Genomic DNA, 136,599 nt, shown 5'->3' with positions numbered 1-136,599 from the left:
CCGGGGAGGAGCGGTGCCCAGAACAGACCCCGAGGCCAGGACTTGAGAGTGTGCACGCGCTCCTGTGTCCGCGGAAGCAGGGCACGCAGGCGTTGTGTGGGGGGTGGTCCTGGCCTTGCAGGGAAGGGGGGCAGATATGGGACAAGGAGGAGAAGGAGGCATGTGGTCTTACACTGTAGGGAGACAGGTGTCAAGCGAGTGGGCAGAGGGGGCCAGGTGGCTGGGGCAAGGGACAGGGTGGGGAGGAGAGGCCTGGCTGTGAGCCAAGGCAGTGGCCATGTTGGCGGGGAGGGCCGCAGGGGTGGGAGCAGAAGAGAGAGGCAAGGGAGGCCTATAGTGGGGCCCCCTGAGGGTTTCAGGGGAGGGTGCCACAGACGGTCTGGCTTGACCAGCAGGTTATTTCCGTGTACTTCCTTGGCTCCTCCAGCCGTCACCAACAAGGAGGAGGGTGGGGGTCCTCGGAAGCCCCCTCTAGACGGGACCACATTCGAGGAGCAAAGGACAGCGGTGGGACGGAGGTCACCTGGCTCTGGCCATCATCCCTGCTTCTCACTCTCCTGGTTTGGAGCTGGATTTGGGCTGGAGCGCCACGCTGCCCACAAATAACTCAATTTCCTCCGACACATTTGCCACCAGAAGGATGTTCCAGAGCCTCATCCCACATCTGTGGGCTCTGGGGCTGGTGGAGCGCTTGCCACTGTTTGTGCGGGTGCGGTGCAAGAGGGGATGGTGGGCACACGGGGAGGAGCCGAGGAGCCGGCACTCGGCACCACTGCCTGCCGTGGGTTGCAGGCCCCAGGCCACGGCTTCAGTCTGGCCAGCCCGTCTCCAGCCAGGAGCATCTTGGCCCCGACTCACCGAGAATCCCCACGGCCCCACCGGGCCGGGCCGTGCCGTGCTGGGGACTGAAAGTCTCAGCTCTCTGGGCTGCAGACTGGTCGGCACGGTCTCCAGACGCCTGGCATCTCCGCCGGTGCGTGCCGGCGCCCTGCTCTCCTGGGGGTCTGGAGCGAGTCCCACCCTGACGCCGGATTTCCTTTCCTTATTTGTTCCCCAGCCTTCCGTGGCCCTCCTGGGCCATGCAGCCCTGGACGCAAGCCCCTGCTCCCTGCAGCCTTTGGGAGCAGCGTGACATCTGCAGCACTAAGCCTGGCTTGGGGAGATGCCCACGGCCCTAAGGACAGAGTCCCAACGCCTCGCCCTGTACGTACCTCCACTGCTCTGCGCTCTGGCCACACCAGCTTCCATCCGCCCCAGGACAGGACCCGCTCTTCCTACTGGTGCCAGGTGTTCCCTCGCCTCCTTCTCCTCCCCGTCTGGACAGCTCCTCCCATCCTTGCTGTCTCAGCTTGGATGGCACTTCTTCCAGGCAGCCCTCCTTGATTCCCCCCAGCCTGGATCAGGACCCCCAACCATGCACACTCTGAGCTCAGCATGGCCAAGGCCCCACAACATGGTATCAATGTTGTCCATCGAGGCCCAGAGACCTCAGGAACCGGAAGGCGCTCGTGTTTGCCATGGCCTCTCCGAGGCCCGCCCAGGACTGCGTCTAGTGCTCAAGGAGTAAACAAGGGAATGAGGGAGCCAACAAAACGTCCCAGCTCTCAGGCTTGGGGCTATCCAGGAGTCAGATTTTCTTGACTGAGCGAGCAGCGGCCATAGGGCTTCCTGCTGGGAGCTGCCGATGTGCCCCGGCTGGGGGGGCTCCCTGAATACCCGTGAGGCCCATGTGAGCCGGCCGAGGGGCTACTTGGCACAGACGCTGGTCAGCCTGGGGAAGGACTCAGCCCATCCCAGGCCCCATGAAGGAGCACTGGGTGCTCATGCCTGATCTGCTGGGGCCCTGGGTCTCAACATAGTCAGGCCTGAGGCTGGCGGATGGTGCCCCTGGTGCCCAGCAAGAGGGTCAGGCTGGTGTCCAGCTGGGCACTTCTGGGATGGGGGTGGAGGTGGCGGTTCCTGAGGCCAGCTTCCCTCAGCCGGCCTCACAGGGGACCTCCTGACATGTCCCTTGGTGAGGGGGGCAGGCTGTGGGCTTGACCCACGGACAGGGCTCACTCTGGACCGGAGTCCGGAAATGCAGGTGCTGGTCCCACTCTGTGGTCACTGTGTGATCTTGGGCCTCGGTCTCGCCTTCTGCAAAGGGGGAGCCTCTGTGGATTCCTCCTCTCCATGTCCTTAAAGGAATCTTCCCCTGTATGGAGTTACAAATCTGGGCTCGGGACCCAGGCAGAGCTGAGTTCAAATCCTGCCTCTGCCGTGTCCTTGCTGAGTAATCCTGGGCCAGTGGCCGAGCCTCTCTGAGTCTGATTGTGCCTGTGATGAGGGCTGGGCGGGGTGGGGGGACAGGCGTGATGAGCAGAAGCACCTGGAGATTTCCCGTTCAGAGAGGAGCTGAGCTCGCTTGGGGCCGTGTGCTCCTTTCCCTGCAGGCCTCCTACGACCACGTCCGAGGGACCCCAAATGTGGAGGAAGCAGAGGCCCCTCCCCTGGGCAACCCTTGACACTGGCCCCTTCCTGCAGAGCCCACAGATTGGAGGGGCCGCTCAGCCCCGTGGGCCTAGCTCTGCTCTAGGAGCAAGGTCACGCCTATTGAACATAAGACAAACCCACCAGAGTGAGCTCCAGGCAGAAATAAGACATGGGGCCCAGAGGCGTCCTGGGCCTTCGAGGGGACATGAATTTGCAGGTTCAGGAGCCCGGCGTGGGGGATCCTGGGCGCTGGCCTGCCCCCCAGACTGGAGCCCAGAGTTCGGAGCTGGAGCCTCACTTGCAGCTTGTAGGACAGGCTGAGAGGGGCTCCCCAAGGAGCTAACCTCAGTCTCTGTCTGCAGAATGGGGCTCGGCAGAAGCCGCCCCACCCCTAGTGTCAGGCAGAGCGGGTCGTGCCTGGAAGCAAGGACCCAGCAGGTGCCTAAGTGGGACTGGGGACAGACTGAGGGATCTCCTTTGGGTCCTGCCCCGACCCCACCGCTTCCTAGGAGGCCCTCAGGGGGCGAGACGGAGGTGGGGGCGTGCGGGCGAGACGGGGGCGGGGGTGTGCGGGGCAGAGAGAATCAGAGTCACCCTCCGGGCTTTCCCCAAACCCTTGCAATGTCGGAGGATAAAGCCTCCCCAGAATGAAACCACCCCTCCCCTCCCCACCCCCAGCCGAGGGTCCCCACTCCATGTCTCCGAGGGTCCTGGCTGCCAGGGCTTGCAGCATAAGGTGCTCTGGGTGTCCCCCGAGGGAGCCAGGACCCGGGTCGTGCTCCAGGAGGCAGACGTGAAGACACGCGAGAAACAGTTCCCTTCGGAAGGGTCCTCCCAGGACCTGTTGGGGAGTGAGCCCCTCGCCGCTAGCGGTGACCAAGCTGAGGTCAGCTGGCCGTCCCCCAGGGGTGTCCTGGAGATTCGAGGGGGCCAGGACACGGTCATGGATCCCGTGGCCTCGGCGTGGGCCCCCCACCGGGCGGACTGGCGGGCAGGCCCACCTAGACACCCGCTGCCTCCTGTCTCCACCCCCAGAGGGAAGGCTGACCCCGTGGTTGCCTGAAAGGACTTGGGTTTGATGTTTTGAAGATGTGGCTTTTTATCAGAAAGGCCCCTGGGAGTCTGGGCTGCAACCAACGAAATCGTATCTGTTGTTTCAGGACGGGAGAAGACCTGGGGGGTCAGTGAGATTTCTGGGTTCCCCTGGGTCTGATCGCCTCGGGGCTGAGTGGTGCCAGGACAGACACAGGCAGAAGCAGCCGCTTGCTCGCTCTCTCCCCGTCCCCTCCCTCTCCTCCCCTCCCTCTCCCCTTCCCTTCTCCATTTCCCTGTCCCTCCCCCTCCTTCCCCCTCCCCCTCCTTGCTCTCCCTCCTTCTCCCCTCTCTTTCTCACCCCTTCCCACTTCCCTTTCTTCTTTTCCCCTCTCCCTCTCCATCCTGTCTCCCCTCCCTCCCTTTCTCACCCCTCACCCTCCCTTTCCTCTCTGCCCCCGCCTCCTCCCCTCACCCTCTCTTTCCTCCCTTGCCTGTGGGCACAGGCCTCTGTGCCGTGGGGCCGGGCACTGCCTTCCGCAGAGGCCCAATACACACTGGGGGAGGAAGTGGGACCCCAGGGCACAGCTAGGTCAAAGGAAGAAGACGTTTCTAACCACTGCCTCAGGCAGGAGTGAGGCTCCCATCTGCAGGGGCATGCCAGGGAAACCGGGCGAAGTCGGGCAGGGAGGCAGGAAGTCCAGAGCCTCGGACGGGACTCCCAGCCGCCATGCACCCTTGGGGCGGCCTCACTCCCACCTTCGCCCCTGTCCATGCGGGGTTACGATGACCTGCGAGCCCGGAGCACCTGGTGCGGGGAGAGGCTGGTGACAGGCTGTGGGCAGCCCCCAGAGGTGGTGAGGCGAGAGCACCCTCCTCCCTGGGGCTGTCTGTGTTCAAGGCCACATGTCCCTGGGAAGGTGAAGGCCGGGGGAGCTGGAGTCCAGACAAACCCCCAGAGTGGAATCACCACAGTGTGGGGGCCCGCTGGGCGGCTGGCCTGAGCGGAGGGCGCTCCCGCGGGGACAGACAGCGGAGTCCCTGCTCCAGGGGCTCAGTGGAGGGAAGCTCAAGGCACCCTGACTCCTTCCCAGCTCCCATTTAGAAGGTCCCTAGAAGAGCTTGCCAAGGCCTCCCGGGTGGGCGGGCAGGGTCTGCTCCTTTGTGTGTCCTGCGTTCCTCCCAGCGCCCTGTGAGGAAGGTGGGACCCTGGGTGGGGTGCGCAGCTCCTCCCGCCCTCTGGCAAGCTCCCCACCACTCCCTGGCCCCCGGGTGTTGGTGGAGGGACTTCCCTGCCCCACCTCGTGGGCTGGGCGGCAGGGCAGGCCTGGGCTAGGGGACAGCCTTGGAGGTGAGCCCAGCAGGCCCTCCCCCTGGCTCCACGGCTGGCCGGCCGGCTCTGTCCTGCTCCGGTGATCTGCCCCCAGGCGGGCAGGAGCCACTGGTGCAGGGAAGAGGAGGAGATGCACGAGCAGACCCGAAGCCCCCCCAGCCCGCGGCCCCGCCCCCACAGCCCCCTGCGACCCACAGACCCGCCGGCGAGGAAACCGCTGTGGGTTCTCGTAAGCGACTGAATTGGGGGCTGCTCGTTATGGAGCAAGACTGACAAACACGTGTCAGTACAAAACGTGACTCTGCCCGACACCGCTCAGATGGGCCAGCGCCCGGCCCAGAACCGCGCCCTGTCCCCACAACCCGTCCTGGTTCAGCGGGCGCCCTGGCCGCTTGCGGCCTCCCCCCGGGCCTCAGGGTTCTGTCCTGACTCCTTATCACCTTGTCTGGCCCATGAGGCCCTGCTGACCTGCCACACATGTGACAGACACTCACTCACTCTCACACACACTCACTCAACTCATCTCTACACACCCAGACTCACACCTGTGTCCACACGCATGTTCACACCCATAGATGCTCACACTCACATTTGCACAGACTCATACTTGTGTTCACTTGCTCACAAACACACTCACGCACACACTCATTCACATACTCAGACTCTCACCCATATTCAGACACATTTCTGCACACTCAGACTCACTTGTGTTCACACACTCACAAACACACTCTCACACACTCACTCACACACTCAGACACATTTATGCATACTCAGACTCACTTGTGTTCGCATACACGCACACACACGCACACACACTTGCCCATACCCACTCAGACTTGTATTCCCACATGCACACAGACACACTCACACTTGTGTTCATATGCATGCTCACACCCACACACTCAAATGCACACACACTCTCATATGCACACATGCACGTGCCCTCAGATACACTCACACTCATATTCTCACTCACACCGATGGCACGCAACACTCCCTTCTACCCACACACACTCACACGCACACACGCTCTCTCACACACTCAGGCTCCAGCTGCAGCCTCCTGGCTCTTGTACAAGCACTTCTCTGTGAGATACTCTGCCTGGACCCCGTCCTTCACCTCGACGTGGCTATGCTGCCTCCTCCAGGAAGCCTTCCAGCCCCGGCTCCCCAGCTGCGTGTGCTTGCCGTGTTGTGCATGTCCAAGCCTGTCACTGGCGGCAGGTGTGGTGGCCCGTACACAGCAGGCACTCACACTGTGCTGTGATCACTGTTTGCTGCAGAGGGTGCTGGAAGGGTGGCACGGTCCCTCACCAATCCAGTAGGGAGGCGGGGCTCTTTCAGGGGGCTCCCCCCAGCCTGGCCCCCGGGGCCCTCTGAGCTTCCCGTGAGCTTCCCATCCCAAGGATGCAGCAGTTGTGGCTACGCCCTGGGGCTGTGACCGTGTGGGCTTGTCCTCAGGGGCTGGGACCCTGTACCCACCTCCTCCCTCCCCAGGGACGGCGCCATCTGGGAAGTTCCCTCCCTGAGATCCAGAACCCGGGAGCAGACGGAGCTGGGAGCTGAGCCCTGGCTGCCCCGTTGCCCACAGTAGCCCCTCAGCCCCAGGGTGTCAGCTTAGCCTCCCAGGTCCTAGGTCTGAGGTCACAGGGACATATGCGGGCTATCGTGCAAGTGCTCCCTGTCGCAGGGGCAGTCAGACTCTGGGCAGGTGGAGGAGGGCGCAGGCACACGCACCTGACCTCCTCCCCAGCGACGTTGTCAAGACCTGTCTCTCCCAGCACCCGCTCGAGGGGTCCAGCGAGCAAGGGGCTGCTAGGAACCCACAGACTCCTCCCCTCCTCACAGGAGGGGGGCGTGAGTCATCTCCTACGTCAAGGTGCCTGGCCCTTGGGTGGGTAGGGTGAGCAGGGCTCAGGTCTGCAGGGAGAGGGTGCAGGGGAGGGGCACGAAGAGCCTGAGGGCTGGGCGGGCTGAGTTTCCCCAAAGCCTGAATCACCAGCCTCCTAATGTCGGCTGACCCTCGACTCCCCTGTTGGGACTCCGTGCTTGGGGCCGGCACCTTCCCAGCTGGAGAATCCGTAGGGATCCGTCAGGTCTGCGGACACCAGCCGGAGGGGCTGGGCAGTAACTCTGGGCGGGACGACGGCTGGGCCCTGGTGCTGGGCAGCCAAGCCCTGCGGGGGCTCAGGGCGGTTCAGTAAGGCCCTGCGGGTCTGAGCCTTCCCCCAATTCCTGCTGAATGGGACGTTGCCCCCCCCCATTTAGAAAGCATCACCCTGCCGTTAACCAGGAGAATGGACGCAGGGGCGAGGCCACAGGCCAGGAGGGGCAAAATGTCCAGGAGGGAGGGGACAGGACTCTATGGGCAGGAGAGACCAACCCAAGAAGCTGAGCCTTTCATCAAGGAGATTGGGAGGTTGCTGTCCACAGCGGCGGTGGGATCACTTGCCAATGACCCAGCAAGTCCATATGCCCCACGGAGATGAGTGTCCAGGGCCCCAATGGGCACTCGGGGCGGCGGCGGGGGGTGGTGCGCGGTGGGTACAGAAGCTTCGACCGTGATGGTTGCAAGCTGTAGAGGACCCAGCAACCCTGAACTTCGGTGTGGATGAATAAATCCCACATGACTGCACCTGCTCCCTGCGGGACTGGGGACAGCCCGAGGTCTGGAGTTCCAACAGGCAAGGGTGGTTCCAGGCGTTAGGGGTTAGGGTGGGCCCGGGGTGGGGAGTGGGAGGGGTGCTGCGGGCTCTGGGGCCATTTCTGGGGCTGGTAGATTTCTGATTCGTGCCTGAGTAGTGGCTCTGCAGGGTGCTCCGTGTCCCAAGTCACCTTCCTGTATGTTGGCTACACTTAAAAAAAAAAAAAAATCAAAGAGTTATATTTAAAGGGGGTGCCCCCAGGTGAGCCCCTCAACCCCACAGTTACCTGGAGCCCCAGCTTCCCTTGGGTTTTGAAAGTTGACAGTTTTATTGGTGGGAGCCGTCAGCCTGTCGCCGCGGAGGCTGGGCTCAGGGTCTCGCTAGGCTAGGGGAGGCCTGCGTTTAGGTGAGCTGGGCGCCAGCGCCCGGCCTGTGTGCGCGCACGCACGCGCGTGTGTGTGCACGGGTCTGTGCGTGCACGTGTGTGTGTCCGTGTGCGGTTTCCACAATGCACGCAATCGCCTGTAAAGAAATGGACATGTTCTTTAGAAAGAGGATGCTTTTTGGAACTTCAATTGGCCGTCTTAACAATGTCTGTTTAATTAGCGTGTTTTGAAGGGGAAATGAAGGAAAATTATAATTCATCTCAGAAAATGGCTGTACGTGCTCAGCTCTTCTATTGCGTTTTGGAGGAGCCGCCCCGGGTCCAGCAGAGCCGGTGCCCAGAGCCATCTAGGCCAGAGGAGGGAGGGAAGAGCCGCTGTGGCTGGAGGGGGTCCGGGAACTTGAGGACAAGCGTGGCTAGGCTGGTGCGCTCATCGGGGGCCAGCGGAGCGCTGGCACGGGGGCACGACGGGGAGCAGGCCCAGCCCCCCACCCCAGCTCATGGGTTTCATAATCCGGGAGCCACTGGTGGTGGCAGCAAGGTTTGGGACAGAGGGAACGGGGGCCTACTGGAGACCTGGGTTTGAATTCTGATTCCTTCCCCATTCTCCACCAGAACTCGCCTAGACTCGGCTTCCTTATTTGGAAGATTTGCAAAAAAGCTGGTGCTGAGAGTGAACAAAGTCAATCAATGAGCAAGAAAGGGCTTCCCACGTGTCGGGTCCCAGAGGAACGTGGCCATGACACACCTGGAAGGTCCCAGGGGCAGCTCTCCGTCCCCCAAGGGCTGGGCATCTGCCGTTCTCCTCTGCATCCTCCAGGCTCGGTGAGGCGGGCGCGTGGGGCTCGGCGCTCGAGGCTGCGTTGTGCACAGCCGGGTTCCCCGTGGTCTCCCTGAGCCCCGCTCCCCACTGTGGCCCGCCCCCCGAGGTGGTCCAGGGAGAGCCCTGCAGGCGTGTCCTGTCCACCTGGCCGGCTCCCAGGTCTCCCCACTGGCCCACACTCTTCCCGAAGGGTCTCCACTCCTCCCGCCCCCCCCCCACCTGCCCTGGTGGCTTTGGCCTGGGCTGGGGGTGGGGAGTCCCGGGCTCCTCCTCCCCCCCCCGCCCCCCTGCTCCTTGGGCACCAGCCTGCCTGAGTGAGCCAAAGGGCTGCGGGTAACTCTTGCCCAATGCATTCAGGTGTCAGGTCCCGTAGGAGGAGGTGGTTCAGGGGAAAAGGTGTGGGAGAGTCTGCAGAAGTGGGGTCCATGAGAAGCACCTTCCACAACAACCTCACTGTCCAGTGAGGCAGCAGTTGCCCTTTCCTGGACGCCCACCAGCCGGACAAGGACTGGGCCCCATCCTCTGGCCCACCGGAACTGTCACCACCCCTTGGGGAGGACAGGGAGGCAGACACACTGGCCTCCTGGGCACCCCTATTCGTGACCAGCTGGCCCTAGTTCCCAAATGTTCCCACAGCCCCTTTCCTGCTCTGAGGGGGGCTTCCTGAGGGGCGGGGCCCCAGGGTGACAGCAAGCACGCCCCCCGCGGTGGGCCTCCTCTGCCCGCGCCCCCCGTCCTACCAGCGTCAGGCAGCTGTGACCGGGGGCCGGCGGCCCACCGGCCCGGTCTTGCCCACTCCCTGCCTGGGCAGCTAGCTCGGCCAAGCGCTGTGCCCACGGGGTCCGCACAGCTGCCTCCCGGGCGCTGGCTTCCCTGCTCCCCATTGTCGGGCACCTGGGAGGGCTCCAGCTCGTGGCAGGATGAATAGTGTTGCTATAACCATCTTGGCACAAGCTGCCTCTTTCCCCTCCCGATCACGTTATTTCCCTCTTGCAAGGGTTTGGGCGCTTTCCCGAACATGTTCTCTTATGCACCCAGGAGCTGGCGGCCACCCAGGCGGCTGAGCCCTGGCCTCTTGCTTCCGATGAGACCGCCCTGGGAGCCAGGGGCCTCTCCCTTCACTTTCAGCGTGTGTGTCCAGCTCCGTGCCCGGGACTGGCTCCGCACGAGACTTCCACTGGGCGGGGACCTGCATCCCCATTTCATAGATTCAGATGTCGAGACTGAGACAGTCAGCCAGCCCACCAATGCGGCGGGAGGGAGCTGAGTTTGATGCAGGTTGGTCTGACTGGAGACCAGGGCTACTTACCAAGGGGTCCTAAGGACCCCTTCTGGACCCACAGTGCCCCGTGTCCGTCCCCAGGCGTCCACTCCGGTTTCTTTGTTGCCCTGTCCTGGGAAGTGTGTCTGCAGCTCCCTGTTCCCACGTGCTGTCGCATCTCCCAGACGCCTCACAGGGCTCATGGGTCCTTGTGAAGCCAGGAGGAGCCTGCCTGGGCCGCCTTGGGCATCTTTGCCAGCTCCAGGATGATCCCTGAGGGCCAGGACCCAGCTCCCTGATGTGCGTGTGCTGTCTGGATGTAAGCCACGTGTGGCGGGCCATGGCTTCCTTTGTCCCCACAGGCCTTGGCAAGAGTTAGCCAGTTAGGCAGATAGATGCACAGTGGGTCAGACAGACAGGCGGGGAGTGGATGTGAAGGAGGACACGTTACAGAAGCCTCTGGGAAGGGAACACGTGAGCCGTGTCCGAGGGGAGAGGGCAGCTGATCTGCATCCCATGCTCTGGGGTGTCCGCGTGTCCACGTGTCTGCTAGGTAGGGGAGCCTCTCTGTGACAGATCTCTCCTGGGGAGGACACGGCAACCTCGGGTTCCTATCCTGCACCCATGGCAGGCATGACTAATCAAACACAGGTCTTCTCCTGCTGAGCCTGGCGCCCAGCCCTCCTCCCGCAGCCAAGACCAGCTGATTGCTGTTGGCACGGAGGCCAGCTTGGCCATCCTGGATGGGGTTCCTACTGGAGTTCTTACTGAAACCCAAATTCGTCGGCCCCGCCAGTACCAACAGAGTAGATGGAAAGGTACAGCTTGGGCTCCTTCTTTGCCTGCCCCTCCCACCGGCCAGCCTGCTTTACTCACAGGACCCTCAGACCTGGCTGGCCCCAAGGAGCTCGGTGTTGCCTCTCAAAGGCTCCTGGTACCTTAGTTTCCCCTTCTGAGAAACGAGCGTCAACAGGACCAAGGGAAACCTGCATTTTTTTAAAGATTTTTATTTATTTATTTGACAGACAGAGATCACAAGTAGGCAGAGAGAGAGGCAGGCAGAGAGAGAGGAGGAAGCAGTCTCCCCGCTGAGCAGAGAGCCCGGGGCTCGATCCCAGGACCCTGGGATCATGACCTGAGCCGAAAACAGAGGCTTTAACCCACTGAGTCACCCAGGCGCCCTGAAACCTGCATTTTTCACAAGCTGGTGCAGGGCTCTGGGGGGAGCACAGTCGGTCAGGCCCGTGGGTCAGCTGGGGGCTGACCCACACCCAACCACCCCCTCCACGGGAGGTATCTTCCCCAAGAACAGGTCCCGCCCGGGTTAGGGCACCCCTACCCATAACAGTCACAGCCCCTCAGTGTTTCTCCAGGGCTCTCCCTGGGGAGCGGGGGTCTCAGGTTTCGTTCCTGTGGATACCATGCCGCCCCTTGCTGGGTGGGGCCTGGCTGGTCCTTTCTAGACCTTCCCTCCCCTTGTTCCACCTGCTCCAGTCCTGTCTGACTGAGCTGCAGGGCCCCCTTGCTCTGGGTGGTCCCCCCGAGCCCCTGGTCACTGGGCCTCGTCAGCCCAACTTGGGGCCCAGTGTCCGTCACCTGTCTCCAAACAGCTCCGTAAGTGAAGGGTGTGCTGGGTGCCGGGTCGAGGCCCAAACAGAGCCCCTGCTTGGCTTGTCAAGCCCTTGGCTCACCCTTGGGAGGTTGAGTGACCGACTCTAATCTGTCCACTCGGGTCTGAAACCCGGTTCTGCCCCTTCGAGCTGTATGAATTTGGGCGATTGCTCAGCCTCTCCGGGCCTCTTTTCCTTCCCCTGTGAAATGCACAGTCATGCACCTGCCTAGGGCACTGGGAGAATCATGTGGAACCAAGAAAATCAGGCCCAGAACAGACCCTTTATGAGGATCGCGTGCCGGAGACATGGGGACAGCCCTCCCTGGAGCCCGGGTTCAAGGGGTCCTGAGCTGCTGTGCGCCACGCCGGGCCTGGGTCGGGGGTGGGAGCTGCCGTTAATGGTGGTGCCTCCCCCGACAGCCTGGGGCCTGCAGCCTGTGAGCTCTGGCGCCAGGACTCGCTCTGTGCAGGATCCGCCACCCCGGCCGCCTCCCAGGTGGGGCCCCCCCGCCCGCCGGCTGTGGCTGCCCACACGCCACCTCCACCCGCCGGCTGGGCCACACACAGCCCATGCTTCCCCCACTGAAAGTCAACAGACCCATTTTAGCAAACGTGGAAGCCACAGGAAAGCAGAAAGTTGTAAACAAAGTTTCCTGAGGTCCCCTCCCCACCCCTGGCCTCCAGGAGCCAGCACCCCGTCCATCGGTCCTTGCCAGCCTCTTCTACTCCTCATCGTTAGGAGAGCCCCGGCCCCACACCCAGGGTCTCTACCCTCCTGACGACCTCCAGCCCAGCTCTTGTGGACGCCTGTTTCTCAGAAGGGGAAACTGAGGCACCTACGGACCTGCAGGGGTGGGGTGCGGTGGTGTATCTGGTGGGCCGCGGCCCCTAGGCACGAACCAGGGTCCGCCTGACCCCTGCCCGGGGGTCCTAGCCATGCGGGGCCTGAGCCAATGTGAGTGATGTCCACAAACAGGAGAGCAAGGGGCCGTCCAGGTTCTCCCCGAGGTTCATGCTGGAGGCTGGCCGGAGACGTAGACTAGGTGCCCCCTTTTCCGGGGCGCTGGGCTGGAGCTTTCCCCTGGGAGGCCAGGTGGGCTCAGCTGCTGGGGGGGCCTGTCTGGCACCCGGGGTTCCTCCGTGGCCGGGGCAGAAGCAGAGGCAGCGGCTTGGCTGGTGGGCATAAATCAGCCCGGGCAGCAGCAGGCCCGCGGCGCCCCGACCTGGCGCCCTCCTCGCCCCCACCTTTCCCGCCGCCCTCCGCTCCCACCGCCCCCGGGGCCCACCTTCCCGGCTTGATTAGCCGCTGGCTTGTGGACGGGGCTGTCTTCCAGGCGAACATTCCTTAGAAAAATGACTTCATTATCACCTGGGGCAGCTTGGAGGTGGGGGAGGGACCAGTGTGACCCAGAGGGGGCAGGCGGTGCGGGCGCCACCTCCCCAGGCTCCTCCAGCAGCTGGGCCCTGGGTGGCAGGAAGGCCTGGAGCCCGGGCGGCACACAGAGACCCCCACCCCGGCGGGCCTGACGGAGACAGATCTGTGGGCCTGGGGGCTGCCGGGGAATATTACATTATGATAACAAATCACTCTGCTGATTGGAACTTAATTATGTCTCTTTTATCTTGGTGACAGTCACGCACCTGGGCTCGAGGCAGGCTGGGGCGGGGGACTCAGCCCCTGGGGATTAATGAACCCGAGCCCTCCCCCACGGGGAGGAAGCCAGTGCCGCCCCTCCCCCTCTGTGGGGCAGGGGAGACAAAGGGGACTCCTGCCAGAGAATCCCCAGTCACCAGGGTCTTGACGGGGGCGGGTGGACTAGGGCGGTTTGGGGTGATGGGGGGGCCCTGTCCATCCTACCCAAGCAAACCCAGAGGGCACACTGACCTCGGTCCGACTCCGGGGCCCGGCCACAGTGCGGGGGCCTGACCCCTGCAGGTGAGCAGCCGCAGGGTCGTAATCGGCCGCTGACGGAGGACCAGCCCTGGCACAGACGAGGTCCTATTCCCGGGGCATCGGGAGGCAAACAAGGCAGCCTCTCAGTGGTGGCCTTCCAGGCGGGGAGGGGGACTCCGCCGGCTCCTGCGAACCCCAGGGTGGGGCAGGACAGGACAATGGGGCCCGGCCTGGCCAGCCCGGGTGAGCTGGGGGTGCCGCTGGGCCTCCCCGGAGCCCAGGCCGACTATGGCCAAGTCCTGTTCCGAGAGCGGAATCCTGCAAATGATCACCTTTCTGAGGGCAAGAGTGCCCTGTGGATTTTTCTGGAATGGCTTTGATATGGGAACTATTGTCCCAGGAACCAGTGACAACCCAGTGTGCTGAAGTTTGGGTTGTGACCCTGCAGCGGCTTTTCCCAGCCCAGGGTGGGTTCAGATCCTGGACTGTATTAACCCCAGGAGCTCGAGGCGGGAGGGGGGTCCTGGGTGAATGGCAGGTCCCTGGGCAATTCCTGGGCCTTCTGGGGTCTCGGTCCCCACACCTGGAGCATGGGGCAAAGACCATGAGCCCCCAGAGCTGGCGTGAGGCTGCATGGGAACACGTATGTTTTCAGTCACTCGCCCACTCCGGGAGGCCCTCAGCCCGGCCGGCGCCCAGGGCTCCACGACGTTATTTTAAACTCCTCCTCTCGACCTGCCAGGGCCCAGTTACCGGTCCCTTTGGACAAGTGTGGAAACTGAGGCCCAGAGTGGCGACATCACCTACCTGAGGCCACACAGTTGCCAAGTGGCAAAGGTCAGCTTTGAGCGGGGGGAGATGGGCCCTGGAGTCTGCTCCGGAGGGAGGCTCTCTGCGTATCTGGCTGAGAGCATGTGCCCCACACAGGCAGAGGTTGTCGGTCCTGTCATCGTTTAGATGACCACGGGTCATTAATCAGACAACAGGTCTTGTCTGTGCGATAGTGCTGAGGGGTGCGTGTTTGGACTCAAGAATATGGTCCCCACGCTGGGCCCAGGACGTACCCTGCTCACTCCAGCATGACTCAGGGCAGGGGGCTCCTTTGTCCCCAATTGGAGAAGCTGGGACTTGGGGGCATGGCACCCCGGGGGCTGCCTAGGGTCCGGGGCTGGAAGCCCAAGGGCTGGTCCCAGCATGGTCCCAGCACGGTCCCTTGGCTTCCGCTCCGGGTGTGCGTGGGGCCCACCTTCACCTTCGCCGAAAGGCCGCTGAGGGGGACAGCAAGAGTTTGCCCTGTGACGGGAGGGCTGGCAGACCCCGGGGGAACGAACGGTGACTTCTAGATGGGTGGACGGCTGCTGAGTCGCCGCCCAGGGGGATCCGTCAGCCCAGGCACGGACGGCAGGAGCCAGCAAAGATTTCGTTGCTTTGGGGACAGGGAGAGGGTGCGGTGGGCCTCTGTCTTCCACCCAGTTCCCGGCAGGGAGGGGCCGGGGAGGCAGTTCTGCTCCCTTATGAGTGTGCGTGGGTTCAGCGTGTGCGTCTGTGGGTGTGCGCTGCGGGCGTGAGCTTGGTGGGCCCTTGGGACGCATGCATCCCGGCGTTCCCTGGTGGCCCTGTGCCAACACGACTTTCCGGCCGGGATCCGTGCTGTGGTCCGACCACTCGTGCATTTGAGAGTTTGCTGGCCAAGCACAGACCTTCAGGATGCGGAGGCAAGACGCTGAGCTGGGCCGGGAAGCCAGATCCCAGCCCCGTCCCTCTCCCACGAAGGCAGTGCTGATGGCAGAGCTGGCGTCCCGGGCTGGTTGTGACGCTTCATGGAAATTCCCAGAATCCCCAGCACCTGCCATCACCCAGGGCTGCACGCCGAGTGCGTGTGCTGGGGATGGGGTGTTAGGGCTCTCCCGAGAAGCAGAAGAACGTGCGTGCGCGCGCATGTGTGTAGAGAGAGGGGAGGGGTTTAGTATAAGGCTCCTGTGACTGGGGAGGCCGAGAAGTCTTTGTCCTCTTCTGTCCACGAGCTAGGGCCCCGCAGCCGGTGGTGTAAACTCCCAGGGCCCGAGAGCCCGCAGCGCCCCCTCGGCGGGTGGGAGAGCGTAGAGCACCTTTGCCCCACCAGCCGATTCCAGCGCTGATCTCACCCAGAAGCACCCTCCAGACGCACCCTGATATCTGGACGCGCCACGGCCTGGTCACATGGACACAGGAAATGAACAACTGTGAGGGCTGCTTGGACGCGGGTGTGCAGACGAGTGTGAGCGCACCCACTCCCCTGGGGGTGCCGTGTGTTTGCACTTGAATGTACTGGGGCAGGTCAGTGTGTGTGCACTTCTGTGCCTGTGGGCTCACCCCGCACAGGCAGCGGCGTACGCGTGCTCGCATGTGTGCCTGGGCACCCGGGCATAGCCAAGCTGTGTCTCTGGGGACTGCTGGTTGTTGGTGTAATTCCTGCTGCTTGGCTCTGGGAGGGCTCTGGGGGCTGGGCCATCTCTGGGTGGGCTCCAAGACACGCGGGCTCGGGGTCCCCGGCTTGACGGCCGTCCTGCTGGGCCTCCGCCTGTGCAGTGGGGACACAGACACGAAAAAATCACAGGTGCCCAGAGACCCGGAGCTGCATCCCCAACACCCGCTGCGGAGGCCTGGCAGCCCACGGCAATCCCCGATGTCCACCGTGGCCCTTTGCCGAGGAGCAAACCAAGGTCCCGCCCGGGAAGGCAGCGACCTGTCTACCCTGTTAAATTTGCTCCGGACGCCCCAGAGCGCTCACTTTGAGCCTGTGTGCAGCAGGGTGTCCCAGCCAGCAGCCCAGCCCCGCGGCGGGGGTGAGATCGCCCCGAGAACCGAGAACCGACCCTGCCCCATGGAGGCACTGCCTCCCCGTCCCGGCTGTAAGAGGCAGAAGCAGCGGCAGCGAGCGAGCAGCCTTCCGGAGCCCCAGCGTCAGGGTCAGACAGGCCCGGGTTTCAGTCCGGGCCAGGGGGCTTTGGGCAAGGGCGCCCCCAGGGGAGGGGTGCGGTGGTGCGGGCAGCCCGGGTCAGAGCTGGAGCCCTGTCCCGGGGCGGAGCAGAAGCCGCCAGAAGCCCAAATCTGGCAGAGCTGTGGGGCGCTGGCAGGACGAGCCCTGGTGTCCGCTGGCCTCAGAACCCTCACCGGGGGCGGGTCTCCTTGTGAGTTTCCGCCTCGGGTGGGGTTCTGTCTCCTGCTTCCATTCGGACCCTGCTGGCCCAGATGACAGCCGTCGCGCAGGGCCGCCCCCCAGATCCAAAGTGGAGACCGAGGTGCTGGTTAATGCACAGGGAAACTCACCCCGACGGGTGGCCACGGGCCACCTTCACGTCCAAAGCCCCATGTCTGGGGAGAAGGAGACCAAGGACGCCCTGGATGGAAAGGGCAGCTTCAGGCCATCTTTGCGCCAAAAGACAAACCCCCTGAAGCCTGGGGCTCTCTCCCCTCCGTCTCCCCTGCGCTGAGCAAACAGGACCCATGTCAGAAGGGCCAAGAGCAGGAAGGAAGCGGACGAACTCCCCTCCCAGAGGTGCCGAGAGGGGAAGGACTTGATGTGATACGTCGTGTTCGTATCAGGCTCGGGGCAACCTCTGGAACCCTAGCCATGGCTGGAAACGGAGCTTCGGGGTGATTCTCTGGGGATAGTTTTCACAGACATCTGATCCCTGAGGACATGACCCCGCGAGACGGAGGCGGCGCCCTGGGTGGAAGCCCGGCTTCCACTCCTCACGCGGTGGCCGTCGCCGGGAGGGAGCCATGTCTGAGCCCAGAGCCCCAGTCTCCCCGACTGGGGGGTGTAAGCTGCAGGTCTGAGCCTTCAAAGAACTCTTGCCTGGAAGCCCAGTGCATGGGACGATGGAGCGGCTGCCTTGCTGGACTGGGTGGGAGGCGGGGGCATCTCCGTGAACCCCCAGGCCACCGCGGATCGGGCTGGTGGAACCCGGCTCGGGCAGGCAGAGGGGCCGTGGGTCACCGAGCCCAGCTTGCCCTGCACCGGCCACGGGCCTGCTGTGTGCTGAGCTGGGAGCCGGGCAAGACCAGGCTGGGCGAATGCTCGCCCTCAGCTCTCTGAGCCAACCCACCTTGGAGATGCTTCTTTCTAGGAAAGGCGTCAGCGCTGTGAGGCTAAGTGGGAGGAGAGGAAGATGGGCTGGGGCCGCCTCTCCCACCTGGGCCCTCATGGCGAGGAGGAATGAAAGGGCAGCTTGGCACTCTCTTGACCCCAGCGTGGCCATCAGACACGGGACAAGCGAGTGCCTCTCCCTGAAGACCACTGGCAAGGGTCTCAGTAGGGTCCTTTCCAATATGGCGCCTGGGGCCACCTCTTCCTGGCTCCAGTACACTGTCTTGTTCCAAACCTGCGCGAAGCCCAGGTCCCCATCAACCACTCCTGTGTGGCTTCGCCCTGTGCCCACCTGGGGTGCCGTCCGCCTCGGTGGGGCTCTGTGATGACGGATGACACTCCAGACCCACTGGGATCAGAGAGCACGGCCTGTTCTCCCAGGAAGGAGCTGGAGTCTTGACAATGGCACCTGAGCCCTGTCCCCACCCGCAGAGCACCCCCCCACCTGCTTCCCTTGCTGCTGGAGGCCAATATCCGAAGGGTTGGTTTCAGCCAGGTCTGGGGTGGGGGGGCTTGTGCTGTGACTCAGGGTCCTCCAGACACAGAACCAGGACGGTGTGCACAGAGAGAGGAAAACATTTCTTACAGGGAGTTGGCACACCAGGTCATAGAAGCTGCAGTGTGGGCCAGCAGGTGGAGACCCAGAAGAGCCAATGGTGCAAATAAAGTGTGAAGACAGACACGGGGGAGTTCACTCTTACTCAGGGAGGGTTAGTCTCTTTTTCTCTCTTTCTCCCAACAAACACACAACAAGACGTGCCTTCAACTGATTAGATGGGGCCCATCCACATGCTCGAGGGCCATCCGCTTTACTCAGTCCACAGATTCAAGCATTAATCCAGCAATGTCCTCACGAAAACAGCTGGAGTAATGCTTGACCAGCTGTCTGGGCACCTGCGGCTCAGCCGACTGGACACATACGCTTAACCACCACGTTCGTCACAACGTCTCTGTCCACATTTCCCTCCTCAGTGAGACAAAGGCCTCTTCCCGTGCCCTTTCTCCCCGGGGCTGAGTCCACACCACGTACAGCGGGCTTCCCCACCTGCCTCCCCTGACTGCCTCGTACAACCACGGAGGGTACTTTCTGATGAGGATGACTCTGGACCTTTGGAGGCTCAGCCCACCCTGCCGTGAGTGCCTTTGTGGACACCCCGTGGGCCCGTAGCCCCAGTGCCCGTGAGGACAGGAGCTCATGGCTCACCCCAGCCAGACTACCTGGGTATGTGTAGACGGAAATGCCACCCCCTGACCAGGGGCCAGCTGGGAGCCAGCCTGCTGGCAGGGGTGGGTGGGGGTGGCTGGCCCCTGGTTTGGGGCAGAGTTCTTCCAAAGAGCAGGCCAGGCAGACAGAGCCCAAGCTGCAGTCCAGTCCACTTCTCCCCATAGCCACTCCACTGCCTGGACCTCAGGGTCTCCCCATGACTATGTCTTGGAGTCCTTGTGGGACTCCTGCCCACATGCCTGTCCCCACATCTCCACCTGACAGCCCGAGCAGAAGTTCATACCTCTTCCTTCAAAATGACCCTTTACCTCTCCTCCAAAGCCTTTCATGGCTCCCTAGTGCCCTCAGAGAAAACCCAGATTGTACCACGTGACTAGCCAGGCACCATGGGACCAGGCTCTGCATCCCCTGCCCCCCCCGCCACTTGACCACCTACCGAGACAGAACCCCTTGCTGCTGCTGCTGAGCCCTGTCCTCTCCGGGTCCCGCTCGGGCTGTTCCTGTACCGGTGCACCCTTCCCTGCTCACCGGACCCACCTCTCATCCTTTAGGCCTGGCGCTTCCTCTAGGAAGCCTTCCCGGGCTCCGTGAGCCAGTTAGGGGCCCCTGCTCCGAATGCAGGCTGTGACCCCCATGTCCCTCCTCCCAGAACGTGAACTCTGCAGGGCAGGGCCTGCACCCGGACCGTCCATCCCAGGGACGTGGGAGGGGTCAGCAGACGTGAGCCCCAGCCTCCGGGCAGAGCAGCTCACGCGGCGAGGGACAGCAATCTCTGAGGCTCCCCTTATTGCCGGCCGCAGTCCCAGATCTGCTCGTATAACACGTTCAAAACCCTCAGCTTTGGACCTGGAGATGGCAGGTTTCCAGGGCGCCCCAGAAAGGACAGGACACAGGAAACGTGGAGCCGGCCTCGGCGCTTTTCCAAGGACAATACCGGTGTGCCCTCTTTGTGCATGTTCTTTAGAATACAGACCTGGATATCGGTAGGGATGCCGCTGTCCCAAGAGTCACGCTCCCCGCTCTCCCTGCTGGGCAAACACCTTCCGAGGGCGTCCTATGTCCTCCTCTAGAAGAAGGGGCCGCCCCCAGCAGCCTGAGCCTCCCCAGGGGCTGCATTCCGCAGGGCACGGTGCTCTGTCCGGAGCCCGGGGGCAGGCAGGGCCGTGGGGGTGACGGGTCCCCGTGCAGACATTGGCTGGAAGCACCAGCCCCGTGAAGTGCCGGGATCCTGGCTGGGGAATCGCTGTGTGACTGTCCCCAAACCCAGCGGCTGGCCAGCACGGAAATGTGTCTCCCAGTTCTGGAGGCCCGAATCTAAAACTGAGGGGCTGCAGGGTGTGTGCTCCCGGGGAGACCCATGGGAAAGGATGCTTCCTGTCTCTTTTGGCTCCTGGGGTGCCGGCGACCATGGGTGCCCCTTGGCCATGGCCGCACCCTCTCTGCCTCCGTGGGCATGTGCCCTCCTCCCCACGTGTCCCCGCGTGCCGGTTGTCTTTTAAGGACTCCGGTCCAATCGCTTGCACCTTCGCTGAGTAGATCTGTGATGAAGGACCTTGTTCCCAAACCTGGCTGCGTGCTGAGGTGTGCGGAGCGGGGCGGTGAGGACCAACGTTATCTTTTTGGGGAAGGGATGGAATTCAAGCCCTAACAGGTGATTGTAAGGGTCAAAGCTCTCATGCTTGTAAAAGGCCTTGCCTCGGGCCTGGCTCACTGTTGGTAACCCCCAAGGGGAATTAGAGTCCTGAGTGTAGGGTCTGGGCCCTCCGAGGGCCATGGGGTTTTACCTCCTGGTGGAGGGAGAGCCTGGCCCCACAGGTGTGGGGCGTCTGCTTCTGAGAGGCCTCCTCCCTGCTCCCAGCACCAGGATGAAGGCTGGGCTGCCCAATCGGCCCTACTCGGTCAGCTACCAGAGTGCCATCTCGGGGGAGGCCCTGCCCATGGGCGGCTGTCCTCCCTGGGCTCTTCAGGGCCCCAGAGAGAGCTGGGCCCCAGCTCTGGGGGCAGGAAAGTTCCAGACCACCGTCTCTGCAGGAGCGGCGCAGTCTGCAGGTGGAGGGGTGACGGGGTGCCCAGGCCCTGGGGGTGTGAGGATGACTCCTTCCCACAGAGTCAGCCCATTAAGCTGGGCCTCCCCCAGCCCAGGAGAACAAAGCCCCAGGCCCCTTCTATCTTGGCTGTTGAGGTCCTGGATTGGGGAGCAAACAAAGGCTTTATCCGCCCCCTTCACCTCCTGGCTCACTCTTTTCTTCCCTTTATCATGCATTTTAATAGGGTCAGACCAAGATGGATGACCCCCACCCCAGGAGAGGGGCAGGCCTGTCCTCCTGTCCTCCTGCAGGCTGCCAGGAGGAGGCGTCACACGGGCCAGGAAGGGGGGTAACTCAAAGCAACTTGTCCTGCCCCCGAGTGGGCATGTGGGCGCAGGGCGGCAGCCTTCTCCCCCTCTCCCTCCGTCAACATGTGGGCCCCGTCCCAGTGTGGGAGGGGAGGAGGGGACAGGCACCCCCTCTGGCCCGAAGGACAGAAGGCCACCGCCGGTATTTGCAGGCGAGCCTCTGCTCTGTCTTTTGCTGATCCAAGTGCATGTTCACGCACGGCCCGTTCATCACCCCCCACCTTTTCCTCACTTCTCACTTCTGCCGGGCCGGAGCCGCCGACCACAGGGTGCGCCTCCCCCCACGTGGGCCTGCGGACTCTCCAACAGCCCGAGGATACGGACGTCAGCCTCCCATTTCACAGACGGAGAGACAGGGCGGCTGGGGCAGCGGCAAGGTCAGGAGGAGCTTCGTCCTGGCGAGGGGCCCTCCCTGACCCCCGGCCCACCAAGGACCGGCTCCCCCCTTCGAGCACCCGGGAAGCGGGGCTTGGAACTGGCCACTCACGTCTGCAGGCCAGGCCAGCCCTTGGTCAGGTAGAAAGTGCTTTGGAAACGTGAAGGTCTCCCTCCGGATTTGCCTTAAAACGTAAACGCAGGGCTTGACGCTTCCGCCCACGAGAGGACCGTCGGTCAGCCGCTCTGGCTTCTCCTCCCAGGGGCTGCTCTGCTCACCACAGCTGAATGGGGCCCCCCCAGAGCCCACACGCCAAGGGAGGCAGAAGCAGGTGGCGTGTCCGCACGACGGGACATTACGCAGCCGCAAGAAGGAGGGAGCTCGGACCCACGCTGCCGTGTGGCTGAGCGTCGGGAACGTCCTCTCCGTGGGAGATGCCAGACCCAGAAGGCCCCCTCCTGCGTGAATCCGCGTACCTGGGAAGTCCAGAACAGGCAAATGCCCTGAGGTGACAAGCAGACGGGGCTTGCCAGGGGGCTGGGTTTCGTCTTAGGGTGAGGGGAAATGTTCTGCAGGTAGTGGTGGTGGTCGCGTAGCTTGGTCAATGCAGGAAAAGCCACTGAACTGTACGCTTTAAGAGCGTGACACTTGTATGTTCACTACACCTCGATTTAAAAATATATATATAAAAAAAAAGCAGTAGGGGGGACTTGTGATCAGCTGGGTCCACATCCTCCTCTCCCACCAAAGAGAGAGCAGAGCGGGTCCTGTCCCTGGCGTCTCGGGCATCGGGTGCAGCCGCAGCCCTGGCTCACCTCGAGGCAGGGGGCAGGGTTGGGGAGGGGGAGGGGATGGCACTGCCCTCTTAGCCCAGCTCCTTCATTTTACAGACAAGGGAAACTGCGGCTAAGAGAGGGATGGTGTCCCCGTGACTAGCCCTCGGGCCCGAGCTCTTTTCCCAGGCAGCCCCTGGGTTGACGGGTGCCTCTGTCCACCGGGTGCACCTGGAGACCCAGAGTGTGGGTGCCGCTGAGGTTGTATTTCCAACTGTCCCCTGGGTTTGCAGTCAAGTGTTGTGACAGTCCTCTGTCGAGGCAGGGGGTCAGCCCCCAACACGTAGCAGTGTGAGGCAACAGTGACCATTTCTGCTCTCCCACGGTTTCTGGGGGGCAGGAACGTGGGGACACTTGGCCAGGCAAGCTGGTTCCCAAGTTGTCGGCCGAGCAGATGTGACTTCAGTGCTACTGCGAGGTCCGCTTCTGAGGGGCGTGTATCCTGGGAACATTGGCGCTGGCTGCTGGTGGGAGGCCTGACTTCCTCCCCGCTGGACCCCTCTCTCCGTGGCCCTGCCACGTGGCGGCCCCTTGTCCCGCAGCGGTCAAGGTGCTGATCGCTCTCTGCGAGGTCGGCCCCTGCCAGGTGCCCCTCCCCCAGCCCTCTCTGTCTCCAGGTTCGTCCTGTGCCTCCCCCCGCCCCTCCCCCCACCCCCCCCCCCCCCCCGCCAGCCCTTCAAGCCTAGGACGCTGAGCACCCCCCGGCCCCGGGTAGGGCCCTGCCAACACTCACTCTGGTGAGGACTCCTTAAGTCACCCGGCTTGGGACTACGGACGTGGGGAGCCCCCACGGATGCGCATCCCAGAGAAGGGGCAAAGGACAGTGGACAAGGTGTCTGGTGAATTCTGTCTCTCTGTGAAAGAAAGCCGGATTCCGATCGGGGTTGTGGACAACGTGAAATAGTCCCATAGCCTGGTTGTAAGGGAAATGCAAGCTGAAACCCCAAGATCACACACACACACACACACACACACGTCAAGACTACAGTGGAAGTGGGTGGCCGGTCCCTCCCTGGCCTCACTCTACAGGCTGGACCCCTGGTCATCCAGCAGCAGGTGTCAAGCCTGGCGAGGGGCGCGCCTCTGACCACTGGTCCAGCGCCAGGGAGTGATGAGCCGAGACTCTCAGAGACGCAGAGGACACTCAGAGGTGCTTAATTCTGGCAAGAGTTAATTACTCTAAATCTGCCTGCTGGACCCCGCGGCAACTGTGGTAAATAATAGTTCGCGTATTTAATGAGACAGAACGCGTGCGGGATGTAATTTTAATAGAAAACAAAATAGGGTACAAAACGTAGATAGAGCATGATCTCTGGATGAAAAAATATATAATATCATATATAAAGTGTATAATAAATATATTCACAGACGAAAGGGCTGGTGGAAAGACCAGAGTGCTCGTAAGGACCCGTTTTCCGTGACAGGATTATTAGCATTTTTATTTTGTCTCTTATCCTTTACCTTTGTACGTTTTACAGATTTTCTCAAATGAATTACTCTTTTTGTTGTTGTTGTTGTTTAAAAAGGAAACAACTTAAGAAAACCCGTGCCGGCGGATCGGATGCATGTAAAGGGCGGCGCTCGGGCAGACGGCTCGCTGAGCCGAGGACAGCATCTCATGACAGCGCACACCTGTGCAGGGCACTCTACAGTTTGCTGCTGCCTTTCCCTGGTGTCGTGGCTGGCTCTGGCCTGCCTCGCTGTGTCACCTTGGGAGAACCGTCAAGGCTCGACCATCCGTCCGCTCAGACTCAGCGGGAACGCCTCCCCCAGGCTTCTCGCCCCCACGCACCCATGCACGCCGCCAATCCTGTCTCCCTGCAAGGGAAGCCAAGGTCTGTGGGGGGGCCTGCATGCTCTGAGCTGAGCCGACCCCCGGCTGGGACCCCGGTGGAATATAAGTTCCGGGAAACCTACACGTGGGAGCACTGAAAGTCACGGAAGCAGACAGACGGGTCACCAAGAGCCGAGTCAAGGGGAAGGGATCAAGACTGGGAGTCCACCCCCGAGGCTCCATCATCTGAAAACAAGCTTTCTTCCTTGGAGACTCCCTTCCTTGGGAGGCCTCCTCCCGCCTTGGTGCCCCCGGCCTCCTGCTCACCGTCTATCACTGTCATTACCAAACCAGAGACCCCACGGAGAGGGCATCTCTGCCCCGGGCATGGCCGTGTCCCCACTGTGCCACCGCATAGAAGTTCAACGACTTTTCCCTAGGTAGACACCAGACTCAAGGAACCAATAAAACCAGACCCTTGCCAAACCGAGTCCCCCCCACAGGAGACTCAGGGGGCAGCGAGCCTGTTTGCTCTCCGCGGCGTGCATCGTGGCCCGAGCAGGCCGTGGGTCCTGCAGGGAGGCCCCATCCTAGCTCCCATTCCCTTCCCAGGCACAGAGGAGTCCCTGCCCCGCCCTCCTCCCTATCTCCCCCACCACTGCCCATTTAGGGCACACAGCTGGAGCTCATCCAGAAGCTGCGGGCCACCCCAGGCTTAACTGCCCCCCACTGTCCCTGGCAGCCCAGCCCAGCCCAGCCCAGCCCCACGGCCAGACGGGCCTGCTGCTCTGCTTTTGACTTGTCATTGTCGATAATGCCCTATTAAAAGTTGAAAATACATTTTCCTCCTGCCGATCTTTTTCCTTTTCATTTAGCAAACATTGATTTTTCCCCTCCTGCAGACGGAATAGAAATGAAATCACACACGTCTCTTTGGGGTGATTTAGTTGTCAGAGCCGGAGGCAGTGGGCAGACGCCGGGCTCCTCCTGTCACCTCGTCCATGGTCCGGCACCTCGTGACCTGGGACAGTCGTTTAGCCGTTCCCCTCCGCTGTGTGCCCCCTCTAGGAAAGGGGACCCGCTGCCTCTGTCCTGGGACAGCAGGAGGCCCGATCTGCCATCCAGGGGAGCCCCCCGGGAGGCTCAGAGGAAGGCTTCTGTAAAAATATCAAGTTCAAAGTTGCATCAACACCAAGCCATGAAGTGGCAATTATCCAATGAACTTGATTAGTGTAGACAGAACCGCCAGCGTCTGCTCTGCATAGCCCCTTCCGTCAGTCTCCCGATCTCGGACAGCTGCAGCAGAACAAGAGGGAATGTTGGAAGCAAGAGATTGGGCCTCCAGCTGCGCCCCAATTGTCCCTCTCTGTCCCTATGCCCCTACGTCCCCTGTCCGGGCCTGGCCCTGATATAGGGTCCACTTTAGATAAAGTATGCCCTGATCTCCCTGACTCTACTTGAGGGGGTGGCAGAGCCTCCCTGGCCGGTCCATGGTGAAGATTTATGGGTTACCCACAGTGAGAGTTCTGGGGAGACTAGGGGAGCAGGTGCTTAAAAGGGCGGCGCACGGGCAGGCTGTGGGGTACACCTACTCTCATCCGAGGCCTGATGCTTCCATCACGCTCAGCGTGGGCAAACTCATCTATGCCTCAGTTTCTTCATCTGTTCCATAGGGATTCTAACAGCCTTGGTCTCAGAGATGCACAGCCCAGGGTGAAGGTGCTCACAGTGACGGTGGTGATGGTGACGGTGATGGTGATGGTGATGGTAGTGATGACGGTGATGGTGGTGATGACGGTGATGGTGACGGTGATGGTGATGGTGGCGATGACGGTGACGGTGATGGTGGTGATGATGGTGATGGTGATGACAGTGATGGTGACAGTAATGGTGGTGATGATGATGGTGGCGATGACGGTGATGGTGATGGTGGTAATGATGGTGATGGTGATTGTGGTGATGGTGGTAATGATGCTGGGTATGGTGATGGTGATGGTGATGTTGGTAATCATGATGACGGTACTCATGATAGTAAAGATGATGATGATATTGATGGAGATAATTAAACGTCTTTCTCGTAGGCTCTCTGTATGGCCAACCAAAGAAACAGCCTTGCCAAACGGCCCCTCCAAAGTGATCCCTCCCCCGCTGAAAGGTGGAGTCTGATCCCTCATCCCTTGAATCTGGGCTAGCTCCATAGCTTGCTTGGCTGGTGAGACCTAGTGGAAATGTTGTTATGGGACTTAAAGTCTAGGTCAGATGAAGCCTTGCAAGCTCTCTGATGCACGGACCTCTTAGGACATTCTGAGCACCCTAAGTTGTGATATAAGATGTCCAGCTGCCCTGAGGCTCCATCCTGGAGAGGCCACCTGTAGGCAATCTGAGTGAGGGTCCCAGCTGAGCCCAGGCTTTTAGTTATGTTGGCAAAGAACCACACATGGAAATAAAGCCATCTTAGAGTCTCCAGACCAGGCTGGCTGCCAGCTGAGTGCCACCAAGTGAATCCAGCCAATGCCGCCTGGGGCAGAAGGGTTGCCCGGTGGGACCCCTGATGGGCTACCCGACCCAGGCATTGTGAAAGATGGTGAGGCACTACATTGGGGGGTAGCGCAGCAGTAGCCAACTGGAACAGAGTTTCTGGAAGGTTCTGGTGTCGGTCATATGCTAGAGGGGTGTGTGTTTATAGATGTCACAGACCTAGGTCCCCTGCCTGGGCCTTGCCCTGATATGGGGTCCACTTTAGACAAAGAGCAGTGTAGCCCTCTGACTTCTCAGCATGGGCCAAGGTGGGTGTGTTTTGGAGCTGGGGGTCACAGAGATGTAAAATGCCATGGAAGGAAGGCCACACGTGGGCCTGGAGAGATCTCAGCGCAGTGTGAACCAGGAACGGCCCCAGGCCCCAGGGGACACCACCAGTGACCCCAAGCACTCCCAGTCAAGAGCAGGGCAGCACTGGAGGACAGGACATGCCGATGGGTACCCCCGCCCCCAGCAGCCCCTGGTGGTCCCCACCACAGCCTGGTACTTTTTCCTGCTGGGCCCTACCAAAGAGGGACCCCCTGGGGGGGTCTTGGGTTTGAGTGGGTAGAGAGGCAGGAATAAGACTTTACGCCAGGCCAGAGAGGAGGAGGAGCCAGTGCCCACAAGCACAGACCGTGGTCAGTCCCGTGCTCATAGAGCCTCAGAACCGGCCTGGGGGAGGCGACTTCCTTTCCCACTCGATTTATAGATAAGAGTTTGAGGGGCCGGACCAACGTCACAATCCTGGGCCAGGATTTGAGCTGGGTCTGCCTGACCCCCAGGACATGTCCCCTGCGGCTTCCCAGGGCCACCTTCTGACAAGTCCCAAGAGTTTACACTTTGAGGGTGATGGGAGCTTTCCTGAGCTTTTCTTCCGCGGAAGCCCCCAGGTTTGGGCCACAGTCGGGGAATAACCAAATCCTACCCTTAGGTGAAGTTCAGAGTCCTCTGATCAGACAGGCCCAGCACACACAGCGCTGTTGTATTCTGGGGGCTCAGGGAGAAAATGCAGCCAAGCGCTAGGTGGCCAGCCTAGCCTGTGGCTTGCTATTTGGGGCCAAGGGGCAACTTTTTAACACATACAACCCTCTGCTTGTTCCTCACCTCAGGAGGAAACTAGTCCGTTTCCACTGTTCAGGGTGAGGTTGGTACACATTGCTTATCTTTTCTGGTTTTTCGTTTTCTTAAGTAAACTCTACTCCCAAGGTGGGATTTGAACTCATGGCCCTGCGATCGAGGGCTACGTGCTTCACCAACTGAGCCCACCAGGGGCCTCGTATGTTGCTTGTTTTTTATAGATTCTCTTTTGAAATTTGAGAAACTTCACTTCTGTAATTTCCTACCTAGTTTTCTGAGAGTTTCTATCACAAATGGATGACGAATTTTATTAAATCTTTTTCCGAATCTTTTGAAATAATCATATTTTTTTTTAAAGATTTATTTATTTATTTATTTATTTGACAGAGACATCACAAGCAGACAGAGAGGCAGGCAGAGAGAGAGAGGAGGAAGCAGGCTCCCCGCTGAACAGAGAGCCCGATGCGGGGCTCGATCCCAGGACTCTGAGATCATGACCTGAGCCGAAGGCAGCGGCTTAACCCACTGAGCCACCCAGGCGCCCCTGAAATAATCATATTTTTATAAGAGTTTTCTCCTTTCATCTGTTGATAGGGTGAATCCTGTTGGCTCTGTCCAATGTCAGACCCACATTGTGTCCCTGAGATACGTGAGCTGATCGTTGGGTACCCCTTTTCTATATTGTTGGATTTAATTTGTTACAAATTTGATAAGGGCTTATATAAAATCTTTGAAAAAATATTTTGAATAAAATCTTGGATAAAACACTTGACTGACTGACGGAATTCGTCAGTGAAATGTTCTGGCCTGTTGTTTCGAGAAGATATTTCATAAAAGTCAATTTCTCTCACTGCTGTAGGGCTGATCAGATTTTCTATTCGTTTTTGTGTTAATTTCGTAAGGTCCCTCTTCCAAGAAATGTGTCGATTTTGCCCACTTTGTCTTCTTTCTTGGCATAACGTTGTCTGCAGCGTTCTTTCATTGGGTGTGGAAGCGTCTGTGCTGATAACCTCTCTGTACTCCCGACACTGGCGATTTTTGTGCTTTTTCATTTTCTCCTCCTCGCCAGGGCCCGTCAACTTCCTTGCTCTTCTCCCAGACCCAGTGTTTGGCTCTGTTTGTTTTCTCTGCAGTCTCTGTCTGCGTCATTGACTACTGCTCCATATTTCCTTGCCTTCACTTACTCTGGATTTAGTTTGCTTTTTTTTTTTTTTTTTTAATCATCTTAAGGTATCTTTTGGTCGCGAATTTTATTTTTTTATTTTATTTATTTATTTATTTATTTATTATTATTTTTAAAGATTTTATTTATTTATTTGACAGAGAGAGATCACAAGTAAGCAGAGAGGCAGGCAGAGAGAGAGGAGGAAGCAGGCTCCCTGCTGAGCAGAAAGCCCGATGTGGGGCTCGAACCCAGGACCCTGAGATCATGACCTGAGCCGAAGGCAGCGGCTTAACCCACTGAGCCACCCAGGCGCCCCTGGTCGCAAATTTTAGACCTTTCTTTTTTTCCAACATAAGCATTTAAAGCTGTAAGTTTCCCTCCCCGTACTGCTTTAGCTGCATCCATGAATTTGGGTGTGTGGGGTCATTTTCAGATTGCAAATGTAGTGCCTGTATTTGGGGAGGGCAGGCTGGACCCAGGAGTGTCCCCCTGCCCTCCGCCCCGTGATCCTAGTTCCAGGCGCTGGGAAAGATCTCAGCAGTGATGCCGTGAGTTCCCTGGGATGCCGTGGAGAGGACGGGGTCACCTGCTAGATGTCTTTCACGTGTGCCTTTCTCCACCCACCCCACCCATCTCAGACGTCACCCTCCTTCTCGGAAGCTGTCCTGCCACCTCTTCTGTGACCCTGTCATCACTGGCTGCGTGACTCCGTTCGTGTCATTGCTCCAGGACACTAGTCACACCACCTCGTGCCTGAGTCCATTCCTCTCTCTGAACCTGTCTCCTTGTGGGTCACAGCAATGTCTTGGCCTTCCCAGTTGCCATCGGTCTGTCCTGGGACTTTAGAGGTCCGTCTTGCCTCCTCACCCAGCTGTGGGTCATTACTGTGGTCTGATGACCAGGAAAATACTCTCATCTTCTCTTCAGAGGCAGCCTTGCAGAGACCCCATCACCCCATTTCACAGATGAGGAGTGGAGGCTCAGATGTGCGGGGTGGGGGTCTCGTCCAGGCTCCCAAGCACGGGGCTCATCTACGGGGGAGCAGGAAATCCAACACAGACCTGTCTGCAGCCGAAAGCCGAGACATCGCCCACAGGCTGGACACGCCCTTGGTGACCACCCGCGCTGGACACGCCCTTGGTGACCACCCGCGCTGTCGGCTTGAGGTGGACGTGGAAGCAGCCTGTGTCCGTGGGTTCCTGCTGGAGATGCTGGCAGGGGGCCGGCGAGGGCCATCCGCAACAGAGGGGACGCCTCCTCCCAAAAAATCCCCGACAAAGGCTGTGAGCCTACTGTTGAGCTGGCTGAGCAGTGTGGGCGCACGGCTCACGGGAGAAGAGCCGCCTCCTGCCTCCCACACAGGTGATCTGGGGGGAGTCCCCAGGTCCCGTTCCAACAGTCAAGCTTTACTTCTTATTAACCAGGTGTTTGAAGGCTCGTTCGGATGTACACCAGCCTGTGATCTTTGGCGCTACGAGTGCCCTGGAAGGGAACCGCTAACCCCCTTCCTAGGCGAGGAGACCAGGCCCAGCCAGGCCTGCCAGGCCCCTCGGGCTGAGCCGCAGGATCCCTCTAGCCCGCCCTGGAGTGCCCCAGAGGACGTGGGTAACTAATGCACAGAGGGGATGCCCTTTGGACTCCGTGTTGGAGGGAAGAAGCCCAAAGGGACCTCCAGGGTGTCGCCCTAGACCAGCAGAGGCCAGACACAGCCTCGCAGGGACACCAAAGTGTCCAGGACTTCTTGGCAGCCCCAGGCAACGAACCTGGAACACGTCTGCATGTGCGGGGGGGCAGCTACAGTACTTTCCGGCACCTTCCATCACGGGACCAAAAATACCCAGGCCCATCGCAGGGTCTGCTTATATGAGACACGAGGCTCAGAGTTTGCACCCTTGGTGAGCCTCAGCAGGTCACATGCCCCTTCTGTGTGCCTGACGCCAGCGCAGAGGCTCTGAGCTTTCCACTGCCTCCCAGAGGGTCGTGAGGCCCTTGCTTTCACGGGGAGGAAACAGGGTCAGGGTGGCCAAGAGGCTCGCCTGAGCCCCAGCGGCCTGTGAGCTGGGCAGAGCAGGGATTTGACCAGGGGCTGCTTGGGAGGCCCAGCTCTCTCCGCGCCCCAAGCGGGGGCCCCCAACAACAGGGCGGAGGGCTGCCTGACCCACAGGAGGGCTGCAGCCTGTCCGGGCACCCTCGCCTGCCTCCCGGGCAGGGAGGCAGAGTCCCGGAGCCTCTCGGGGCTGGTGGTCTGGGCGGAGGAAGGAGGCCCACGCTAATTCCCCTTCAGAGGGCCGAGGGGGTGATTGCGGGAGTGCCGCAGCCGAGAAATCCTGTTGGACCTTTGCTTAGCTCCATCGTGTGGAGGGGCCCCGGACAAAGCGGCTCCCGGGCAGCGGCACAAGGAAGAGCTCAGGCAGTCAGGGAGGGCAGGCGGCTCGGACCCCTGAGGCGCTCCCCGCTCTGCGGGCCGCCAGGGAGGGGACTCAAAAGCGGGTGGGTAGCCTCACTCGCTCTGGCCTCAGTTGGAAGCTTCTGGCCTCGGGCAAGCCCCTCCTTTCTTCTGGGCCTCAAGTCCCACTTTTGGTGGTCTAGGGCCATCGCGCTTGCTGGTTCTCTGGGAGGCGGTCTGGACAAGGTGAGGCCACAGGCTTTTCTTGGGGCTCAGGGCGGTGGGGGCCCAGCCCCTGAGCTGCCCTGGGGTGGAGTCGGGGGTGGGGGTGTGTCGCGGTCCCCCGGCCTCCTGCCCCGGCCGGCTCAGCCCGGCTCTGCCTCTGGGCACCAGGCTCCCGAGAGCGCCCTAGCCCAGCTATGGTCTAAGGCAAGGCCCCTGGCCTCTCAAAGCCTGGCTCGTCCTTGTAACATGGAGCCAACGAGGCATTTGTTTTTGTGAGGGTGGCAGCCGCGAGGCCACCACCGCCTGAGGGCCGGTCCCCAGTGCTCAGACTCACTGCGCTCCCGGGGCCCCTTCCCAGCACCTCGGCTGGGTGCGAAACGCCCTTCCAAGCCCAAGCCACCCCATTGCTCCTGACGGAGCGCCTGGTGCCATTGTCCCCACCCCACGCACCCAACTGCGGTCTGATCTCCCCACCGGGAGGCTTTGCCCTCCCATGTCCCCTGGCCAGACCTGGCCCACCTCTAGGCACTTGGAGCACTGCTCCTGAATACCTACCCAGAGGGCCCCAACAATGCCTCCTGGGGGGCTCTGACCCTCATCTCTTTCTCCAGGTTTGTGTCCTGCCCCTCCCCGGGTGTCGCCGTGGGATCTGGCCCATGGGACATGTGTCACACCTGCATGTGACCTGGAGCTGGAGAGAAGAGGGGCCAGGGCTGTGCTCTCCCTCCTCGTTGCTCCCCCCATTTGCAGGTGGCCATTCTGAGGCAGGGTGACATTTGCAGGGCGCTGGGGTCCAGGGTACCGTCCCACTGCTCAGAACCTTTTGGCCAAGCCCAACCACTCACTGTGTTGGCAACGGACAGCGGGGACAGACGCCAAGCAGCCTCTGCGTCAGCTTTGAAAACCACTGAAATGATTCACTTGTCGTTCTGTGGTCCAAATATTTTGGCCATTTAGACACAAGCTTCCGTGCTTGTGAAATTAAGTGTATTATTAATCCCGCCTGGCCCAGTGACAGGTGGGCAGATCAGATAAATGTCCGCACAGCCAATCAAGGGGCCGGCGAGCACGTTCTTATCCGGACAAAGTCGAAACGGAGGAGGCCGGGAGGCTGTCACATGGGGGCTGCGGGGGTGGGGTGGGCTGGGGGTGCTGAGAGGGGACACGGGACCTGTGCTGGGGTTTCAGACACATTTCAGACAGGCTTTTGTTGACCGTACTTTTTTGTGATTGTATAGAAATAAAGTCTCATTATAGGACAGGAGGAAAAGTACAGAGGAGGATCTGAACGGTCCCCAGCTCCACCGCTAGAACCCAGAACTGTGAGCCAACGGGGGTGGGGGGGGCCTTCTTTCCAGACTTCTGTGTTTGCCTTCATGACCGGAGTCCTTCCGCACGTAACTTCAAACTGCGGTTTATTCACTCGGCGATACACTACTCTGGCACACATGTGCAATTAGCAGTCAACCCCACGGCTGGGAGGTGGCACGCCCCCTCCCCGTGGCCACTAGACCTTCCTCTGAGACTGTGTCCTTAGGACTCAGCACGGCCTGGAGGACACCAGGCTTGGACTCTGGCAAGGTCCCTGCTCTGCTCCAGGTCCCGCCCAGGTACTGATGACCGGGGCATCCCCAGGAGAGAGTTCTGGAACCTCACACCGGTGGGACATGGGGACGCTTATTTCACGGAGGAGGAAAGCGAGGCTGGGGGAGAGGGAGGATTCGACACCTCCCTGAGTCGGAACCCCAGGAAGCGACACCAGACAGACTATCAGGGCGATAGTGTTCCTGTCGGCTAATGTTTCTCTGATCAGTGAGCTGAGAGGACCAGCAGCTGGGCTGTGGTGTGCCAGCCAGCAACTGGGGACCAGCGGTCCTGAGCATGGGCCGCCCTGGGCAGGGACAGCCGGCTCCCCCTGGGGCTCTCAGCCACGTTCTCTGCCCACGGGTGATGGGGCGTGTGGTCGGCGAGAGCTCACCTCTCTGCTGCTGTCCCCGTGCCCTCCAGCCAAGGGCCCACTGGGAGGCCCTTCTGTCCATCCTCTCCTGCCTTCCCAGGAGTCAGGCTTCTGACTGACTCCCGGGAGGCCCACCCGGCGAGGCACATCGGGGGAGGAAGAGCCCTGAACTGGCTCAGCTCCCAAGCCCCGAGCCCTATCCATGGGCAGACTCCGCTAGACAGAACCTGGAACACCAGGGAACACCGTCTGAACGGCGGCACAATCTGGAAATTTCTGCCACGGGGCTTCCACTGGGCAATGCTGGAACCTGGCCTTGGGCACGTTGCCTTCCCAGGCAACTGCTGGGCTCTCCGCTGAGAGGTGCGCTGATGGAAGGTGTGCGGGGAGCTGTGCCCCAGCCAGGCCTCCTAATCCCATTACCTGAGCCTTATTCAGCGCTGGCTGGGGGCAGGCCGGGCTGGCGGCTTTCCAGACATTATCGCCTTTGAGCCACACTTGAACCCCACAGGGGCAGTCCTGCCGCCCCTCCGTTGGGTTCCCTCTCATTCGGGTGTCTGCGACTTGGCCGTGCCTGGGTGGCCCCTCAGGAGTGGGGGGGGTGGGGGGCGGGCTGGGGGTGCCCCCCCGCTGGTCCCCACCCAGGGCGTGGCCCCTGCCCTGTCTTCCCTTGCCCTCCCACCCCGGGGTCGCTGAGGAGATGGAGCTGAGCAAAATGTGAGACTCCATCTTTCTGCGGGTCTCTCTGTCCCAGCTGCTGCATCCACTTCTCCAGTCCCCAAGAGTGGGGGGTGGGGTGAGGGGAGGACACGGTCTGGGCCAGAGGTGCCGGGTGTGCGCGTTTGCCAGCTCCCTTATCCCTGAAAACACTTTATGACAGGAAAGAAAATCTTTTTTTTTTTCAAAGATTTTATTTATTTGATAGAGACAGATCACAGGCAGGCAGAGAGGCAGGCAGAGGGGGAGGGGAAGCAGGCTCCCCGCTGAGCAGGGAACCCGATGTGGGGCTCCATCCCAGGACCCTGAGACCATGACCTGAGCTGAACGCAGAGGCTTAACCCACTGAGCCACCCAGGCACCCCTCTTTTTTTTTTTTTAATATATTTTTTATTTAGACAGAGAGAGACCCATCGAGAGCAGGAACACAAGGAGGGGGAGTGCGAGAGGGAGAAGCAGGCCGCCCGCCGAGCAGGGAACCCGATGCGGGGCTCCGGAATCACGACCTGAGCCGGAGGCAGGCGCTTAACGACAGCCACCCAGGCGCCCAAAATCTTTTTTAAGGGGAAAAGACAGTCAAATGTCGTTCAGAGCATCTGAAGCCCACTGGTCTGGGGCAGCTGTCCAGGGTGTGCCTGGGACCCATGAACCCCTGGGTCTCCATTTCCCCCTTCTGAGGTTCCACTGCCCCGTGGCAGGTGGGGCCCTGCCGCGCACATCCTGAGGGAGAGGGTGAGAGCAAAGAGGGCCTGCTGGCAGCAGGGAGGGCAGCCGGCCCACTCCACCAGTGCCCGCTTGGGGCTCCGACAGGGTCTCTGAGGGGGATGGGAGGAGTCAGAGGTACAGAGCTCTACTGCTTGAGAGAGGCCCAGGGGGCTCAGCGCGTGGACAGCAGGAGTGCCTGTCCAGTCCCAGTATTTATTGGTGGTGGTGGGGGGAACCACACACGTGACCGACCAGCACTGCCTACAAATCAGGAGGCTGGGGACATCTCGGGCAGGGGCTTTAGCAGGAGCCTGGTCTCTCCGAACAGGGTGAAGTGAGGGTCTGAGCCTGCGGCGGGGGAAACACATGCTGCGTGTCCCTTGGCTCATCTGCGATGCTCCGGCCTGGTGCTCGCCTCTCCCGTCATCCAGTCCGGCCGGCCTTCTCTCCCAGGGCGTCGGGTGCTGAGGCCGGGGCCCAGACCCCAGGCACTGCAAGCAGTCGGGGCTGGGGCCCTCCTCCTGGGTGACCTCATTTCCAGGACAGCCCCGCCCCTCCCGCCGATGTCTCAGCTCTGAAGCTGCTCCTTTGGGGAGCTGGGACCCTCATTAGTGGGACAAACAAAGGCCAATTGTCACCATGAGCCTGTAATTCACTGGGCCTGGGGACGGGGCTCCCTGATGGCGCTGGGGGCTGGCGGGTGGGACCAGGTTCAGAGGGGTGAGGTAGGGTGGGTGGTGGTGGGGTGGGGTAACCCTCCCTACGATTTCCTTAGTGCCAACTCTTTTGGGCACTTCCCAAAGCAAACCCTGAAAAGCGACCTGTGAGCTAGTGCCTGTGGGGCTTTGGAGGAGCCTTGACATACCCCCCCCCACCCCCATGCTGAAGGCACGTTGTAGGGGCAGATAAGCGGAGGTCCTGGGAGGAAAGGAGGCTTCTCGAAGCCTGGAGATAGAAACGGGGATCCTAAGAGCCCAGCCCCAGGGCTTGGAGGGGGGGCTCCCTCCCTCTTTGACCATTTCCAGCTCCCATGGTGGGAATAGAAAGCGGGCGATCCTGGGTCCCTGGCCTTGGGACTATCAGTGAAGTAGCCCTCACAGAGCCCACGGGGTATAGGTTGCCGTGGGGCACAGAGAAGCCCTAGCCAGACTTGAGGGGGGATGTGCTGGGAGAGGGTAGTAGGCAAACTGCCCAGGGGGCCCCTTGGAGTTGGGTCACTATGCGCTGGCCGGCAGCGGGCCTCGGTCTAGAGCAGCAGTTCCGTCAAGCTGGCCTGGGCCTGTGGCTTGTGGGGAGGGTGCTGGCCGCTGGGAGGAGGCAAGAGCCCGGGCCGGTTTTCGTAGGAGTTCGGAAGTTCGGACTTTATCCCTCCCGCAGTGGGGAGCATGGAAGAGTTCTGAAGCAGGGAGTGACCGACTTGGGGGCCGGCGGGCAGAGGGTGCTGGTGTCTGCTGGGTGGAGGCTGGGGACAGGCTGACCAGTGGGGTCGAAAGGCTGACCAGTGGGGTCTCCAGCCAGAGAGGGTGGGGCCTGGGCCAGCCTCCTCTGTGGGGACCCTGGGCCTCAGCCTGGGGACGGATGCCACAAGCCGAGGCCCGTCTTGCTCCCCATGTGCTGGGAGCCTGTAGGCGGGGAGCCCTGGCTCTCCGCACCGTTTCTTTCAATGCGAGCACCAAGGAGCATTAGGGCAAACTCCTTGGCTACTTTTCGCATTCTTCAGTGCAAAACGGCTCCTTTTTATGGCCACCATCAATAAGGCTTCCCGCTCCTCACTGCCGCAGTGGCCACATATATAATATTTAAACCACATTGGTGGATGACAGAGACGTACGGATATTTTTAATCCCAACAGGCTATTACGGTTCATATCATGTCTGTCAAATAAATATTATGAATCATTTCCCGTTATCTTTATGGGGGCAAGCCGACTCCATCAGTGAGGCTGGGTGCGGTGGCTCTGGGTGGAATATTTATTTACCTCGTATGTATATGGATGTGTGCGGTGGGAGATCCACGGAGCAACTGTTGGGAAGAAAGGTCCCGATAAAGCACTCCGCGGCCTTCTGGCCCGCGGGGCGGCGTCTGCAGAGGGCCCCAAGGGGTGGAGCCAGGAGCAGCGGCCGGGCCGGGGTTCTGGGCACAGGTCCCTCCTCGGGCTCCCGTGGCAGATTCCTGTGGCTCCCGTGACCGATATTGCTGTGCACAGGTTCCCCACGTGCCGTGAAGGGTCCGTGGCTGGTGGCTCTTCTCTTCCACTTTTGTCAGAGACCACGGGTCGGAGCGGGCCACGTGAGCGCTGGTGGCCTCCCCTCCCGGGACCCACCCACCACCCAATGTTCCCGTTTTGCTGTCTGGCCCTTTGACCTGGAGTCTGGTCTTGCCTACCCTCCTTGCCCCCCACCTCCTGCCCAGGTGGCCTCCCCTCCCCCCACACTGTGAGGAGCAGGGCCTGGAGGATTTTGCTCAAGGTGGGGTCAGAGGCTCGTGGTCGTTCTGCGGCTTCCCCCGTGAGTCCGGGGACCCTGGTGCCAAAGCCACTGCACAGCGCAGAGCTAGTCACTGCTCCTCTTGGCCTCAGTGGCTCCATCTGTGAAATGGGGAAACGGGAGTCTCTGTCGGCTGGGCTGGGTGGTTGGAGGGGACAGTGCCTGGCAGTGCGCGCAGACCTGACACCAAGAGGCACCCAGAAAGCATCTGTGTCCTCCCTTGACGCGGAACTCCCGGAAATGCAGGCCTTGTCCAGCCTCCCGGCTGCCCCTGCCTCCCTCCAGGCAGCTGGTACGCCTTCCCGGAGCATCTCTTTGGAGGGTCCTGGCAGGGACCTACCCATTCTCCAAAATCTGGTCCTTCTCCACCAACGGGCCCCTTATCCCCTGAGGCCTCTCTTGAATGGCTTTGCCCACTTCCCTTAGCCTCCTGGAAGTCTGCGATGGGCCTCCCACCTGCGACCTCCTTCAGAGCACCTGATCCATGAGCTGCCCTGCCTTCCTGTCGCCGGTGGGTCTTGGTGTGAGGCGGGGGGTGGTGGGGACACGACTTTGAGGCCGGGAGCTGCCAACAGGTGCAGTGGGGCACTGCAGGGCTGAGGGCATTTCACAGACGGAGCTGGCCTCCTCTCCCCTCCCATGCCCCTCCTCTCCCCGCTCGGGTCCCCTCCCCCTTACCTCCCCCTCCTTTCATCCCCCCCCCATGCTGTCCCTTCCTGTCTCCCCTTTTCTCCCATCCTTGCTCCCTCTAACACGGGAGGCCAGGTGTGGACAAGCAGCTTTCCCGTGTTCTTCAGACTGATGGAGACAGAACGTGACCGGGGTCAGCTCCAGCAGGCCTCACTGGGCTTCATCCTCACCTCCCAGCTTGGCTCACCTGTCACCACTGGCAGAAAGTGTCACCTGCAGAGGAGCCACAGAGTCGGGGAGAGAGGGCCCTCTGGGCTGGGTGTTTGGGGACAGAGGCAGGCCACCCACCCATGAGGACAAGTGTGAGTGCCTGAGCCCCTCTGCTTGTTGGGGGCCAATGGCCCCCAGCCCCTGTGGGGTCCTGTAGGTCACTTAGGATCACACGGACCCTCTTCAGGGGAAGGAGCCAGAAGCAGCCGAGGTGGCCCTTGCTGTCCCAGGAACTGCTGGGAACGGTCCACCCGGACACCAGCCTCAGGGGCCCCAGACCGGCAGACATGGGCCTTCAAGAATACTATCCAGCCAGTGATTCTGGACAGTGTTTACCAGACTGTGCTGACAGGCCACAGTACCCAAAACAGCATCTTCAGGGATGTTTTAAAAGAAAAAAAAAACGCCCCGAACAAAAAACAAAACCCTCTTAGATCTCAGGTTGTAAATAGATGAATATAACTATAAAAACATTTTTGGCTGCAGAAGCACACGGCAGGAAGGCGCGGGGTGGTTTTTTCCATGGTTAGCTGGGACAGGGCCACTCCAAACGGGGCGGCCACCGTCCCGGGCGGTGTCTTGTGGGAGCGTTTCCACAGAGAGCGCCGGCTTCAGGCAAGAGCGAGAAATACAAACAACAGGCATCACGGGCGTTTTCCACCCAGGAGACGGGTCTGCTGAGGCCCCGGCCATGGGCGGTGGCTCCAGGGGCGCCCTGAGCCCTGCACCTCGACTGGGAGGCAAGGCCGCGGGCACCTGGGGTCAGCGGGGGCATCTATGGGCCCTGAGGCTGGATTTTAAGCGGGTCTGTGGTTTCAGATCCCGCATTCGCTTGGCCTCCCTGGAGAGAGGCTGAGGCCGGGGGACCCCTCGTTGGATCTCTCTTAGGAATAGGGCCCTTCACCCCCCGCCTCTGTGCCTTTCCTGGGCGTGGGGAGCCCATGTGGAAATTGGCCTGCATGTGGCTCCCAGTCTTCCGGCCCCCCTGATTCCAGAGTTTTCCATGGCAGGGGTGGGGCTGGGGAGGGGCTGGGAGTCCCTGGTGCCAGGCTGCCCACTGCCAGAGGTGACTTCAGACGTCTGAGCCCAGCCTTCCAGGCCTCCACGACTGGCTTTCCCACCGGCGCCCAGCGAGTTCTGACCTGCCCTCCAAGCGGGCTGCCTACCGTTCCTTCCAGAAGCTGAGCGCCTCCCACCTCCCGGCCAGTGCTCACACTGGTCCTACCGCCTGCCCTGCCCTCACCCCTGCCTGTACTCAGTGAAAACCTCCCTTCTTCACAACGCAGCTGGAGGACCAGCGGGCCCCGGAAGTGCCTGGGGCCCGGCTGCATGAGGCCCAGTGTCCGCGCCACTTCCTGCGTGCCCACGGCTCTGCACCTCACACGAGAGGCCCCTGTAGGCATGTTCTGTCTCTGGTTCGGGGCGGGGGCTCCCAGAGGGCCCAAGTCACCATCTCGTAATAATAGTAGTAGTGGTAGAAGTAATCGCTGAGCTCACCGAGCTCCTCCCACTCGGTGCCAGACTCTCCTTCCTTGTTATCTCGTTTCATCTGCTCGGTGACTCAGGGAGAGGGCGTGTCATCCCTACTTTGCAGATGAGGAAACTGAGGCCCAGGGAGGGGTGCGACCTGGCCTAGCTGCACCGCTGGAAAGGGCCAGAGCTGGGATCTGGCCCATGCCTGTCCACCTGGGACCACACCTCCCCCTGAGTAAGGGCACCACAGATGTTTGCTGAATGACTGAATGAGCCACGTGCTCGCTCACCGCTCTGTCTCCCGCTCCTCCCCACCCACCCAGCCTCACCCTCTCTGTCCTGAGGCCCAGGGTCTTGGATTGCGGATAGGCTGTCCTTATGGGACATGGTAGGATGGCAACTTCATCGATGGTCACTGGGGCCCATAGGCCTATGCAGGATTGCACCCCGGCACCCTTGGAGGCCCAGAAGGGCCAAGGACAGGCCCTGGCTTCAAATCCTGTCTTCCCCCTCACTGCTGCATGACATGCTCCTGTACTACCTCTCAGCCTGTGTGTCCTCCCCAGGCAGGCGGCTTGTAGTGTCCACGGCCCATGGGACGTTGGGTGACTCTGTCAAGCAAAGGAGGGAGCGCTGTGGTCTCAGTGGGCCCTTCTTCCCATTCAGTTGTGCCCACTTGGGTCTCTGCAAAAAAGGGCGTCTGGCCTCTTCTGTAGGTGGAGGGGCAAGGTCTGACGGTGCCAGCCAGTAGGTCAAGCTCCAGAAGGGGCACTGATGTTGTACCATGGCCACAGGCACGCTGGAGTGTGACAGAGCCCCAGAGAGCTGGGGCTGGCCCCCGGCGTGCTCTCCATACGTAAGTGTCACTGCCAGAGCCTTCCCCTTGTCAGAGCTCTCTCTGTGTGCTTCCCTGCCCCCAGCCCTGGCAGGAGGAAATCAGTTTTCGAAGCTGTGCCCCGGGGAAGTGAGGAAGGGTGTGACAACAGTGGATGAGGGCCTCAGTTAAACAGGCTGGGCTGGAAGGAAGGCGGGGAGCTGCGAGGCGTGTGTGGGGGGCGGCTGGCAGGGGGCCCAAGAGCCATCGAAGGGGAGGGGATGGTGGATCAACAGAAGCCTGGGGCCAGTACAACCCAGGGCCGTGGCTTGTGGTTTTGCTGGCTGGGGGTGGCGTTGGGGGGTAGCTCTCCAACCGTGGCTCCAACTGCTGTGCTCCTGCCCCAAGTGGGATGGGAGCCTCCCCCAGGACAGGTCACACTGGCCATCCTGAGATCTAGCTCCTGGCTGTCAGGTGGGTCATGGGTCCTGCCACTCCCCACTTCCCAGAGGGGAAAGCGAAGCCCAGACTGTAAGGCTTACCCAGGGTCACACAGGTGGCAGCCAGGCGGTAGGACTCCCTTCCTTGTCAAGGGTCTCGGTCTCTGGGCATTAAGGCCTACCACATTCAGCCTCCAGCTCCCTCTACCATCAGCAGCCCCTGGCCCCAGGACCACCACGTGCCGCAGGTGTGACTTGGCTTAGGTCCTCCACCACCGGGAGCCAGGGGCTCCATGCTCAAGACGGGTGCAGGGGCCCCAGGTTCGTGTGGGCTGGTGGGGAGGAGGCGCCCTGGGCTACATCTGCTCAGCCAGGCTCCCCCCAAGCCGGTACGCAGGAACCCTAACCCCTGCGGCCAAGTGGTCCCAGGGCCAGCTCCTTCCTTTCGTTTTTAAACAAACAAATCAGAAATTTAAAAGTCTGGGCAGAGAAGTAGCCACCGGCCTCCAAAGTCAGCACCCAACTCAGGGCAGCTCCTCCCCAGCCCGGTGCTGCTACAGAGAGGTCCCTGCAGTCAGGCCCGCGTGCAGGGAGCTCGAGCCTCCCCCGCTCCTGCCCCTCCCGGCGGGCCAGGCTGCCCGCTGGGGCCGGCCGCAGGGCAGGGCAGAGGGTGCCTGGGGACCGCGGCTTCCCCGGGACGTGAAAGTGGGGGGTGGCGGGAGGACGTGTCCAGAAACTAGAAGATTTGCTGGCGGGGGCCTAGCCCGTGTCCCCGCGCGAGCCCGGGCCACCGCGGGCCTCAGTTTCCCCACGTGGCGGCGGGCGGGGGCGGCGCGCGGCTCAGCCGGCCGCTTTGTGTGGCCGCCCAGACAATGGCCGGGCCGCGCAGGACTCCGCCGCCCGCCCGCCCGCCTCCCCCTCCGCGCGGAGGGCCGGGGACAGCGGGGAGGAAACCCCGCGCCCGCCCCTCCCCCGCCGCCCCCGCGCGGCTCCCGGGAAGCCCGGCCGCGGCCAACTCGCAAGTTTGCGCGGCGCCCGCTCCGCGCTCGCGCTCCGGCGCGCGCTCGCTCGCGGGGGCGGGGGGCGCGGGGTCCGCGGGAGGCGCGCGCCGGGCGGGGCGGCCGGGCCGGGCGGGGCGGCGGCGGCGGCGGCGCTGCGCCGAGTCCGCGCCCGTCGCGGGCCCCCCGCCGCCCCCCCGCCGGCGCCGCCGCGGTCGGATCGGAGCGGGCGCGGGCGCGCGCGGCGGGGGCGCGGGCGCGGGCGCGCGGCGGCGGCGCGCAGCGCAAGTAGTTTACATTGTTGGGCGACTTTTGCAACAACTCGCCGCGCCGCGGCCTCCGCGCGCCGCCGCCGCCCCGCCGCCGCCGGCTCCCGCCGCCCGGGCCCGGCCGGCCGCGCCGGGGGCCGCCGCGCTCGCCCCGCCGTCCCGCCGCCGGCCGCGGTCGCCGCCGACATGGACACCAAACATTTCCTGCCGCTCGGTGAGTGCTCGCGGGCCGGACCGGCGGGGCGGAGGGCGGCGGGGCGCGTTCCCGGCACGCGGGGCGCCCGGCCCGGCCCGCTCGGCCCCGCGCCCCCCGCGCGGCCCTCGCCGAGTTGGGGCGCGGGCGCGGGGCGGGCGGCCGGGCAACTTTTCCCGGGCCGGCCGGGGCGGGGGGCGCGGGCGCCGGGCCGGCCCTGGGTCGCGGGGCGGGAGCGGGCAGCGGGCCGGCGGCGGAGGCAGCGGCGCGGGGGCGGCGGCGGCGGACGGGGGTCCCGCCCCGGCTCCCCCCCCACCCCAGCCCCCTTCTCGGCTCCGGGGTCCGCCTACGGCCCTGGGGCGCGCAGCTCCCGGCGGGCTGCGCAGGGGCCGGGCCGGGGCGGGCGGAGCAACTTGTGCGCTACCAGCCTGCGGCCGCCCTGGCACCGGGACGGCCTGTGCGCCGCCGCCCGGGCTGCCGAGGCCAGCAGGCCGCCGGCCCTGGAGCTCGCGGGACCCCTCCTCCCGCGGGTGGCCCGGGCGCGGGTGGGCAGGGTCACCCAGGGGCCGTGGCACTGGGAGCATCGGACCGGGGAGGCCCCATCCCAGAAACGGGGGCCCCTCACTCGGGCGCCCCCGAGGGTTGTGCGGGGCGTTCAGGGGAGGGGGGCTGGCCCTGCACTTGGGGAAAGGACACCCCAGAGGCGCCGAGGCTCGCTTTCCCGTCCGAGTGCCATCCCGCCCAGGGGCTTCTCTGCCCCAGACTGCCCCCCGGCTCCAGGCCCCGACCCACGTAGGAGGGGGAAGGGGCTTGGCCAGGCGCCCCTAGCCGCTGCCCTCCCTGGGGTTTGGGAGCTAGTGAGAGGCAGGGAAGGGGGAGGGGTTGGGGAGACTTTATGAACGAGCGCCGAGCGCCGGGAAGGATATTAATTGGGTGGTGGGGCCGGCCGCCAGGCTGTCAGGCTGGGTGAAGGGTCTGTGCGGAATGGAAATTGAAACAGCTGATTATGAATGAAACCCCTCGGTCAGTCGCCCCTCTTGCCCGCCCCCCCCCCGCAGTCGGGGGCCCCATTTGGGCAGCAGGTTGGCGGTCAGACCCCAGCACGGCCGCAGGGACGTCTGCTGAGACTTGCAGGTGGAGGTGAGCCAGGGTGGAGCTGCCCTCCACCCCCCTCCCAGGGTCAGGGTGAGGATCTGAACACTCCCAGACGCCCCTCAGCCCACTCACAAACTGGGGTGCTGCTGGGAGACTGGACCAAGGTCAGCCAGGTTTGTGAGATCTAGGAAGACCCTCTCCCCGATTCTGTAAGACGCAGACCCCGAAGCCTCCCAGCGGAGCGTCGTCCTCGTGTGAGCCTGGTCCTCCCCAAGGCCTCTGCTGGTGGGCGCGCACGCCCATTGTGCGGATGAGAAAACTGGCTGGGAGAAGCCGAGGCCACAGGATGCAAAGTGGTAAATTTTGGAGTTGAACCCCTAGTCCGTGGGTGCCAGTGTGTGTGGAAAAGGAAAGAAAGCTAAGTTGTCTCTCCTTTTTCCCCACCGAGGCTTTGCGCTGTCCCACGACGCACGCAGACAGAGCTGGGCTCTCCCGGAGGGTGCCTCCTGGGTCAGGAATGCTCTGCTCTGTCTTTGCTCCCCATCCCCGAGGTGGCAGGGCCCTGGCTGGGTGCTGGGGGCAGGAAGGGTGTCCTGGGAGGGTCCTGGGAGTAGGCGCAGGTAGGGCCTGGGCTGCAGGGTGGTGGTGCTGGCGTCCCCATGGAAAGGAGGGGTCCTGCCTCTGGACCAGGGCCCCAGGAACCCGGACGGGTCCCTCAGAGACTCAGAGGCTTTCCCTTCCCCAGGCTGGTGGCCTTCCTGCAGCCCAAGCCCCGGGCTTGAGTGGAGAGTCTTGGGCTCTGATGACATTTTATTTTTTTCTGAGCTTGTGACTGGCTTTAAAGAGCTGTGGAGTTGAAGGTCCGATTAAGCAGCTACTTGCCCAAGCTCTTTTGTAAACACAGCCTAATCCCTCATGGGGGTGCGTGTTGGAAGGCCCGCTCACTTGTCCAGGGCCCGGCTGGCAGCCCAGGCCAGCCCTGGCACTGCTGGGAAGGCCGCACTGTCCGCCTCCTGGGCTCTCGGGGCCTTGGGCAGAGAGCGCCTCCTCCCCCAGCAGCCACTGCCTCAGGCCTTGGTGGGGCTGGGCACTTGCCCTTACCCACCTGGGAGTCTCCTGGCCACTGCCCGCTGAGCTACCTGGTGAGGGGCAGGGACAAGCCCCTGCTTCCTGTCCCTGCTCCCCAGTGCCCCCCACACCCATGGGGGAGGCCTGCGTTGGCACCCACCTGGGTGGTGGGGCCTGCAAGGGAGGCCCACAGGTCTCAGGTCTGGCCAGACCCCGCTGGGCCAGCAGTGGCTCACTTGCTGGGCGGAAGGGGTGGCCCATAGCAGAGTGATAGCCCCACTGGCTATCTGCTAGGGGGTCCCTAACCGTCTCGGGAACCTGAGTGAGCTTGGAACTGAGGTGAGGGGCTTCTGGTAACATCAGAGCCCCGAGGGACCCAAAATAGAGCACATACTGGGGCCTCCTGAAATAACAGAGTCACATGACTCTGGGGAGGCCGGGCTTGGAGTCCCGGCTTGGAGTCCGGCCTGCTGAGGCGGTTCTGTCTACGGCCGGCCGGCCCGGCCACTGTTGGGGTGTTTGTTTTGGTGAACTCCAGAGGGGGCTCTGTTTGTTCACAGGAGAAGTGTCAGGGCGAGAAAAACAGCCTTCCTGCGGGCTGACCGTGGCCGAGGCCTTGCAGCCTACAGGCTCGCCTGGGCCCAGCATACAGCCCGACCCCCTCTGCCCAGACATGGGTGGAATGAGCTGGCCCCAGGAAGGCCGCGCCGGGAGGGCTGGCGGCTGGGAGCTGGGGTTAGGCAGAGTCGAGCCAGCAGCCCTGCTCACCCAGCGGTGGCTGCCCAGGAGCTCCGGCTATGCTTCCAGCTGTGTCTGTCTGTCCTTTAGGGCCTGGAGGACCTGCGTCTCCTGCAGGAGGCCCTCTGGCTGCTTTCCCTCGCCCCCATCGTCTCGGTGTCCTGTCCTGGGAAGGGACGAGGGGGTAGCTGTGGAATTGTGTGGGCGCGGGATGGATGATTGGGGTGGGTTCCCTGCCCGCGCTGGGCTGGTGCCCATGCCTGGGGTTCTGCCATCGGGAGAGCAGCTCCAAGGTGATTCTAGGTGGCACGGACTTGGGCTGCATGGAGGGTGGTGTGGCGAGAGCCTTCGATGTCCGGAGCCCATGGGAGCTGCCCATGGAGTTACACTTTCTTGGGCGGCTTGGGCTCTTTCCACCGTTGCTGCGTTTCACGGCTGTGGTCTTCAGTGGCAAGGGGGGCCCATCCTCTGGGAGAAGAGGCTCCTGGGCCTGCTCAGCTGCTCTCCGCTGGACACGGAGCCGGGGCTGCAGAGCTGGCCTAGGCCAGGCCCTGTCATCAGGCTGATACTTTGAAGCCAAGACCTGCTCCTCCTTCCCTTTGCCACGGGCTTCAAGTTTGGTGAAGGTTGTGTTTTTTGTCTTTTGTAGTGGGCCTTGGCGGCCAGGGCTTTGAGGTGTCCATTCCCGTGGGAATTGGTCATTGGCAGCGCTGGGGCTGGGGCAGGGGTCCAGACCCTCAGGACTTGGTGTGTGTGGACCCTGAGCCTGGGGGGCTGGCACGGCTGGTGCTCATTTGGGGATCATCTTTGAGACCTTTGTCCTGGTGCTCATTAAGCGGATCGATTTGAGGGATGCTGTGGAAGGGTGGGGGAGAGGGCTAATCCCTCCTGTCCCGCCCCTCCCCTGCATGGCCCTGCTTGCAACATTGGTGTCCTCGGAGATGCAGTTTTAGTCTCCTCCCTCCCTGCCGTCCTCTCCCAGGCACGCCCCTTTGTCACTTGCTCCCCAAACCTGCTGTCTCTGGAGCGACCCTGCCCTCCCCGGGGTTGAGGGGTGGTGAGCACTAGGAACGGTACCGTCACGGACGGCTGTGCTGTGCTCCTAGGCTGGTGGAATCGGCCTCTCCTTGCTGCCCGCACGCGTGCATGTGTGGCCTGCTGTGCCTCTGTGCCTCTGTAGAATGGACGCGGTGTTGGCTTCTGCCCGCCCTGGGGAAGGCAGCCCTTTCTGTTCCCACGGCCCCTCCCACGGTGAGGTCTGCGGCCAAGGGCTCCCTGTTCCTCCTGCCTGGGTCAGGGCGCCGCCCAGGTCTGGGGCGCCGCACCGACCCGGACCCTGAAGCGGAGAGGATGGCCGGGCTCTCAGGTGCGAGGCGCAGATGCAGAAGGGAGGGCGCCCCCAGCCTCTGTGAGCTCAGCGAGCACTGGTGTGGCCCCTCGGCTGGGTGCCCTCACCCCTGCCCGGTCCCCACTGTGAGGCCTCTCCTGGAGCCCCACGGCTAGGGACTCGCGGGCGCCCCCTCCCCTGCAGCCTGGGGCGAGGTTTTCGGAGCCTCGCAGCCGTGCCCCAGCGCCTCACAGACTGGGGGGTCGCACCGTGGAGTTCCAAAGCAGTCGTGGCGCGTGGCAGCTGAATGAGCGCGGAATGGGGCAGAAAACAGCTCGATGAAGTTGGCGCGGTCTGTGCAGGGGAGAGTGGGGGCCACACCGTGCTCCGGCCCCTGCCATCGGGCCCTGCCTGGCGCTCTACCCGGAGGTGTTGGTTACGTGTCCCTGTGTCTGTGTGGCCTCTTGGCCCAGAGACCTGCGTCCCAGTGTCCCCTCATCCCCGCGTCTCTGTGTCCCTGTGCCCCGGGTGAGTGAGGTGGCCTCCTGGGGCCCGATTTCCTGGTCTTCAGAATCCAGGTGGACCCGTGTGGCCCTCGCCCACCCTGTCAGTCTCAGCCTCTCCTGACGTGTTCCGGGCTCTGTGCTGCCCCTTCGGGGGATGCTGATGGCTCCAGTCTTTGGGCACCTACTGTGGACGCGGGACTTGACTTTCAAGACCTTGTGGGGGCTTCACAGAGGCAGGCTCAGCGAGCCCTTCCGTCATGGCCTTTGCTGAGCCTCTGGGTCCGAACTGCCCCCAGGATGGGAGCGCTGTTTCCCCCAGGCCTCCTGACCTTCAGGCAGCATCGTTAGGAGCCACTTGCCTACCGGGGCCTGGGTCTGCGCCCAGTCCTGGCTCCCTCAGACTCTGCTATGGATCTTGGGCCCGCAGGTGAATGAGCATTCTGTTCTGTAGGACTCAGTGGAGGTGGAAGCTTCACTGTGTCCCTTCTGTCCCCTGTCACCCACTAAAGGCCCTCTGGGGACTGGAGACCCTGATCCTTGTCCAGGGTTGTCTTTGGTGGGGAGGGGCAGGGGGTCAGCTGATGGGCTGGAAAACCATGGGTGGGGTCAGCGGCCAGAGGCCAGGCCTGAGGACCCCCATGGACTGGGGCGTACCTCCTCCCCCCATCGGGACTGAGCTATCTGGCAGCAAATTCCTGAGGGAACCAGGTGGCAGGTGGCTGGGCTAGAATGGCCACACCGGGTCCCCGGGGCAGGGCGGGGCCTTGTCTCTGTGATCATCGTTCCCAGTGCACACACTGGTGCACACGTACACACGTGCACAGACGAGCCCATGTGTTCAGGCACACGTGCACACTGCGCACGCACACACAGATGTGCAAGGGCACACATAGCTCTACACGTACACACACGTGCACGCATGTGCGCACACACACTCACACGAGTGCAGGCACAGGGGCACACGCCCGGCTTTCCCAGTCTATCCTAACAGCCTGACAAGCTTTTCCTTAGGACGACCAGACCTGCTGGCTGGACTCTGTCCACACAGCATCTGGAGTGTGGCTGCTGGGCGCCGGCCTGGTCCTGCCGTCCCCTGGGGGTGGGTCTGCGGAGTGGGGGCTGGTGAACCTTCCCGTTGGAGCTGGTTTTGTTATGGGCTCTGGAGAGGCAGGGTTGCAACAGGTGGTGGGGGGAGGGGTCCTCTGGTGGCAGGGACAGTGGAGACAAAGGCCTGGAGGCCTGGCCTCTAGGCCCGCATGGCCACAGCCGGGAGAGGCTGTGCTGTGTGAAAGAAAGGAGGGTACAGTGTGTCCAGGTGAGGGCCTGGAGTGCCCAGTCTGGTGTGGGGGGGTCCGGGGTCATGGGGGTGCCATGGGCAGGGTGGTATCCATAGTAGGAATTAAGCCTCCAGCGCTGCGGAGCGGGTGGCCGGAGGCAGGCAGGAGCTGGAAGGAGGAGAGGTCCCCGGTGGGCCTAGAACCCGACTTGGTAGGTGTCACTCTGTGTGGGCTACTGACCTTGCCCTGGCTGAGCCGGTCCGTGTAGCAGCCTCTGTGGGGTGCCCCTCCATGGTGGGGGGGTGGTACTCCCTTCCCCTGGGCCAGGCCCCAGGGCCAGACTGCGGATCTGCTGTCCCTGATCATGGGGGTGGGAGAGGAGTCGTTTCCCTCCCTGGCTCTCTTCCTGTCGCTCTCTCCCTTCCTGGGCCTCAGGCCCTTGGCCTCTCCTTGGGGGGGATACTGTCTAGTCTGTGCCCCCTCCCCACGTTAACTAAGATATTCCACGGCCTGGGGTGCTAGTGGGCCTTTGGGAAAGATGGCGGAACAGCCTGGTGACCAAGAAGGGCTGAAGGCCAGGTCTGGGAAGAGCATCAGGTTGCGGGGACAGGCTGTCCATAGGTGGCAGGGCGGCTGGGCGTCCTGGGGCCAGGGCAGGGACCTGAGGGCCATGTTGGGACTGGCCTTGGGCCTGGAACCACAGCACCTCAGTGTGAGGCATTAACTCGGGGTCCTCCCCTCTGAGATGTTCTCAGTAGGCCCTAGGCTCCGAGCTCCTGAGGTAGGTGACTCCAGGCTCTTCTTGCTGGGGCTGGGGAAGGGGAGCTCTTGGTCTGAGACCCTGTGTCTAGGGTGACCCAGAGACTGGCCCTGGCCTGTCTGCACCTCTCTGGACCCATCAAAGCAGCCGTGGTTTCCAGCCTTGACTCAGTTTCCCTGCTATGCTTGGGGCATAGGGCCAGTGGCGATGGGTCTCAGGAGAGGGAGCCTCCAGCGTGGAGGGGAAGGGAGGGGAGGGGAGGGGAGGGTGAGCTGGGCCTGGGCCAGGCTGGTGTGTAAATCCTCCGGTGCAGTGGATAAACCCTGCGGAGTTCAAAGCTGGCCCGGGTGCGGCCTCCTGGCTGTAATGAGGTTACTGATTCAACAGGCTTCCTGGTGCTGCGGCCCAGAACCGAGGGAGGCTGGGAAGCCCCGGGGAGGGATCTAAGTACCCCATAATTGACCAATTTGGCTTAAGTGTCTGCACTGGCCCCGGGCAGAGGTCAGGCAGTGACAGCCCAGGTGGCCCGTGTCGCAGCGTTCACGGGCTCCCAACGGACAACCGCCTTGCTCGGAGCTCTCTGGAGCAGGCGCCCGTGGGGCCTGGAGCCCTGTCTCCCCTCTGCCCCATCTGTGGCATTGGCTTTAGAGCCGTGTCCTTAGCCACGTCCTCCCGGGGGCCTGCTGGCTTTCCCCAGCCGGGGCTGGGTTATGTCCTGTGCACGGTTCGGGGCGGTGGGCGCGGCCTGGACTCGGTGCCAGGCTGCCAGGGCTCCAACCCGCCATCAGAGCTGCGGGCCCCTTGCCTTGCTGCTTCCTTGTGCCTCCCACGCGGTCATCGTGCTGCCTCGTGGGGACCCCGTGGATTAGGCACGTGTGAGGGGGTGTGAGGCCTGCCGTGGTGGAGCAGGTTCTTGGCCCGTGGGCTCTCCTCCCGTGCAGGCCGCCCCCCTGCCATCCCTCGTTTCTGAGGTTTCCTGGCGGCGGGCCCCGCATCAAAGGTGTGTGGTCGCGAAGTGCCCAGCACGGGGTCCAGGCCGTGTGTGGCTGGTTCAGGACCGGCACGGAGAAGACTGCGCGACTGGCCGTCAGTGGCAGCTGGATACCTGCCTTGTGGAGCCTGCCCAGTGCCCCGGCAAGGGGCGGGTGGGGTGGCCCGGTCCCCGCTCCACGCTGAACCTGGGCCTTGTGTCCGGAGGGCCCACTTTGCTCATTGTTTGCCCGTCAGAGGCGGGGCTGGGCGCTGGGCCGCACTGGTCAGGGACCGTCCAGGGGCTGGTGTGGATGCAGTCGTAGCTGGGAACTGACTGTCCCCCAGCCCACGGCTGGGGCTGTTTGGGCCACAGATTTCGGATGCAGCTTCAGCTGAGGGAGTTGAATGACTCGCCCAAGGTGCTGTGGCTGGTGAAGGCCCAGAAGGCTGGCCCTGGGGTCTCAGCCAAGGAGGGGTCCTTCCTGGAGGCCGCAGGTACTCACTTCGTGCACCCCGGGCTCGGCCCTGTGCGCGGTGGCTCGGGGCGCTCCCAGCGGAAGCTGTCGCCGCTGCTCCCGGGAGAGGCTTGTACAGGCTTTGGGAGGGGGCGACCCTTGGGGCCCTCGTGTTGCCCTGCTTGGGCGCGGGCCAGAAGAACTGGTCTGTGCGGAGGCGCAGCCGGGGTGTGCTCTGGCCCAGGTGTGCTCTGAGCAGCCTGCTGCGTGCCTGGACAGGTGCCTTCTTTCCTGGCCTCGGGTTCCCTGGGGTTCTCTGGCTGCCAGAGGTCTCTGCCCTTCCCTCCTGGTACCTTGGCCTGGTTCCTGTAAGCTGGTGGCTGTCTGATTGGGGTGTCCCAGCTGGGGCCTAGCGTCTCAGGAAGTGACTCTGTGTCCTTCCTGGGTTGGGGACAGGCCCTGGGCTGGGGGGTGAGGTGCCTGTGTGCCAGGAAGCCATGGGCCCTGAATTGGCCAGGGTGGGGCCTGGGGTCACTCTGGCTGGGCCTAGCTCTGGGTCCAAACTGGGAGTGTTAGGATAAAACACTTTGGGGTGAGTAGCTTGTGATGGAGGAAGTCGTGACCCTTATGACCGGGGGCTGGGCATTGGAGGTGGCGGTGAGGGCCTGCTTCTGGCACCCAAGGTCAAGCCAGCCTCCTCTTTCCTTGGGCTCCGATCTCCCCTGCCTGGAACTAACTCTCCGTGGTTTTCCATCACCCTCAGTGTGGAGGCCAGGCCTCAGCTCCGTGTCGGGTGGCCCGGGAACCCCTGCTGCCGCGTCCAGCACTGCTTACCGTTCTTCCTGGCTTTCTCGTGTCCACAGCTTGCTGTGGGGCGGCCGCCCTGAGTGAGGAGGGCGGGCCCTGACTGGACCTGTGTGGCCCTGGGTTGGCAGATTCACCGGTCTGGCCTTCTGTTTCCTCACCTGTAAACTGCCTGGGAGGCTTCATAGGAGCGGGGTTGTTGCAGCTGGGTTTTAAGGCATGAATAGGAGTTTGTGGGGTGGGCTATGGGGAGGGAATCAAGGTAGAGAGAATGGGTGGACCCTCCTTGGGGGATTTCTGGCCCCAGGGAGGGCTGCGGAGGACAGTGCCTCTGTGGATATTGGTAGGGGATATCGTGGAGGAATCTGGTCACTGGGCCAGGCTCCCGTGGCCCCCGCCTTGCTGGCTGGGTTCGAGGTCTGCTGGTGAGGAGGCCTGGGAGCCTTGGCGGGTAGTGGTGGTGCTGATGGAGTCAGCTGGTCTGGGAATGATTAACCCTGCGACGAGTGAGGGTGGCAGGGGGCCTGTCCAACCCGGCAGACCCCATTCTGGCCGTCGGCAGCCCCTCTGAGCTGGCTGCTTCCTTGTCTGATGTCCCCTCTGCTTCCCAGGCCCTGGAATGTGCTGGTCTGGGGCGTAACCTTCACTGGCCCCCCACCTGTGGGACTGGCTCAGAGCTCTGGTTCCTGGGGTCAGTGGCCATTGCCGGGTCCCTCTCTGGGTGGAGCAGCTGGGGGCTGCTTTCTTCACCCTGACTCTCAGTCCCCATATCCTCAGTCCATCCCTGTGGTGTCGCTCTGCCGCTGCCCCTGCCCCTTTCCCGTAGCAGCTAGGTATCATTTGCCCAGGGGCCTCCTGTGTGTGCTGTGGGCTGTCCACTCCCTGCACTGAGGAAGAAACCAATGAGGCCAGAGTCCGTGGGTGGGGGTGGAGCCGTCCCCACCGCACCCTTCTCCTGGACTTTCTTCCCAGGACCAAGGTCGGGAGGAGGGTTGGGAGGTGGGGACCGTAGGCACTGCGTGCTGGGCCGTGACCCCTGGGGCGGGGCTGTGCCGGCTTTGGCTTTCCTGGACCCTTTCCTGGGCCCACGTGGAGGGGCATGGACGGCGGGGAGGGCAGCCAGGGCCTCCCTCTTCCTTTTTCTGTCTCTGGGGGCACAAGGTCAGGGCTCCAGCCCTCCTGGCTGGCTGGGCCCCTTCTAGCCCCAAGGCTCGGACCTCAGGGAGCCTTCTGCGCGAGAGGCTGACCCCTCCAGACTGCGGGCCCTGGGGGAATGGTGGCACGCTCAGGGTACCCTGACTCTCTCCCGTTGCGGCTCTGCCTCGGGAACTCTGCGTTGGAGCACGCTACTTCCTCCCTCTTTATCTTGGTTTCCGAGTTGGTGAAGTGGAAGGGAGGCGGTTGGAGGAGATGGCGGTGGGAATCGCAGTGGGGTGCGGCTGCTCCCCCCCGCCGGGACCCTTAGCAGGCATGTCTGCCGGGGTGCGGCTCTGTCCCCTGCGGGTCCCTGAGACTGCAGGCCGTCCCTGCTCCAACGTGGGGTGGCTCCTGGGTATTGTTTGTGGCTGAAGCTACAGTGCCAGGTTCTGCCCCTTGCGCAAATGTTTGTTGATTGAATTAGCGCCTGCAGACGCTCCCCTGCCCTCTCACTTCAGAGGGCCCATGCAGCGAGCCCATCCCTCACCAAGGTGGCTTTTAAAATTATTACCCGTGCGCGGAACCCTCCTCCTTCTGGACGTCTGCTGGCCTCCGAGGGAGGGGAGTTCTGTGGTGTGCGGCCTGGGGGCGGAGCAGGGAGGGTCCCCGACGATGGGCTAGGACCCTGCCCTGGAGAGTCCCCCGGTGCCCTTGAGGGAGCCTGCCGCATATGTGTTCTTGCTCCCAGGGCCAGCAGCACCTACCCACCCCCGCCACCCGCCCCAGCTTGCTTTAAACGCAGTGGCCGTTGCCGCTGCTGAAACGATCCTGGCTTGCCCTTGAACTCGGACGCCAAGACGCATCTGGGGAAGGGCCCTCAGCCCCAGAGGACCAGCCGGGGCAGGACCTGGTTCTTCCTTTGCCGCTAAGCGCATCTTGTTGAAACTGGGTCGGTGAGGGGTGGGGGGGGCGGGGACCAACGCCAAGAGGCCCGGAGCAAACATCTCGCCTGCCCGTTTGGTTGTGCATCCGTCCGTCGGACTGGCCGTGTGTCCGTAGACACCTGGCTCCACTGGGGCGGCAGAGCTGGGTAAAGCTCAGCCCCCGCGGGTTTTGAGGTCAGAGAACAGAGGAGACCCGGGCCTGCCGGCTCTCAGGGGGTTACCTCGGGCTAGATTTTTAAAAACTTTTCTGGGCTTTGGTTTTCTTACGTGTAATCAGGGCAAGTCACGCACAGTGAGTGTGGCGCTGAGGTTGACTGGTCTGATGTCATCCCTGCTGTCGCTCTCGTGGAGGACATGGTGTGAGTGTGGTGGCAGAAAGGCATACTGAAGGCAGGTGGGGGTAAGAGCGTTATAAGCTTGCCCTGAGGTTTGGTGGGTTGCGTCCTCTAAATTGGGTCCTGAGGGATGCATAGGAGTTTGTCTGGGAGAAGTCGGTATCTGTCTGCTCAGACCCGGTGTCAGCTTTGTTTTATCAGGGGCCACCCCAGAGCAGAGCTCCTTGAATCTGCCTGTGTGGCTAGAGCCAAGCCACTGAGGGGAGAGGGGACAGCTGGAGTTGGGGGCCCTGGAGAGGGCTCTGGGCCTTCTGCCTCCAGGAGCTCGGAGCCACTGTGGCTGTGTCAGAGGCAGGGCTGGAGCGCAGGGTGGGGGTCACCAGGTGGACGCGGCCTCCGTGAGGGGAAGAATGACGGGTTTTTTACCCAGTGCGGAGAGCCGGAGAGGCGCAGTCCTGAGGGTGGTCGGGACTTCGGAGTGGGATGCGTTCTGACACCTCCCGGGAGAGGTCTGGCGGGCAGTGGCCGAGCGGGGCTGGAGCGCAGGGGAGAGGTCAGGGGTGGAATGTGCGGCGTGGGCTGGTGGAGGAGGCAGGAAAGCGTGGCAGCGGGAGGAGGTCACTCCTCCGGCCCCATAGAGAGCAGATGTGGAAGCAGGCCAGGTCCCCGGACCTGTCAGTGGGATGCTTCCAGGCTGTGCTGCGGGGGTGCTGCTGGAGCCCCGCCTTGGAGGCAGGATCCCCCGCTTTCATTTCTTGGTGCTGCCTTTTGTGGTGGGGACTGCGGCCTGGGGCTCATTGGTGAGGAGAGCTGTGCCCGTCGGCCTGATGGGGCTGTGTCTGCAGAGCACCCCAAAGAGGAAGGAGAGGAGCCATCCCTGCCGTGGAGTGGGGTGCGGGGCAGTGCCGGGACTTCCGTCGGCTCCGGCGGGGCTCGCAGGGCTTGTCCCCGCCATGCCCTCTGTCCCCAGCTCTTGGATGGTCTGTGGGAAGCCGGGCTCGGCCGCTGCTAGAAGAAGCTTCCTTCCACCCTGGCTGGCCCCAGGCGCCCAAGACACGGGAGGCCCGTCCTGGGCTCCTGCCACCTGTGCCCATGGAGCACATGCCTTGGCTGAACGGCCTGGTTTGGGTCCCAGCTGGTGTCCGCACCTGCAAACAGGGCTCACGATGGCTCCAGGGTATCTGAGGGTTGGGGGAGGTGGGGAGTGGCCTGGGACATGCAGGGCTTTTCTGGGCCTCCCTCCTCGGGCTGAAAGAGTGGGCAGACGTGGCCCTTGGCCTGGAACCCCTAGCCCCCACCACGAGGTGTTTGACGCCTGCCGAGTTCTTTCTGGCGGTGGTGGGGTGAGGCTTACAAAGAGAACGGGGGTCCCGGGGCTCCGACGCTCAGGGCGTGGTCTGAGTGCTCCTGGCTGTGGGCGGGACTAGGGATGCCCAGTCTCTCTGACCAGGCCCAGCCTCCCAGGGCAAGGTTACGTCTCCCGGTGCCTTTGCTGGCTGCAGCTCTTGGGAGAGGCGTGACCCCTGCGTGGGTCTGCCCGCTGCGGCGAGCCTTGCCTCCCTGCCCGCAGCCCAGTCCTGGGCCTTATCTGCCCGTGGGTAGTGACTGTGTCCCCTGCATTGGGCAGCAGAGCTGGCGAATGGGAGGGGGAGGGGCCGGTTCGCCGGCCCACACTGGCCCTGGATGTGGCTGATAAGCTGCGGAGCTCGTTATCAGTGCCCCTCACCCCCTCGGCCACCGCTTCTGTCCGGCCCTGAGGCCAGGCCCCGTGCTCTGTCCAGTCCTGTGGTTGAGGGGTGGGAGGAGGTGTGGTTGAGCCTGGCCTTGGGGTAGTGGTCGGGCCTCGTGGGGATGTCTCAGGGACCCTAGAGTGAGGAGAGGACCTGCCCCAGGCTTGGGCCTCCCTGCCCTGCTGGCTCTGCACCTCTTAGTGTCCCCTTTTTCTGCTACCTCCCCATTTTGCGGAACTAGGGAGCCGTGGTCACCACTGTTGTCCCCCTGGGTGCCTAGACTCATGCTTGGTGTGTGGTGGCCCCCACCAGCCAGAACCCGTGGCTGCAAGCTCCGATTCCGGTCAGCGGCCTCGGAGCCCATGGCAGGTGGGCTGCTGGAGTCTCTGACCTCAGGCTTGGCCCTAGGACCTGGAGGTCAAGGGGCCCAGAGTCTACCTTTTGTCTTTGGCTTCCCCCAGCCACGGGGCCCCCACCTCCTGCTTTCCGGCAGGCTCTGAGGGGCCGTCGGCTGCAGGGTGCTGGGCGTGTGGCCCACTATGCCCGTGTTCACCCCGCCCCCGCCCTTGGGGCCCTGTCCTCTCCAGACTGTGCTCAGGGCCTCAGAGCCAGACACACGCGGGGCAGAGGGACCTGGCCGGCTCCCTTCTGTCTAGAGCCGGAGCGCTCTGAATGAGTTCCTGAGAGAGTGTGTGAGCCTGCGTGCCTGGGAACGTGCGAGCCTGTGTGTGCGTGTGTGTGGTCTGTGTGGCTTTGCCCCCCACTCTTGCTGGCCAGCACGGTCATGCCCAGGTTGCAGATGGGCCTGCCCTCCCATGGGCCGGCTCCCTCAGGGTGGGCAGAGCAGACGGTGTAGACGGGTGTGTGCACAGGGAGGCCTGGGTAGGTCTGAGCCAGTCATTGCTAAGGAAGCAGCAGGGGCTGGCAGGCAGGTGAGTTCCACGAGGACCTGGGTCTGGAGAGGGCTGGGAGCCAATGTGCATTCTAGAGGACAGCGGTTCTCATGGGGAGGGGTGGTTTGGGGCCGACTGGTGCTGTGTCAGACCGGTTATGTCACTCCAGACTTCTCTGGCCCCCCTGCCCCCCAGCCCACTTCAGTTCCTCGGGAGGGGGCTGTGGGCGTCAGATCCAGGGGTGGCCTGCGAGGGCTCCTGGGGTGATGGGGGCACTGTGGACTAGCACATGGGGGCTGCTGGGGCCCACCGGCGATACACAGCCACTGTTACAGGTGCAGGCAGAGTGCTGACCCAGCAGGTGCTTTCCTGGATGGGGCCAGTGGTGGAGGGCCCTCATGCTGCATGGGTTAGGGGCAGACGGCATGCATGCTTGGGCCCACATGGGCCTTCCTTGCCCTCTGGCTGGGGGTTTCAGCTCCAGGAATCAGCTCACTCTCTTCTGCGTAGCTCTGTACCCTGGAGAACTAGCCACACCTGAGGCCAGGGTCAGTCATGCACACTTTAGTATGAATGAGCCTAGTGCCAACCCCGGACGGCCCAACAGGAAAGGATAGGAAGGAAGGCTTCCTCTGATTGTTCCCGAGGAAGTTCAGGCCTGATTGCTGCACAGTGAGCTGGGGCCAGCCGGGAGCCAGATCCCGTCTCTCACCCTAGTCTGGTGCTTTGGTTCTCTGATTGCCCACCTTGCCTGGCAGAGCGAGTGTGCAGATGGGGCGCTGGCAGAGGGGAATGTGCCTGGGGGGGATTCTGGCAGGAAGGTGTGTGGGGGTACCAGGAGCCTTGTGTGAACCATGGTGTTGCCTCATCCCTCCCTCCGTCCCTCCGTATTGGGAGGTAGGTTTGTAACCCGCTGATGGGAAGGGGGTGCTCAGCTCCTTGCCCAGGGTCACCCGCCTGGGAGGTGGCAGAGCTGGGGTTTGAACCAGGCCCTCGGGATTCGTCTTCGAGGCTCGGGTGTGTATTTGAGGTCTGGATGGCAGTTGGAGCCTAGGGGAGACATTCCTCGTCTGGGAGGGGCCGGTGCTGAGCCCTCCTCGTGGGGCGGGTACAGGCCTTGTTTCCTACACAAACAACCAGGGCTGGCTGGGGTAATTTTATTTTTATTTCCTATTTTTACTTCCCTGTTGGCTCTTTTTAGCAACTCTGGGTCAGATAGGCCCCCGCCCTCCAGTCTCCACCCGGCTTCCTGGCCCAGGCCTGGGGCCTCCGAGAAGACGAGTGTATGTGATTCCGTTGCGGGGTGGGGCGGGGACGGGACTCAGCAGCTTGGCTTGCACTCACTCAGTGACGGGGAGCTCACTCCCTCACCAGATAGTTCTGCAGTGGCCCCTTTCATCTTCTGGGACCGGCCATGGTGGGGGGGTGCATGATGGCAGTGGGTGTGTCTTTGTTCCTGACTCAGTTTCCTCACACCCCTCCATGGTTCTGAGTGGGCTGCTGAGGCTTGGGGTGGCCTGGCAGAGGAGAGAGGGTGACTGGTGTAGGTGTCTGGGCCTGGTGGGCTGGGCTGTGGCCATGCGGGTGAACAAGTGCGTCGTGTTCCCGCCTTGGACCTGGCTGGACAGGGTGTGTCGAGCGCAGGGCTGGACTTGGCCTCGTTCAGACCACGTCCACCAAGGGCCCCGGGGCCCCGGGAGACCGGCTGTGCTGTGGGGTGAGCAAAGCCCACCCCCAGGGCGGGGGTCATTGGAACGCAGGCCAGCTGGGGTCTTCCCGGGTTGGGTACTGCTGGCTGTGGGGCACGTGGTGACCCTAGGTTAGGGCTCATGGCCCAGCCCAAGGTGTGGGGTCTTAGGGACATTGTCTGCCTGTGTGGACACAGCTAGGCGGCAGGCCAGCATTTGTGGCGGGGGGTCCTGAACTGTGGGAGTAGGCTGGAGAAGGCACTGGGCCCACAGGCTCGAGTGGGGCTGGGGTGTGGGACCAGCCGGATGCAGCCCGCTGGGTGCCCAGTGTGGCCTGTGCCAGACCCACGGTGCTCTGTGTATAGATGAGGCCTGGGCTCAGAGAGGCCAGACAGATCTTCAAGGTCACATAGCTTGGGGTGTGGGGTGGCCGATGCCACGTTCTCTCCTGATCTTTCATAGATGAGGAAACTGAGGCCAGGAAAGCCAGAACACTGCTGCCACCGTCCCACAGGAGGAAGCATGAGACTCTGCTTTGGGCCCATTCCAGGCCTTCAGTGGGGAGGGTCGGGGCAGAACAGGGTGGGGGGAGCCTGCAGTGAAGGGGGTGGGGTTTCTCTAGGACCCAGGGTGGGCTATGCACAGGCTGGGGGGCTGCACCATCAGGATGGAAGGCCCCGGGGGGGCTTGGATGTCGGGAAGCTGCTTGCCTGGCTGGGGACATGGGACATAGGCCCACCTTGCCAATACGTACGGGGCCTGGTGCGTGCTGTGTGGCCAGTGGCCGGAGCGTGGACAGGTGGGTCTGGGTGAGGGCTCAGGGCTCAGAGGGTCGGGGGCCTCCCAAGGACAGGCAAAGGGCACAGACGTGGTGAGGGCGCCTGGGCCGGGTCCAACCCACTCTGCACCGGTGGGGCCCACTTTGTGGTGTCTGTCCATCACTGGCAGCCAGGGCCAAGGCCAAGCAGCTGTTGATCCTGAACCCATCCCACCAAGCCCCACGGGTCCCTGGGGCCTTCTGCCATCCTGGAAGTGCTGGGTGGGCTTCCCAGGTCCAGCCTTTGCACCCCCATTGCCTGCAGGACACCAGGTGTGGTCTCCCGGGCTGACATGGGCAGCCCCAGCAGCACTCAGGCCTGCCTGGAGAGGATGGGGCCTTCTGGCCCAAGGAGATAGTGGGCGGCAGTGGGGGACGAACCCACCCGGGCTCCCTCCTGGCCGTTCCTGCTCTGGCTGCCTCCCGCGGGCACAGCGGGCAGCCGTGGTCCTCTGCCCAGATCCCGTGGTTTGAGTGATGCGGGTGGTACGTGTGTGCTCGTGTGTGCACGAGTGGGTGCTGGGCTTGTTGGTAATCCCTTGATCACAGGCCAGGACACCAAATCCTGCAGCTGAGGTGGGGGGGGGCTCCTCCCTGGAGAGGCCCACAGCTTACGGGGTTTCTCCCAGCCCTGCCCTTGGGAGGTGGCATGTGTGGGCAGGGAGCATCTGGCTGGTGGGGCTGCCTTGTTATCCCTGCAGAGGGGCTCCTCTTCGTAGCCCAGGCAGCCCTGCGTGCATTGGGTGGCTCTGGGGCGCGGGGGCGGCTGGCCTTGTGCTCAGGCCTGCACAGCTGTGTGGCCTGGGCCAGTGGCTCGCTCTCGGAGCCCAGACTTCGTTGTCTGTGAAGTGGCTCTTGCCTCTGGGGCGGGCGTGAGGGTGAAACTAAGTCGGGCCAGACCGTCAGTTCTTCTTGCTTGGGAGCAGGGAGGAGCGGCGGCTGGGGGCCCCTCTGAGCCTCAGGGTCCTCATCTGCCCGGTGGGGCGAGGAGTTTCTTGCTCTGGTGATGGGACATGGGAAAGATGGCCCGTCAGCACCCGGCGATGCCTGGAAGGTGGGGAGCACTCGGTGTTGGGCTGGGCAGCGTGGGGAGGATGTGAAAGTTCCGCTCCCCTGGGATGGGTGGTTTCGGGGCAGCCGGCTCCAGAACCGTCCTGGGAACCAGGAATCCCCAGGGTCAGGAGTGGGACCTGTCGCCTGGTGTGGCCTTGGCATGGACTGGGGGGTTGCGTTCCCTGTCCAGTCCTCGAGGGCCTCTCCCTGGGTCCCGGGTAGGGATGGGTGTCCGGGTGTCCTCTGTCGGGGAGGGACCCCTGGATCTCAGGGGACCAGCCCCCACCTTCAGTGAGTGCGAACACTGAGGCCTGGAGTAGAGTGATTCTGGGTTCCCTTTCTTCCTTCAAGCAAAGAGGATCTTTCGTAACTGTGGGAAAGAGCGCTTCTCCCTGAGGGCGGTGGGGGCGGGGGCTTGGTCAGCAGATATGACGTTCCCCCCCTTGCCCTCTGCCCTCCTGCCTGCAATGCCTTCCGGCCTGTGCCAGCCCTCCGGCCCCATCGGGGTGGGGTGGGCTTGCCCAGGCAGCTCTCACCCCAGATGCGGCAGTTCCTGGTGGATCCATGCCCTGCGCGCCCACCTTGGACCTTTGTGCAGACGGTGTCCTCTGGCTGGCGTGCCCACCTCCCCTGCTCTCCTGTCCCTGAGCCTGATTCCACGGGGCCTCCATCCCCTTGAAACTGGTCCCCAGGCCTGAGCGGGGTGTCCCTGTCCTCTTAGGTCCCTGTCACCCCCATCTGCTCCATACCCCGGAGGGGACTGGGCCAAACACGGACAAGGCCACCCTCATGCACCCTGGGCCCTGGTTCCCCCAGCTCCAAGTGGGTCCCTTCCAGCCCTGAGGAGTGAGGATGGTGTGGCTTCTGGTCCTGGGAGGGGCTGCTGCTGTGGCAAGGGGCCAGGAGCTGGCTTGCTCAGCTGGGAGCTGGCTGGTATGCAGTAGGCGCTTGGCAGGGCTTGGGGCCAGCGGACTTGGCTTCCTGCCCATGCTGCTGGAAGGGTCTGTGATTTGGGTCCCACCCCTGTGCTCCTGACTCAGCAGCCGCAGGGTGGGGGAAACCGGAGGTTTCTGCACAGAAACCCCAACCCTGGGCATCTGCCACAGGACCCAGATTTCTCTCCAAGGTGGGAAGTGGAGCCCTTGACTCCTGCCTCTGGGTTCCCAGTAAGACACTGGGGGTGAGGCTGGATCCGGGGCTCTGGGCTCAGCCTGGGGGTGTGTCCAGGGGTGTCTCCCCACCCCACCCCAGACCTTGCTCTCCAGTGCACCACTTCCTGCGGTTCCCCAGTGCCTGCCAGATGAGGTCCTCGGTGCCTCCTGGCTGGGCTTTCCTCTCGTCCACCCTGTCCCTCCTGCCGCCACACAGGGCACCTCTCAGTCCTCAGGAGCCAGGCTGGCTTCTGCCTCTGGTTCCCACCCACACGCCTCTTCACCCGCCAGCTTCCTGCTCTGTCCCCTCTCCGTGGACGCAGCCTCCTCCAGGGGCTCTCCTGGGTTGGGTCCCGCCACCCCTCCGTGGCAGCGCCTGGTGTCCCGGCGCCCGGCAGAGTCGCAGGCTGGGGCTTGGGGCCTCCCTCCGTGATGTGGTTGTGGAAGGGAGCGCCGAAGCCCTCCGGCCCGGGCCAGCCTTCTGGGGGGCTTCCTGGGGGGCTGCCTGGCGCGGAGTGGGGGCCGGCACTCACAGGGCCTTTGCTCGAGCTCCTTGGACAGGGCGCCTCCCACCGCCGAGGCTGCGGCCCCCCGTGCAGAGCGTCTGTGCGGGAGACGGCGGAGGACGCCCCCCACGGGCTGTCCGCGAGCGCCTGGTCCGGTTTGGGGCCAGGGCCCCGGTTTCCACTTGGTCAGGTGGGGAGACCAGCCCCCACCAGGGTCTCGGGGCTGTGTCTGCACTGCCCGAGGCTGCCCCAGCTCCTGCGGGCAGGAGGCTGGAAGTTTGGGCCAAACGCAGAGGTGGGGCTTCGTGTCTCCTCGCCCTCCGGTGGTGGGTACATGTCGTGGGCTTATGGGCCTCCGGGGCCCCCCCAGGGCCGGCGTGCAGGCGGCTGGGCCGGGGTCTGGAGCCTGGGGCTGGGAAGCTTCCGTCCGCCCGGGTCCAGTGGCCCTGGGCCAGTGGGGTCCACCACCAGACACTTGGGGCAAGGGGGGTACACGGAGCTGCCACTCGGACCCCGCCTTCTGCGTGCTTAGCCCGGCCCCTCCTGCCGGGTCTTAGTTCAGCGTCTGATGGCTGAGCGCCCCCCCACCGCCCCCGCCCTTGGTGCCAGCTGCCTCCTTGATCCCTAAAGATATTTGTGAAACACGAGCTAAAAAAGGTTCTTCCCTGGGGGATGGGGGAAGCGCAGGGAGGGAGAGAACAATTAAAGCTGAAATTAATTGTGGTGCCAGTTTTCCTGTCGCCCCCCCACTCCCCGTCGGTGCGTAGCGCAGGGCCAGGGAGAGTGAAGAGTGACTAGTCTCGACTCACCCACTTCATTCATGACTAAATCTGGGTCAGCGCCTGGCACAGATAAGCACGAGTGGGCGCCGCACGGCGGGACGATGGCAGTGCTGCTGCTCCCGCTCTGCGTGCTGTGCCCAGATGCCCCCTCCTACAGGAAGCCCTGCTGGATGCCCCTACCCCCACCCCTGGGAGGCTCTTTCCCACGCCTGAGGCCAGTGTCTTCTGCATGTGATGGTGTCTTTTCCCCATGGTCCCTTTAGGGACTGTGTTGGGGGCTGGCAGCAGCTTTTGGGGTGGGGCATGTGGGGGCGTGACGACAGCTCAGCGGGATCTCCTGCCAGGGACCACTCAGGGCCTGCTTGCGGTGCTCACTTGTTCCAAAACACTTGACCCCGATCCTGTCGCCCTTTTTCGATATCTCCCATGCTGGCATGGTCCTTGGGGTTCATGAAGGCCCAACTCTGGCCCTGGCGATGGTCCCTGCGGGGGAGGCTGGCCAGCTGTGCCGATCTGCTTCCTGCTGCTCGAATGTTCCCAGCCCTCTCCCTGTTCACGGCCTTTGCACGTGCTCTGCCTCCTGAATGCTCTTCCTTATGTTGCCCCGTGGTCCCCATTTTCTCCCTTCTGATCTCACTTGGGTGTCCCCCACCCACCGCTGTGGCCTCTCCCCCACGGTCACCCTCAGCCAGCCTAGCCCGCTTATTTTCCTCTGAAGGTTGTTGTGGGGCTCCCGTCAGCTCCCTTGGCTAGGGTGTGAGCTCTGGGACTCTGGGTGCCCCAGGGACCGCTGGCATCCCCACGTCTTCAGCACAGCAGGTGCAGGAAGAAGATGGCTGAGCCGCACTTTTGGGGTCTGCAGCTGCCCGTTCTCTGCCTCCTCCCATGGGTAACCTTGTGGAGACAGTGGGGTACCTTAGGGAGGGGTGAAGGGAAGGTGCTGCCTTTGGGGGCCAGTCCTTGCAGCACTGCTGGGCTCTGCGTAGCGAGAGCTCTTGGGGGCCCCGGGTGCTTGGGGCAGTGTCTGGGTGGAAGGGCAACAGTGGGGGGCCTGGCCAAGACTCTGCCACTTCCTGACTCTTCTCATCTTATAGAAATGGGAAACTGAGGTCTGAGGGCAGGTGCTGTCTGCCTTGAGGCCACTGGGGAAGGTTTGAGAAGTATTGGGCTAGACCCGGGCTTTAGGGGAGGGCCCCGGCAATGGGGGAGGCCCCTGGGCCTTGTAGGGAGGGGCCCCTGACTGTGGGGGTGGACCCTGGGCCTTGTAGAGAGGGGCCCCTGACTGTGGAGGAGGACCCGGGCCGTGGGGAAGGGCCCTGAGATCACCCTGGCGTAGATGGCATGGGCAGCTGGGTGCAGAGCCTGGCAGACCAAGGGTTACAGATTGAGGGAAGTAACAATGTTTCTAATTTTCTGTTGTGATTTAATAAAAATGTAAATCTCTGGGTGGAGGACGGCCCAGCTCACCGTGGTGTTGACCGAGATAAACTGCGGGTTCCTGGTGGTCAACCTGCCTTTGTCTCCACGCCCCTGAGCCCGGTGCCTCCGTCAGCCCAGAAGGCCGGACAGCGCAGGGCAGACGCTGCCTGGATGCACGGGGAGCCGGAATGCCAGGGGCCGCCGCCGCGGGAGTGTCAGGGCCTCTGCTGAGGGGGGAGGCCCGGGATGAGGCTCCCTTCTGACCCCTGCACCCCTGTCTGCAGAGGAGCTCGGGGGCTCAGCTAGGATCGCCTGCGGCCTGTGCTGACCATGGGCAAGTCTCGGGTATGTGGGGACGACGTTTGAGGTGAGCTCGTGAGCGGGGAAGATGTAGGTGGCAGAGCCGTGGAGGAAGGGCGCTCTGGGCTCGGGGGGTGCCGAGGCCCCGACTAGGGAGTGAGCCTGGGCTGCGAGGGTTGGTACGGGGCAGGTGCTGGGGCCCGCCCCGAGGTGGGGGCAGGAGGTAGGGCTGGTGGGAGGAAAAGCCAGGTGGGGCACAGTGGGGGTGGGGTTGCTGGGCCTGCCCTGACAGCTATGGGAAGCCCTTGTAGGGCTCAGCAGGGAGCAAGGACTGGTGGAGGTTGGGAGACACTGGTCTCCGGCGAGAGTGGTCCAGAGGCCCCGAGGAGGTAGGGCGCACTGGTGGACCTGGCCGCAGTTAGAGCCACAGCGACAGGCCAGGCTGGGGTTCTGGGGGCTTGGGCTGCTCGAGAGGTTTGGGCCCCGGGGGAGGGTGCCATTTGTGGGGTGTGGCAGGGGCGGAGTCCAGGGCTCTGGCCGGGCAGTTAGAGGTGGCACAGGGCTGTGTGGAGACTGGACTGATGTCCAGGCTTGAGGGAGAAACATGGGACTCCGGGGTCTGTGGTCAGAGCTCAGAATGTTCTTGGGGCTGCGTTTTGTCAGCTGACGGGGGCTGGAGGGTGAGGACAGGTGGCAGCGGGGATCACTGTGGCTTTCGCTGGTGCGGTGAGCACTGTGTCCGTGGGAGGGAGCGGGTGGCCGGGCTGCTCACGGAGCTTAGGGCAGTCAGAGGAACGCGCTGCTGCAGGTGGCCGAGGGTCATGGCTAGGGGAACCACACACCGTGGTTCCAGCTCTGCAGAGTTCAGAGACCGTGGGGATTTCTCCTCACCTCCCTTCCTGAGAGAGGACACTCCCATACGTGAGACCCGCACCCACTCCCAGGGTCCTGGGGTTCCATCGTGCCTGTCCCTCCGCTGCCGTCAGGCAGTGGAAGTCACTAGAACACCTACCGGATGCTGGACATGCAGCGGGGCAGCTGGTCTCTGTGGGGTTTATAGTCCCCAGTGAGAGTGGAACTGTCCCCTTACACCAGCTTCGCTGAGCATGAGTGACAGTGATGGTGTCTTGTCACTGAGAGAGGCTCCGGGGGTGGGGGCATGTTGGGGACCCTGTGAAGGGGGGCCCGCGTGCAGTGGGGGTGGGTGGGTGGTGCTGGGCTGTGCCCCGCTGCCCTGACAGGGACCTGGTCTGCCCCTGGGCTCACGGTTGGCAGCGGGGGGGCGGGGTGGGTGGAAGTGGGGTAAGATCTGGCCAGAGCTGCAGACCCCAGCTCCCTGCTCTGGCTGGGCCTGGAGCCACCACGCTTGACGCTGGGTTGTGGGGCCTTTCTCCCACCGCTGCCCTGGGCTTTATGCTTGGTTACAGTCGGTGTGGTCGGTGCGCAGTGGGTGGTCCTGCTTTGGCCAGTTCTGGGCCAGGGGCACCTTGACCAGGGTGCAGGGCACGGCCAGGTTTGGTGTGGGGGGGGGGAGGCCATCCCTCGATGACCAGTAGGGCGTGGACAGGGCCTCTGGGGGGCTCTGGGAGTGAGTGAAGGAAAGCTTGCTGCTTGGGTGGGCTGTGTGTAGCTGGACCCCAGCTGGCGGGAGGCCCCCGGGGCCAAGTGGTGTTGGTGAGGTTCGACCTCTCCAAGATTTATTGGGACTGATTGAGTTGTGCCCTTGGGGGGCAAAGTCCCTGCCCCTGGCGGTGGTGACCAGAGGGTCTGGGCTGGGAGTGACAGCTGCGTGCCCATGAGTCCCCGGAGTGGGAAAAGGCTGTTCCCTGGGGGTGCTGTGCAGGGGGCGGGCGGGCGGGCTGCTTGCAACGGAGCTGCGTGGACAGCATCGCGTTCTGCCTTCAGCGCTTCCCTCTCCTCCCGGCCTGGCCTGTCCTCCCGCACGTCCTTCGCCATGCCCTGGACCCCGGACCCTAGCTCAGCCCCCACCCGGAGCACATGCAGGCCTGGGGTCAGGAAGAGCAGGCCCAGCAGAGGGCCGGGCCGGCTTCTCGGCCCTGGGACCCAGGAGGCATCCTGCCCCCCGTGCTTTGATCAGACGAGCTGTCGGGGCTACAGGGCAGCCGGGGCTACAGGGCAGCCGTGCAGGAAGCCGGAGGCGGGGAGGGAGGGAGGCTGGGGGAGGCGGGCCTCGGGGAGTAGCAGAGCACTAAGCCCAGCCTCGGCCTTGAGCCCCTGGGCTCTACCAGCTGGAGCTCTGGGCGGCCCTCTGTGCCTCAGTTCACTTGCGCGTAAAGGAGGGTGCAGAGCCATGGGGACCGCATGTGGGCAGCTAGAGGCTCCCGGGGGGCTGCCTGCGGAGAGGCTCGGGCTCCCTCTTAGGGGCCTGTGGTTTCTGCCCTGCCCGATGGCACCGGGACAATCGTGGCCTCGGTCCCCAGCTCACTGCAAATCTGGGCGGGGAACAGAAGGCACTTGCTGCCCGGGGACCCCTGCTCTTGGCGTCCGGCTGGGGCTGAGGCCGGGGCCCTCTCCGCCTGTCCTTCCCCTCCTCCTCCTCGGGGTGGGGGTCTTCTGGCCATACATGGCTTCTGTGCCTTTGGGACGGTTTTTTTTCTTTGCTGAGAGGCGGAGGTGGGAGGGAGGTGGGCCAGCCGTCCTCGCCCTGCACGCTGCACACGGGGACACCTCCCAGGGAGTTGGGGGTCCTGGGCCTGTGCCAGACGTTGACGCGCTGCCCCTCATAGGCTCTGGCCGCGCGGTGGCTCTGTGACGGGACCAGGGTGTCACGTGCCTTTCCCACCTGGCTGTGCTCCTCGGTGAGGGTGGGCAGAGCTACTCCTCTCCTGCCTCAGTGTCCCCTTCTGGGATCCCGGGGCAGCCCTCTCAGCCTTCAAGAGAGGCTTCTGTAGCCTCAAGGTGTACCTGCCCGCATGTGGGGTCGTCCCAGCATTAGGGGCCAGGGACCTGGACGTTTTGCTTAGGAAGTAGAGTGCTGGGGACAGGGCTGGTCCTTCTGGAGGGTTGAACCGGCAGTGGAGGTCCTGCCACGGCAGGACTGGGGCCAGGGGTCATGGCTGGTGACGTTGGGCCACAGTGTCTTTCTGGCAGGACTTACCCACCGGAGGCCCCTGACCAGCAGCAGGGTTTGTGACGCACCCAGAGCAGGGACACAGGGAAGGAAGGCACTGTGGCCCCGGGGACATGCAGGGTGCTGGCTGTGGGGGGGGGGGCAGGTGTCTGGCCCCCACCCTGTGGGCTCTGTCCCGCCGGCCGGCCCTAATTTTGTTACCCCAAACTCGGTGTCCTCCTGGCTCAGGGAGCCCCTGGAGAGGGCAGGGATCCAACACCTCGGGAAATGTGAGCCCCTCCCCAGCCCGTGAATATTTCATCAACGGATTAAAAATTGAAGCTGAACCGTCCACGGCTCGGGGAGGGCGGGGGCGGGGCGCGGCTCCTGTCGGGCTGGAGTGTTGTTCCTGGTGACAGAGCCACGTCAGTTAGAAATGGCGTTGTGGTTTAAAATGCCATTCCGCGGCCTTCTTCCATTAAGGTCGAGGTGTAATCAGCCATCGGCTGCCGTGAGTGAATTTTGACCCTCAGAATGAGAGGTGAACGGGGCACAGGAGGGTTTGTCAGAGCCGGCGTGCGGGGGGCCACGCAGAGGCTGTGGCTGTGCCTGGGGCGTGGGCAGGCGTGGGTGTTGCTGCGGGCGATCTGGTCTGTGCGTGTGTGTAGGGCTGGGGGGGGTCTGGTCTCCTTGTGCGCGTGTGTGCGTGTGCGCGTGCGGGGCTGGGCAGGGCTGGGTGGCTGAGGTCTGGCTGCCCACTCATCTGGAGCCCTGCGTTGTTTGCGCGGCCGGGTTCCCCGGGGGGCTGGAGCCCTGAGGTCCCGCAAACAGCGTGGGGCTCGCGAGGGTCCCGGCAGTGGTGTGTGAGGGGGAGGCCAGTCTTGGTCGCAGTGAGGGGACAGTGTTCTGGGCCCTGGGGCTGAGGAGGGGCCCTTTCCTGGGGCTGCCCAGGTGGCAGGCACGACAAGACGGGCCGGTCTGCTGACACGGGCCTCCAGGCCCCGATGGCCAGTGCCCCTGCAGGTGGGCATGTTGGAAGCCCTGGCGGGTGCGCTGGGCAAGGAGGACAGGGCAGTGGTAGCTGCTTGCCAGGGCCCCCCGGGCTCTGAGAAGCTACATCAGGGCCCCAGGAGCATTGGCCCCAGGGAGGAGGATGCAGGGGCCCTACTCCAGGCCCCCAGGCAGGCAGCGCAGGGCTTGGCAGTGCTGCCCTGCTCCTCCCCGTCTCACTCCTGCCCAGCAGCAGGCAGAAGTGGCCACTCGCCAGGCAGCAGACTGCCCAAGGCGCGTGTCTGGACCACCCAGCCTCCCGCCTTTCTCCTGCTGCGTCTCACTTGTTTTCCTTCGGGGGATCGGATCGGAGCTGGTCCGGCCGCTGACGGTGCCGCAGCGGCTCTGCTCCTCGGCAGGCCGGGACTCGGGGCGTCCCTTCCCCCAGGGGCAGGTGCTGCGGGGTTGGCTGGGGGCCGGTGTGCGGCAACAGCAACAGCGTGGGGGAGCAGCGCCACGCTCGGTCCCCTCCCCGCAGGGCGCAGAGAGGGGCTGCTCGCTGTCGGGCACGGTCAGCTGTGAGGCAGGGGTGCCCCGCTCCCTGCGGGGATGCTGAGTGAGGCCTCTGCCCGCCTCTCTGGGGCGGGGGAGGTGGGAACTGAGTCGCCTGACGTGCTGGAGCCCCTTTGCTCTCCCCTCCACGCGCGACAGTGAGTACGCGGTCCCGGCTTCTCCCGGTCTTTTGTCCCTCCCTGGGGGCTCCCCTCTGCTCGCTGTGGGGGCGTCACGGGGCAGTGCACACCGGGCTGGGTGCTGCGGATTGGGTGGCCGAGCGTGGTGCCCCTGGCCGTGTTGTGCACCGGGAGGGTCAGGCCTGTCGCTGGGGTTCCTGGGGGCTGGACACCCACGGAGCAGGCTCAGCGGGGGCGATCGTGCTTGTTCTCTTAAAGGGGTGGAGGGCTCCTGGGGGCGTGTTCTCAGATTTCCTGCGAAGGCGGAGTTTCTGGCGGCCCTTGGCTGTGGGGGCCCCGCGAGCCCCGGTGGCCTGGGCTGTGTGCTTGCTCACCTCGGCCCTGTGTGCACATAGCTGTCTGCACAAAGATGTGCTCACACCTGTGCGTGCTGGGCCGGTGTCCCTTCCCGAGGCCGAGCCACAGGCATTCCTGCCTTTAAGCAGACCGTCCCCGGCTTTCCAGAGTCCGGCGTTGCCCAGTGACGCGCTGTCCACTTCTTGGGGTCTCTGTTTCCCCAGTGCTCACGGAGCCTTCCTGTCCTCCCGAAGGAGGTGCCTGGGCCTCCCCCTCCCCGGGTCCACGGGTGGTCTGCCCCATCCTGGTCCGTCTCTGGGCAGGAGGCTCAAGGTGTCCTCTCTGTGGCGATGCCGGGCCTTGGGAAGGGAGGGGGTGCCTTCGGCACGTGAATCACTTACGGGGCTGGTGTCCCTTTTGGGGAAGTGAGGCCACCTGTGATCTGCGATTCCTGACTTCTGTTGGTCAGGGCGATCGATGTTGGCAAGACCCCGGGGCAGCTCTGAGCGTCCCCACAGGCCGTGCTGGGGGTGAGCGCAGAGGCTTCCCCTGCATTTGGGGGAGCATGCCCGAGACGCTAGCTTGGATGGGAACGGGGTGCTCCCTGGGCCCAGGAAGGAAGGGGGCCAGGACTCACTCCCTGAGCGCTCTTGTCTCCGTAAAACTCCTCACTCCGGCCAACCCGGGCAGGTAGAGACGCGTGTGGCTGGCATTCCTGCTCCAGTTGGCGGAGTGGGTGGGGCGCCAGGGCGACGACTCTGGGTCCTGAGAGTGAGCCGTGCTGTGGCGGGTGCGTGGTGTCTACCCGGGAGGATGGGACGGGAGGACGCACGTGCCATGCCGGGCTGGCCTGGGTCAGTGGCCTCCTGCCACGCCTCTCCCTGTGCCTCCCCGGGGGCCCCTCCGCGGGAGCTGAGTAATGGCGCTCTGTTCTCTCTCGGGGAGCAGCCAGGCATGGAAGGCTGGTGGGGTCTGTGGGGTGCGGGGGTGAACGCATCGACCCCGTTCACCGCAGCTGTGCGCTGGCCGGCCGCATGTCAGGGCCAGCGCGGGACCCTGTGAAGCCCCTGGCCCGGGCCACACCCCAGACCACTAGACCCGCAGCCCTGGGGCGGTGCCTGGGCGCTGGGGCTTCCCGGGGCTCCCTGGTGGTCCCCACATGTGATCAGGTGGAGGCCCACGGGCGCACGGGGGCCGCATCCACGGGGCACTCCCCTCCTCCTGGCTCCACGCGTGCACAGCTTCGCGGGTGTCGGCGTCAGGGGAGGTGTTAAGTCTTGATGCTGTGTCGTTGCTGTGAAGTCTCAGATCTGGGTCAGACCTTCCTCCCGGGTCCCAGGCCCTCGTGTGCCTCAGAAGACGGTTATCTGAGTTCTCTGTCAGTGGCTTCCCTCCGTAGACCTGTGCGCTCTCACTTTCCGGCTTCCACGGGCCTTCCGGGCTTTGGACGGCCTTGAGGGCCCCAGGAAGTCTCACTGGGGAGTTTGGGAGGCTGCCCCAGAGTTCTGGGGGGGTTGGACCAGAGGGACCCCCAGGAGCTGGCCCCCCTGTTCTCAGAAGGCTGCACGAGTGAGGTGTCAGTTATAGAAAGGCCCAGGACACACAATTCCAGGGAGAATGTGCCTTCCTCTCTCATCTGCCCAAGTTGGCCCTTGGGGTCTGGATGGGGCTCTGGCTGGGCATCCGTGAGCCATTCTGTGTCCTTGGCGCTCGTGTCTGACTCTTTGCTCCCCCGGGGTCTGACCTCACCTGAAGGAGGTGTGGGATCTGTGGGCTTGTGGGTCGGTGTGGGCAGCGCTGGGCGGGCCAGCCAGTTTGAGCTCCCCAGCAGGGCCCCGGGGGAAGGCCACCTTGGAGGGGACGGGAGCCCTTGTCCCGCAGGTCCTGGCCAGCCTGCCCAGCACTGTTAGCCAAACCGGCCCGACCCTCAGTGTGGGTCCCGGAAGCATCAGGCAACAGTCCCGTTCCCACCCCTCTTGGCCTCAGCCTCCTCGTTTGCCCTCAGGAGGGTTGGGCTGGTGAGCGGTACTCAGGGCTCCGCAGGGCCTGGGTGGGGGGCGGGGGCTTCCTGCTTGTCAGTTTCTCACTGGGCGGCTTGTCTCCGTGGGGTGGGGTGGGGGAGGAGAGGCACAGGTGGAGGTCGAGGAGGGCAGTGGAGCGCGGAAGGAGAGAGAAGACCGCGCGTGGCTGGCCAGGGCCCCGTGAGGGCTGCTGAGGGTGGGGGAGGTACCCAGCTTCTGTCATCTGCCGTCTCGGGCCTAGAGGGCCACCAGGTCCTGGTAACACCCAGAGGCAGGTAGGTTCGCAGTCATCATACAGCCTGCGGTGTGGCTGGGGACTTTCTCCCACGGCCCTGGGCAGTATCTGCCCAGGATTCCGCGTGTTCTGGAAAGCTCTGTGGCACCCTGGTTCCAGGGAACTGGGGGTTTGCTCTCTGGGATGGCTGCTGGGCCTCGGTGTCGTCCCCAGAGAGGCAGGGCTGTGTCGCCCGTGGGGAGCTGGCGGGGAGAGCATGAACCCTGCTGGGCTGGGCTTTCTTGCCTCCTACCCTGGGGGGCTGGGGCCAGGGGGCTGCTTCTTGGGAAGTGGCCACGCTCCCACCCGACTTCCCGGTCCCCAACCCTGTGGACTGTGTCAGGCTGTTGTGGGTGACCACCGCCCCCCCGCCCCACCGGGGAGCAGAGGCCCGGGCAAGTCACTCTGAGCCTCGCTTTCCCCCAGAGTGAAATGGGGGAAAACGTCCTATCTTGGGTTTTTGTAAAGCAGCAAAGAATTGTCTAGCTCACACCTGGTAGGACATGGGAGTCGGGCCAGGCTCGTGAGGAAGATTCCTGATGGATGGCTGGGCCCGGGGGCCGAGGGACCGCAGTGTGCACTCTGTGTACACACCCCCACCCGTGACGGCAGCTAGGCCGGACCACCCTCTACCCAGGAAGGGCTGGGGGACAGTTAGTGCCTCACCCAAGGGCGCGTGTCCCCGTCTCTCTCTATCCCGTGAAGGGCCTGAGAGCCTCAGGTGCCAGGCACGTGGCCATGATGATCCTGGTCAGTGGCTCGGACAGGACCCCCTTGAGGCACGGACTGGGAATGGTGGACTCTCTCATCACGGCCCTTCTGGAAGGGAAGGTCACAGTGTGGCTGGTGGCGTGTTTGTCCTGCAATTGGGAAATAGTGGCTTTGTCGGGAGGGGGGGTACGGCCACCCTGCCCCAGCCTCCCCCTGCCCTGCAGACAGCTCAACCCCCCCCTCCCCCGTGACGGAGAGCGTCTCCCTGGGCCCCCCTAGCTGCCTCCTCCCAGCCCAGCACCCAGCAGGCAGGCGGCCCCGAGCGCCAGCGCCCAGGCCCCTGTGGGGCACCCCCGGGAAGCCTCCGGCCCTGTGCAGGGCTGGGGAGCCGGGGAGGCCCAGCGAGGGCAGAAACAAAACAAAACAAGACTCCACCCCCAGCCCCCAGCCCCCAGCCTGAGTCTCCTTATCTGCCCCACGCAGCCGGTCGCAACGGCTGTCTTGGTGCCGCGGAGAAAAGTGATGGAACAGATAGTCACCAGGTGCGGGAGTGTCTGGGCCCGTCGGACGGGTTTGGTTCCTGCCCCAGGCGGAGGGGAGAACTTGGCCGGAGGTCACTGCCTGGGCGCGGGCGGCTGCTGCCTGTCTGCTTAGCTGGGCTCCTGGCGGGTCCTGGGAAAGGGGGCTTTGTGCGGAACTGGGTCCCGCCTTGGCCCTGCTGTAGCTGTCCTGCCAGGTGCTTCCCTGGAGGGGTGCGGGGTGGAGGGTGAAAGAGCTCTGCCTCTCTGCTGGGATGGTTCGCAGTGAGCCCAGGCCCGGGCATGGCCGTGTCAGTGGAGAGGGTGGCAGCTTCCGAGGTTTCAGTGGACCGTCCTGCCCACCCTCCCCCCGCTGTGGCCCTGGCGTTCAAGGGAGTGGCCGTGGTGGACACCATCAAGAGCGGATTTTAGGTAGAAAATGCCCTACTTAACCAGAAGTCAGATTTCTGGGAGCCAGAACCTTCTGGAACACAGACGCGGGCCAGAAGTGGGCAGAAAGGGCTTCCATCAGGTCGGAGCCTATGTTCTTAGAAACGTGGATAAAAATCATGGTTTCTTCATAAGTCTATCAGTTTGCCCTGGTGACCTTTCACCTGTCTTATCGTAGGACAAGAGCTTGGGGACAGTCTGCCGCAAACCTGAGTTCAGGGAGAAGTGACAGCCAAGGAGGAGGTAGAAAATACCAACTGTGACCTGGGCCACCCAGTGGAGAGCTGGGGAAAATTTAGCTGTCCACCGTGCCCCGGGGAACATGGGGACCTGGCGGGGATGCCAGTCGTGGGTGGCCGCAGGATCTTTCTGGCACTGTGGGGCGTGGCTGGGATGAGGTGTGATGCTCCCAGGTGTTTCCACGGACAAACCCTGGTTGTCATCCCCTTCCCAGTCATCCCCATGGGAGGCCCTGCGTCGCTGCCATGAGGGCCGTCCCGGTGCACTGGCCCCAGCCCAGGTCCCCGGTGCAGTGTGAGCTCTTACCCTGGTCAGAGCTGAGACGGCAGGCCCTGCCCAGCCCAGCCTGGGTGTCCTCGCCTCACGAGGACCCTGACCTGATGAGCCGTGAATTGGGCAGGAGGCCCGTCAGCAGCCACGTTTGGGCAGGAGGTAGGTGAGGGTGTGGAGTATAGCTGGGGTGAGGGGTAGGAGCTGGGCAGCTGCCATCCTGGGAAAAGGCCTCCGTAGGCCTGGGCTGGGGTGGAGCTTTTGGGGGGGCTTCCTGGAAGAGGCAACCGTCGGCAGGTCCAGACGAGGGAACAGCATCTGCAAAGGCCCGAAGGTGAGGGAGGGGTTCTGGGTTTGCGCTGGGAGGTCCAGAGCTGGGAGGTCTCAGAGGCCCCACCCGAGGTCTGGAGGATCGTGAGCGCCTCGTGTGCGGAACCCACGGGCCCACTCCCAAGAGTTCTTCAGGAATCCGGGGATCCGGCGCTCCATCCTGCCAGAGACCGGCTGTTCCCGGGGTGGGCCTGAGTCAGGGCTGGGGTCTCCGGGAGACGGCAGCGGCCGCCTCGGGAGTGTTGGCAGGTCTGAGCGTGGCCTGTGTGTGAAAGCAGGCCGCACAGGTGGGCGGAGGGCCAGGAGCCTTGCAGTTGGTCATGGTGAGCTCAGGGAGGCGTGGGGGTCCCAGGACGGGTGGAAGGAAGAGGTGCAGAGGGTACCCCCGCGGGCCTTGCCTCCCCCTCGCCGGGGCCACGGCAGAGGGGCCCGTGCAGTTCCGGGGGTGTTGGCTGAGCACTCCCGGCTGCAGGAGAAGCGTGGGGTGAGGCCCAGGAGGAGACAGGGTCTGTGGCCAGAGACTGGGGGCCTGGGCAGAGGCCAGGTGAGGCCTGGGGTGCAGAAACGGCCTTGAAGAGCTGTCCTTGGCCATCTGGGGTGAGAGCGAGGGGGTGAGTGTGCCTTTTTGGTTGGGCTCTGGGAGTCCCTGTTCCATCTGAGCGTGTCTTAGGGCCAAATTTGAAAGCCACTGAAGTCACTATGCAACTGGGGGAGACTGAGGCCCAGCAGTGGGCACCCAAGGGCGTGCAGAGCCTGGTAAGGGCATGCGGGCTCAGTGGCTCTAACGGGGCTACCCCGGGGCCTCTTGTGTTTTGGAGCCTGCCCTGACATAATTATCCGGCAGTAATGAGCTAATTAGTCACAGTGGTGGCTGCCCCCGCCCCCCGCCCCCCCGTTCCCCACCGGGCACTTTATTCTCCCGGCTTCCTTCCCTTTCCTCCTGCCTGTAGTCTCTCTCCAGTGCTCCTGCTCGGGCGACCGCCCTCCTCCCAGCCCCAGTGCCCCAGCCCCTCATCCTCCTCTCAGGGGACACTGAGTGTGGTTTTGTCCGCTGGAGGTGCTGGGCTGTGAAGGGTGGGACCCTGGGGGAGGTGGCTAACGAGCCTGTCCCCATCAGTGGGCCTGCATTGATTTTCCTGGGTTGATGAAGACCCCTCACTCACTTTGCTAGTAACAGTAAAAAAAAACCCAGTAGTCATTTGTGGCCTGAATCCCAGGAGAGGGTGGGGTCCACATGGCCCTGGGGTCCAGAACAAGCTAGGGTTGAGCCCTGGTGGGAGCAGGGGGCGGGCTGCACCCCCACTCCCGCTGAGGTTTGGAAGGTCCCCTGATGGCCTTGGTGCTCTGGTCCCAGGCTGCCCCTGTCTGTTTCCCTCTTGGGCAGAGCAGCCTGGCAGGGCTCTGGGCGGGCCTGGCCTGGGAAGGGAAGGGGTTCGTCCCCCCCCTGAAGGGCAGGGGAAGGTTCTGGCGCCGCCGGGGTCCCGGGGCTGGCCACGGGGGAGGGGGCCAGGAGGGCCAGTGGAACAGTGATGTCGTTGCCCGAGCTGGTTTCCTCCTGGAGGGGCCTTTGCTTAAGGCCCGGCTCTCTGTGTGTCTTGCCTGGGGGGCGTCCCAGGGTCGCTGGGCTGGGCCGGGACCTGCGGGTCACCCCGACCGGCCGTGGGGTGCGGGAACGGCGCCTGGCTGGGACACGCTGCACCTTTGTTTGTCGCCACGGGCGGGGGCAGAGCAGGCGGGAAGCAGCTGTTCCTTCTGCTCTCACCCCTGTGGGTCCCGAGATCGTGCCCCGTGGCCCTGCACCAGCCGCAGGTTCGAGGGTGGGCATGGAGACAGCGTGGGCCCAGGGCCCGTCTGGAAGCTGTCGCCGCGGTGGCTCGTGGCGGAGCCAGGCTCTGCCCAACGTTCTCGGGGCCACGGGTCCTGGGCGGGGAAGGGGGTGCTTTGGCCCCTGGGCCTGCCTTGTGTGGGGCCAGGCCTGGGATCTGGGGTCGCTGGGTGAGGAGCGCTGGCCTAACTCTCCTGGGGAAGCTGCCCCCAACAGGGCCCCGGCCTGGGGCCTTCACCTGGGCTGGAGGGTAGACCTGGGGCTGAATAGGGCCCATGTCAGGGGGCGCTGGGCTCTCAGGAAGGCAGAGCCCCCCAGGACTGCTGTCTGTGCCAGGGAAGGCTGGGGGAGGGGGTTCCTTCCCCAGTGGCTGTCAGAGACCCAGCTGAGCCCTGGCTTCCTGGTCTGGGGTCCAGGAGCCCCCTCTGGGTGGTCTTGGAATCCAGGGAGGCTGACAAGGTTCCTGGGGTGCCTCCTGCCTAAGGAGCCCCACACTGTGCCTGGCTTGGGCCCATGGCTCCCTTTGGGAAGCACCTTCTCTCCCCGGCTCTGCTCGGATCTTATCTGATGGGAGAGAGTGGGCCTTTTGGTGTCAGACTTGACTTTCCCACGTGCCCTGCCATCTGACTCATCAAATTCACGTAGTAACTGTTTTGCTGATTTGTTTATCAGCTAATGATTCTGGAACTTTCTCTGAGTCTGGCACCTGGTCCCAGAACTAGAGGGGAACTTGGAGATCCTGTTTAATGTTCTTATTTCACAGATGGGGAAACTGAGGCCTCCCTGCAGGCGGGTGGCTGCCTCTCTGCTGTTCGCGTCCCCTCCTGGTCACTGCCCCCGGTCCCATGACCAGCTCCAGCTGAGGGCCTACTATGTGCAGAGGCGAGTTTGAGGACCTGTCCCACTGTCCTGTGCGTCCCACCCTGTCCTCGTCTCCCTGCTCTGTCCAGCCCCCGTCCATCCGGTGGGCAGGCGGGCGGGTGCGGGTGACACCCAGGCCTGAGGGCACGGAAGTGTTGGGGTTCCTGGGGACTGAATGCTCCCCGCACGGTCCCTCAGCGACTCCGCGCCCTCAGTGGTGGTGCCGTCGTCTGTTGGTAACGAGCTTTTTCGTTCTGTAATGTGTGTTTCCTGACTACCGGGCAGGCGCCTAACGACTCTGATTAAAATCCTAGGGACTCCAGAGGTTCCTTGTTTGGGAACAGGCCTGTGGCTCTCAGGGCTGCCCTCCATTGCTGGTGGACGGTTGTGGAGCAAGCACTTAGAGCCCGAGGGCCTTGGGTGTCCTCTGGGTCTGACCCGTGTCAGGGACTCCGTTCCCGGTCTGCAGACGGGGAGAGCAGTGCCTGACCTCTGCAGCGAGCACCCTTGGGAGCTGAGGTTCTTGCTGCCTTGATGGGCTGGAGGCTCAGCTCCTGTAGGGTCAGCCCTCCACCATGTGGTCATTGAGCTTGCCAGCCCCCCTCCAACCCACTGGTGAGAGGAGCTCCGGCTGTGGCCCTCTCCTGGCCCTGAGCTCGCCCCTGGCTTGCACCGCTTCTCCTGGCCTTTGTCCCACTTCTGTCGGTTGGGTTGGGAGGGGACAGGGCTCCGAAGGCTAAGCTGTGCGTGTCCGTGCTGTGGTGCCACCGTCCGCCCCCATGCCTTCAGTGGGTCCCCATCCCCCCTGGGCCAACCCTGCGTCTTCCAGCCCCTGCCCAGCCTGGAGCCCCGGTGCAGGTGCAGGCGTCCCCCAGCCCAGACCGACCCCACAGGGGGCTCTCACTCCTTGCGCCTTTCTTGGGCAGAGGTCTCTGCCTAGGACGGGGACCTCTCCTGCACCCCTTGCCCAAGTTGGGGCCCCCATTGGAAGCTGTTGCAGCCCCTAGTGTTTCTTCCTTGTGTCCCAGACTCCGTGATTTGGGTGGCTTGTCCCCACCTGACTGTGAGCCTGGAGAGGGCGGGAGCCGGGCTGGCCTTGGGGCTACTGTGCGCCCAGCAGCCTCCATGGGGCACGCTGCATGAATGCATGACGCAGTTCGAGGTGGCAGAGCCCCCTTCGGAGCTTCTGGAGCATCTCCTCCAAGCCAGCTGCTGTGCTGGGCACGGATGCACCTGCAGCCAGTTCCCCTGAGCAGGGAGACCCCGGGCCCCGCCAGAGCGAGACTCAGGCTGTGCACTGGAGCCGAGCCCACCACTGCTTCCCGTGTGCCCCTCGTCAGCTGAGGCCGAGCCCGGCTGGAGGACCTTGCCTCGCTTCACCGCACACCTGTGCCCTCACCCCGCCGCCCTCCTGCACCAGTCTCTTCCTGCTGGAGCTCCGCTGGTGCAGCTGGTGCACCGCTCTCCCACCCCTTCCCCTCCTGGGGGTGTTGGGTGCTCATTTCTGCAGCGCTTTGCCCAGGGACACAGACCCTCCCAGGGGGGTCACCGTGTCATGTGATGGATGTAACCTGAGTGACGGCTGCAGCCCCGTGGGCAGCAGGACCTCCTCGCTCTCTCCCCACACGTGCAGCCAGGGCAGGGCTGCTCCAGAGGCATCCTCCCACCCCGCGGAGCCCACGGGGCGCGCAGCCGCCCCTTCTCTGCCGGTGGGGAGGGGAGGAAGGCATCCATTTCGAGGGTCAGCTAATTTCACACATCGCTGGTTTCCCATCTGAGCGCCTGGTGGACCTGGGGTGGACCCGCTTGCAGGCTCTCGCCCCTCACCCCTGCAGGGGCTCCTGTGTTTGCACAGCCCTTTGCTGCTGTCTGGCCTCTCGGATTTGCTGGCAGCACTTCCAGGAGGGTCCCAGGTGGTGCGTGTGGCCAGAGGGCCGCATGACGTGGTGTTGAGGACGCCACCCGGAGCCCTGCGTCCGCACCAGGCCGGGTCCTCCGTGCACGTCTGCGCTCGGCTGATACCCTGGTGCAGCTGCCCGTCCGTCCGGCGCGGTCTTTCTGCCGCCTGGAGCACCCCCATGTCCAGGGCAGGGCCCACTCTCTGGCGCCGATGGCTGGGGGTGGGGGATGGCTTTCAGGCAGGTGCGGCCCTGTGACTTGTGAGTGGGCCTTGGGTCCCCTACTTCATCCGCTCACCTTGTTTTAGCGGTGTGGGGAAAAGCCTTTCTTAAGAACTTTCCAGCTAGAAAAACCCCAACTCATTCTGAGCGACGGTGGTTTCTCCTCCTCCCACGCTCCTCCTCCTGCCGGCTCTCTAGACCGCGCGGTGCCGTTGGGACTGATCGCGTCTTCCCTCTAAGTCTCCGGCGGAATGAAGACATCTCGTTGAGCCGGGCTTCTGAGCTCCGCAGCGTCTTGTTTGTGAGATCTGGGTGTCCGGGGACACGGTGCAGAGGCCCTGAGGGTGGGCAGGGCAGAAGGCTGGGAGAGCATCCCATGTGTGGGCACCGGGAGCCGTGGCTGATCTGCTAAGAGGCTCCAGAAAGGCTGGGGTTGGTGTCTTTGTGGATGGTAATGACAGCAGCCCCGTCATGGGTCCCAGCAGTTTACAGCTTGGAAGCTGAGGCCTGCCTGGCCTTGGCCTCCCCCGGGCACTCTAGGTGGCTTCTTGCTGGAGGTGACCTGGGCTGGGGTCTGCCAGGCCGGGGCAGGGAAGTGGTGGCCGTAGGGTGCTCTGGGAGTTTGGGTGAGACCATCTATGGGACTGTGCTTTGCCCAGGTATGCCTGTGGTGACCTTGGGGCCGTCTGGGACCCAGCTGAGGTCTCCCCTGGTTCTGGGCGTGTGGGCTCCAAGTGCCCAAGGGGGGCCAGCCTCTTGGCCCTGCTGGTGGTCTTGGCCTTTTGAACATTATAGACGAGGATGTCCTTCCCTTGCCTTCTGCATGCCCTGCCTCTCACATAGGAGACAGTCTGGAGAGGGCTGTGCCCTGTCCCCATCCCCCTGTGTGTGAGAGCTGTGCAGTGTCTGGGGGCATTTTCTGTGGTGAAGGCGGTGCAGGTCTGGGTGGGGAACGTCACCGGGGTCAGGCTGCTGGCTATGCACCAGGCCTTGGGAAAGCATCTTGTGGGGTCCTCTCGGGAGCCCCCCTTAAGGATAAAGAGATGGAGACTCCGCCACACCCTAGCAGCCCGCCCGTCCCTGGTTGAAGCCGCTGCGTCCGTCTGCTGCTTCCTTTGGGGGGCATTGGTGCCCAGGTGGGTGAGCCAAGGAGCCCAAGTCCTGGGTGCACCTAGAGCGTGAGCCAACCCCCTCCGGGTGGACGGAATTTGGCAGGTACACCTGCTCCCGAGAAAAGCAGCCGCCCCCCGTGTTCCTGCGTGAGACCTAAGTGGTCCTGGCTTATCTGTGGCTCTGCCGCTCCGGCCTCCGTGCGGGCTGCGTTCTGGTGCAGTGTGTGGCTGGGCCCCCAGCCTTAGCCGTCGCTAGCTGGGTGAGGCAGGGTGCCAGGCCCAGCGGCTTGGGTTGTGCATGGACTGGGTCCTCACCGTCGCTTAGTGGGACAGTTGGACCAGTTTTACGTCTGTCCTTGGTGGCTACAAACCCTGGCCAGGGGTGGCTCCAAGGGGCCAGGCTGACTAAAGGAGGGGCACTTGGCTGCTCCGTACAAGGAAGGGAAGCTGTGTCGGGCAGAAAGCACCCCCCCATCGTCCTGCCCAGCTCAAGCCCAATTTGTGGAAGGGTCCTGTGTGGGGTGGGGGGCTGGGCCCGCCATGGAGGTGCGCACGGAGGCACAGCAATGAAGCTGGGCCCTCTGCGAGTTGGAGGGTCGGGCGGTGGGTTCTAGGAGCGCTGTCTGTCTCAGCTGGGGCCTTAAGACCCGGGGCTCTTGTCTGGAGTCTGCTTGCACCCGTTTCTTTCTGGAGGGTGGGGGTTGACGTGTCCCCAGCATCTCAGCCCAGCCCCCAGGGGCTTTGGTGGCAGCCTCAGGAGAGGCGTCTTGCCAGTCCCAGAGGGGACGTTGAGGCTCAGAGATGCCGGGGCCCCAGCGGGGGGCCCGTGGTCCGGGGTGGGGGTGTCTCCATCTGCGCCACCTGGGTGGTCTCTGATGTGTGGGCAGGGGAGCGGCCTCTCCTCTCCCACAGGACGGCTCGCCGCCCCTCCCTAGGCCACGGGCCTTGGCATGGGCTCAGGAATCCCACGTCCAGCTTGCCCAGTGGGTGCGGGGCTGCCTCCTCCTGCACCGGCCGCGTCTGGAACCCATTACCTCGGGGTGTCGGCGGCAGAGCAGGGGCTGCGGTGGGCTCCCGGGCTCCCGCCGCAGCTGCCCCCTGCCCCGGCCCCCTCAGATGGGGGAGGCCAGGAGAGGCCGGCTGGGGGCCAGCATGGCAATGGGAGGCTGGGAGAAACATGGGCCTCTCCATGAGGAGCCGGGTGGGGCCGAAGAATGTCTCTGGCTGGCCTGGTCTTCCAGCTTCCAGAAGCAGCACCTGGAAGTTGAGTGTCGGGGTCTGAAGGGCTCGAGGGGCTGTTCCCAGTGTGTGGAGAACCGAGGAGGGCCAGAGAGCCGGGTTCCTTGCTTGAGGCTGTGCAGTGCACTGGGACCCAGGACTGACCTTGGCCTCCTGGATGCGGGCTCCTGCAGCACCAAGGGGGCTGTGGTCCTAGGAGGGGTGGCCAGGGCCACGGCCTTGGGGCTCGGGCCTCGGGAGTCAGGTGGCACCGAGCGGTCCAGGAACCAGCCGCCTGGAGACAGGGCATGAACGCGGGCAGGTTCTCAGCCCTTGGCCATGCGGGGGGCGTGTGGTGGGCTTCTGTCGCTGGGGCCTTTACGGGGTGTCCCGGCCATTGAGGTTGCCTCGAACCCCACTTTCAGGCCTTCACTTGCCCTCCAGGGTGGCGCGTGTGTGGGGACTCTGCACCCACCGAGGGGCACAGCCGTCCTTGGCTCCCGCAGGTGGAGAGCGGCGAGGGGCGGCCGTGCGGTCCTCTCCCTCGCCAGGTGCTTCCTGAGGACCTGCCCTGCCTGTCCCCGCAGCCACGCTGGCTCCCGGGCCTGGCCCTGCCCGCAGCTCGCACCGACCCTGTGGGCGCCGCTCATGAAGCTGATGGTCCCGGGCTCCTGACGGCAGTCGATGGGCTCGGCCTTGCTGGAGAGAGTCTGCGAGACGACGCTCCCGCCTGCTTGGTGGGGTTCGTCGTTAAACAGGCAGCGAGCTCTGTGTGTCTCGGAGCCATCTCTGCCCTCCCGGAGCTGCCGCGGGCCTGGTTGTGCTCTAGGCCCTGGACCCCAGCCAGGGTCCCTGGGAGTGCAGCGGCTGCGGATCTGGGGCCTCCCCTGGCCCTGGGGCTCCTCCCGCTGTCTGAGGGGTGAAGCGGGGGCTTCCCAGCCTGAGCCGAGGGGTCCGGGGCTGGAGGGAGCTCCAGGCCCTCATCCTGGGGAACAACAGCCTGCGGAAGGTAAACAGCATGGGAGTGGACCCATGAAAGCTCCCATCTCTTCCGGGGCCCTCTGAGGGAGCCCCTGTCCCCGGCTGGGCCCGCTGCTGGTGAGGGAGGACATGCCTGGGTGTGTGGCCGTGCCTGCTCAGCCCTGGCTCCCTCAGTGCCTGGCGTCCCCACAGGCTCAGGAGAGGGCTGGACAGGGATTGACAGGGGTGTGACCAGCCTCCATGAGCAGCTGAGGCCCCTTCCAGAAAGGACAGCAGCTGCTCTCGCTCTGGCTGTCCCAGGGCTCTGGCGAGGATGCCCCAAGGGCCCGGGGTTTCTATTCCTGGGCCAGACAGCCTCGGCCATGTGGGAGCGATGCTCCCCGTGGAGTGAAAAGACCCGGGCAGTGGAAGTTTCTGTAGAGCTGGCTGGCCTGCTTTGAGTGAGAGATGAGGTGTACTGTTCTGTGGGGGTGCACACGTGTGTGCGTGTGAGTGTGCACACATATGGGAGTGTGAGAGCCTTTTGGGCCCTTTTGTCCCTGCTGGTTCCCTGGCCAGGGCCTCCTTGCCCCTCCAGGGGCTGCCCAGGTTTGTGAGTCCTGGGCCTGCCTCGGGATTCTACCTGGGGTGGCTTCCCCTCGGGCCAGGCAGGCACCTGTCCCCCAGCTGCCCCACCGTCTCCTGTAGCCTTGGGGTTCAGAGGTGGGAGGGGGCAGGGGAGGCGGAGTCGGGAGGCCCCCCTCCCAGCACCTGAGAGCTGGCCTGTGTCACGTGCACTTGGCCACACTCACGCGTGCACGTGAACTCGCGTCAGACCCCCAACCCAGGCGGTGAGCGGGGGTCCCGCTGCGCCTCACAGTACCAGGCAGAGTCCTCTTCCCTCTCAAGTGTCGGACCCTCTTTGGGCTGAAGATGTGGTGGGGTTCTGGGCACGTGGTCAGGGGGGCACCTCGTGGGTGGACTCCCTATGACCCAGCCTGGGTGTGGCCCTCGGTCTCCTGAGGAGGGGACAGGCAGGAGGACCACTTGTCCTCGCCGGGTGTCTTCGGGGGCCTTCGAGGGCCATGCAGGGTGACAGTTTGGATGTCCTCACATCCAAGCTTGAACCCTGGCTTCAGGGCCGCCCGGTGGAGCCTGCTCCATGCCCTGCAGGTGCCCGTGGCCGGCTGCTCCTGCTGCCCGGGGCGCCGGGCCCTAGAACCACCCGGGGCCTCCCTGCCTTTCCACCCCCAGTTCCCTTCCTTACCCGCGTGTGGGTTCACCCTCTGTCTCCCCCGGTGGGCTCTCTGCTGTGTCCCCACATCTGGTGTGAGAAGGTGGGCCGGTTTGTGTCCGACGAGGGGCCCGTGGTCCCCCCCATTGGCATGGCCTGGCTGCACAGAGCCTCTTGGGTTCTCAGAGCTCCCGGTGCAGGGTGACGGCCGAGTCGTCTTTCTCCATCACCCCGAGCTGTCCCCAGCAGGCAGCGGCTGGCTGTCGTGCTAAACTCTGGGGTGGGGGCGGCTGGAGCGTGGCCCCTGGGAGCCTGTGGTGTGGGAGCGCCCCAGGTGAGGGTGCTGGGTGGCTGAGCCCTGGGGGCCTTGTGTGCAGCAGCAGAGCTCGGACCCCGTAGGGGTGGGCTGGAGGGAGCCCTGATGCCCCTAGGCCACACGTGCTGGGGAGGTGGCAGTCGGGTAGGTGGCCGAGGGGGTGCCGCGGTCGCGGATGGAGGTCGTGCTGGCGGTGTGTCCCACTGTTAGCTCATTTGGGAAGACGCCCAAGGGCCTGGGGTGAGATTGGAGCAAGCAGACTGGGGGGTTGCTCGCGCCGGGAACCTTCGCCGCAGGAGCTGGAGATCGTGCCGGGTGGGGGGTCGGTTGGCTCTGGGACTCCTGGCAGGTCCTGGGGTCGCCATGTGGTAGGCCCCTGGGCGAATAGGCCGACAGTCCCTGTTCCCAGAGATCTGCCTCTGACGCCGACCTGCCACCCCCAGCAGACGGCCACCCCAACGAGAACTCTTCCCCTGCTGGCCCTGTGGAGGGGCGTGGGGTCGGAGTGGGGTCCCAGCTGCTCTGCTCCTTCAGGTGAGGCCTTGGCTGGGTCCATTGTTCTCATGGGGCCACTGTGTCCCCTTCTGTGGGGTGGGGCTGTCCTGAGAGCACAGCGGGACCATGTTCCTGGAGCATGGGGTCCCCTCGAGTGGCAGCCATTGCCCTTGGCCCTGCTCTTGGTTTTGCTTTAAGTTGAACACAGGCGCGTTGACCACAGGGTGGCCCCGGGCGTGTGGGGGTGGGTGTGTGTGAACGTGTGAACAGTGAGGAGAGCCCACGGGCAGGGTGCCCCAGGGCACCGGGCTGTGGGCGAGGTCCACCGAGAACTCTTGTCCTGGTTTCCTGGCCGTGGCATGCAGGCCTGGAGCAGAGCCGGGCGGCTGATTTTAGGTCTGGTACCCCCTGGCTCACTGGGCCTGTAGCCCGGCCCTAGGGTGTGGGAAACGGGCTTTGAAGGTGTGGCCTTTGTACCTTTGAAATGATCTCACCCTTGGCTCTGTGTGTCCCTGAGGGTAGGGGACATCACCGAATTGGGGGACAGAAAGGGGAGCTGAGAGCCCTGTGCCCGAGGCCAACTCCCCTAACCCTCCCCCCCCCCCCGCAATGTGGCATGGCGCGGCGGGTAGGCAGGCGGACGGGAGGGCTGGGGCCCTTTCCTGGGTGCTGCTGCGTGTCGAAACCAGTTGCTGATGTGGCCCGCGGTGTTGAAATCCAGTGCTCGTGGGTTTCCCAACATCCTGCTAGCCCGTCATAGGACCCAGTGTTAGGAGCCGGGTGCCAGGCCCAGCCTAGACCCCCCGGACTGGGTGCCCGTCTCCCTGCTTCCTCCCTGGGGAGATGGGGAGAGACGGCTATCCCCGGACCGCTGTCCAGGCTGACAGCGGCATGTGTGGCATTCGGACAGGGTGACACAAACCGGGCCACACAGTCCTTGGGAGCTGCCCATTTTAGGTACATCGCTTGGCTTCGGAGCAGAGGGAGTAGCATTTGAACCCAGGGCGCGGAGTCAGTGCCGTTGCCGCCCTCGGGGCAGGAAGGAGCAGGGAGGCAAAAGGAGGAGCGAAGTCAGGTCGGGGACACCGCGCCGTGAGCGTGCACCCATCTGCGCCCTCTGACAGACTGTCCTGGTTCGGCATGGGCCCCTCTCGGGGCTGACCCCCTTGTGAGGAGACCGTGGGAAGTGGGGAGCCTGAGGCAACCCTGGGGGTGGGGGCGTTCCTCTGGCTTCGCCTGGAGCAGGGCCTGGTGCCTGGACTGCCCTGCCTGAGGACAGACGGCCACCACAGCCGTAGTCTCTGCTCGCCCACTGGGCTCCAGGCCTGTGGCCTTGGGGGGAGCAAGGAGTCTCCCTGTAACCACCGGCGTGCGGGTTGACCTGCTGGCGTCACACAGTGGGCTGCTGGACGGTGAAGGCCACTGTCTCTGGGATTCTTCTGGGTCAGATGCAGTGGGAGGACACAGTCCAGCAGGAGAGCGCGCTCTTGGGAGCGCCACCGAGATCTGCTGCTCTGAACGGGGCCGCCTCGGGCAAGTGGCCCAGGAAGCCCGAGGGCGCTGTGCCAGCCGGGCCTGGAGCTGGTTGAGAGCGCCTCCGGTGCCCGTTCTGTGGGTGAAGGGAGCAGAACAGGTGCCCATGGGACAGCAAGGCCCCCCGCTGTGGGGCAGGGGGTGCTGAGCTTCTAGGAACCTGTGGTCAGGCCTCGCCCTGCTGAGGCGTCTGACTGTCGCTTGTCAGCAGGGGATGGGCGCTGGAGACTGTCTCTTACAGAGAAGGAAGCAGGTGCACAGAGAGGATGAGGGGCTGGGCCTGGGCCACACAGCGAGGCAACCGCCGCACCAGGGGCCTTGGAGAAGGGGGCGTCGGGAGAGGTGGAAGTCCCTGGTGAGGTGGGAGTCTCCGTGGTTGGGGTGGGGAGGGTGCAGTGGGTTCCACTCGGGCGGGAGCCCGTGGGCCCCACCTGCCGTGTGCCGGGGTCGTGGTCAATGCCTCTGTTTCCCCCACCGCAGTCCCGCGGTGCGCCGGGCCCGTGCTCAGCTCACCCCACGCCCCAAGTACGTCCTCCTGCAACTGTGTCTGGAGGGTTAATCAGCCCATCTCTCTGGTGAGAACATTGTAGCCCAGAGACGTGATGTCGTTTCCTGAGGTCTTGAGCCACGAGGCGGTGAGACTGGACCTGGGCCCTGGTCTCGGTGCCTCCTGCTACCAGGGGTCCCCTGCGTCCCTCTGCCACCCTCCCTGCCGGGGCGGCGGGCGTCTGTCCCGTGCTCACGGGGTGTAGGAGTTGTTTTGGGGGGGATGTAGGAGGCTACTGTGTTGTAGCTGGAGAAAGATGAGGGTGCCTGTTACGGGAAGTCCTGCCCGATGTCCACTCGAGGGCAGCCTGCCTTTCCTCCTGCTGTGCGTCGGTGACTGACAGCTGTGGGCTCCTGGAAAAGTCTCTCTGTCTGACTTCGGGCGGCACATCCCTGGGCAGGGCCCGGCCTTGTTGATCCCTCTGTTCCTGGCGCGGGGCGCAGTGCAGGAGCACGTGTGACGCACGAAGGGAGCTGGAGCCTTTCTGAGGACGGGGCTCTCAGGCCCAGCGGGGTCGCGGCAGATGCCTGGCCTGGAGTCGGAGTCGGAGCGGAGAACGGAGCCCGCCAGTTGGCCGAGGGCCACCTGTTGCTCACACCTGTGGGGACAGATGAAGAAAGGCCAGCGTCAAGGTGCCCCGTCCACTTCCCCTGCCTCCTCCTGGCCATTTTCTTCATAGGCGATGGAGTCTCTGCTAAGAGCGCTGGTTTACCTGCTGGGTTTACACAGCTTGCCGTGGCCTTGGGGTCTCTGTAGAAGTCAATGCTTGGTGGCTGGCTCTTAAGGACCGTGGTGAGTCCTGCGGTGTGTACCGGCCCATTCCCACCTTTCCCACCTGCCCCCCTCTGGGCGGGGCCAAAATTTAGTAAGTTTTTACGTGGGACCCCTGTATGCCAGGCGCTAGGCTAGGCTCCAGGCCAGAACCTAAGGGTGCCTGACGGACCACTGGGGGCTCCTACCCGCGAAAGCCCCCAGACTTACAGCAGCCTCAGACAGGGCAGCTTGGGGCCCTCTTGGGGGTGTGTGGTGGAAGAGGGCCTTGCTCTGGCTGGGAGGATCAGGAGGGCATCCTAGAGGAGGTGGTGTTTAAATTGGTTTGGAGTGAGCCAGAAGACACGCAGGGGGAGTTTCGGCCCGGGGAGCAGCCTGTCCAAGCCTAGAGGCCCGAGAGCTGGTGTGTTCCTGGAAATGACCTGGTTTCCAAGGCTGGGGGTGGAGAGTGGGCCAGGCCAGCGAACACGGGCGAGAGGAGGGCGGGAGGTGGCCGCCGTGGCCGTGGTCGGCCCAGGCCCGGGAGGAAACCTTCCCACCCCCAGAATCGCAGTGGCTTCTGGGTGCTCGCTTGGCTGGCACAGTCGGGGTCTGGGCAATGGGGGTACTTCTTGGAGGGAGACTGGGGGCTCCCCTGGGGGGACCTTGGCCCTTTCTGGAGCTGTAGGGCGGGCTGGGGGCGTTGGTTCTGGGGCCCCGGCCCAAAGTAAACCCGGGTTCACGTCCAGGTCAGCCCAGGGACCATTCAGATGAGCTGGCGTTCAAGTTCGCCAAGCAGCCTCTCGTCGAGGCCAGGCCCCTCCTCTTACAGCTGAGCGCACAGGCTGGGAGCAGAGGGGTGGGTAGGGGGCGCTGGGCAGGGAGCTTCTGGTCCCCCAGGGCTCCTTCCGACTCACTTGGGGGTGAGGTTGGGGGGGCTCTGTGGGTGGAAAGAGTTTAGGAGAAAATCCCATCTGCATTGGCGTGGAGGGGCCTTTCGTTGGGGCTGTTTGTACACAGGGCTGACAGGTTCTGTGACATGCCCCCCCAGAACACCCAGACCGACCCCCTGTAGCTCTGTCATCAAAGCCAAAGAAAGTGAAAGCCAGCCGCCGTGTCAGAGCGCTGCCCTGTTCGAGATTCAGTTTCCGTCTGGGCTCTGCATCCCCCCATCTCTCTGCTCCCACCTGTCTGTGTTGCGTTGGTCACAGCCTCACGTCTGGGGGGGACGACCGGGCGCTGAGCACGGCCCCCGGGGCTGGTGAGTCGTGCTGACTGCCTCTGGGGACTAGGGGTGCACTCAGCTGGAAGTGGGCAGCGGCCATGTGGGTAAGGCTGGAGCAGGGGCAGGAGGGGGAGACTGTGGGTGAGGAGGGCTGAGCTCCCGGGGGCGCCCGGCCACCACGGGTGTTGCCATATGATGGTGGTGCCCAGGGCCTGCACCAGGGCCCCGGCCCCAGCCCCCACCCCACCCCCACGCCCCAGGCGGGCAGCACTGTCCTGTCTCCTCAAGGTGGAGAAGGAAGAGGGAGTCTGCCCTCGGGGGGTCTGTGGCCCGAGGGAAGTAAGGACACTGGCTGGTTTGTTTGCTTGGAGCCAGGCCCTCAGGGCGCGTTCCCTATCCTGAAGGAGCCCTCTTCTGGGGGGGGTGGGGGCTGCCTGGCCAGACCATGGTGGTGCCCGTGGCTCTCTCCGCCGCCCCTTTCAGCTCTGGGCTGCGGTTCACCAAGTTTGGCGGACAGCGTGGTCACAGCCAGGGAGTGGGGGCTCTGACCCCCAGCTGCTCGGCTCAGACTTGGGATTTACCCAGGGAGTTTGGTTCTCTGTGCACCGAGGGCGCTGGACCCCAGAGGTGCCCTGGCCTGACTGTGTGTCAGCCTGGAGTCGCTGGAGGTGCTGCACGTGGGGAGCCGGCCTGGCCCCCGGCCAGCGCAGTCCATATGAACCCCTCGAGCAGAGCGTAGGGTGACAGCCAGGTTGCCTTTGGCTGTGACTTCGTTTGGTTTCCTGGAGTCAGATCGTCCTACTCCATCATGCGCACGAAGAGAGGCCTGCTTCGTCCTTGCAGGGGGGCCGCGAGCCCCTCGCCTTCCTGGGGTCGGGGTGGGGGGCTGTGCTGCCCTCTCTTACCACCCAGCTCTCCTGCTGCGGCGTCTCAGACCTGGGGCCAGACTTCAGCCCCTCCTACGCCATTGGCCCTGCCTTGCACACCTCTGTGCAGCGGAACCAGAGGTCATGCTGTTCCCTGTCCTGCCTGCTTGTCCTTGCCGTACTCTTTCCTGGACCTTTTCGTTTATTTCTCTTTCAGGTTCTGCCCCCGTTCACTTGCACTAAGGGAGGCCCCTTTCCTCGAGCATCTCTGCCCACTTCCTGTGGGCTCCTGAGGGCAAAGCCCAGGCCGTCTCAGGGTTCCTCTGTGACCCAAGCACAGGAGACGTGGGTGCCCAGCACTCTGTGCTCCCAGAGGCATCCTGGAACGGGGACTCCCTTGCTCTCTGGCCACCTGTGGGGATGGCCTCCAGGACCTGTGGTGAGGAGGGTCCCCCGTGGGGATGTCCGAGGAGACCCTGCCCTTGGGGTGGTGAGTCGCTGTTGGAGGCTGTTCTGTGTCCGAGGCCAGCTCTGGCCCTTTGACCCAAGATGAGGCTGCCCCTTGGAGGCGCTTCCCACGCTCCCCCAACAGCTGGCAGGGCCTTGCTGTCATGTCTCTTGCCCCTTCTCAGCACCCCTTGTTCCCACGGAGGGTGATAGGATGGCTGAGACCTTGGCCTGGCCCTAGCAGAAGGCCCGTGCAGGGACTGGGCCCCGTTGACCTACCCAGCCCTAGGGTGAAGCTCAGCCCTGTGGGGGGAGGCAGCGGCCCCGAACTTGGACGTGGAGGGTCTGGGAACTCTGTGGCGGTCAGCATGCTGGCCTCTGTGTCACGGGGGTCAGGGAAGCAGATCTCCGTCCGAGTCTGAGGCCCTTTCACCAGGTGTTCCTCTGGCCCTTAGGGCCTTTGGGATCGGGCTCCACTCCTATAGGGGTTCCATTTCCTGAGCTACCTACTGGAGCGTGACCTTCCTGAGTCCCTCCTGGGAGTTCCTCTGTGGCACAGTGCCTGGCTGGCCCCACAGTCTTGGGGATACCCAGTTCCCAGGCCCTCCTGATGTCTGCCAGCAGCAAGTCTGGACAGGTGCGTGGGGGCCAGGCAGTGTTCCAACCCCGTGAGTCACACCGATCCTAGGAGCAGGGGTGGCAGGTGCCTGGCTGTGGGGTGGCATGCCAAGACATGCCAGTGGCCTGGCACTGGCAAGGAAGGGGTCAGGGTGGGTGGGGGCCCTGCTCTTGGCCTCATGGGGAAGCTGGGCCGTGGGCCAGATCTCAGAGACCCTGCCTCCCACCAGCCTGTCCTGTGGGAGGCAGGGGGCTCTCTTGTTGGGGCTAGGGAGGCGGGGTGGCTCTGAGAAGCTGGTGCCTCCCCAGGTCGGTGCTCTGTGAGGGGCAGATGCTGCCTCCGTACCCACTTCACACGTGGACGGCAAACCCTTGGGGAGGGAGGAGGCAAGGCAGGAAGTTGGGTAGACACAGGGTCCAGCCCCTGCATGGCCAGGGGGCAGGTATGGCAGTGTGGTGGGCCTGAAGGGGCAGCCCCCTACGCTCGGTGCCCCCCAACTACCAGCCTGGCGCTGGTCCACTCCTGTTCCTGTGCCTGGTGGGCGTAGAACTGGCCACCGAGCCTCTCCCGGTCCTGGGGGTTCAGAGGCCAGAGGAAGGGCCATCAGGCCCCGGATTAGGGGCCTTAGAGCTGCAGGTGTCCGGAGGTAGACAGTAGCCAGACGTCCTCCTGAAGGCACACTTGGCTGCAGAGACAGCAGAGTCCCAGGGGAGGGGAGTCAGGGGGCTGGTGCTCCCCCTGTGGGGAGTGGGACAGACTGTTGTGGATAGAGTCAGAGTCAGGGTCTGAGCCCGGCACAGCCTCTTGCCAGCTGTGACCTGGGCACAGCTTTCCAGGGCAAAGCCCCAGACCTTCGGGGGGTCATCTGGGTACCACCATGAAGGACAGATGTGGGCTGGGCTGGTGGAGGGAGGTCTTGGGGAGATGGGGGCGGCTGGAGGAGGTCTGAGGCTCAGGGGCTTTGAAGAGGTCATGTGGCTGGGAGCGGTGACCAGAGGGTCTAGTTTGGGCTGGGGCTGGGGTCCAGGGATGACTGGACCATCATAGCCTGTAGTCTGTGCTGGTGGCTCAGACTAACCACAGCAGGGCTGAGGCTGAGTGCTCTGAGAGGGTCTTTCGGGCTGGGGCTCGCTCTGGCAGGGGCAGAGAGGGCTTCTTGGAGGAGGTATTGTTGGCAGGAAGCTCCAGAGCGGACGATCACGCCTGCTTGGCGGACCAGGGCTGGACTCGGAGGGGCAGATGGGCCTCTGACTGGAGGGGGCTGGGGTCTGGGCAGGGCTGGACGCTGAGCCTCGTGTGCGGGCAGGTGAGCCCCCTGTGGCCACAGGGCCCCCCTGAGAGAGGGAGGTGGGCTAGCTTTGGTGGGAGTGGCGGACGCAGACCCCTGGGTGGACCTGAGGTTCCCCGAGTTCATGGTTATCGGTCTTCAGCAGCCTCAGGGCTCGCAGGGCGGTTCCACCCCCATCACCCCCAGGCTCATGGGGGTCCCCGATGAGGGCACTGCTCAGGCGGAGCTGTTGGGGGGCCCGTCCCCGGACCCGGGAGGGCGGCAGAGGCCAGCTTGCCTCCACGCCGGCCCCCCCACCGCCAGCGCGGGCGTGAGCACCCCTGCCCGCCCCTCGGCCTGCTTGCCACCCCCCTCGCTGCACGGCGTGCGGCGAGGAAGGAAGCCGAGGTCGGGGTGGTGTGTGTGTTTGCTCCTCGCGGGGCTCTGGGCGCGCTGGCCGGGGAGGGGCGGCCGGGGCGGCGGCGGGGGGCGCAGGGGCCCCGGGCTGGGTGCCCGGGCGGGGCGGCCGCGGGCGGAGGGGACGGAAGGCCTCCCGCGCCCCCTGGGCCTCCGGGCCGCCATCTTGGACGTGACCGGAGCGGCCGAGCGGGCCAGAGGCAGGGGACTAACTTGCAAGGGACAGTAGGTCTGTGGGACTGGGGGGTGTGGGGGGAGGGGAGGGGCCTTTCCGGTCCACGGGGAAGCGGAGGCTGGGAGGGGGCATCTCTGCGGCTCGGGGCTGGGTGGGGGGAGGCCCCGATGGGTGGGGGTTCCCGGTTTCTGTGCTGCGAACGCTCTGGCGACGGCCAACGTCCAGCTACTGACGATGTCGTTCAGGGCCGATCGCCAAGAGGTTCGTGTGCACCAGCCCGCCGGCAGGTGCAGCAGCCCCTGGGTGGTACCCGCCCCCGTGTGTCCCCCCCACCGCGGCACGCCCTTCTGTTCCCCGTTCTGCTTCGCGTCTGCCGCCAGATGCTTGAGCTTCTCTGGATGGGCCTGTTGGCGAGACCCCCAGGGGCCCGGAGGCACCTGGCCATGCCCCGGGCCAGCCCCGTGCTGGTGAACTCTAGGAGCCTGTGGCCGACATGGAGGTGGCTCGTGGGCGTATGTGCCGGAGTCGGGGGCGCTCTGGCCTCCCCGGGCGTCAGCACACAGGTGGGCTGTGGCGGGGACTGCTGTCCAGGCTGCCGTACCTGAGGCCACCGGTCTGTGGGGCTCCTTGTCCTGCAGAGGCAGGCATAGATCTGTGTGGTCTCTGGGGGTTGGCTCTGCCGTCCTAGACCCCTGTGGTGTGGAGGGCAAGCCGGGGGTGGCACTGGGCACCTTTTCCTCCCTGGCTGCCCCAAATGGCAAGAGTTAGCTTTCTGGGGAGGAGATGCTGTGGAAAAGTGAGCTGACCCCGTGGGATGGGGGCCTGGAGTCTCACAGGGGCCGCACCTCCCTGTCCTGCCCGGCCCTAGGGGTGTAGGCCGGCTGACCCGCCAGGCCACAGGCAGCTGAGGAGTAGCTGGGGGCCCCACTGGGCACAAGCCACGGCAGAGCTGGCGGAAAGCCTCGCATGGGCCCGGCTCCGGTGCCTGCTGTCGCCAGGACATGCCCACCTGTCCGTCGGGTGAGCTTACCCAGGTGTGGTCCCGGCCCTGAACCAGACGGGCAGGCGCTGGGAGGCTGGAGAGGAGTGAGTGAGGGATTGTGTCCAACATGGAGGAGGCAGCAGCAGTCTGGCCCTGTCTGGCCGGGGCCTTGCTGAAGTCAGGGCGCCGCTGAGGTGGCTCGTGTCACTACGAAAACAACGTGTGCGTAGAGCATAGAACCCAAACCAAATGAAAACATAGGCAGTGCCATCTCTCACCCTGGAGTTGGGAGTCCTGGGCCTCTCCACTCCGCAGTGTGACTCCTGGGCCCTTCCCTCATGATCCTGGAACCCCAGATTAAGCAGCCATTCGTGGGGTGCAGAGGGGGCTGAGACGTGACATGGGTCCCTGGTGACAGGATGGAGTTGGGGGACGTGACCGGCCTTGGGGATGTGAGCACCAGGAGAGCCTGCCATGGAGGAGGCCAAGAGTCAGGAACCCAGTGGCCCCCCGTGAGCGCGGACCTTCGAGGGCAGAGGGCAGGGGCTGCCGAAGTCCCACAGCTGGCTGGGTTTCAGGTGGAGGGCAGCATGAGCGGATGAAGGGACAGGTGTGGGGCGCACTGGAGTGGCCTGGGGGCAGGGACTGTCTGGGCCTGTGCATGAGGACTGTGGCCCATCTGTGAGTCCTGCAGAGGGCTTCTGGACGGCGTAGGCCTGTGTGGGCCTCCAGCCCTGGCCACATCTCGGTCTCGGTGGCCCGTCCCCAGTGCCGGTGCTAGGCCCGGGGGTAAGGGTGGGGGTGGGTGTGCGGTCAGCCTGCAGGGTTGGGGGGTGTGCTGCTCAGAGTCTCCCGCACAGTCTCGGCCCCGGCATTCTGGGCAGCGCAGCTCAGCGTGGGTAGACCCGGTCAGACCTCGGGCTCCTTATCGGGCAGGGACCAGTGGGGTTGAAGGGTGTATGCTGTGGTCCCCGTGCCCCCCCACTCCCACCGCCCTCCTGGGGCCATTGGCTGATGGGCCACAAAAGGCATTCAGTGCTGTAGAAGAATGACCCATTGTGTGGCTGAAGAGAGGTTGGGGGCCTGTGAAAGCTTCCCTCCTGCTTCCCGAAGACCCTCTCCCCTCTGAGGCCGAGTCCCTGTGGGCTGCAGAGGGGGCCCGTCCTGGCCTGTGCAGACCCTACTTCTCTGGCTATGCAGCGCCTTGTAGTCCCTTACGCCTCCCACAGTCAGGCTTCACCCCAGCCTCCCTCTGTCTGTCCTGTCCGGGACTCTCGGCCTCTGGGCCTGTACCTTTGCTGCCCCATCCTCCTGCGGGACCCTTGCCTTCTAGGGCTCTGTGCCACGTCTGCTGCTGGGGACGAGGGAGGACACAGCATCGCAGGCCAGGCTGGAACAAGTATTGTGCATCTGGATGCAGGAGCCCTCGCTGGGGGCCGTGCTGGCTGGCAGCAAGGGGGGGGGCTGGCAGCTTGGGGGGGGGCTGGCAGCATGGGGGGGTGCCCTGTCTGCCCTGTCTTCACAGCAGCGAGCACTGGGGCAGGGGGCTGGCCGGTGGGGGCAGGTTGAACTCTAGTCTGCTGGTGCTGTTCCTCTGTCCCAGGCCCTGGCGGGCGGCGTGCCCATCTGCTGCACCAGCTGCGGCCCGGGCTGCCGCATCTCAGATTGAGGAAACAAGGCTGGGGTCCCTGTCCTTTTCCCAGAAGTGCTGGTTTCAGCCAATGGGAGCTGCCTGTGGTCACAGGTGTCTGGGTGAGGGTGGTGGGCTGGGCAGGCCCTGGGAAAGGGGAACTCGCCCGCTGGGCTGGTGTGAGTGTCACTTGCTCCGGACGCCGGCGGCTGCCTTGTGGTGACGCTGGTCCTTCCGCACCTCCTTTCCCTCCCGGCCCCCTGCCGGCCCTGTACCGCCGCCCTGCATCGTCGGAGGCCGTGGGACCCCGAGCCAGCGGGCTGGGGGCTGATGGGGCCTCCCCCATGGTGGGACCTGTCACCCACACTCACCATGAGGCTGCACCTCCTGGCCTCTCTCTCGGGAGGGGGCCTGGCCTGGCAGCCTGGGGACCACAGGTGGCTGGCAGGTGAGGCCGGGACTGGCAGTCCTGGGGGCAGCCTGGCCTGTGTGCGTGGGCACTGGATTCTGGGGTGCGGTGGGAAGGGCGACCACCTCTGGGGAGGGCTTCTTGGGGTCTGGCTCACTCCCCGTTTTCACTGGGAGACTAGAGGTGGGGATCCGTGGAACGAGTCTGACTGGAGGGGGGCCGTGGATAGGGAGGAGGCCGGCAGGGGGTGGGGGGTGGCTGGTGCCGGCTCTGGCGAGTGGCGAAAGGCTACAGTAACCCCTTGTGCTAATGGGGGGCGTGCCCCTGCCTGTCCTGGCTCTTGGCCCTAGAAGAGGAGCAGGGGTGCCCGCGTGGTCTGCACTTGCCTGCGCCGGGGTCGGTGTTGGTGGCTGACTTGCCTTCGTAAATGTCCCTGGTGGGACGCGGTCTTCTGTGCCTGGGATTAGGGGAAACCGAGGCCCAGGTGTGCAGCAGGGAAGGGGCTCAAACAGACCTGGCCGGCGGGGGGCGGGGAGCTCGGACCACCAGGCCCTTTAAAGTTCTCGGGCAGCTGCTGGACGTCAGACTCTTACTGTCTCAGGTTCCGGCTGGCGTCTTCTGTGTCAGGAGCCGTGGCTTGGCCTGGCCTGTGCCGTGTGGACGGTGCAGGGAACTCCAGGGTGTTGGCCCTGGAACGCGCAGCTGGGTGTGGCAGTGTCCTGACTGGGGGCCGCCTGCCCCTGACATGCCCTTCGCAGGCTGTTCCCACGCTCTGTGGTGTCTGGAGCCGAGGGACGGGCCCAGGGCACACTTGCCCTGCACCCTCATCCTGGGGCCGGCTCTGGCCTGCTGGTGACCCAGAGCTGCACCTGCCTCTGCCCTCTGCGCCGGGCCGTCCTGGCCGAGTGATTGTGAAGGTCCGCTCGAAGTCGCCCTGTCCTCCTACAGCAAAGAACCTTCTGGCATGTGTCTTGGAACCAGGGGCTCGGTCTTTCCGGCTTTGGAGGTGTCGGCGGGGTTTGGGACTCCGTCCCTCGGACAGCTCTTCCTTGGGGGTGAGAACGGTGTGTGTGTGTCTCTTGTCTGCCTCCAGGCTTGACCCCGAACGGACCCCTTCATTTCTTGGCTCTGGCTTCCATATCTGTAAAATGGACCCAGGTAGAGAATTTTCTAGGGCTGTTTACCTTTTGTCACGACAGACGTTTAAAATCATGTCGTGACTTTTACACAGAACCTGTCCCGAGCGTGGGGCCCGGTCTGGGCTCCTGAACAGAGGCTGGGGCACGGGTTCCTACAGCTGGGCAGCCCGCGGTGCGAGTGTGTGCGGGGTGTGAGCGGGGGTCATCGTGGGCGCCGGGGATGGGGCCAGGCTCTCTGAGCATCCTGCAGGCCACGCTCCCCGGCTTCCCTATGGACGGTGTGGTCCGTGGCTCTGGCCACCTGCCTGGAGCGTGCACCCGGCTGCTGGGCGTTGGTCTCATTTGTCGGCTTCTCCCACGGTCCCCTGCTTGTCACCACTTGGTCCCACGTCTCGCTTGTTCCAATTCTTCGTTCCTGGGAAGCCCCCCGAGTGGTGTGTCAGCCCCACGTGCAGTGTTGGGCCAGTAGGGAGGCTTCTGGGAGTCAAACGCGTGAAGCTTGTAGCCTCTGGCATCTGTGGCCGCTGTTTGAGCACATCAGGGCTTTCTCCATGTTTCTGGGGTCTTTCTGTGCCTGGACCTGTGGTCTTCTGGCGTCTGAGTAGAAGCGGCTGTGCCAGGGGCCTCTTGGTACAGGGAGGGCGTTCCAGGTGACATCGCTGGGTGCTCTTGGGACCAGGTGCTGAGGGGTCCCCAGGCAGCTGGCAAGCCGTGTGTTCATTGTGGGGGGGGGGGGCTCCAGTCCCTTTGCCCACTTGGCCGGGCCGCTGCTCCGTGGACTGCTGGGTTTTGGGGATTGGGGTGGGTGTGAAGTCTCAGAGGCGTCTTTCTGGGCCCTGCTTCTCCCTCTCAGATGCCGAGAGGGTGTCCTGACTCGCTCTGGGTGGAGTGGGAGACGGACGCTGCTGTGTGCCGGGCTGGCCTCCTCCCGGCCTCTGCACTCGGCCTTGCCTGCTGGCTCCCCCGCCCCTGAGGCTGGACCACACTGAGCTCCAGCTCCCCAGGGCAGGGGACGGGTCCCCTGGGCTTCTCAGCATGGCCCTGCCACTGGGCATGCACATTGGTCACCTGGCTGGTCCTGGGGTGGCTGGTCCCCAGCCCTGTTGCCCCTGCACCCCTCCCCGCACTCCGGGCGTTCAGGACTGCCCATTATTTGTAGTTCACAGAGCTGTTTGCAGATAGTCCCGAGGACCGTGGCCGACAGTGGAAATGTACTTTCCCCAGACCCCTCCCCCACGGTGACTCTGGGGCTTGTTTGTGAGACTCCCAACAGGTGGACGCTGGTGAGCTAGAGAGGCCCGGGAGGGGGCTTGGGGGCAGGAGGTGCGTGGGTAGAGGCCCTGGCCTCACTCAGCCAGTGTGGCAGAGGCAGGAGTGCTGGGGCACCAGGGGGCCTCAGGCCTCCACGATGGGCCAGGGGCTTTGGAGTTTGGGGGTATATAATGGGGAGCTATGGCAGGTGCTAGCAGTGACCGTGGGCTGTGGCCAGTCCTGCTGAGTGATCAGCAGGAGGGATGGCTGCGGACTGGGTGTGCGGAGGCGGTGATTGCCAGTCTGTAGCCAGACCTGAGCTTGGCTGCTTGCCACTGTCCTCTGTACCGGGGGGCTACTGAGCACTTGGGGGGGCACTGTGGGGCGGACGGAGGTCGTGATCACCCAGAGCCCAGGGAGAGGCTCTCATGGGCCTTCTGTCCCTCCGTCCGTCTGCCCCCTGTTCTGCTGGAGACGCGGTGGGCTGGGTGCAAGCGTGGGTGCTCCCTGGGGCCTGTTCTGGGTTCCTGGGGCAGGGGACTGCTGGGGATGGATGCTGCCCCTCTCCCTCCGTGGCCACACCCAACCCCCAGGGACGTCCGTAGTCGGCATCCTGGTGACATGGTTTGACATTTGTGTGGACAGAGCCGAACGAAGTTCTAGGCTCCGCCAGGCCTGGCCCCGTGCTTGCACGGCTCTCTCTGGGTCTCCGTCTCCCCGCTCCCTGCCCAGGCTGGCAACCCGGGGGAGGAAGTTGAGGGCGGGGGCTGGCACACGGCAGGGCCCCAGTGGGCGGCTGGGTGAGCAGTTGGCTCTGAGCTGGGGAACCAGCCCAGCCCATGGGCATCACAGCCAGGGACGCGGCAGTGAGGGGTTCACACATTAGGCCCCCCAGAGGGGGCCCCGTGGGGCGGTTTCTCGCCCAGAACGGGAAGGAGCTGGCAGGGCTCTCAAGTGGGGCAGGGCAGGGGTGTGCAGAGGCTGCTCTGGGTGGGGATAGGGGCTGGGTGGCCGCGCCGTGCAGGGGAGCACCCACAGAGGCCCCCGCCCCGTGGAGGGGAGGCGCCCCTGCAGCCGCTGAGCCGGGGAAGCCCCGCTCCGGCAGGCAGACGTCCTGTTCTCGGTCTGTCTCACGGGTGAGGCCCTGTCTCCTGGCTACACCACTCTGCCTGCTGCCCCTGTGCACGGCTGGGCCCAGCCTAGGGCTCCCAGCTGAGTCAGTACAGTGTGGGTGAGCCTCTGCCCAGGGAACGATGCTGTGTGGCCAGGGTTCACGGCACGTGGTGATGGGGGGCCTGGGAAGCCCTCCGGGAACCCCTTGGGAACGGAGCAGATGCCCTGTTCTCCAGGGACTCCCAGGTTGGCCTGGTCCTGCCCGCTGCATGGCTCCAGGCAGCCACGTCCTGGGGGCTTGGAGCGTTTGTGCCACATCCAGGAGAGGGGGGTGCTCTGTGGGCAGAAGGGGGCTTTGGGGTTGCCCCCGGGGTGAGACCCCTGCACGCTGGGCCCAGAGTTTTACCTGGAGCGTCCCCTTTCCTTAGCCATCCCAGAAGTCCCTGACTTGGCACCCACCTGCCTGGAGGCCCCGCTCCCCACCGAGGCTGGGTGCCGTGGGGCAGGCTGGGCCCTGGGCGTCTGGGCAGCGTGTCTCAAAAGCCAACGGGGATGCAAATGAAAAGTAGAAAACCAGCCGGAGTGGGCAGAGAGCACAGGCGTTCGGCGACAGAGCAGGGCCTCTGGGCCAGCCGCCTCGGAGCCAGCCGTGGTAGCACAGCTCAGAATGAAACAAGGATCGTCTCTTTTCCTGTTGAAGAGAAGGGCTCAAGCAGCCCGTGGGCTCGGGGCCCCTCCCGCCTCAAGGTGCCAGGCCGCAGGCGGGCTTTCACCAGGAATCCCCCCTTCCCACCCACCTTCCTCCGTGGCTGCCGTCTGGGCTGCTCCCCGCCGGGCCTCGGGACAGTGGAGGAGACAGCCTGGAGGGGAGGCCGCGGCACGGAGGAGCCCCTGCCTGGCCCCGGAGAGGTGAGCGTGCTTCCCGCTCCCGCCACTCCGTCCCCACGGTGGGCCTCGTTGCCGGCCACCGGGTTCTGTGGCACCTGCAGCTTGGTGTCTGGCCACGCCACTGGCCACGGGGTGTCTTTGTGAGGGTGGGGGGCCTCAGGCTTGGGAGGAGCCTCACCCCCTGAGCCCTCTCCTGCTGTGGAGGAGCCCCCAGAGCTCCTGGGATGGCGCGGGCCGGGTGGGTGTGCTCTGGAGGCCCTGCCTCGGCTCCACGTGAGCCACGTGCGGCGTCTCTCTCCAGGGAGCCTCGGAGCCCCCGTGGTGCCACGTGGCAGGCTCGCGGGTATGGGGAGCTCCGTCTGACTGTGGCCGGTGTGGTGGCATCACTGCAGGTTGGTCGTGACTGCCGGCTCTTCTGTGCGCCTTTTGTCACCCCTTTCTGCGCCAGTGCCCCCCCCACGCCCCTGGCTCCCGTGGGCCCGGGGGTGTCAGCTGCGGCTGCTGCTTGGTCTCTCTGGCAGGCGGCCCGTGTCAGGCCACCGCGTTCGAGGTGTGGCCCAGCTGTCGGACAGCAGCGTGGGGCATTCTGCCTGCGGTGCCCAGGGACACGGGTGCCCCGGCCAGCCTGCCGAGGGCTCTCTGGCCACAGGGCTGGGCACTAGCATCTCTCTGGGCCGGGGACGCAGCATTGTTGTTCCAGGTCCTGGCAACCAGTGCACTGTCCTGACGCCCTCCTGGTGTGGGCTGGGCCGTCCTCCCCTCGGGGTCCCTAGGATGGGTGCGTAGCCCCATCAGTGAGGCTACCCGAAGCCTTGTTGCCCTCCCCCCACACCGTCATCTCTGGGGTAGAAGGATGTGTGCATCTTTTGGTAAAATCAGATGCCTTGGAGCTCCCCTAAAAGGACTGGTCTCAAGATGGGGGGGCCCTAGTGGGCGACTGTTTGGCTGGAACTCTGGGGCCAGCATCCTTTGAGGTTTCTGCCTGTGGGATGGATGGAGAAATAGTGCCCCAAAACAGGAACCCAGCTCAGCGCTCGGGGTGGGACTCGCCCATCCCACAGTCGCTGACCCAAGACCACCAGTCCTGACCACTGCCTGTCCACAGTCCTAGGCCTCTGGGGCCAGGTCTGCCTGCTGGTGGCCACCCTGCCTGCGGTCACGTAACTTCTCCTGGAAAAGCCGGCCCTGCTGGGAGCTCTGGGAGCCCCTGCAGTTGCAGGGGAGAGGGAAGGGAAGGTGGGGAGTTGGCATTTCCTGAGCCTGCGTTTGGGGGCGTCTGTGTGCTGTGCAGGTCGGAACCAGGAGGGAGGTGTCTGTACTCTAGGCCGTGTCCCCCATTCCCCTGAAGCCGTGAGCAGCCTCTGGGATCTTCTCTCTGCAGCACCCAGGGGCCCAGGGTGGCCTGGTGAGGATGGGGTGGGCCAGAGAGGCAGGGCTCTGGGGGGAATCCGGCCCCACCCACAGGTGCCAGGCTGAGGTGTGCCTCGCACCCCCCACTCTGCTCCTCTCCTTGTGTGGGTCTGAGCTGTGAAGACTTAGGGGCCGCGTGCTGCTCTGCGACTCCCATTCGTCCTCCATGCCGTGATGGTCCGAGCAGGGCTCCCCCAGGCTGGGCGCGTAGCTCAGCCCCCAGGGTACCCCAGAGAGTGCCCGCCGCAGGCCTCGCTGAGTGCTGCCAGCCCATCGGGCGAAGGCAGCGCCAGCTGCAGGAGTCAGGGGAAAGGGTGCAGATGCCTTTGGTTGGCTCTGGCTGCGCCTGGTGTAGGGGCTGTGGCCATGAGGACCAGGGACGCAAAGGGCGGCCTCCAGCAGAGATGCTGGCCCTCGTGCCCCCGGGCTTCAGTGCTGTCGCCCCTCAGCTCTTTTTGGAGCACCTTCCCGGCCCAGGGGCTGGCTGGCTGTTCCAAGGGGACCCTCTCCTGGGCACCCACTTCTCCTGTGCTCCCTGCTTCCCCCCCAGTGGCTGGACCTGCACCTGCTGCCGCTGGGCCTGACTGCAGTGCCTCCCCAGACCAGTCGGCCGCGCCGCCCCTCTTCTTCCCCTTCCCCCACCAGCCCTGGCCTGCTGGGGATGGCCGGCTCGACCCCGAAACGCCGTCCCTTTCACTACTTGTGGCAAATCCCATTTAGCATCAGGTACTGAGTGTGCCACCGTTGTGTGCGCGGTGTGGCAGGGCGGGGCTTTGCCCAGGGAATGGGTGATGGTGATGGTGGTGATCGCCATGGTAATGCTGCTGATGGTAGCGGTGATCGTGACGGTGATCGTGACGGTGATTGTGATGGTTCTGCTGGTGACGACGGTGATGACGGCGGGGGTGATGGTGGGGCTGACGGTGGGGGTGGTGATGGGTCATGACGATGGTGACGGTGACAGTGGTGGTCCTGGTGACAGGACAGATGTATTTGTCGTTGAGTGCTCGCCAGATATCAGCACTGATGTCCTGCCCTGAGCTTTATTACAGAGAGTGGTTTCCCCATTAGGTCCTTTGGGCCTCGACGGGGCCCGTGCCCGTGCCCGTGAAGGGCATTGCCCGAGCTGTTTCCTCAGGGCCGGGGAGTTTGAAGACGGTCAGCACTGAGAGCTTTAGGTTGCTGTCTCCTGGCTCCAGATCTGGTGTTACCAGTCCTGTCCTCACACCCTGGGGGGCCGTGCGGGGCCCTGGGGAAGGGGCCTGATGGGACCCCATAGATTCGGGCTGCCTGTGCCATCCCCGTCTTCCTATCTCTTTCCCCTGGGGGGCGGCAGGCGTCTGACCAGCCGTGCTTGGTGCTGGGTACCTTCCTGTGTTGGGGCCCAGGCCCCTTTGCCTTCAGCTTGTAACTCCTCCCTCCCTCCCGTTTCCCGTGCTCCCGCTCTGAGCCAGGCCCTGATCCCATTATCGGGGGCCAGGGTGGCTTCAGGGGCAGTGGGACGAGGGCGGGCAGAGGGCTGAGCTGTGAGTTCCAGGGGGAGAGCCCAGCTGCGTGGCTGCTTCTGGGGTGTGGGATGGGAGCCGAGCCCCTGCTGTCCCTGATGTGGGTGGGGATTAGTGACCACACAGGTGGGTCTGGCATTTCCAAGTCCTTGAGGTCTTATGCTCAGCTGGTTCTGGAGCCCTGAGCTCCCAGAGGCGGTGGGCAGATCAGAGTCCAGAGGCCTGAGCTGGCCCAGCGCACCTGGGGTCACTGAGACATGAACGCTTGGGGTCCCCAGGAAGCCTCAGACCCTTCCTGAGTTTTGGGTGGAGCCTCTGCCTGCTAGGTCCACCGTCTCTGGTCACTTGGGCCCCCCACAAGGCCTTGGGGCTGGGGGGGGGGTCATGCTGTCTGTCCTTTATCTAGCAGAGTGTCCTGTCTGTCCCCGGGTCTTCAGTGTCCCCCTGCCTGCCCCCACTTTGCTCCCGGGCCCCCGGGCCCCCGGGCCCCCCTGCGTGTCGCAGAGGGCTGGGTGGGGCAGCGCCGTGAAGCCGTACTTCAGAGAAGCCAGCTGGTGGTCTCCGGGGGACCTGTCGGGGGTGAAGTCCCTGTCGGGCGCCCAGGAACCAAAAGCCCTTGGAGCCGCTCGCGGTGCACAGGTGGGGGCAGGTGGAGGAACGTGTGTCTTGGCTCGCCGTGCCCCTCCTCTCTCCCTCTCTCGGGTCCGCGATCTGGGTGGATCTGGTCCACCGCGGGCTCCGTGTAGAGCGGGGCAGGTCCCGAGTCCTGGCCGCTGTGGGACCGTGGTCTTGCTGAGCCGGCCAGAGGGTGGGCCTCCGAGGCTGCGTGCCTCGTGCTCCCCCACCCCCACACCCTGCCCCAAGGCCTCTGGTGCTTGGGGCAGGGCAGGAGCAGCCCAGGGCTTCTCTTGACACCCTGGGAAGGCCCAGCTGACCTGTGTCCTCCTCAGCAGGGGCTGGGGTTTGGGGCTGGCACCACTGGTTTGGGACAGGGCAGGTGACCCCAGAGGAGCCGAAATTTCAGCCGCAGCCACCTGAGCCATCAGCTGACATGCGTGGGGCGGCCATCGGGGGCCATGCTCCGTGGGCTTGGGCGTGGCAGGGCCCCTGCATCTCAGCCCACCGTTTGCAGGCTGGAGAGCGGCCACCACGCTAGCCTCTTGCCATGGGTACGTTCAGTGTGCAGGAGGGGAGACAGGCTACGCGGGGCTGGGTCCATGCACCCTGGGGGCAGGCAGGGGTCTGCTCCAACAGGGCCTGCCCAGCCCCAGCTCGCGAAGGCCCCTCACCCTGCGGGGCCGGTCGAAGCTTCCTTCCACCCCCTCCGTCTGTCCCAGCCACCCTCAGCTTCCCCCAAACCCAGACGCTCGCCGTGGTCCCCACCGCAGTCCCTGCCGGGCGGCCACTTCTCCCTCCCACGGCGGCGGCGGCAGGGGAAGCAGTCCTTCCGGAAGGTGGGGGCTGAAGGTGGGTGTCCCGGGAAGCTCCCTAGGCCTGCCAGCGCCTCTACGTGGGGTTTCAGTTCCGGAGGGGGGCGGGTCTCCAGGCAGGGACACAGAATTGCAGAGCCTGGGGGAGCTTGTGCTCAGAACCCAGTCTTGTTTGTCCTGGGGTCTTCTGTGCCCCTCTTCCTCCTGGGCACCTGCTCTCCTGCCCCCTTGCGGTCCTTCTGGCCCCCCTCGAAGCCTTTGGCCTATGCCCGCCCATGGGACCCCTCCTCACACTCCTTCTGTTGGACCTCCTGTCTCTCCCCACCTCTGAGCTCCCCGCTTGGCTGGCCCCGCGTCCTCTTCTCCACTAGACATGCAGCCCCGGCCTGTGGCCTGCCTGAACTCGGCCCCAGTCGGTTCTGCAAAGTAGGGCCTTGGAGGAGCCCCGAGCTGCCCCGGAGGGGGCGGAGTCCCGGGGTGCACCCCAACCCCACCGCAGTGGGGCTGGCTGGCATTTCCTGCCACATGCCCCTGTCTACCCTGTGGGGAGCAGAAAGGCGTTGGTGGGGTTTCCCAGCTCCCTGCTGTGGGGTCCCTCCAAAACCCTGTTCTGGAGGGAGCACACGGAGCTCAGGGATTTTGGAGGGTGGTGGAGAGAGTCCCTCTCTCAAAGGGGCCTTAGGGGCCGCCTGCTGGGCCATTCCTGAGCGGTGGATGTAGTTTCCGCTTGCCCGCGGCTCTGATGGGGAGCTCACCACCCCAAGAAGCAGTCCCGCCGCTGTCCGTTGCCAGGAGTGCTTTCTTTACTTGACACTTTACCAAATACAGCTCCTCACCCTCGGGCTCTGGGGTGCAGGGAGGTCCTGGGGCTGAGACCCCAGTGCGTCCCGTCTCTGCCCGCGGCTGATGCCGGCCTCCAGGCGTTAGCATTTTAGAAGCAGTTCTGTGGCCTGAAGTGCCTTTTGTGCCAAAAGAGAATTCTGTCTGCCACTTCTTCCATGTAGCCTTCCTGGACTGAATTTGGCAGCCTTTCCAGGTCTCTTCACCCATGCTGGGGCTGCTGGGCCTCCCCTGTTTGGACAGGGACCTGTCCTTCCTGGAGGTCCCTGTGAGCTCCCAGGCCATGGCCTCCTTCCCCAGTCTCACTGATTGCTCATGGTCCCAAAGGGGTGCATGCGTGTGTGTGTTGGTGTGTGTGCGTCTGTGCACACGTGTGTTCATACGTGTGTGTTCGTGTGTGCATACGTGTGTGCGCGTGCGTGCATGCGCAGTGTAAGGGGCATGGGGTGCTGAGGGTGTGAGGTTTGGGGTTCGGGCTTTGCCCCTCCCTCACAAGCCCCTCTGCATCCCTGGGGCAGGGAACCTGCGTCCAGTGTCCTGCAGCCGCGCTGAGCAGGGGTCAGTTAAGCGTGTGGTGACCAGCCAGTGACAAAGCCAGAGCAGGTTCAGAGTATGGCTTGTAAAGAACAAGGCCTGAACGTTCCTCTGCTTCTCAGTGGGTGGGGGCGGGTGAGGGGCTTGGCCGAGAGGAGCCTTGCACGCGTGTGGAGGGGGGCGGGCAGGGCCTCTGCAGGCGGAGGATGTGTGGGCTTTTTTTGCTTTTTCTTTGTAACGTTCCCTTCCTGGCCAGAGTGTCTCTCTCCAGAAGACTCCAGAAAACACACCCAGCCCATTGTCACCCAGGCTCCGGGAAAGTGTCTACTGTGGATGCTCTGTGTAAACAGGAAACACCCAAAGCCAGGGAGGGGGGTGGGGGGACATGTACTGGTGGGGGTTGGGGGCAGCAGGGGTCCTGAGGGGGCATGTGTCGTGGGGGGACAGCAGGGATCCCGAGGGAGCACGCACTGGTGGGGGCTGGGGACAGCAGGGATCCCGAGGGAGCATGCACTGGTGGGGACTGGGGACAGCAGGGATCCCGAGGGAGCACGCACTGGTGGGAGCTGGGGACAGCAGGGCTCCTGAGGGGGCACACACTGGTGGGGGGACAGCAGGGATCCCGAGGGAGCACGCACTGGTGGGGGGCAGCCGGGGACAGCAGGGATCCCGGGGGAGCACGCACTGGTGGGGGGCAGCCGGGGACAGCAGGGATCCCGAGGGAGCACGCACTGGTGGAGGCTGGGGACAGCAGTGCTCCTGAGGGGGCACGCACTGGTGGGGGGCAGCCGGGGACAGCAGGGATCCCGAGGGAGCACGCACTGGTGGGGCTGGGGACAGCAGGGCTCCCGAGGGGGCATGCACTGAGGGGGCCGGTGTAGCCTCCAGACTCAGCAGCCCCAGAAGCTCACACTGGAGCACTTGCTGGACACTTGAGCCTGAGCCGTCCAGCCGGGGCGGGCTGAGGCCGCACAGAAGCCGGCGGTGGCTGCTTCTTCCCCTGGTGGCTCCCCCGTCCTGGTTCTCGGACTTGGACTGGGGCAGGCAGTGCCTTGCGGGGCTGGGAGCTTTGGGGTGCAGCCTGGCAGCCGGCGGTCAAACAGGCCTCCCCCCTCCTTCTTCCTTCCTTCCGGCCAAGCTTTCTCCCGCTTCTCCCTCCCTTCCTGGGGCAGCAGCAAACAAGCAGCAGCTCAGGCCGCAGGGTGGGCGGTGGTGGGTGCGGGCCCCGCAGTTGGGAGCCGTGGCAGCAGCGGATGCTCCTCCCAGCGCCTGTGGCGACTGGCTGCACCCCTGCACCCCGCCCCTTGAGGCGAGCGGCCCCTGAGAAGCCCTGCGGTGTCCTGGTCTGATTCAGGCCCCCTGGGCCCCCGGAGCACCTGGGCAGGGGTGGAGTCTAGGAGTGGCTGCTGGGCTTGGCCCTGGCATCCTGGTCTCCTTCCCGCTTCTAGGAAGAAAGATGCGTGGGGGTGCAGGGACGCCCTTCTGGGCCTGGGAGCCCCGGGTGCCCTGGCTGCCTGGCGGGGTCTCTGTGCTCTCCCGCGGAGCTGGCCGCTGATGCTGTTTCGCAGAGTCCGTCTTGTCCCCCTTCGCGTCCACGCTGAAGTCAGAGAGGTGCCCGTCCGACTGCATGGAGGGGGCAGCCCTGGTCCAGGCCGTGGCTGGCTTCTGCAACGCGGTGTGTGTAGACAGGGAAGCCCAGGCTTGGGCAGGGGTGAAGCCGGCACCGGGCCCCCATCCAGGGCTGGCTGCCGGCTGGGGAGGCAGGCCACGGTGGGTCCCTGCTTGCCTGGTGTGGGGCAGCTGCGGATTTTGCACTCATGCCTTCGGGCGAGTCTCACGCCAGCGGTCTGTGCCTCAGTCTCTGTCTGTCTTGGATGGGGGACAGGGCCGCAGGAACCCCGTGGTTCAGGGACTGGCAGCCTGGCCTGGGTCCGGTGTGTACAGACACCTCTCCCTGCCTGTCCTCTGTCGTCAGCCCCGCTGCTCCCCTCTGGGCTTTCTCGGGAAGGTATGGCCCTCGAGGCACACGTGTTTAGGGCACTTTGAGACCAACAGAGCAGATCTGTGGTGCCCACCCCACCCTTGCTGACAGGCGTTGCCGGCCCCCAGTGCCGCTGGGATTCTAGTTTTCGTTCTCAAGTTCACTGAAATGGGCGATCTCCGATTTTGTGAGTGACTGGCGTTTCCACTGGTTCGGCTGAGGCTGCAGTCAGTGGAGTCAGGGTGCCAGAGGCTCGCCCACCCCCAGCTGGGCCGTGGGATTCCAGGCTGGCTTCTGTGCCTCCAATCCCACGGAACGGGGAGGAGGGGGAAGTGTCCTGCGGGCCGGGGACTGCGAGGCGGAAGCGGGTAAATGCTCGTGGGGGCTGGGCCTCTGGTGGGGTGGCACATCCCCATGGGACCACCCCACCCTTCGGGCTGGCCACCCCCAGCATCTCCAGGGACAGGGTCGTACGGCCCTGATAAGGGTTTTGGCCAGAGTCACGTGTGCCACATCTTAGCTGGGCCGCTTGGTCGTGGTGTCCCGCCACGTGATGGGGTCTGTTCCCCAAGACTCAGGGGGGCCTTTGGAACACAGCCGCCCCGACGTTCAGGGAGGCAAGTGGTCCCCGGAACCTTGAGGGGCGCAGCTGGGTTGGGCCCTCTGACCTGGGGTGTTGTGGGCCAGGCCCGTTTGCAGGTGGGAAGGCTGAGGCTGGAGGAGGGGCCCCAGGGCGTTCTGCGGGTGGAGGCAGCCTCGGGCTCCCCGGCTCTGCTGCTGTGCTGGTGCCTGCCCGTGGGCAGTGGATTCGCCGCCCGAGCCTTCCTCTGGGGGAGCCTTCTTCCTGCAGAGTGTGGGGTGGAGGCCTCATTAGCTCTCTCGTTGGGGCTTTGAAATCCCCGAGATGAAAGCATGTGTGGGAGGTCCCAGCCTCTCCCCGCAGCCTCTGGGCTGGCACACACCCCAGCCTGTCCACGAGGCCCCTGCGGAAGCGGGCCCGGGCACATCGGAAGCGGGCGTCTCTCCGGGGCCTCGCGGGTTGAGGGGCCGTGGCCGCGGGGGTGTCTGGGCAGGCGCGGGCGGGGTGGTGTGTTGAGGCCACAGAACTCGGAGCGGGGGTCAGCCTCCTGGCAGATGTGCTGTGCCCTGGGCAGCTGTGGGCACTCGGGGCCTCGGCGGCGTGTCTGCAAGCTGGGCCAGGACGAGTACTCAGCATGTGGCTCTCAGCCCCGGGCACGGGGTCCGCCTCGTGGACATGGTGGGCACTCGGGGAGCGGCAGCCTCGTGGCCCTTACTGTCACGGCCCACCTTTAGTCCTTCCCCTTGGGCGCACGGGCAGAGGGGCCAGCAGCTCGTGGTGAGCGGGCGTTCCAGGTGGATAGGCGGCTCTCTGGCCTCCTGGCCTGGACGGGCACCAGAGAGCCTGCCGCTGGCAGCTGTCCCCTGCTCGGCCTGCGCCCCGCGGCCGGGGCTGGCGGGTGTCGGGGGGCAGCTCCTTGCACTCTGGCCTCCTGTTGGCAGGACTCTGCGGCATGAACTGTTAGGCTCGCGGTGGGGTTAGGCTCACCATGGGGACGCCGGGGCCTGGCCTCTCTGTGGCCTCTGTGCCCCGCGGGGAGCAGGCTGGGCAGTATAAGTTCCTGACCACCCTCTTCTGGGTTCTTGTCTTACAGACTTCTCCACCCAGGTGAACTCCTCATCCCTCAACTCCCCGACGGGCCGAGGCTCCATGGCCGCCCCCTCGCTGCACCCCTCCCTGGGCCCGGGCATCGGTTCCTCTCTCGGCTCCCCAGGACAGCTGCACTCGCCCATCAGCACCCTGAGCTCCCCCATCAACGGCATGGGCCCGCCCTTCTCGGTCATCAGCTCCCCCATGGGCCCCCACTCCATGTCAGTGCCCACCACGCCTGCCCTGGGCTTCGGCACGGGCAGCCCCCAGGTAAGTGCAGAGGTAGGACCCCTCCTGTGGACCCTGGGGGTGCGCACTGTCATTTCTGCCCTTTGCTGCTGGGAAGCAGAGCCTAGAGAGGAGGCTCCCGCCTGAGTTTGAGGCCGGCTCTGGCCGACTCCCCAGCCCTGGACTCTCAGAGGTCATTAGCCAAGCTCCCTGCAGCTGGCCGTCTCTGCCAGTGGGCCCCTGCTGTCGGGGGGCTCCCTGCTCCCGGGGCCCGGCTCTGGAGGTGGGGGCTCTATGTGTGTCGGGTTGAACCCGCCTCCCTGGAGCTTCTGTCCCTTCTTGGCCCTTCGCTCCTGAGCCTCTGCTCAGCCCACACCAGGGGCTCCGGCACCCCTGGGCCCCGATCCCAGGGCAGAGACGCGCAGGCTCCGTGCAGATGCGCCCCCCTCGGACCAGGCCCCGGACTCCTCCGCGGGGCTTGTGGTCTTTCCCACAGTCATGTGTTCGGAGCTGTCTGGCTTTCGGGATCGTCCGTGAATCAGGAAGCCGGTGCCCGGCAGGGCCTGGCTCACTTCCGTTCTTGCGACGTGGATCCTGGAGGCCCACCCTCTGCGGGGCGCCTCTCATCCAAACCCAAACCCCTGCAGAGCTGTCCTGAGCTCTTCTGGAGGTCCCTGCGTTGTGAAGGGGCCCCAGGGCCCGGTCGGGCCTCTCTTCTCCCAGCTCCGTGTACTTCCCGGTGGATTTCTGCTGGGTGGATGGGAGACCTGCCTGAGTCCTAGCTGTCCTTGCTGGAGTAGGGAGGGCCCTGTTCCCCGTCCAAGTGCACGCGCCGTCCTTCTTGCCCCAGTAGGTGAAGGCCCCCGTGGTGGAGGGTCTGTAAACCATCTCCACGGAGCCTCAGGATGGCCTGTTGGGAGGCCTTGAAGTGCAGGCGTCCCTGCCCAGAGCCATACATCTAATTGTGCCCTCCGTGTCCCAGGGGCTCCCAAACCCCCTACTGCCATGCCACCTGCAGGGCAGCCCTCCTTGGCCCTGGTGAGGGAGGCCTGGGGCACTCCTGAGCCCGCCTGCTGCCTGTCTGGCTGGGCCTCTAGGCCTGGCCTTGGTGCAGGATCTTGTTGGCTTTTCCAGAGTGACCTTGTCAGCCCTTGGTGGCTGAGGGAAGGGGGCAGAATAGCTAGGGCCCCTGTCATGTCACCTGGGCCCCAGAGCAGGCAGGAGGCCTGAGGTGCTGGCATGCAGGAGGCTCGGCTGCCTTCCTGGGCCGGGCCAGGTCATTTTCAGCACGGCCGCCCCACCCCCACTCTTGCTGGCTGCACAGCGCCGTGCAGGGAGCGAGAGGACACAAGGAGTGGGAGCCCGCACCTGCCCCTTGGGGACCGTGATGGAGGCAGGCACCTGCAGACCCTCAGCCCCACGGGGGTCCTTGCCAGCCTTAGGCCTGCCACCCGTCCCAGACACCCCAAGGGCTTGTGCACAGCAGGAGTCCGGCGGTGGCAGTGACGCCCTTCAGACCTTGGGGGCACCTGCCCCTCGGTACCGGTCACCTGTCTGGAGGCAGGGCGGCGCGGTGCTAGGGAGTGAGGGGTTTCGGGACCACATTGTCCTGTTCTGTTATCCTCTGCGCTCAGCCTGGTTCCTGGCACTTAGTGGGTGCTGGTGGAACCCAGGTTGTGCGTGGAAAGGGGCCCCGGGTCCCATGAAGCTGACACGGAGTCAGGGCAAGAGTCGGACCTGGGGCAGGGCAGGAAGCAAATCTGTGTCCCAGATGCTCATTACTGCCCTGTGGTCGGCCGCCCATCTGTCTGTGTGTCAGTCTGTCAGGTGGGCCACAGTGAGCTCTGCCACAGTCTGTGCACCCCTCCCCCCGCCGTGCTTGGCCTCTCTGGCTGCCCTTCCCGGGTGGGCCTCTGTCTCCCCTGAACCCTGCCGCCAGCCCCACGCCCCCGTAGCTCCTTCCTGGAGCGAGCGCAGCTTCTGAGTTTCAGCAGCCTGTCTCGGAGACCTGGGGTTCCCCATATTCATGGGCATGTGGGTGGAGTTCAAAGGGGGGCATGCCCCACCCCCTCCCCAAACCACAACCGCGAAGTCATGGTTGCCAGAACAGGGAGGTTCTCTGCTGTTGTTGGGGGAGGCCCAGCGCTCTGCGGAGGGCTGCCCGCTCGAGCCCACAGCGCTGAGGGAAGGGGGAGTCAACACCTGAGCCCACCCCACTTGGCCCGCCGTGTGAGCTGGGCCGAGTGCCCAAATGGCCCCGCATCTCTTCCTGGTCTGGGGGCTCCATCAGTGCCAGGCCCAGGAGCGTCCCCCGCTCGTCCCAGAGCCTGCCCGCCGCACCTGGCCCACCGTGGGCAGCCCCGCGTCCAGCCGTCTCCAGCCCAGCAAAGCTTCCCCGGTGCGGGATCCTCTTGGGCCAGTGGGGCGGCCAGTGCTGAGGGGTCCTGTGGCTGTGAGGCTCTGGGACGGGGCGACCAGGTAAGGTGGGTCGTGCTGCAGGGTTTGCCCCTGCCTTGCTGGCAGCGTGAGGCCGGCGAGGCCGAGGACCTGCTCCGTGTGTGGCGGGCCTGAGCCTTCAACCCCGGTTCTGGCCGTGGGTGATGGCCTCCCCCGTGGGTTGGTGGGGAGGGCCTGCCGTGGGCTCCGGAGGGAGGGCGTGGTGGGCACGGAAGAGAGGAGCCTCGTGAGGCGGCAGGAGACCCTGGTGGGGCACAGAGGAGGCAGGTGGCGATTTTAGTAAGTCCTGGAGGCTCCGGTGGGAACTGAAATAGATGCCCAGGGTCTGAAAGGGGAAACGAGACGGGCCCCCACCCTGGCCACAGCACGCGGCCATTGGGCTCTAGTGTGGGGCTGCTGGCGCCGTGGGTCTCCCCAGAGGTGAGGTGGGGTGGGCTACAGGAGGGGAGCAGCCCCTCGTAGGTGGGGGGCTGGGGAGGGGTGTGTGCAAGGTAGAACGAGGCCCCGGGAATCGGTTTGTCCTCTGTCCGGGAGCTGTGAACCCAGCCAAGGCCCATCAGCTTGGAGCTGGGCAGGGGGAGCGGTGTGGAGAGCGAGCCCGACCCCAACAGCCTTGCCCTGGTGGCCCTGTGGGGACCACGTACTAGTTGAGGCAAAGAAACGAAGTGGGCAGCTTGTGTTGAGTGGGGTCTCCGGCCCAGCCCTCGTCTCCCCACACGTGCAGGGGCTCCTCGGACGACTACTTTCCTCGTGGGAAGCCTAGGCCCGGGAGGGCAGGGATGCCCTGGCACGTGGTCCGGGGCCACATCAGTGACCGTCCGTCCGGCCTGTGGCTCCTTCCCATGTGGGTCCCCGGCCAGCCTCCTCCCTGCTGCAGCCCTGCCTCAGTTTACCCAGGGGAAGCACCAGTCCCTAGGGCCTGCATGCACATGGGAGGCTGGGAGGGCAGGTGGCCCACTATCTGCCCAGCATGCTGTGGGCACGCGTGAAAGAGGAAATGCCCAGGTTCCTCTCCCTGTGCTCCTAAGTGGACCCAGCCACACGGAGACCTGCCCAGGCTCCCACAGCACAGGGACAGGCCTCCTGCTCTCGTGTCCTGGGTGGCTCCCTGCAGGTGGGTCATGGGGACCAGCTGGCGGCGCCCCCTCCTGGAGGCCAAGCACTGAGGCAGCTGCCCGGGCGTCCGCTCGGCTATGCGGCCAGCAGCCCTTAGTCCCGCACACCAGTGACCTCACGGGCAGAATGACAGTGATTTCCCCAAAGGCGCACAATGAATGGAGGGGATGTGATTTGGAGGCCTTGCCGAAGCTGCACTGTCCCCCCTACCCCGCTCCTCCCCTGTCCCCACCGGCCTGTGAGCTCCGTGGCACCGCGTCTCTGACCACCTGGTTGGGGTCACCAAGCGGCTGTGGACAAACCAGTCTCTTGGGGCCTCGGTTTCCCCTTCTGCAGCACTCGGGGGTCTCCTCGGTGCTCACCACCTGCCACTCTGAGGCCTCAGCTTCAAATGCTGCTCCACCAGTCCCCCAACCCGGGAAATGCGGGTCGGGGGGGCGTTCCCGCGCTCTGAGGGGTGCGCACATGAACCCGGCGTGGGCGCTGGGGCTCTTACAGACCACGCCCCTGCTCAGGCCCCTGTCTTCCCTGGGGGGCGCTCCTGGCACCTGGGGACGGAGCAGGTGGGCCTGCTGGCCTTGCCCGGGGGGCTGCTCTGTTCTTCATGACGCCCCACCCTGGTTCTGCGGGGGTTAAGCGTCCTCACGGGGCCGCACGGAGGCCCACGCGGAAGGAGGCTTTGGGTCGTTTCTGCTTCGTGTGCCTTGAGCCCACGCTCTTCCTGCCCCTTGAGGAAAGGGGCAGGGGGGGGGTTGGGGGCCGTGGGGACGGAAGGAGGCGAGGTTCCCGCTGGCAGGAGGGGCCCGGGGCTACCAGGGGGCAGCATGGCGCCCGCCGCCCTTCCCCACGGACGCCCGCACCATCCGGTCTCCGCCTCCGCCGGGTTTGCAGAAGTGGGGGTGCGGGGGTGCCGCGCGGCTGGGGTCCCGGCACCGGGGGAGACGGGCCGGCCTGTGGGCTGCTGTGGGGAGCGTCTCTGGGTGCTGACAGCAGCCCTGGACTGGACGCAGCAGAACCAAAACTGCTGTGTCACCGCTGTGTCACCGCCGCGCGGCTGTTGCTGGGTGACTGGTGAGTTTCCCACGCTTCCTCCAGGAGGGGCGGGGCTGGGCGCCGAGGGGTGCTGGCCTGGCCCTGCACGCCTGGAGCTACATGACCCGGGACCCCCACTCTGATCCCTGCGGCCCTGGCAGGGTGGCCTGCTGCATGGACCCCGACTCTCTGGTCTGCTGGGACCAGGCCTCGGCACCCACCATCTGTGGGTCGGGGTTCCCCCAAGTGCCTGCCTCACGGGGACGGTGGCGAGTTCATGTGGTCTTGTCCAGGGCGTGCGCAGTAATGGGGGGCAGTTCTTAGCTGAGCGAGGGGCAGGGGCATGAGCAGGGCCTCAGGGGTCCTCCCCTGAGGTCTGGGTCGGCTGTGGGCAGAGCAGCCCCCCGAAGCCTGGTGGCCGCTCAGCACAGGTGGGCCCTGCCCCTCCTGAGCTGTGTGGCCTGTGGCGGGCAGGGCCCCCCTCTGAGCCTCGGTTTCCCTCTCTGTAAAGTGGGGTTACGTTGGTGGCTCCCTGACCGTGGGGCGGGTGCGGGGGAGCATGCTGACACGTGCCCCCCAGACACCCCTGCTTTTCCCTCCTCAGCTCAGCTCACCCATGAACCCCGTCAGCAGCAGCGAGGACATCAAGCCCCCCCTGGGCCTCAATGGTGTCCTCAAAGTCCCGGCCCACCCCTCAGGGAACATGGCGTCCTTCACCAAGCACATCTGTGCCATCTGTGGGGACCGCTCCTCAGGTAGGACGCCGCGGCACCACGGGACCCCACAGGCGGGGCACAGGGAGGTGGGAGGCTGGCCGGGGCGGCGTGGTCACGGGGGCCTCTCCCCGCAGGCAAGCACTACGGGGTCTACAGCTGCGAGGGCTGCAAGGGCTTCTTCAAGCGGACGGTGCGCAAGGACCTGACCTACACGTGCCGGGACAACAAGGACTGCCTGATCGACAAGCGGCAGCGGAACCGCTGTCAGTACTGCCGCTACCAGAAGTGCCTGGCCATGGGCATGAAGCGGGAAGGTGGGCACGGGCACTGGCCGGGCGGGGGGTGGTGCAGTGCCGCGTCCTGCTTGCCCGGGTGCTCGCTCCCTGCGGGGCGTGTGGCTGCGCGGCGGGCTTTGCTCCACCTTCCCTGCACCTGCTGCGTGCCCGGGATCACCGAGGGGCCCGCGTCCGTCCTTCCAGCCCGGTGGCGGACTTGCGCCGATCGAACCCTCCTCATGGTCATGCCACGAGGTCGTGGCAACCCGGTGCATGGTTTCCGGGGCGCCGGGCAAGGGCAGCTTAAGCAGCGCGAGGGCCGAGGTGGGAGGTGGGGTCGGGGCGGGAGGAGCCCAGGGTCGCGGGTGCCTGTGTGTCCTGAGCAGGATACTCCGGAGACCGAGCGGGTGTCCCCGAGTCCGCCGAGTGCCGGGGTCGCCCTGGGCCCCTCTTCCTTCTGCACACCTGGTGAAGGCTCCCCGGGTCCTCAGAGCAGTCGGACTCTCAGGCTTGGGTATGGGGGCCCGCTTTATGGACAGCGTTTATTAGGGGCAGGGCAGGGGGACAGCTGGCATGGAAGGTCACTCCCCTGAGGCCATTGAACTTGTTAAGTGACTCAGCCAGATTTGGGCCCGAGCTCTTGGCCCCAGCGTGGCAGTGTGACCTCCCTCTGTCCAGCCTCTCGCTGTGGGCCTCAGTTTCCCCATCTGCAGGCTTGCCGACCGCTGTGTCCTGCTGGATTCATTCCCTGGGTTACACTCTGCTCCTGTGCTCAGATGCAGCGGGCGGGGGGCCCGTCTCGCTGGCGCTCACACCCAGGGCCTCGTGGGACTGGGGAGGTGCTCTCTGGAAGCAGGGGCTCTGTGTCTGCTCCCGTCTGTGCCACCGCTGCTCCTGACGGGGTCCCCAGGCTGGTGGCCCACTGCCGAGGACTGTCACCTGCGGTGCCTGTGGTTCTCGTCTCATTTCCTCTTTTAGCTCCATGATTCTTGGGGAGAAGCTGAGACCCAGACGGGCCGTGCGGTCCTGCAGGATTTCCTGCTCTGGGCTGCAGGGGACAAGCAGGACATGGCGCCGCTCCCGGCAAGGGGAGCCGCAGGGGCCGGCGCCATCCATGGGGGGTGTGTGCCCCCATGCCTTCTGGTCGGGGTGCCTGTTCCTTGTACTGCTCGGTCCACCCACTCTTCCTCGTGCAGGTGGAGAGGCTGAAGCCCAGAGGGTCCAGGGCTTGTCTGAGGTCGCATGCCAGGTGGGACGCAGGCGTCTGGCTCCCAGTGCTGCCCTCCTTCAGGCCATCCCGGGTTGAGGAAGCACGTGCCCAGCCGGAGGACGTGTGCACCCGGCCCCGGTTCCTCCGGATGCCCCTGTAATCAGGGAGGCCTTGCTAGGGGAGGTCCATGCAGCATTGTTGCTGGGACAGGAACTCGGGCAGGGCAAGCGTGTTGCAGGCAGTAGACCGGTGTGTGCCCAGGTGTGGGGCCTGGGCAGAAGGCTGGGTGCCGGCATGCCGTGGGAGGCTCGGGCTCCCTCGAGGACAGCCTAGCACAGGGCGAGCCTGGGTTAGTGCCCGAGACCACTCGCTTGCCAAGCTCAGCTCTCCTGGTGCCAGGTGCCATGCTGGGTGCTGGGCATGAGCACTGAGCTGTGGGCAGGCGTCCAGTGACCATGATTGTCATGTTACCAGGCAGCAGCCCCCCCACCCCGGTATGGTCAGTGTTGGTCGGGGAACCCAACTGCGGGCCGATGTCCAGCCTGATGCCCTAAGACTGGAGGATGTAGGGAGAGCATGAGCCCAGCCGGAGGGCGTGCGTGTGCTGAGGTCAAGAACACGAGCCGGTAGAGCTGCTCTGCGAGGCCCGGATGCCATTCCAGGCCCCAGAGAGTGACCCTCCCCCCCCAGGTCCCTGGATGGCTCCGGAGATGCTGACCTCTTCCTCAAGCCCTCTCAGCCTGGCTGCTTGGAGCCTGGGCGCCATCAGACTCTGGCTGCCGCCTCCCCTGCCCGTCTCGGGAGAGACTGGGTGATGCCCGTCTTGCCCCAGTGCAGCTCCAGGGTCCCAGGGTGGAAGAGGCCTGGTCTGGCCCCTGCCCTGGTGCCCACGGGGACAGGGTGTTGTGTGGAGGGCCTCACTGGGCACCCTGCCCCATCGCCCTGCTGCTGGGCTTCTCGGAGACAGACGGGCTGCAGAGGTTGTGGGGGGAGGGGTCCGGGCTGCCCCCGTCAGCTCGGTCCGGAGTTTCGCCAGCCTGTGTCTCTCGCCTCGCTCTCTCATCTGATGGATGAGTCTGGGGCTTTAGGTGCGTTCCTGAGGCAGCACATGGCCCTCAAGACCTGAGTCATGGGCCGTTAGATAAATACCTGATCCCGGCAGGGCCCCCCTCCTTCTTGCCTTGTATCGGATTTATAAGTCACAACGCACAGTAAAAACCCTCCCACGGAGCTCTCTCCTGCCCGAAGCACAGCAGCACACAGCTGGGCCCCTTCCCTGTGCTTGCCCAGTGCTCGGGGCCCAGTGCACAGCCTCTGTCTTGAGTGAGTGACCAGTGGCCCCAGTGTGACTCTGGAGCCAGTCCAGCAGGGAGCTCCAGGGTCTCCCAGGCCCCGAGGCCTGTAGCTGGGTGCTGGGAACTGCCCCGTCCCCCCAGAACTGGTCCTGAAACTGCTCCTTTCCTCTTTGTTGTCTCGGCGACAAGCTGGGGGCCTGCCAGCAGCAGGGCAGCATGGCACCCAGGGGAGTGGGGGCGAGCCACGCCGGGCTTGGCCTGGAGCACGGAGGATGGGAGGTGTTGGTTTCCAGTCTGGCCTGGGCTGCGTGGCCCTGCAGAGAAGCTTGTGATCAGGGCCCCGGTACGGGCGAGGAAGCGGGCTTGCACCCAGACGGTGTCCCCCAGTGCAGCGCGGGAGGGAGCAGCTCGGGGTTGGCATCCAGACTGGCTGACCCTCAGGGAGAGCTCAGGAGGGGCTTGCTCTGGCTTAGAGTGGACAGAGACCCCTCCTTGGTGCCGGCAGATAGCATCTCTGTTGGGCAATGCAGGGGCCTGCGTACACAAGCGCCGGCCTGGGACTCGCTCAGCTGCATTCCCGGGGAGGTGGGGGCTGCGGCCCCGGTGGGAATGCCGGCCGCTGGCCAGGCTGTGCCCGGGCCTGTCTGCGGGAGCGCATGGTGGCAGGGCTGGTGGGGCGTGCTGCTGGCGCTTCTGGTCTGATGGGGGGCCTGGCCCCCCTGGGGTGACGCCTGCCCAGGCTGGAGGACCGCCCCGCTGCCCGCCTCTCCCTGTTTCCTTCCTGCCTCCCTTTGCTTTCCGAGCTCTGTCTCCTGACCACGTGTGTGTGCGCGTGTGTCTGTGCGCGCATGTTTGCGCGCGTGTGTGTGTGCTTGTGTGCGTGCGTGCACAAGTGCCCCACACATTCCTGCTGTGGACAAAGAGCCCAGCTGGGTTCCCACACTACCCCAGCGACATCGAGTGGGTGACTGCCTGTCTGTGCCTGTTTCCGCAGGTGACCGTGGCCGCGCAGCGGCTCCCTGCGGGCTCGTTGGGAGCAACGGGGCAGCGGTGGTGTGGGGTGGAGAGCAGAGATCGTGTGTGTCTGTGTGTGTGTGTGAGAGAGAGAGAGCATGTGCGGGGTCACTCCCGCATGCCGACACCTTGTCCTGGACTGAGTGCCCGGAGAGCGGGAGGAACGTGTCCGCTGAGCTAGAGAGCCGATCGGCGGGATAGTCCCTTCTCTGGGTCGGACGAAGGGGCTCTGTGCCGTCAGTCCTGCCTGTCCTGGGGCTGCACACGGGACAGAGGAAGGGCCCAGCCAGCTGGCAGCAGGCTGGGGTGCTGCCTTCCAGAGACACCCCCTTCCCACATCCTGGCTTCCTGCCCAGCCTTGCAGCCTGGAGGGGTGGCGGTGGGCACCAGGACCGGGGTGGCCTGCTCTGGCGGAGAGACTGCTGCCCCCCACCCCCACATCAGCATCTCCCCAGATGCCAGGGACCCCGGTCTCGTTGGGTGTGGAACCCCCTCCCAGCCTGTGCCTCTGTGGTCTTCCCGGGGTCCCGCAGCGCTCGCGCCTGTGGGGATAATGAGGCCCTGTGTTCGCAGACGCCTCCTGCCTGAGGCTTCCCGGCGCCAGCACAACGTAAGGCAAACATGACTCTATCTGAAAGGTGATTGAGCTGGCAAGACATAAGTCCCCGGGCTCCCTCCTGCCCCCTCCGTGTCTATAAATAAAACCATAATATTTATAATGATGCCGTGTGGAGCTGCCGGCCCTCCACGGCTTCAAAGTGCCTCACGGAGCGTTGGCTCATTAATTCGCGCCGCCCCCACGGAGGAGGCAGGTGCTGGGGACCTCCACCCCGCGCCGCTCTGGGCGCTGCCCCCGCCTTGGGGCCACCGCATCCGTCCCGTCTGTGCAGTGGGAGGAGACCCACCACTGGCCGCGTGTGAGGAGTGTGGGAGCAGAAGGCACGGAGGTGTGAGCGCCTTGTGGGTCCCCCCCGGGGCCAGCGCCGTGCTTCCCCGCTCCAGGGCCGAGCAAACGGGGCCACAGGGCTGTCCAGGGCGGGGCGGGACCCAGGAGGCCGGGCTGCCCGACTCCTGAGCCTGGAGCCGTCCACTGTCCCGTGAGCTCAGCTGGGCCCCTGGGCTGCTGCGAGCCTGTCGCCCCAGCTGGTAAGACGAGGTGCCTCTTGCGGCATCCTGGCTCTAACAGCTTCAGGTTCTGCCCAGAGCACAGACCTTGAGGACCACCCCATCCTCGGGGTCTCGGGGACACGGGCTGCCTGGACGCGGGTGTGTCACCCTGGCTGCTGGCCATGTGGCTTGGGTGATTCTCCTGGACTCTCATCCCCTGTGGCTGAGGGGGGACCAACGAGGGGCCCAGCCCCCGCCCCCTGTTGGCGTCTGGAGGCCTGGCTGGAGAGGGGCCAGAGGACGGGCAGCCGGCCGCAGCCATGCCGGCGCGAGCCCCCCGCGGACACCCCTGCTGTCAGAGTCTGTGGAAGAGCCGGGCTCGCAGCGGCTCTGACTTGGGGCCTCCTGCCGGGGCTCCTGGCCCAGCTGGTGTGGCATGAAGGTGTTGGCTGACCCGTCCTTGAGACTTGCTGCGTGGATGGCAATCCCTCGCTTGAGTTGGTGCTCTGGGTCCCGGAGAGCGTAGCCTCTGGCTCGGGGTTGGGCCTGGACAGCCACTTGTCAGTGCATGAGGGACATGGGGCCTGCCCTCAGGGGCCCACGGGTGGTCGAGAGGTGTTCATGTGGACTGTTAGGGAGCTGTGGGCCATGTCGTGGGAACCAGACAGGCCTGGGGGACCCCTGGGGCCAGCACCATCGGGGACCCCCGCACCCCTGGGCTGGAGGTGTGAGGGCAGCGAGGACTGGCCAAACCCGGGAGCTGCGGGCGCAGGAAGAAGGGACAGCTGGGAGCCAAGGCTGGGCAGAGAGGGTGCCAGAGCCGTGTCCACCCGTCCTCCCACCCTCCGCCCTCCTGCTGGTGCCTCAGCGTTTGCCAAAGCCAGTGTGGAGCCAAAGGGGAGAGGGACGGATCAGACAGCCTGAGTCTGGGCCCTTAGAGCCAGGGGGTGGGCCCGGGGTTTCAGGGAGGGGGTACTGTGTGTGTTCCCCAGAGATGTCGGGCCCCTAGAGAGGAGGCCCAGCCCCGTCTAAGACCCAGGGCCGTCGCACTCAGGAAGCCCCGGGAGGGGCTGTATCTTCTGCTCTCCAGAAGGCCCTGCCCCAGGACGCTGGACCTGGAAAGAGGGCACTGAGCGTGGAGTCCCACGGGAGCGTGAGGGGCGAGGGCGGGGTGCCAGGCTATGGCTCTGCAGGGACTGGGGCTCCAACCTGGTTTTGGGGATGTCCGTCTGCAATGGGTCAGAGATAGGGAGTGGGAGGTGGCCTAAGGGGGCCTCGGTGGAGGGAGAGAGGGACCAGCGTGTGGCCGGTAGCCTTGGGAAGACCTCGAGGCCCCCTGGCTGAGCTGGCACCTCCAGGCTGGCCGGAAGCTGGGCACTGGACCAGAGGCCCTATGGCTGTCAGACTCCGCCGGCCTGAGCCGGCTTCTCTGCCCTGGGCGGGTTCGACCTCCCGTGCACGTCACTGTGTGTGATCTCCGTGCTCTGCCCTGGGCCCCCCCCCCCGCAGCGGGCTGTGTACCAGACCCTCACCAAGGTGCAGCTCGGAGTGCCATCAGGGACGGGGTGGTGAGGGTCCGGGAGGTGGTGGGAGCTGCTGCCACGTGGCCCGAGCTCCGGTCGGGTGTTCTGGGTATCTGTCGAGTTGAAGGTTCTGCAGGGCCCGTGGAGTGTGCTGGGTGCTTGGCCCAGCAGAGGGGTCCACTGGCGGTGGTCTTTGGAGGAGGGGCTGCCCGGGGCCGTCTCCTGAGAACGGCTGCTGCCAGCACCTACCCTGTTCTGAGCCCTGGGGTTTCTGGTAAGGGGATGAGTGGCCGGAGCTGCTTGGGGTGCTGCGAGGGACCCAGGCCTGGCGTGTGGGTCCTCACTGACGAGGAGCCTTCCGGACCTGGAGTGGGCCCAGCTTCATCAGTGCCCCTGGGCTCTGCAGCGCGGGGCCATTTCCAGGCTCCTCTGGGATGGGCATGTGGACAGAGGTCTCTGAGTCCCTTCACCAAGCTCCCACTTGGTGATGGGGTCTCCAGGGGCCCCAAGAAGCCAAGGGTCTTGTCTGGGGCAGGGGCAGGGAGCCGGCCCTGCGGAAGCCGTGGCCACCCCAGGGGTCTGGTGCTGGGGCCTGTCAACACGGCTGGGGCTCAGGAGAGCATGACTGTAGAGGGTGGGCTTGGGTGGCCTTGGGGGAGGCCCATCCTGGTGCTGCTTTGACGGCCTCTGGGGGCCCCCGGAGCCTAGCCAGCTCAGGCTTGACCAGCGCCACGTAGAGAGCGCTTCCTGGCCCGTGGCTCTTCTCCCCGCTGCTGACTCGTTTGCCCCAGTCCAGGGCCCTTGGTGCTCGTACCAGAGCAGACGGGGAGGAGATGGGGGTCTGCCTGGGGGGCCGCAGCCACCTCAGGAGCCGTGTCGGGTGCTAGTGGGACTCTGGGGGGTGGGGGTCCGTGGCCCAAGGTCTGTAAGCAGACCTGTCCACGTGGGGCTCCGTGTGGCTGCTTGGAAGTCAATGCCTCCATCTCTGCCTCTCTGCCTCCCTGCATAGGCTTCCCTCCCTGCTGGGCCACCCCCTGACCACCCCCGTGTTCAGCCCTCCCCCCCACCCCCACCAGGCCAGCCCAGGGCATCCTGGCTCACACTCGTGATTGGCCTCCAGCTTCTGGTCTCCCTTGGGACCCTTCTTTCTACAGCTGGAGACGCGTGTGCCGTGCTGTCTCTCTCCTGTGGCTCGTCAGACCCTGTGCAGGAACTTGCCTCTTGCCCGCCACTGGTACCCCCCGCAGTGGTTCTCCAGCCAGTGGCAGAGGTCTCCATTCATCAGGAGCGGCTGTGTTCCGGCTCTGGGCCTTTGCACATGCTGCCTCCTCTGCCTGAACTGTTACCTGTCTTTTTTTGCCACTTCTTCCAGGAAGCCTTCCTGGTTTTGTTTGAGTCCATAGTCCATTGAAGCTCTTTTCACTGCATGCTGGGAGTGCTGCTAAGCCACCGGTCAGCTGCGTGAGAGCAGCCTTGTGTACTCTGGCCGCTGTGCGCCTGGCCCTGGACGGGTGCTGGTGTGGGCCAGTGTGTTGGGTGGATTAATGTAGGGCGGGTGTACCCTGTGTTCTGGGCATGCATGGCTGCTGGAGGCCAGACCTGGGGCAGAGATGGGGCAGGGGTTCGTCCAGCTCTGAGCCGTGCCTCCCTCTGTGGCCCCGGTGGGCGCGCTGGCTCAGGGCTGGTGCTGCTGGGCTCCTGACGGCTGAGGGAGTCGCGGGCTGACCGCCCCCCCCCCCCCCCGCCCCTGCAGCCGTACAGGAGGAGAGACAGCGGGGCAAGGACAGGAACGAGAACGAGGTGGAGTCCACGAGCAGCGCCAACGAGGACATGCCGGTGGAGAAGATTCTGGAGGCGGAGCTGGCTGTCGAGCCCAAGACCGAGACGTATGTGGACGTAAACATGGGGCTGAACCCCAACTCGGTGAGCTCCACCCCTGCACACACAGCCTCCCCCAGGGCGGCAGGGCCGGCAGGGCCGGCACTGCTCGGGGACCATTGGCCCCTAGTAGGTGGTGCTGGATAGGAGGCCCAAGCTGTCGTGGGCTGCACTGAACTTCAGGACACAGCACATGCTGTCCGGCTCCTTGTGGCCTCGGGCCATTGCTCAGCTGGGTCTTGGGAGTCCTGTACCTGCCCCAGGCGTGCAGGCCGAGGGGTGGTTTCACCTGTGCCCTCTTGTGGGGTCAGGGCTGGGATCAGAGCCCTGTGACTGGCCCTGAGGTCACAGCAGCCTCCCTCCCTCTGTTCTCCACCTGGCCCAGAGCAGCCCCCACCATGCTGGACACGCCCAGCTCGGGCCCCCCAACTCCAGGGCCTTTGCACGTGTGGCTCCCCCTGATTCCTCCTCAGGCTTCTGTTGTGTCCGAGGTGTCCCTTTTCCCAGGGGCCCCTTTCCCGCCGGCCTGCCTTCATGGCCCTGCAAAGGTGGGTCTGGCCCCATGACGGGGCATAGAGCTTCCTTCCTGTCCCCCAGCGTGCGGCAGCCATTAGTGGGGCGTGTGGTGTGTTAACTCCCGCCCTGCCACGTGCCTGGAGGTGGTGGTTGGTCACGGCCCAGCTCCAGCCAGGACCCCGCCTGCCGGTGGGCACTCACACAGAGCCCAGGCTGGGAGGGTCCCGTGTGCTCGCCAGGCCCCTGTGGCCAGGTGATGGGCCGTCCCTGCTTCCCTGCGCTTCCTTGCACACCGCGGCCCCCCTCAGATCTGTGCCCTGTCAGGGAGAAGGTGCACACGGGGCCGACCCCTGCAGTCCCAGTGAGGGGAGGGGAGGCCAGCTTCGAGGCGTTCACGATTGCACAGGAACTCCAGAAAGAACTGGGAGGGGGGCAAAGGGTTGCTAAGCCAGGACATTCTTAGGAACAGCCGGGCTGCCCTCTGCTCCCTGGTGTGGACCCACAGAGGGGCTGGCTGAGCGGGGAACACGCGTCATCTGGTGCCCAGCACGTGCCTGCCTTCCTGCCCGGGCCCGGGCTCTCCCCGCACGGGGCTGCCCTGAGCCTCTGAGGAGCAGAGTCTGGCCATGGTGGAACGCACTAGAACCCAGCCCTGGCGTCTGGCATGCTGGCTGCTGGGTGTGTCTCACGCGGGGACTCTGTGTGGGCTGGCCCCTGTGCCCGCGTGAATCATGGGGTGGGGGGAGCCCCCACGGGGGTGTGGGGCTGGGGCACGGGGCCCCGGGCTTCTGGATTGCACCGAATCTGCTGCTGGGGATGGAGGAGGGACTCTGGGTGAGGGCCAGTGTGGGGGGCACTCTGGGTGTTGGCACCCTGGGCTGGGGGTCCCTTGTGCCCCAGAAACCCTGGCTGACGCCTATGTGTGCAGCTCCGTGTCCCCGTCTGTACACCCCAGCCCCTTCCAACCCTGTGGTCTCTGTGCCACTATGTTACCGGGCGTCCCACACGCACCCTCAGCGGGCCCTTCCCGCGGGCCCCGGGCGTTTGGACGGAGCCTCCCTGTACGCCAGGTGTTTCCTGTTGAGGCAGGGGAGCTCTTCAGAGGATGCCCCGGCCATTGTGTGTGGCTGTTGTCCTCCCCCTCGCTCAGGACCCAGAGGGTCCGCTGGTCAGGAGCCGGGAGGGGGCTCCCCTGAGGCCTGCCTGGGTTTCCTCATCTGTGACAATGAGGGGAGAGTCTCTTTTGGCTAGAAGTTACCGGAAGGGCCTCTGATGCCCCCTTCTGTGTGCTGTCTCCACACCCGGTAGGAAGAAGTGGCCCTAGAGGGACTCCTCAGAGTCCCGCCCCAGCCTGGCACTCACGCCCGCACCTCCGTTTCCCCACCTTTGACTGGGGGCACTCAGCCCCCACACCTAGGGCTTCCCACAGCAGTGATTTTAGTGTCTTACAGTCCTGGAGGTCCGAAGTCTGCAGGCAGCGTCCTGGGACGAGAGTCGCGGTGTGGCCAGAGCTGGTTCCTTCTGGGGAGGACGTCCCTTCCCTTCCCGCTGCTGGAGGTGCCGCCTCCTTGGCCCGGGCCCTCCTCCAGGGTCAAGCTGGCAGCTTCTCTCCTGCTCACAGGTTCCCGTCTCTGACCCCTGCTTCCCTCCTTGGGGACCCCGTGATGACCCCGGACCCCCCTCAAACCCTCCCTAGATCATGCCCACAGAGGGGGACGCAAAGCAGCACTAGCCACGGGCTCGGGGCGCAAGGACACAGGCCCTGGGGCCGATCTTCTGCCCAGGGCTGGGGTAGCACATGCAGCGGGGGCCCGGTCTGGGCCGTGCTCTCAGCCAGGCGCTCAGTGGGTGCCTCTCCCCGCCCAGCCCAACGACCCCGTCACCAACATCTGTCAGGCCGCGGACAAGCAGCTCTTCACGCTGGTCGAGTGGGCCAAGCGGGTCCCGCACTTCTCTGAGCTGCCCTTGGACGACCAGGTCATCCTGCTGAGGGCAGGTGAGTGACTGGGCTGGCCCTGGCAGGGAAGGGTTGGGGGCAGAGGGCGGGGACCTGGGGGACACCCCTTTCTCCTGCAGTGTGGGGCTCCCGCCTGGCCCTGCCGTCCTCTGGCATTGCTCCCCCCACCCACAAAGAGGTCATTGGTTTCGGGTCTCTAAGTGGCTTTCGGAGGGGCAGGGGCTGTCTGGGGATCTCTGGAGAGGCCGCCCTGGAGGGTTTCTGCTCCGACCTCTCCATGCACTGAGGCCTCTGCTCCTCACATGGGGATTGTGGAGGGGGCAGGGGTAGGAGCACAGACTCTGGGGTTCGGGTCAGGCCTGGCTCCCGACACGTTCCAGGCATGCTGAGTGTGGGTTCCTGCTGGAGGGACAGGAGGGGCGGGTCTCCAGCTGTGCGGGGTGCTAGGCCTTTGGGGGTGTGGCGGCAGGGAGCACTCCCACCCCACCGGCCTCCTGCCCTGCCGGGCCGTCTGCACGTGCTTGGTGCGTGGGAACGTCCGAGGGCAGCCCTGCCCCATGCCTGCTGGGCCCTGGGTGCGCTTGGGGCATCAGGAGAGGTGGCAGCCGGCCCAGAGGTAGGAGGACGCTGGGCAGGCCCCAGGGGAGGGGGATGGCAGGGAGAGGCAGAGTGATGCAGAGTGGTCCTGCCGTGGGGGGACATGCTCTTGGGGCCAGTTTGGCCCGTAGCAGGACTCTCGTCCCTGGCCTTGTGGGTGCCTCCAGCTGGGGCATAACACCTGACACCCAGAGCCACGAGGCGAAGGTGACAGGGGCCGGGGCTCCTGATTCCCTGTGTGATGGGGTGAGCTCTACCCTGCACCAGGCCTCAGGTTCTCCTTCTGGAAAATGGGGCTATAGTTCTGTAGGACTGGGGTTGGTAGGAAGTGGGGTAGCCTGCGTGACACTGTGCCACGAAGCCCAGAGCCTTCGGGCCCTGGGAGTGTGGCTGTGGACAGGGCCATCTCTGTGGAGGTGGCCTGGGGCTCCTGTTCACAGGAGTCATTGAGAACCTGGCACAGAAATCATTTCTATTTCAAGTTTTGCTTCCATACTTTCTCCTAACCCTGGACACCTCCTCCAGTTTGTCTCTGCTGGGAGCTCACGGAGAGGGAGTGTCCCGTCTGCCCGAGGCTCTGAGATGCGTTGTTTTAATTTAAGAATTTATTATTTTGTGGTACCCCACATAGTACGCAGTAACTGGAGAGTGTGCCGCTGAGACCAGTGGGCGGCCGCTCCTCCGTGGCCGTCCCAGAGAGGATCCCCACATCCTCCGTGGCACGAGCGTCCTGCCTGTGTGGGAAGGGACCTCCTGGGACGCGTGGGGTTGGGGAGCATGTGGGTTACATAGAGCCAAAGAAGATGCTCTGTGCGGGACTTCTCAGGGCCTTTACTGCCCGAGTTTGCACCACAGAAGGAAGAGGCATGTCCTCAACATCGGTGCTCAGGAGCGTTTCTGTGCCACACCCCCAGGATGTGGGGTCCCCAGAACCCCCTGTGGGACATTCTGCGACGGTGCATGCTGCCTGTGGAGGCTGAGTGGCAGCCCGTCCGGGGAAGGGACCCCCGTGTGACCACGCCCCCTCCTCCCCCCAGGCTGGAATGAGCTGCTCATCGCCTCCTTCTCCCACCGGTCCATCGCCGTGAAGGACGGGATCCTCCTGGCCACCGGGCTGCACGTCCACCGGAACAGCGCCCACAGCGCGGGGGTGGGCGCCATCTTTGACAGGTGGGGACCCCGCCCAGGTTCATGGCCCGTTCTGTCCCCGGAGGGTGTCGATGTGGACGTAGGAGGGCGAGGTTCTCGCCTCTGCAAGTCCCCGTGCTGGGGACACCCAGTGCACAGCGGAACAAGCAGATCGGCCTCCTCCAGCTCCCTTCCTTGAAGCCCTGCGCGGTTAGGAGGGCTGCGCTGTGGTGTCCACAGAGGCCTCTAGAAAGTACGGCTTCCTGGGATCTGGTTTAGAGCCGTGGCCCCCGCCATGCTCCGAGCTGCCCATCTGTTTCCAGCTGCTAGGGAGGGAGGCGACGGTGGCAGAGGGGCGCGCTTAGACCCCAGCAGGTGACATCAGGGACAACCAGCTCCTCCTTGCCCTCTGAGTGAACAGAACAGGAGTGGCCTCGGGGCACCCTCTGGAGCACCCATCCCCTCTGACTCTGACCTCCAGGCTCCCAGGGATCTGTTCCCTGTGCTGCCTGCCAACCGTCGGGGACTCCCCGGCTCTGTGGGGTGACCGTCCAGGCCCTCCTGGGCCACCGTCCTTCGTTCCCCTGTCCAGTCTCACCAACCGCTTAGCCCTCCCTGGGCACGGCTGTCGAGTTTGGGGGCCCGTGAGCAGGCAGGGGAGGTCGGGGAGCTCAAGCCGCAGGGTGCTGCCGACAGACGGACACCACTGCCCACAGGGGCTGGGCCAGCGGGGGTGGTTCAGAGCCCTGCCCTCTGACAAGGAGCCACGGCTTGCTTTGGCCACGAGCGTCTGGTAACAAGAAGCGAAACGTCTCCTTGCCTGGCAGCTAGGTGGGAGGAAGGAAGGCCATGTCCTGGGGAGAACAGCTTTCCCGTGGGCCGCAGGGCCTGGCCTCAGGCCATGGGGAGCCTGTCCTTAGGGTCTTTCTGGCAGGGGGCGTCCAGGCGGGGGGGTGCAGTCTGACAGGACGGCGGTGGTGGCCCGCTTCCTCTGCAGGGTGTTGACGGAGCTCGTGTCCAAGATGCGGGACATGCAGATGGACAAGACGGAGCTGGGCTGCCTGCGCGCCATCGTCCTCTTCAACCCCGGTACGGCCTCCCCGGCACATGGCCTGCTGGCCAGCCCCGAGCCCCCAGCGCTCGCTGGTGCTGTGCTGTGGGGCCCGTCGCCCATCCCCTCCTTGCGAGGGGAGACTAGCCCTGCCGCCCTCTTCTCACAGCTCTCGTGAGCACGACACCTGGCCTTGCCTGGGGAGCTGTGCTCACCCTTTGTGGTTTGGGTGCTGCGTCCAAAGCGTGGCCCCACTTTGCCTGGAATCCTGGGCCCTGGAAGAGGCAGCCTCTCCATGAACTTGTGGTGGGCACGTTCTGGAGCCCGGGCGGTGGGGGGGGGGCTCAGGGGCGCAGTGTCCTTCGGGGCTGCTGCCGGCTTCTGGGGGAGCTGGGGAGCTGGCCAGCCAGTGGGGAAGCCAGGATGGTGCCAGGGGCTCTGGGCCCGGACCTCCCGCTTTCCGTCAGCTCCAGTGCGGAGAGAACTGGCTGTGGGAGAGATGAGTGTCTTCTTGTGGGGACAGACCGTGTCCAGGGGCACTTGTTCCCCAGGTTTATGCTCTGAGCCTGTGGTCCTGCCAGCATGGGAGCCGGGGCCGCACAGCTTAGCCTTGCCGGGTGCCCTCCCTGTTGCGGTTGCGCATGGCCTGGCTGCCGGCGCGGGGTCCCTGGCTGCGGGTGCAGGGAGGATGTGGCCAGAGCGGAGGCCCCCAGGCCTGGGTGCTGAGCTACAGAGAAGCCTGACACATTCCTGAGGTGCCCAGGGCCCCAGGCGGCCTGCGGCTTTCGCACTGGACCCTGGTGTACCTGCTGGGGGTGTGGGCACTGGTGTGAGCCCCCCAGTCTGTGGCTCAGAGGTGGCCTGGTGGCAGGCCTGTCTCACCACAGAGCCACTGTGGGGCTCACTGGCTTCAGATGGCAGCAGTGGGCTCCAGCGTCTGCCCCCGGGGCTGTCAGGATGGGCTACCCTTGGCTCGGGCCAGACCTGGGGACTTTGAACCCTAGTGTGATACCATGTGACATGGTGGCCGCTGTAGAGAGAGATGGGTTCGTCTCTGTGGGCTTGTTGGGTCGTGGGAAACCCCGGGAGACGAGGAAGCCGAGAAGAGGACCCGGCCCGGGTGGGCTCTGACCGGGACAGGAAGGGCCGGGCTGGCTCATCTGCTCGAGCCCTGGGACGTCTATCCCTGCCTCCCTAGATCCCAGCCCTGGGCCCTGGAGGCTTTGGTGGCTGACGTCCCAGGCATCTCTGTCCACAGGCTCCCGCCCCCAGGGTCCCAGGGCTCAGGCTGGCTGTCAGCCTCTCCCCCCACTGCCCTGCGTAGGGCTGCCTGTCTCTGGGGTGATGGTTCTGAGCTTTCCTCCCTCTCAGGGGAATGGAGTCCCCAGTGCAGCCAGGGTCCCACTTCAGCCTGGTTGCCATGGTGACCAGGAGAGGGCGCCGGTGGCCCAGTGCACTTGACCCCCGATGGGGAAGCCGAGGGCCGGGACGTCCAGCGTGGGCTGCAGTTCACGTGTCCAGCGAGCGGCAAGCCGGGACCCAAGCCGGGACCCAAGCCGGGACCCAAGCCGGGACTCGAGGGGCAGCCTCGGGGGCAGAGCCTGTCCAGCTGCTGCTGGCCCCAGCCGGGCAGGGCCGGGCGGGGAGCGGGCCTGGGTGCCCCGCGCAGCAGTCTGGGCTGAGGCCGCTGACCTGCGGCCCCTCCCCCGCAGACTCCAAGGGGCTCTCGAACCCAGCAGAGGTGGAGGCGCTTCGAGAGAAGGTGTACGCGTCGCTGGAGACCTACTGCAAGCACAAGTACCCAGAGCAGCCGGGAAGGTGAGCCCCGGCCCGGGCCTCCCTCGGGGCCTCAGGGCCCGTGACCCCCGCCCCAGGCAGGACCGCCCCCAGCCCTTCTGGTACCTTTGTGTGAGTTAGAAGGAGGCGCCCTGCTCCGTGGGGGGAGCCTGTGCAGGGCATGGGAGACGTGCCCGGGCGCTCTCGCCGCCCCTGCAAACACAGGCCTGCGTGCAGCCAGTGCCCTAGGGCCTCCCTCGGCCCCTCATGGGCTCCCCTAGACCTGGGTCTTGGTGCGCTTGCCCGAAGCGGGGACAGATGCCAGCGCACGGTAGGCGCTTGTACACCTGTGCAGAGCTGTGCGGGTGCTGGGGGCGCCGGGGTCCACAGTGCCGGGCGCTCGGCAGGTGACAAGGGGGCTGTCTGTGGCTTTGGTGCCATCGCGAGTCTTGTCCTGACTCTACCGCCCCCCCGCACCTGCAGAGGGCCTCTCTCGGGAGGGCCATGCCCCCCCCCGGCCGCCAGCGCACGCGCAGCTGCGGGCACGGGTGGCTGTGCCCTGCTCCTCACGGCCCTCATCTGGTTCGGTTTAAAGTGAAACTTGCTGAGGAGGACGGAGGGCGGGCTTGTTTTTCCTGGCTCCCCGCCGCAGCCCATCTCGCCGGCTCAGCAGAAAACCGCTTTCTCTGGCCCCGGTCCAGCCTCTGCTGCGTTTCTGCCTTAAAACGTGGGTTGTGTGGCTGCCAGACCAACCACAGGGCTTTCTCCCCTGAAATACAGACGTTGTGAATAATTAATGAGGCCCCATGGCTCCTCGAGGGTCCATGCCATTGCTGGGGGGGGCGTGCGGCAGCCGAGCAGCTGAGCCTGGTGTCCCCCCGCCCCAGAGCCCCAGCACCTCCCGCCACCCTCCCCGTTCGGTCTCCTCCCGAGGGCTGGGCAGGGCCTGGGGATCGGGCCTGTGGCTCGGCTCCAGCAGAGCCGTTTCTGAGGAAGGGGTGGGTGCCGGCCTGGGGCACACGGGACGCCAGTGCTTTACGAGCTGCGGCTGGATTGAGCCCGACCTGCTCCCCCGGCCCAGAGCCACTCTGCCTTGACCTCCCCACTGCTGCCAGACGCACTGCCAGTGCTCGGACCCGTTTTTGTAGCTCTTCCCCTGCTCGTGCTTGGAGCAAGCCCACGTATTTTAACTTCCCCGTGAAGCCCTGTCGAGCCTGCAGTCAGCCCGGCCACTGTCTTGCGCCGGGTCCTTCCTCCCGAGTCTCTCCGCCACGGGCCTTCGTTCGGGATCTTTGTGTCCACCCCGCACGCTCCTGCTCCCAGGCCCGGGCCTGCCGTCTCTGCTCCCTGAGAGGCCTGGCCCCCCTTTCCCCCAGGCTCTGCACAGGCCGGGCTCTGCTGCTGCGGCTTCCGGGCTCTGTCCTGTCCCCAGGAGGCCACCGGGTGCCGGGTGGAGGGTGGAGGGCGGGGAGGGTGGCCGGCGCGCGTTCACCGGGCCCTCCCACAGGTTCGCCAAGCTGCTGCTACGCCTGCCGGCCCTGCGCTCGATCGGCCTCAAGTGCCTGGAACATCTCTTCTTCTTCAAACTCATCGGGGACACGCCCATCGACACCTTCCTCATGGAGATGCTGGAAGCCCCCCACCAAATGACTTAGGCCCGCCGGCCCGTCCTTCGCGCCCGCCCGCTGGCCTGGCCGCGCCCGCCCGGCCGCCCACTGCTCTTCTCAGCCGAGCCCCGTCCCCTGCCCCTTCCCTGCCCAGCCTCTGTGGACGTGGGGACGCGGCCTGCTAAGCCTCCATGTTGCCACCTCGCCGTTCCCAGTGCTGCTCGTGCGGGAAGCCGGGCCCCGGCTTTCCTGGGGTAGCGGGGCCAGCTCTCCGGGCCGCAGGCCCGCCCCTGGGCCACGCTGGTGTTCAGAACATCCCATGCTCCCCTCCTGTGTTTGGAGTGACCCCCATCGCCTCTCATCAGGTGCCCCCCGCCGGCGTGCCCCACCCAGGCTCAGGAGCAGGGGGACAAAGATTCCACCCGCCCCCCAGCAAGGCGAGGGGGGCTCTGGGGTGAGCCAGCCTCCCTTGCCGTGAAGGGTGAGCGGCCCCTTTTCCAAAGATGACTTGCAGTGTCACCCCCAAGCCAAGCAGGACAGGAGCTGACCTCCAGCAGGGTTCCAGGGCCCCCTCAAGGCTTCAGGGCCTGGGGTCACCCACCTCCCCCCTTCACCTTTCTCTTCAAGTCACGGCTTCAGCTTCTCCCCCTGCATAGCCATACGCAAGCCGGGGCGAGCAGACCCCATGTGCAGCCCGGCCTCAGTTCTGTCTGTGGATTTAGTCTGGGCAGAGGGGCAGGCCAGCCCCTGTCTCTGCAGGGTGAGCCCGCTTCCCGCCCTTCCCCAAGTCCGGGGCCATGCTGACCTGTCGAGGGCAAAGGTTGGAGGCAGGAGGCTTTATCCAGGGGTCTTCAGGCAGCTGGAGGGAGCCAGGGGCGCCCCGGGGCACGTGGAGCCAGAAGGCCTTGTGGGCAGAGAAGCTTAGTGGGAAGGGGCAGGTGGGCTTCCTCTGGAGCTGTTGGCGGAGGGGCCCCCGACGCCGGCGGCCTTTTCTGTGTGGACGAGTCCTAGACTCGGGGACTGTGGCATGCCTGGGTCCTGGGGTGTGCAGCTGAACGCCCCTCGGGGACAGCCAGCCCAGCTGTTGTCGGAGTGACCGCCTCGGGCGGGGCTCCAGCATGTGCTCTGGCCCACGGCGCCCCCGTCCAGGCTGGTGGCTGCTTCTGTAGTGTTTCCACGGCCGGGGCAGGGGCGCAGCCTCCTGGGGCGGGGTGCTCTGTGCTCAGCGGTGTGCAGGGCTCTCAGGTTGAACTGGCTTCTTTTGCACTGTAACGTCCTCCCTTTGGTCTGAGTGCTTCCCAGTCTCGCGCTTCAGACTCCACAAACCTAGCATCTGTCGCTGCAGGGGGCCTGAGCAGGGATGGCAGGGGGATGTGGGCAGCTCTGGTGTTCTCAGCCCCTGAGGGGTTGCTCTGTAGACAGGCTTCCCTCCTGAGGCTCCCACGAGCAGCTCTGGGTTGGGGGTGCCTTCCCCAGAGTCTGGTTCCCCAGCTAGGGCAAGGCAGGGAGGGGCCTCCAGGCCCCGTGGGGAAGGAGGTGGCCCTGCTTTGCCTTCCAGAGGCCTCAGCCCACCTGACGGTTAGGTGCCAGGCCGGGGCTCTGAAAGCCTGCCCAGAAGCCGCCTTCCTCTGCCACCAGCCGCTCCTGAGGAGGGGAGGGGTCCCCGGCCACACGGGCGGCAGGGGCGGAGCATGGAGGGCCTGCCCAGCTCCCAGACTCTCCCGAAAGTCTTGGAAGCCTGTGGGGGCTCGGTTGTGACAGGCAGTGATGCAGGCACTCTTGGGAACTCTCGGGGTCCCCCCAGTTGGGACGGTAGACTGCCCCACACCCGACACCCCCGGTGCCTTCTGCAGTCGGACGCGCCCCGTCATCCATGCCCTGCCCTCTCCACTGCCTAGGGTCCTTGGGAACGTGGGGGCCTCAGTGGAGGAAGCCCGGGACTGGGTCTGTTGGAGGGTCGGCTTCTGGAGAACTTCCCCGTTACGGGCCCGGGGGCCCTGGCTGCTTGTCCGTAAAGCCCTGAGGCTCCCGGGCTATGGCCTGGAAAGCCGGAAGCCCCCAGCCCCTCCGGCCTGCGGGCACGGCACTGTGGGCACGCGGGGCTGTCCCCTCCTCCGTCTGCTGTCCTTGTCGCGCTTCCAGCGCCGCTGGGGGAGGTGGTGAAGTGGGGATAGCATGTGGCTCGGCAGAGAGGTAGGAGCTTTATTTACCGGACCGTTAGTGTTATCAATCTGGTTCAATTAAGGTGATTTTTGTAATTATTTTTATTATTATTATTATTCTGGTGGGACAATCTTTAATTTTCTAAAGATAGCACTAACATCGGCTTGTTGGCCACCTCTCGCCCGTCTCCGCCTCGGCCCGGCCCGGGAGCTGCCGGAGCCCCGGGAGTGCTGTGCGGACTCACGTCCCCACTGTGACATCGGGGGCAGGGAGCAAAGACGACTGTGCCTGCGTCTGCAAGGGGCTGTCCTTGGAAGCCGGCCTGCCCTTGGCGCCCGGAAGCACGCGGTCTCTTGGGCGATGGCCCTGCGCTCCCGGCTCTCCACGTCTCCTGTTCCTCGAAGATTCGAGCCGGTGGCAAGCGCGGACACCGCGTGGAGCCCCTGGTCTGCGGGGGCCGCTGGCAGGGCCCGGCCAGATGTGTGGCCAGTGGGCGATCAGCTGATGTCGTCCCCATCACGGAATTGGGCGCATGGCCCGTGCTCTGTCAGCGCGGGGGTGCGGCGTGACACGTCCTGCTGCACAGAGACAGCGCGGGGCAGTTACCAACGTTTTGTCTTCGTTTCTAATCAAGACTTTCCCCCGTTTTCCTATACGTTTGCTTCACGTAAGCAAGTACGTGAGGACCCCTCCGTTGGTGAAATCGGGTTTGCGTGAGGATCTCAAGGCGAGGAGTGCATCTATTTTCAGATGCTTTGGAGCAAAAGCAGCTTTACCGGCCCCCGACCCTTAGCAAGGCCTTCACTGGGACGCGCCGCGAGCCCTCTGGAGGGTGATGAGTACAGAGTAGAGAGAAAGTGTCTAAAGCATCGGGAAAGGTAAAAAAAAAAAATCTATTTTTGTACAAATGTAATTTTATCCCTCATGTATCCGTGGATGGTGGGGGGTGGGACTTGTTTTGTTTCTGCTTCCAGGGCTGGAAGAGAGACCGCTCTCCGGGAAGCGCCGCACGGCCGAGGTTGCAGCGCGGGCTTTGTGCGAACGGCACGGACGCTTCCCCTCGGGCAGGGTGGGCCCGGACGTCCAGGGTTCTCTTCCCCTTCTGAGTGGTTCCCGAAGCCTCGCTCTGTTCTCCCCCCTCGCCAGCTGGCCTTCCCGAGACTGTTTGACTGTGAACTTTCTTCCCCGCGCGATTGTTCTCGGAGATCGGCACTGCCGGAGCCGCGCGCGGACCCACAGCGGCGTTAGAACGTGGAAAGAAAAACACAGGAAAGCGTGAGAGGAGAAACAAAATATGAGCGTTTAAAAATAGATCACGCTCCCGTTCTCGTTTGTTCTGCTGGGGCTTTCCTGTGTGGGGCTGGGAGCCGGCCGTGCGAGGGGCAGGAGGGCTTCCTGGGGGCGGCACAGGCGCGGGGCCACTCGGCTGCTGCCCGACCTGCGGGGGGCTGGGGGCTCTGGTCCAGGGCAGCGAGGCCCCCCGCTCGGATTGTTGGTGCCTCGTCCTGCGACCGTGCGCCTTCCTTGGTCTCTGCTCCGCAGCCCTCGTGGAGCCCCTGTGGGCCCCTCTGCCTCACTGGGCACTGGGCACGTGGCCACCCGCCCTGCCCCAGGCCGTCCCAGCCCAAACAGGCCAGCGCGCTCATGCGGGGCCACAGAGTGAATGACGTCATCCAGCTGCCCCGTTCCTAACGGGGTAATGACAGCCCACCTGCTCTGTGCCGTGTCGTAAACGCTCTTCATCTCCGTGCTGTCTAGGGGCTGGGCCGGGCCTGGCTGCCGTTGGGCGCGGGTGACCATGTCCTCCCCCGGCTCCTTCCCAGGGAGGCTCTGGGCGCCCTGAGGCCTGGGGTCCTGCCCTCTGCCACCAGACAGACGCCGGCCGCGGGCGAGGGTGCTTCCAGCCAGAGCAGCGAACCTCACCAAGGCAGGCCCGCGGCTCCCCTCCCCAGCAGGTGCACCCACAGCACGTGTCCACACACGGCCCTTGTACACGCATGTGCACGCGCAGGCCCCACTCACGCAACACAGCACTCGCATGGAGCGCAGGACAGGCCTGCTCACAGGCAACGCTTGCCCACAATGTCCGTGTACGTGTGACACGTGCGCACACACCGTCCTAACACTGTACACACCACGTGCACACAGCCTGCATACACAGGTGCCCGCTTTGCACACCAGCGTGCAGGGGCCTCACGGGGCCTCTGGGAGTGCGATGCAGGAGAGGTCTCCCCCGGGGGAGTTGGCACCCCCCCACATGCTCCCTCTGTGAGCTGGGCCTGATGTCTCGCTCCCGGGGCCCCAGCCGTGGCTGAACCAGCCTGCTGCTGGCTGTGTGCATGGGGCCTCAGCCTGGACTCCCCGGGAGGGGGTGGGCACAGGGAGGCCCACTTCCGCCTGCAGCGAGCCCCTCTACCTGCTGGGACTGGCCAGGACCCACCGCTCGGCTTTCCGTCTGCTCAGAAGCGCGTGTCACCAGCCGTGGGGGCTGCCTCCTGGGTCTGCGAAGAGGATCAGGCCTGGGTGTGGGGGACCCCGGTCTGTCAGTCCGAATCAGGGGCGGCCCTGGCCGGAACAGGCCATTGACTGAGCTGACCTCCATGGGGGCCATTCCTGCCCCAAGCCAGGGTCCCCCAAACCTGCTCCAGGATGGAGACCCCCAGGAGCACAGCTGGGCGGTGTGCCAACCCCAGTGAGAGGAGCAGAGGCACTCGGGCAGGAGACCAGCCAGTCCTGCCGGGCCGGCTCTAACCCCGACCTCTGCGGTGGGTGGAGCCCCTGGAGCCTCACCCCCAGGAGTGGGACCCCCGGTGACGCATGAGTGCACGCAACATGGCAGGCAATCCGGCCTCGGGCCTCCCTGCTGCTCCCGGTCACCATGGCGACGCCTTCCCCGGGGTGGTCCCCCTGGACCAGAGATGCTGGGCACGAGAGCTTTGTTGCCGGCACAGGCCCACCCAGCAGGGCTGGGGTTTGTAATTCAAGAGCTCCAGAGGCCGGGGGGTG

The 136,599-nt window shown here is 64.6% G+C and overlaps 1 protein-coding gene across 1 annotated transcript; it reads left to right on the top strand.

Annotated features, from left to right (window-relative positions):
- The first annotated feature begins 42,390 nt into the window (after window positions 1-42,390).
- Window positions 42,391-134,127, top strand: RXRA (retinoid X receptor alpha). The gene is made up of 10 exons (XM_047699067.1): window positions 42,391-42,541; window positions 108,952-109,217; window positions 114,385-114,535; window positions 114,631-114,810; window positions 122,674-122,843; window positions 125,181-125,310; window positions 126,906-127,038; window positions 127,994-128,085; window positions 129,760-129,865; window positions 131,331-134,127. Exons 1-10 carry the CDS (start codon window positions 42,514-42,516, stop codon window positions 131,476-131,478), a joined length of 1,404 nt encoding a protein of 467 aa, XP_047555023.1. The 5' UTR covers window positions 42,391-42,513; the 3' UTR covers window positions 131,479-134,127.
- Window positions 134,128-136,599: the final 2,472 nt, after the last annotated feature.

The sequence above is a fragment of the Lutra lutra genome, chromosome 13, assembly GCF_902655055.1.
Source record: "Lutra lutra chromosome 13, mLutLut1.2, whole genome shotgun sequence".
NCBI classification, from domain to species: domain Eukaryota; kingdom Metazoa; phylum Chordata; class Mammalia; order Carnivora; family Mustelidae; genus Lutra; species Lutra lutra.
Note: the sequence above shows the minus strand (reverse complement) of the source record. Positions and strands in the feature narration are given on the sequence as shown.

What these genes read in the sequence shown, in the direction of transcription:
- RXRA (XM_047699067.1), top strand. Translation starts at nt 42,514, where the DNA reads ATGGACACCAAACATTTCCTGCCGCTCG. An exon ending in TCGGCACGGGCAGCCCCCAG is followed by an intron (nt 109,218 to 114,384) that starts GTAAGTGCAGAG and finishes TTCCCTCCTCAG; the next exon opens with CTCAGCTCACCCATGAACCC. An exon ending in CTGTGGGGACCGCTCCTCAG is followed by an intron (nt 114,536 to 114,630) that starts GTAGGACGCCGC and finishes CTCTCCCCGCAG; the next exon opens with GCAAGCACTACGGGGTCTAC.